General features: G+C 46.3%; 3 protein-coding genes and 1 long non-coding RNA gene across 10 annotated transcripts; 2 read left to right on the top strand and 2 right to left on the bottom strand.

The window, feature by feature from the left end:
* Nucleotides 1-43: 43 nt before the first annotated feature.
* ZBTB5 (zinc finger and BTB domain containing 5) lies at nt 44-24,400 on the bottom strand. Of its 3 annotated transcripts, none has more exons than XM_073345732.2 (2): nt 24,240-24,400; nt 44-4,986 (listed from the first exon to the last, which is right to left on the bottom strand). In XM_073345732.2, exon 2 carries the CDS (start codon nt 4,980-4,982, stop codon nt 2,955-2,957), a length of 2,028 nt encoding a protein of 675 aa, XP_073201833.1. In that variant the 5' UTR covers nt 4,983-4,986; nt 24,240-24,400; the 3' UTR covers nt 44-2,954. The 3 variants fall into 3 exon arrangements, with proteins under 3 accessions (XP_073201833.1, XP_073201834.1, XP_073201832.1); XM_073345733.2 differs by lacking the exon at nt 24,240-24,400 and adding an exon at nt 23,980-24,073; XM_073345731.2 differs by lacking the exon at nt 24,240-24,400 and adding an exon at nt 9,116-9,614.
* A 3,626-nt stretch (nt 24,401-28,026) lies between these two features.
* On the top strand, nt 28,027-55,728 carry POLR1E (RNA polymerase I subunit E). The gene is made up of 12 exons (XM_073345730.2): nt 28,027-28,156; nt 29,862-29,965; nt 33,446-33,522; nt 38,302-38,387; nt 39,206-39,261; nt 41,747-41,891; nt 43,194-43,301; nt 43,952-44,048; nt 45,779-45,912; nt 49,555-49,636; nt 52,372-52,503; nt 55,331-55,728. The coding sequence occupies exons 1-12, from the start codon at nt 28,093-28,095 to the stop codon at nt 55,488-55,490; spliced, it is 1,245 nt and encodes a 414-aa protein (XP_073201831.2). The 5' UTR covers nt 28,027-28,092; the 3' UTR covers nt 55,491-55,728.
* On the bottom strand, nt 47,356-126,015 carry FBXO10 (F-box protein 10). 4 transcript variants are annotated; one of them, XR_012159142.2, is made up of 12 exons: nt 125,898-125,966; nt 111,778-112,368; nt 108,430-109,302; nt 94,183-94,332; nt 91,578-91,714; nt 79,623-79,693; nt 78,148-78,300; nt 73,689-73,964; nt 71,012-71,322; nt 65,975-66,156; nt 63,282-64,661; nt 47,356-47,407 (listed from the first exon to the last, which is right to left on the bottom strand). XR_012159142.2 is itself a non-coding variant. In XM_073345729.2 (11 exons), exons 2-11 carry the CDS (start codon nt 112,360-112,362, stop codon nt 64,484-64,486), a joined length of 2,916 nt encoding a protein of 971 aa, XP_073201830.1. In that variant the 5' UTR covers nt 112,363-112,368; nt 125,898-126,015; the 3' UTR covers nt 62,681-64,483. The 4 variants fall into 4 exon arrangements, 3 of the variants coding, with proteins under 3 accessions (XP_073201830.1, XP_073201828.1, XP_078709089.1); XM_073345729.2 differs by lacking the exon at nt 47,356-47,407 and having other exon boundaries at nt 62,681-64,661; nt 125,898-126,015; XM_073345727.2 differs by lacking the exon at nt 47,356-47,407 and having other exon boundaries at nt 62,681-64,661; nt 108,445-109,302.
* A 95-nt stretch (nt 126,016-126,110) lies between these two features.
* LOC140911823 (uncharacterized) lies at nt 126,111-134,655 on the top strand. Of its 2 annotated transcripts, XR_012159140.2 has the most exons (3): nt 126,111-128,125; nt 128,231-128,903; nt 130,204-134,655. It is a non-coding gene; the product is annotated as an uncharacterized LOC140911823 (long non-coding RNA). The 2 variants fall into 2 exon arrangements; XR_012159139.2 differs by lacking the exon at nt 128,231-128,903 and having other exon boundaries at nt 126,111-128,199.
* Nucleotides 134,656-143,699: the final 9,044 nt, after the last annotated feature.

Here is a 143,699-nt window from a genome sequence, read left to right as displayed (position 1 = left end):
AGTCAGGATTAAGTGAATAATTAAATCAAATCAGACACATCAGCACAAAAATGTAGTGTTTATTTTCAGATGCATCTCATAACACTATAAACATACTGATAGCTTCATGTGAGATGGCACTATAGTGCTCGGCTATTAAGTCTGAACACAAGCAGGGTGAGGTTATTTTTGTAATTGTCAGGTTTGGAGATTAGATATTGCTCATTTTACAAGATGGGTCAGTTCAGTAGTGAGTGCTTATTCTGAGATATTGCTTCACATAGGAAGACCAAGAAAGCAACAGCAGTCAGACATGGGTTACTGAAGCTGTAATATGTCCTCCTAGAAACACTATAATTTGATATGCTGAAAATTAAGTTAGTTACATCTAAAAGATTCAAGGTTTATTTTAATTTTTTTTCTTTGTTGTTGTTTCTGAAGAGAGCAGCCCTCCCTACCACTATGGCCTTTCACATAACCACAAACGTTTTATTATAAAAACTGATCCAGAAGTACAGTTAAATACAGGTTTCATTTACATGTTCATATTCATTCTTAAAATTAAGTGCATTAATTGCCCCACCCCCATCTCTGCTTTCTTCCTGTGAGTGGGAGAGTTTTAGACACAGGTGCTAGATAAAGAAAACAGCTGGAAAATAGAAAAAAATAGGTTTTGGAACAAAACTGGAAAAAGGCAAGAGATTAGCAATAAGGCCACACATCAACATAAAATTAAATTAGAGAACACTGCATTGTAGTGATGATCTAGTTTTAATGGAGATGCAGTGAGACTGATGTAGTACAATACTGTTAGTCCCTTGACATCAACATGATTACCACATAAAATGCAGCATTTTCTAATGTTATTCATGAACTTGGCACATTTCCTTGGTGCCTGAAAAAAACAAAAGCCAGAAGTGTAACCATTAAAAAACAGTCATGGGACTGTGAGGTTTTAAAAAAATTGAATCATGTCATTCATAATAGTTCCAAGTTCCTGCTTACCTTAGAAGCTTAAATTGCAAATCAAATGTTAACACCCCCTAGGCAGTTTTCTCACCACAAAGCGGGAGAGAAGAGTACATTTTATTTCTCTCTCAGCCAGATATTGTTTCATACAGAGTCCCGTGTTTCTGTGGTACTGACCATGATTGTTTAGTTCCAGTGTTTCAACTGTCTCAGTCACTCAAGACTAAACTAGCTACAGAACTGAGGAATAAGGATTTAAATTTTCAGCTTTCATTCAAATAAATCCAAGATTTTTCAGGAGGCCAACATCCCTATTAAAAAAATAGCATAGGTTTAATCGAAGTCAGACACAGAATGAGTTTGCTACATAACAGATTGAAGAGGAGGAGGAGGTTGGAAAGTTTGCAAATGCTTTTTTTTATATTAAAAAAAGCCCCAACTGCTGCTTCTGAGAATTAGCTATATTAGATGCTCATGATCTGTCTCTTCTGGATATGACAGATGTCCTGAAGCACTAACCCAAATTCTGCATAAACGGAGTAACGCTGGTCAGCAAGTACTCAACAAGTACTCCTTTCCTTTTTTTAGTTACAATGGTATCAAAGAAGAGGAAATTAAAATAAGATCTGTGAGATTCACGGGAAACAGATTACTGAACTTGTTTTACAAGGTGTACAGTGCTATTTTTTAAATTAAATTTGTGTTGGATTTTTACTTGTGGGAAAGTACATTTATGATACTTCTCTAAATTGAAGAATTAGAGTCAACTGCTACATTTTATCCAGAGAAGCATATGAATATGGCAAGACAGGCTCTTATTCCTGACTGTTCCTCAGATCAAAGTAATCCATGGTTGGGAGGACAATAAGTATATGAAGAAGGAAATTAAAAAGCCTGAAGATAAGAGCATCAGAAAAGGATAGTCTGCTTACACAATAACTTGGATCAGATTGACTGTCAGCATCTGGAAAGGGTAAGAGACTATCTTATACAATAAAAGAAGCCACCACAGATCATATCCCCCATTTAAAATAAAGTAGACAATAACAAGCTCTTTTCAGACATCTATGTATATGGAGTTTTAACATATGAAATACAAGTTGGTTAAAATACTGCTAAGAATAACACATACAGAAACAGTACGTCACTTATCACTCATTACAAGTTTTTACAGAAAAAAAATGGTGAAACACCTAGGAGATCTTGCTGTATTCAAACTATATACACATCTAACAGTCCAAACGTTACTTGTCTTGGACTCAAGGTAAGCACCTTCATTACAGTGTCCATTACAGGAAAACAGCCAAAAATACATTCAGAACCCCTACAACTATTTTCCTAATTAACATTTTAAAGCATTTTGTGGTAGACAGGTGTATCCAAGATTGTTTTTCTTTAAGGATATGCAATCTGCATTAGTAACAGTAAAGAGCTCTTTGCATTTTTGTTCAATGTATCAACTTATTTCACAAGTTATTTATTTAAACACTTTCACAATTTTACAAAATTCCTAAAAAAAATTTGCACTTCAGTTTCTCATCCTTGAAACGTGCTACTTTAACATAATTAGGAGCTGGCTACATTTTCACCCTTCCCTCCTACCTATTTCTTCCCTCCCACCTCCCCCCACAGCAAAGGAACTACTTGGTTTTAGGGATTGCATCCCCATAAGCCCAAGACCTGCATTTACATAATAATAATAATAATAATAATAATACTTAATACGTCTATAGTGCCTCCTTCAGAGCATCTCAAAGCGCGTCCAAACAGTTGTTTAAGCCTCACAACACCCCTGTGAGGTAGGTATGGTATTATCCCCATTTTACAGGGCCAAGACCTTTTTTTTTTTGGGGGGGGGGGGGGGGCACAATCACACTTAAGTGTTTACTACAAGGGCAGCTTCTTAACCTGTAGTCTTGAACAAAATAGTGTTAATATTCCAGACAGTTCAGTTCACGTTCCTACAATTTGTATTGGCATTATTTGTATGGGCTTGGGGGGAAGTATTAAAGCAAAGTGCTGGGTAGGTTGCTGCTCTGCCACCGCAGGCAGGTAGTTTTGGAATGTTTATACAAATGGCTGGACTGGCTGAACCGTTTGCCACACTTTAAACAGGCATAAGGCTTTTCTCCTGTGTGCACACGGATGTGCTTCTTACAGTCTGTTAAGGTCAGGAAAGTCTTGCAGCAGATTTTACAGGCATATTTGCGAGCACCTTCTACAACCAAGACATTGTGCTCAGATAAGGCCTTCTTACATTTTGAAAGAACATCAGCAGATGCCCTGGTCAACTGTGGTGGACCAGGCTGGGAAGGATGCCCATTTTCGAAAGAGGAACTGGTCCCATTCATCATCAACTGGGAATTAGATGTACTATCTTGCATTTGGGAGCTTCTAACAGAGGTCACAACAGGCATTTTGGGGGCTATGCGACGGTAGCCGGGAAAGTTACTAGCTCCACCTCTTGGAGAGCCCATCATTGCCCTTGATAAAGAGTGTAGTCCCAAGCCAGACCTTGGAAAGTCCATCCCAAACTGTTCTGCTGCCCGGTATCCAGAAGTCTGTACACATGGAAGACCCATTACATCCTGCATAGGTCTAACAAAGTGAGAGTCTGCAGATTCATTGAATGGATTTTCCACATGAGACACAGTAGCAGAGGAATGGCCATTAGTAGGCCCAGACTCTGGACTCATTAAATAAGCGGCATCTCCATCCATTCTGCAGTCACTGGTTGTATTTGGAATATTGTCATCGTTTTGATTAGCACCAAAATTGCCACCTCGGCTCTTATTCAGAAAATTTGAGATACTGAAAGTAGACTTATGTTCCAGGTTATTTGACACCTCCAAAATATGGATGTCACCAACCCGATCAGTACTAGATTGTGGGTCAGAAAAGCTACGATCACTACTTTCAGGACTCAGTTCTATCTTTTCTGCACTCACTACTCCTCCTTCCACTTCAACAGATTCGCTGCCTTCTGCTTGGGAAGTGACATCACTCACTTCATCTTGAGGCTCTGGGGAACTCAAGGGCTCAGATTTAACCACCACCCTCATGTGTTCTTTTTCATTTAGACTGATCTCCGGATTTTCACACTGAAAGTTGTTTTTCTCAGAAGTAGCTTCTTGGTCAAAGCTAGTTTCTACTTGTGTTGCTTGAGATGCCATGGACATTTGCGAAATATTTCCTCCACTGTTGTCAGACTGACTGGGCACTTGGGCATCTTCTTGGGCACCAAAAGACTGATCAAACATAATGGTGTTATCCTCCTGATTATTGGTCACAACATCAGCTTTAGAATTGTCCACAATCTTCAGTGAATCTGGTGAAAAAAATTCTTCCCGTGAATGAACTACTGACTGCCCACTCTCTGGGGCAACATCTGAAATGATGGACTCGTCTATGGTAGGCCTGATTCGCTGTCTGGCCCGGTCTTCAGAAGACTGTTTACGTTTGTGGAGACGCCGAATAGGAAAAGTAGTGCGCTGTTCTATGTTACTTCTCATTGATGAGTTCATAGTATTTTGTTGTTCCTCTGCATTCTGGGTGGAATTTAATGCAGAGCTCACTATACTCAGTCCAAGCTGCTGAAGCATGAAAGATCTTTGCATGCGTGCATTTTGTTCTTGAACTCTATCGCTAGGTGGCGACATTGGCAGCGTCCTTGTAGTAAGGTAGTGTTTACATGCTTTAACAACAGAGTTCAAATGTAAGTGAGAAGCTGCCAGCAAGACATCCATAACATTGCTCTCTCCAAGCATGAGTGTGGAGGTGTACATCATGTCAATCAGAGCAGCAAAGGCCTCAGCTGTCACTACCTCACTGTCCAGCTGGATCATGTTCATGGTCTGGTCTCCCTCTGCTACAGTAAAGAGAGCTCGAAAATGTGTGCTGCATGCTGCCAAAACAGAGCGATGGGCTTTGAAATGCCTGTTCCCCACCACAATGACACAGTCACAAAGTTGACCATGAAGTCGCTGGTAGTTTAGCTGTTGAAAGATTTGCTCAAAATGTCCTGGAAAATCCATGATCCTACAAAATAAAAAAAAGAGGAAAATGTAAGACAAAAATGGCTGAAGTTCTATTTCTATCACAATGAACCAGGGTTTAAAATTTGAATGCAGATGGCTCAGAGGCAAACTATCAATAACTGATCTTGTACTTACCACCACCATATTGCTGTAATACTTATGCTGGCAACCTTGTGAAGGAGCATAGAAAAACTGCAGCTTCTGCTAGACTCATTCTTTTTTCAGGATTTTCTCTAATGTACTTCCCAGCTAACTATCAAACATATTATAAGCAGAGCTGGTAACATAACCTATAGTTAAAGGTGTCTGATATCTTCCATTATAAAGACCCTACTTTCAGTTGCTTATAGCTTCACCGAACTTTAACCCTTCAGGCTAAAATTCCCATGCCTGGTCTCTCCCTTAGGCTAAATTTTGCTGGAAAGTATTAGCTAAAACAGTTCTGCAGTTTGAGAACGAGATTAGGAGAAAATATGTTATTTCCTCATGCTAAAAAAAATATATTGCAACCATTCACTGAAAAGCTCTAGCACCTCCATACTTTGAAGAAAGGGTGTGAAGTTTGGGGTGGGTGTGGGAGGTCAAGGAGGTTAGAGATGTCCTTTTTGCAGCCCAAGTAAAAATTTACCCAGGCTCTACAAAATCTCAGTTAGCACATGGTCAATACAGACTTGTTAAGAATGTGGCAGTTAAATTCTCTGAAGATTCCATCTTCACTGAGCATTATCCAGCCCCAGTCTTTCCTTGAAATTGCTCCTCCCAGCAGCCAAGAGAACGGACAGCAGGAAGCCTGTCTTGCCTGTGTTCTCAACGGTCCCTCTGCTGGCACCCAGGCAGCATGGAGGAGGAAGCTGCCTGCCAAAAATGCAGAGGGGTGAGGAATAAGGAGAGGTGTTGCACAAATCAGAAGGCAGAAAGGCGGTAGGGGTGCGTGGTGGGAGCAAGAGCCAGATGGACTGGATAGAAGAGAGGAGCAGACGAGGGGGTGGGGGGGGAGGAGATAGACAGAAGGATCTATAACCACTAGGTAACACTCTCCTACAAAACCTGGATTTAACCCAAGAGTTTTCAGTCTCTGCATTCTTCTGCTATCAGCAAAGATAACAGCATATTACCACTACCAGTTACTCCATTAGCTCAAGTGGTAGAGGACTGTGCTGTGGATATAAAGATCCAAACCCTATTACTGACCTAATTTGACGGTCACTGTATGTGTGTATTTAATTTGTATCATGTGCAACCAAATTAAAAAAATTGGAAGTCACATAAGAGCCACATTTTTCTAACGTGGAGGTTGCACAAAAAATTAGGAAATACTCAAAATCAAGGTTGCACAATTCAGTTCCTTTGTGTGTATGCATTATTACAGTTTTTAATTACGTGATCACATACTACACTTCTACCCCAGGACCCTATCTCATTCAGTGCACAGATTGGACGGACAGTGCTCTCGGAATGAATCAGGGTTGCATAGTGAATTAGGGTGTTGCCTGTAGGGCACATTCTCCATTTGTTGCAGAAGTTGGAAGGTGCTCAGTGAATGTGGCAGGGGACTGTAGGAAAAGAAAGGATATTCTAATGGTTAAGGATGCTAAAGCCGCTCTAGAGAATTGAATTCTATTCCTGCCTCTGCCACAGAGTTCCTGTGTGATTCTGGACAAGTCATGTAAGTCAAAATATTCACAGCTGTCTTGCAATTGTGGGTTCCTCATTTTCTGAATGCCCAAAACAAAACTTCTGCCACCAGATTTGGTGAGCACTCACAATTGCAACTATAGTCAACTGGAGCTGTGCTCTGAACATGTAAAGTGCAATAAAACTGCTGAATACTCTGAAAGCCCTATGGTTTCAAGCTGGGCACCCAAAAATAATGGACACTCGATGATTTTGGCCTTTATCTCATAGGGATGTTATGAAGACATATTAATGTTTGTGAAGTTCACAGATGTTATGGAGAGCACCACAGAAATGTGCACAAGGAAACTGATAATTTTGTATTAAGCGCAGGGTTTGTTAAATGAAGATTAGGACCACACATTAATAGATTATAACCTCCTCCATAACTCAGGCCATAAGACTTCCTTGAATTAATTCCTGTTTGAATGACAGCATCTCTTTTAGGAATAACACCCAATCTTGATTTTAAAATTGCCAACAATGGAGAATTCACTACAACCCTTGGTAAGCTATTCCAGTGGTTAATTACCCTTACGTTAAAAATGTGTTCCTTTATTCTAGCCTAAGTTTGTCTAGCTCTCTCTTCCAGTCGGTGGATCTTGTTATATTAGGTCTGTTGACTGAAGAGCCCTTCACCATCAAATTTCTGCTCCCCATGTAGGGTACTTATAAATCGTGGTTAAGTCACCCTTTAACCTTCTCTCAGAAACACAAAATAAATTGAGCTCCTTGCATATTTCACTTTAATCTAAGGCATAATTTTCCCATCTTTTAATCATTCTTGTGGTTCTTCCCTGAACCCTCTCCAATTTATTAACATCCTTCTTGAACTGTAGACATCAGAACTGGACAGAGTATTCCAGTAGCAGTTGCACCAGAGCCAAATACAGAAGTAACAAAACCCTCCCTACTCCTACGTGATACTCTCTTGTTTATACATCCTACAATTACATTAACCCTTTTGGCCAGAGTTGGTCTGGAGGCTCACATTTGGCTGATTATCCATCATAACTCCCAAATGTTTTTCAGAGTCACTGCTTGACAGGATACCTTTGTTTCAAGATGTGTGATCTGAACATTTGACCATATTGAAACATATCATTTTCTTACATCCAGATGACCAAGTGATCTCTATTGCTCTGTTTCAATCTCCTCTCCATTATTTACCGCTCCCTCAATCTTTGGGTCATCTTCAAACTTTAACGGTCATGATTTTATGTTTACTTCCAGGTCATTCATAAAAATATTAAATGCCATAAGGCTGAGAACCAATCCCAACCTATCAGCCAGTTTTTAACGTATTTAACATGTACCATGTTCATTTTGTATAACTCTAGTTCCTCAATCAAAAGATCACATGGTGCCAAGTCCAATACCTTACAGAAGTCTGTTACATGTGTTTGTAGAGTGCCTATCACAATGGGGTCTGTGTCTAGGGCTCCTAAGCACAAGAATACAAAAAACAAACAAACTTGTCATCTCTTCAAATCAAGATATCAAGTTACTTTGACAAGATCTATTTTGTCTGCAATATCATGAATGCCATGTTAATTGGCGTTAATTATGTCACGCTCATATTACATTGAATGTGGAAGATAAAAGAAATACTGCATAACTACCCATCTAATGAACAAGGCAGGGGCACTGGGTGGGAGGAAGGGAGAGAGGAGGGGACAGTATACGATTATGTAATCAAAGGTTATCAAAGCATATACATAAGGGGGCCAAATTCAAGTTGCACAGACAAACCTTATATTGGCACTGCCTAACTTGTGTGCTTGTCTTTGCAACCTTAACCTTCTCACAAATATATATTTATATCAAACTGGACAAGGAAATTCACCTACAATGCCCTAATTAAAAAACAGAGGAAGAGGAAGGATGGTCATGTGGTTAAGGCACTGAATCGTGACTCAGGAGATCTGGGTTCAACGCCCAACTCTGCCACAGATTTCCTGTGTGATCTTGGTCAACTCATTTTACCCCATATCCCCATTTTACCGATTGAAAATTGGGGTAATAGTTCCTTTTGCCTATGCTGTCTGCCTTGCTTATTTAGATAGTAAACTATTCAAGGCAGAGTGTCTTACCTACTATGTATGTACATACACAAGGAGCCTTGATCTCATTCGGGACCTCTGGGCACTAACATAGTAAGTGATCTGTCAAGGATTAAAAGAAGTCTACTAGCCAGCAGGAAGCTCTCATAAACATGGATACTAAGCCACTACTTTCTTCAACATGTAAGTTTTCATTTCAATAGCTAGCCCTTAAGGATGTGAAATAATCCTCCAAACAAACAAATGTAATGCTGTCTTTGTTTATTTACAGACTGTTCTAGTGTTTGAGACTGCCGTATATTGCTTTTCCAATCATCAGCAGCAGCTCAGAGTTAAGACTCATGAGATCTGCAGTTGTTATTCAGAACTTTGTAGGCACAAGTGAAATCATACCTTATTCCTTTTGCTACTGCTACAGTTTTCCCAAGCAGAAGAGGCAGATACCAGAATTGTTTGAAGGAGAACATGACACCACCAAAAAAGGAGGCTGAAGGAAAGGTAGAGCATCAAACACTTGGTGGAAAAGAATGCTCCACTCTTGCAGCAGCTGGAGGCTGGGTCATCTTCACATCTGGCGCACATCAACTATCCAGAAATTGATACTGAAAACAGAGGCCCCAATCTTGTTTTTCAAAAAGATATGCTCTAGGAATTATTCTGAGGAAGTTTTATGGCCTGCACTATACAGGAGGTGAGATTAGATGATCACAATGGTCCCTTCTAGGGATGTAGATATCGTTTAAAAATTTAACCGGTTAACGGATTAAAATTTTATTGTTTCACCGATTAAAGGGAGAGGGACTGGCGCCACTCTGGCCAGCCCGGGGCCGTTCCGTCCGGTCAGCCGGAGCAGGTGGGGCGCTCTAGCTGGGGCCGGGGTCGGCCGGCTGGCGCAGCTGCTCCGGCCATGGGCTGGGGATTAACAGTTAGGGTGGGTTAATGGTAAAACTAATGCTTACCGATTAACCAGTTAATATTTTACATCCCTAGTTCCTTCTGGCTTTGGAGTCTATGAATCAGACTCTAGGGATAGAAATCCCAGTGTCATCAGCCATCTCAGCAGTGATGCTGGACAGTGGGCTTTTCACTACAGTATTAGCCCTGGAATTCCCCCAACTCACATGAGCCTCTAGCTAGCAAGTGTCCAATAAATTTTTCACCTGTGCTGTATGTCTCGTGACATACCGGAGCCAGAAGTGGACAGTATGCACTCTGCTTTCTCCAGTGAAAAAAGAAAAAACAAATGGTAGTAAGATCTAGGAGAAAAACATTTAGTGAACCTTAAGAGCAAGATCCTATTTTCTCTGTAAATAATTTTTCCACTGATCTTTCTGGTCCTGCTAGCTCAGGACCCAAACTGTGTTGTATGCTTAGCAACATGAACACTGTTCAACAACAGAAGTGTGGTTAAGGTTTGGGGTTTTAAGTTTCCATTAATACAACTGTAAAGTTAAACAATATCTCAGTGTATTATAGATTGACCCTTGCCTAAAAAAAGGCATTTTTCACTGTCTGTACCTTTCTGATTAAGAAGATTACAGGAGAGTTTTTTTAAGCAAACAGACCAATAGTAATATTGAAGCATATTATAGGACAGAGACTACCAGACCCTATAGAAACAGCTAAGACAGGACTGGCAAATCACAGAAACATAATTTTGACTCCTTTCCCAAGATATAAGAGACAGTCTCCAAATTTAAAGAGTTAATGTTTACATTGGCTTACAATTCCATGCATTTACTTCAAAATGTCATGTAAGACTCAAACCACGTACCTGAATATTCTCATATGCATATAGTCATGCATTAAGTGCATTATGCGTGTACAGAATTCCAGATTCATGGATTCCAATAGAAATGAGACAAAGCAATTTATTTTGATATAGAAAATAAATATCAATTATGAACTGTACAGACTTCACTTCTAAACCAAAGATGGGTACAAGGAATTTAACTTCATTAGACAAGCCTGAAGTTTAAAAAAAAAAAAGCTAGTCTGAAAGATTCCCAATGGATGAATACTTGTTTCAGGGCCAAATTAAAACCCCGCACATAAAAACATTACTTTTTCCATTTTAATATATCTAGGCTTGTTTTTTATAAGTATGACACATGTTAACTTAAAAGGATAGGTTTTCAGCTTTTGGAAGACGCTAACAAATAGGTTTTAATTAGTCTATTTCTTTTATTGCTCTGTCCAAAGCCAATGTGAGAATTAAAAAGACATTCAAAGTTATTACGCCAACTATCCTTTTTGACATATCCGATCATAACTGAAAGCACTCGTCCAAAGAAAGATTACAAACTGAACCTATAGTTCCCCCCCAAAAAAATTTGACATGGGTTAAAGAAGGTATTTATGGTGTGATAGTCTAGGTTTTTGCATCATAAGAGGGGAGGCCATGTCTACACTAGCAAGCTTATAGCGGCACAGCTGTACCGATAGAGCTGTGCCACTGTAAGATTGCTTGTGTAGCTGCTCTATACCAATTGGAGAGAGCTTCCCCCATCGACATAATAAAACCACCACCTAAAACGAGCAGCAGTAGCTATGTTGAAGGGAGAGCGTCTCCTGCCGACATAGTGCTGTGCACATGAGCGCTTATGCCCGCAAAACTTATGTCCCTCAGGGTGTTTTTTTCACACCTCTGAGCGACGTGTTTTGCCGACATATGAAAGTTTAAATATGAAGTAGTGTAGACATGGCCTAGTGTCAATGGTCTCAGATACGCCATAGTTAAACTGAATATCAAAGGGAGCTTGGCACACAGGTAACAACACTCTAAATCACTATTAGTATTACAATTGGGTTGCTTCTTGCTTGCTAGCCAACAGCTTGCAGTTTACTACTTGGAGTCACCCCCTCCCCATCTCCCTAAACCCTCAATATTTAAAATATGTTTGAGGTGTCAGACACCAAATCTGTAAGGATTCCTAGCACAAAATTAATACGCAAAAAGATGCCCAAGGTACGTTAAAGAACTTAAGCAAAAAGGTTGTATCTCGCCAACATTAGAATGTGTTTGTCCTGTGCTCACCTGTTGTGCCAAAAAGTATCAAAACCCACAGAAAAACTCCTTTGGAGACCGTAATAGACACTTAAGTCCAGGTATTTAAATAGTGAAAATCAAGAATGCTTTTTTCTCCTTTTCATCCCTCAACACTTGGATTTTTATTTTATTTAATAAGCCATGGAGAAAAATCTCAAAGAAGTTGACTTTTTCAGTGAATTAACTCTTTGAACAAAGAGCTAAACAGGTCATTAGTTTTAAAGTTATATTCTGGTTAAACACATGCAAAATCTTAATTTAGTGACAGCTAAGGTTGCACCTGGACATACCCCATCCATCCAAACACCTTAAAAGCATGGAAATAAGGTGAGGGAATCATCTCCTGTGTTCTCTGTCACCTTCTCACTGCCAAGAACACGGTCAGTGGCACACTCCCTCAGGTTTTCACTTCCATCTCCAACAGATAAAGAGAAGCAATATGTACCCAAACATAATGAAACTGACAACCTTATTACTAAATGAAGTTTGTGGGAGCTTCCTAGAGATTTGTGGTTTGGGTTTTTTTTAAATCCAGGGTTGGTAGTTGGTGTAGCTCACTGGTTAACTCCCCAGTATCAGGGAGGGTGAGCTGCAGTTGCTTGGCAATCAGAGGGCCAAGCTGCACTGCCAAAGCTGCTCCTGCCACCTTGACCCTCCAGAAAAGGCTAAGACATGGCTCAGGAGAGCTTTTGTCCCTAATATTTTACCACCATTTAAAAGTTACTGAAATTACAGAGTCCAAACGCAATCTACTGTAATTAACAGCAATGCACAGTTTATCAGTCGAAGCAGCAAGCATCATCACTTGCTTCCTGAAACACAACACTGCCTCTCGTACACCTCTGGAGGTTGACATAGCCAAAAGCAACTGTAGCAGCAGAGCGTATGCGAGCCTGCACTCTGGCAGCAGGGCTACATAGTGTGTTCCTCTTTTTTCTAGGTCCCTTGCCCTGTCCCCCGTGAAGAGATCTCTCAGCTTTCAAACCTGCAATATCTGACACTTGAAAGCAAAGCGTGACAAATGATTAAAATGTGAAACACTTGTATTTTGGCCCATCACATCAAAGTTTACAGATTCTAATGGTTTAAGTAAAAAAAAACAACTCTTTTTTCACTAAGAAAATTAAATTATCTTTAAAAGATTTTCTCAGTGGATCCATAACATCATGATGGGGTTGTCAATTTGAATCCTAGCCCTGCAAATTCCTAGCCAAGACCTTTACCACCTGGGCTTACAGGTGTAATTGCTATCCTGTAAGGGAACACTCACTAGAAGGGGGACTTGACACACACTTTCCTAGTGGGTTTGCTAAATAGTGGTAGAAAATTGGAGACAGGGGTTCTGGATTCTATCCCTAACTTCATGGCAGCAATGTGGTATACTCAGAGATAGGATAAGAAAAAACGCAAAGAACAAACATTCTGAAAGGCATCATGGCTGAGTGGATAATTTTGGGTTTTGATACTAGAGACCTGGGTTCTACTTTACAGCAGCTACAGCGCTGCAACTGTGCTGTTATAGCATAAAAAGAAAAGGAGTACTTGTGGCACCTTAGAGACTAATGAAACCATGAAAAAATGGGTATTTACCACTACAAAAGGTTTTCTCTCCCCCCACCCCACTCTCCTGCTGGTAATAGCTTATCTAAAGTGATCACTCTCTGTACAATGTGTATGATAATCAAGGTGGGCCATTTCCAGCACAAATCCAGAGTTTAACAAGAACGTCTGGGGGGGGGGGGGGGAGGGATGTTGGAAATATTGTATCCAATTTGCAAATGAATTCCAATTCAACAGTCTCTCGCTGGAGTCTGGTTTTGAAGTTTTTCTGTTGTAATATCGCAACTTTCATGTCTGTATGTATAAAAACACCTTCTGTATTTTCCACAGTATGCATCCGATGAAGTGAGCTGTAGCTCACGAAAGCTTATGCTCAAATAAATTGGTTAGTCTCTAAGGTGCTACAAGTCCTCCTTTTCTTTTTGTGAATACAGACTAACACGGCTGCTACTCTGAAACCTGTCATTATGCAAGGCACTGCATTTAGCCATATGGAGTGGAAATCTATTAACTGCATAAAAAAACTTGTACAGATACAGACAGACATCATCTTCCTTTCCAAATGCAAGCAGATGGACATCGTACCAAAAGGACTGAAGGTAAAAAAATCCATTACAATCTACATACCACACAGACTATGCTGACAGCTTGTGCCACACGCTCTCAAAGAAACTGTGGAACCACCTGATCAACATCCTCTACAGCAAATAGGGAAAGATAAAGAATGAGCTCTCAAAACTGGATACTCTCAAAAAACAACTTTCCACACAAACTTCCTCGTGGCTGGACTTTACTAAAACTAGACAAGCCATTTACAACACATACTTTGCTTCTCTACAAAAGAAAAAGGACACTAAACTTTCTAAACTACTACATGCCACAAGGAGCCACAGCAATGGTTCCCTCAACCCACCCAGCAATATTGTTAACCTATCCAACTATACTCTTAGCCCAGCAGAAGCAGCTGTCCTATCTCGGGGCCTCTCCTTCTGCCCCTCCACCCCCACGAACATGATACAGTTCTGTGGTGACCTAGAATCCTATTTTCGATGTCTCTGACTCAAGGAATATTGCCAACACACCTCTGAACAACATACTAATCCACAGAGACCTCCCTACCAACAACTACAAAAAGAAGGATTCTAGGTGGACTCCTCCTGAAGGAGGAGACAGCAGACTGGACTTCTACATAGAGTGCTTCCGCTGACGTGCACGGGCTGAAATTGTGGAAAAGCAGCATCACTTGTCCCACAACTTCAGCCGTGCAGAACACAATGCCATCCACAGCCTCAGAAACAACTCTGACATCATAATCAAAAAGGCTGACAAAGGAGGTGCTGTTGTCATCATGAATAGGTCGGAATATGAACAAGAGGCTGCTCGGCAGCTCTCCAACACCACTTTCTACAAGCCATTACCCTCTGATCCCACTGAGAGAGTTACCAAAAGAAACTACAGCATTTGCTCAAGAAACTCCCTGAAAAAGCACAAGCTCAAATCCGGACAGACACACCCTTGGAACCTCGACCTGGGATATTCTATCTACTACCCAAGATCCATAAACCTGGAAATCCTGGGCGCCCCATCATCTCAGGCATTGGCACCCTGACAGCAGGATTGTCTGGCTATGTAGACTCCCTCCTCAGGCCCTACGCTACCAGCACTCCCAGCTACCTTTGAGACACCACTGACTTCCTGAGGAAACTACAATCCATCGGTGATCTTCCTGATAACACCATCCTGGCCACTATGGATGTAGAAGCCCTCTACACCAACATTCCACACATAGATGGACTACAAGCCATCAGGAACAGTATCCTCGATAATGTCACAGCAACCCTGGTGGCTGAACTTTGTGACTTTGTCCTTACCCATAACTATTTTACATTTGGGGATAATGTATACCTTCAAATCAGCGGCACTGCTATGGGTACCCGCATGGCCCCACAGTATGCCAACATTTTTATGGCTGACTTAGAACAATGCTTCCTCAGCTCGTCCCCTAACGCCCCTACTCTACTTGTGCTATATTGATGACATCATCATCATCTGGACCCATGGAAAAGAAGCTCTTGAGGAATTCCACCATGATTTCAACAATTTCCATCCCACCATCAACCTCAGCCTGGTCAAGTCCACACAAGAGATCCACTTCCTGGACACTACAGTGCTAATAAACGATGATCACATAAACACCACCCTATACCAGAAACCTACTGACCGCTATTCCTACCTGCATGCCTCCAGCTTTCACCCTGACCACACCACACGATCCATCGTCTACAGCCAAGCTCTACGATACAACTGCATTTGCTCCAACCCCTCAGACAGAGACAAACACCTACAAGATCTCTATCAAGCATTCTTACAACTACAATACCCACCTGCGGAAGTGAAGAAACAGATTGATAGAGCCAGAAGAGTTCCCAGAAGTTACCTACTACAGGACAGGCCTAACAAAGAAAATAACAGGACACCACTAGCCATCATCTTCAGCCCCCAACTAAAACCCCTCCAACGCATTATTAAGGATCTTCAACCTATCCTGAAGGATGACCCAACACTCTCACAAATCTTGGGAGACAGGCCAGTCCTTGCCTACAGACAGCCCCCCAACCTGAAGCAAATACTCACCAGCAACCACATACCACACAACAGAACCACTAACCCAGGAACCTATCCTTACAACAAAGCCCGTTGCCAACTGTGCCCACATATCTATTCAGGGGACACCATCACAGGGCCTAATAACATCAGCCACACTATCAGAGGCTCGTTCACCTGCACATCTACCAATGTGATATATGCCATCATGTGCCAGCAATGCCTCTCTGTCAAACTGGACAGTCTCTATGTAAAAGAATAAATGGACACAAATCAGATGTCAAGAATTAGAACATTCATAAACCAGTCGGAGAACACTTGAATCTCTCTGGTCACGCGATTAGACATGAAAGTTGTGATATTACAACAGAAAAACTTCAAAACCAGACTCCAGCGGAGACTGTTGAATTGGAATTCATTTGCAAATTGGATACAATTAACTTAGGCTTGAATAGAGACTGGGAGTGGCTAAGTCATTATGCAAGGTAACCTATTTCCCCTTGTTTTTTCCTAACCCCCACCCCCCAGACGTTCTTGTTAAACCCTGGATTTGTGCTGGAAATGGCCCACCTTGATCATCATACACATTGTACGGAGAGCGATCACTTTAGATAAGCTAAAAGAAAAGGAGTACTTGTGGCACTTTGGAGACTAACCAATTTATTTGAGCATAAGCTTTCGTGAGCTACAGCTCACTTCATCAGATGCATACTGTGGAAAGTGTAGAAGATCTTTTATACACACAAAGCTTGAAAAAATACCTCCCCCCACCCCACTCTCCTGCTGGCAATAGCTTATCTAAAGTGATCACTCTCCTTACAATGTGTATGATAATCAAGGTGGGCCATTTCCAGCACAAATCCAGGGTTTAACAAGAACGTCTGCGGGGTGGGGGTGGGGTTAGGAAAAAACAAGGGGAAATAGGTTACCTTGCATAATGACTTAGCCACTCCCAGTCTCTATTCAAGCCTAAGTTAATTGTATCCAATTTGCAAATGAATTCCAATTCAACAGTTTCTCGCTGGAGTCTGGATTTGAAGTTTTTTTGTTGAAGAATTGCAACTTTCATGTCTGTAATCGCATGACTAGAGAGATTGAAGTGTTCTCCGACTGGTTTATGAATGTTATAATTCTTGACATCTGATTTGTGTCCATTTACTCTTATGTAGAGACTGTCCAGTCTGACCAATGTACATGGCAGAGGGGCATTGCTGGCACATGATGGCATATATCACATTGGTGGATGTGCAGGTGAACGAGCCTCTGATAGTGTGGCTGATGTTATTAGGCCCTGTGATGGTGTCCCCTGAATAGATATGTGGGCACAGTTAGCAATGGGCTTTGTTGCAAGGATAGGTTCCTGTGTTAGTGGTTCTGCCTGACTAATCTAATCTAATCGCCTTTTATGATGAGATTACTGGTTCTGTGGATGAAGGGAAAGCAGTGGATGTATTGTTTCTTGACTTTAGCAAAGCTTTTGACACGGTCTCCCATAGTATTCTTGTCAGCAAGTTAAGGAAGTATGGGCTGGATGAATGCACTATAAGGTGGGTAGAAAGCTGGCTAAATTGTCGGGCTCAACGGGTAGTGATCAATGGCTCCATGTCTAGTTGGCAGCCGGTATCAAGTGGAGTGCCCCAAGGGTCGGTCCTGGGGCCGGTTTTATTCAATATCTTCATAAATGATCTGGAAGATGGTGTGGATTGCACTCTCAGCAAATTTGCGGATGATACTAAACTGGGAGGAGTGGTAGATACGCTGGAGGGGAGGGATAGGATACAGAAGGACCTAGACCAATTGGAAGATTGGGCCAAAAGGAATCTGATGAGGTTCAATAAGGATAAGTGCAGGGTCCTGCACTTAGGACGGAAGAACCCAATGCACAGCTACAGACTAGGGACCGAATGGCTAGGCAGCAGTTCTGCAGAAAAGGACCTAGGGGTGACAGTGGACGAGAAGCTGGATATGAGTCAGCAGTGTGCCCTTGTTGCCAAGAAGGCCAATGGCATTTTGGGATGTATAAGTAGGGGCATAGCGAGCAGATCGAGGGACGTGATCGTTCCCCTCTATTCGACATTGGTGAGGCCTCATCTGGAGTACTGTGTCCAGTTTTGGGCCCCACACTTCAAGAAGGATGTGGATAAATTGGAGAGAGTCCAGCGAAGGGCAACAAAAATTATTAGGGGACTGGAACACATGAGTTATGAGGAGAGGCTGAGGGAGCTGGGATTGTTTAGCCTGCAGAAGAGAAGAAGGAGGGGGGATTTGATAGCTGCTTTCAACTACCTGAAAGGGGGTTCCAAAGAGGATGGCTCTAGCCTGTTCTCAGTGGTAGCTGATGACAGAACAAGGAGTAACGGTCTCAAGTTGCAGTGGGGGAGGTTTAGATTGGATATTAGGAAAAACTTTTTCACTAAGAGGGTGGTGAAACACTGGAATGCGTTACCTAGGGAGGTGGTAGAATCTCCTTCCCTAGAAGTTTTTAAGGTCAAGCTTGACAAAGCCCTCGCTGGGCTCATTTAGTCAGGGATTGGTCCTGCTTTGAGCAGGGGGTTGGACTAGATGACCTCCTGAGGTCCCTTCCAACCCTGATATTCTATGATTCTATGATTCTATGTTGTGTGGTATGTGGTTGCTGATGAGTATTTGCTTCAGGTTGGGGGGCTGTCTGTAGGCAAGGACTGGCCTGTCTCCCAGGATTTGTGAGAGTGGGGTGGGGGGAGGTATTTTTTCATGCTTTCTGTGTATAAAAGATCTTCTACACTTTCCACAGTATGCAACCGATGAAGTGAGCTGTAGCTCACGAAAACTTATGCTCAAATAAATTGATTAGTCTCTAAGGTGCCACAAGTACTCCTTTTCTTTTTGTGAATACAGACTAACACGGCTGTTACTCTGAAACCTTTAGATAAGCTATTACCAGCAGGAGAGTGGGTTTGTGTGTGTGGAGGGGGGGGGAGAAAACCTGGATTTGTGCTGGAAATGGCCCAACTTGATTATCATACACATTGCAAGGAGAGTGATCACTTTAGATAAGCTATTACCAGCAGGAGAGTGGGGTGGGGGGAGAAAAAAACCTTTTGTAGTGGTAAACACCCATTTTTTCATGGTTTGTATGTATTTTCCACATTTTCCACAGTATGCATCCAATGAAGTGAGCTGTAGCGCACGAAAGCTTATGCTCAAATAAATTGGTTAGTCTCTACGGTGCCACAAGTACTCCTTTTCTTTTTGTGAATACAGACAAACACGGCTGTTACGCTGAAACCTGTTGTAGCATAGACACTTTCTATGTTGCCAGGAGTTGTTCCATCGAGAGGCAGTAACTAGGTCAATGGAAGAATTCTTCCACTTACCTATCTGTGTCTACAGTGGGGGTTAAGTCAACTTAATCACTTTACCCAGGATGTGAAATTTTTTACAGCTCTGAGCAATTTAGCTAGGTCAGTCTATGTTCTAAGTTTGGACCTGGCCTTAGTGCATCTGAAATGACCTTTTCTAACATCTATTTGTTAAAGGGAAAGTGTGGAGGTAAGGTACAGGTGGCAACTTATACTTGACTGACTTGTAGGGTTGGGGTCATGGCCTTGGTTGATAAAGGTGGTGAAGGGCATGGAACTATAAACTGTGTAAGATCTGAAGTCATGTTCTCTGGTTCTCAGCTCAGGGAACTGTTCTCTGAGCTACCAGTATAGTGGCACTCTCTATCTCTTCCTCTAACTGCTACAGAACAATCTGGGGATGGCAGAAACATTATCTTGTATTAAGTTCCATATAGGCAACTCACTTTCAAAAGTGCTCCATATGTTCACTTCATGTTGGTATATATAAAAACTTAAACTGGTGGAAATTATGTAAGAAGAATAGAAACAAATACCTACTCTGCAGATGTGGGTAAAGTGTGATGCAAAAATCAGATCCAAGGAGTTTACACACTTGTCTAAAGGGATAAAAAAGGGGGATGCCACATTCAAAAGTGATCATTCTGGGACACATTAACAGCAGTGTCATATGTAGCACACAGGATATAATTGTTCGGCTCTACTTGTCACTGGTGAGGCCTCAGCTAGAGTACTGCGTCCAGCTCTGGGCATCACTTTTTAAGGAAAGATAAGAACAAACTGCAAAGAGTCAAGATCAGACCAACAAAAATAATTAAATGTTTGGAAAAAATGTCCAATTCTTTCACTCTTTCCATGCTTAGTCTAGAGAAGAGGTAGTTTCAAATATGTAACAGGTTGTTTTAAAAAGGACAGTGATCAATTGTTCTCCAAGCCCAACAAGGGTAGGACAAGAAGTAATTAGCTTAGTTTGAAGCAAAGGATATTTAGATAGAAAGTTTTTCCTAACAACAAAACTATAAAGGACAGTTAAGCACTGGAACAAGTTACATAGGGAGGTTGTGGAATTCCCATCAATGCAGGTTTTTACAAACAGGTTAGCCAAACGGCTCTCAGGGACAATCTAGATATATTTAACCCTCCTTCAGTGTGTGTTTGGGGGTTGAGGGTGGGGAGCAGCAGAACTAGGACTAGGTGGCCTCTTTCTATATTTCTACTGAAATATACATGTCTACATTTCTATGATTATTGTTTTATTGTTCCATTTGTATCAGCCTGACCAGCGCCAAACCACCATGAAAACTTCAGATTTACGTCAGTTTTAATTTCTATCTTTCGTCAGTTTTACAGCATTTCTGAAAAATGAAGCTTTAACACTCCCATAAAAATGAAACTTTTCCTGTAACTTTACTTACGGCCTTGCTACCGCTGCATCATAACATAACACTTGTATTCCCAATCTCCATCTTGATCTGCAAAAGCTGAACAAATCCATAGGATGGCCTCTCTGCTATCTACCACCTGCCTCTCAAATGGAGGCCCCAACTTTAAGAAGAAAATTCAGTTTCCAGCTTTCCCATTTAAAAGCAATCCTCTGTCCATGCATCTAACCTCAAATACCATATGGAGCCAAAGAGAGCTGCATTTAAGTATCCCAGGAGAAAAAGCAGCCACAGATACCTGAGCATGATACCATCTTGCCCAACAGGGCATTAAACTTCTAAATCTAATGCATCAACCTCACTTTACCATTTACTAGAAATTCAAGGACTTCTCTCAACCCTTGCTAATTCTGAAGCAGCCTGGAAACAAGGCATAAGTTTTTAACAGTGAGAGTAATTAACCAATGGATAATTTACCAAGGTTCGTGGTGGATTCTCAATCACTGACAATTTTTTAATCAAGACTGGATGTTTCTTCTAAAAGATCTGCTTTAGGAAATATTTTGGGGAAGTTTTATGACCTGTGTTAAACAGGAAGTCAGAATAAATGATCATAGTGGTTTCTGCTGGCTGTGGAATCTACAAATCTCTGCATGCGGTTTTTAAATTCTAGTCATGTAACCAATGATGATTTAGTTTAACTCAGAATGGAGAAATACATTTTTACCAGAAAAATTTAAAGCAGGCCAAAGGGACAAATATCCTTTGTGCCTTCTCCACTGTAGATGATACATGGGCTCAATCAATTTTCTTCATGATTTTAACTTCCAAAGCAGATTATTTTATCTATAAATTAGACATGTCTCCAGCAAATCAATACTGCATTTTAACTGAGATTTGACATACTCTCCTGCTTCTGGCCTCCTTAAACCTATTAATATTAAAATTATTTCAAGAATATGTCTTCTCATGGCAGTGTAATTTGAACCACTATTAACGGAAAGTCTGTGTTGTACAGTCTTTTATACAAATCCATAATAGGATTCCAGACATTTTAGCATGTACTAATTCATAAAAATATTGATGGCCGAAGTAACAACCATAACTTTGTAATTTTAACTCTTCTAGAAACCTCAGCCACAAGTTTTTTAAAGAGAAATTCATTTATCATGTCGAAACTAATTACTTTTAGTTATGGGAAATAATGAACTAGAAATGAACTGTTACAATCACTGAATAATTTAAACAGTGACAACAAAGTTAATAGAAAAAAGTAGCAACTAACAGGCTGCCTAAATTTAGAACACAGCAATATATACATGCTCTCTTTGCTGTGTTACATATTTCATTTTATATCGAAGTGTAACAGTAGCCACATGGTTACTAGTTTGACCTTTGCCGAATTTGTCTTTGATAGTACGATTGTGTAAAAAAAATGTAGATCCTAAACATATAAATAAAAGAACTTAAGAACAGCCATACTGGGTCAGACCAAAGGTCCATCTAGCCCAGAATCCAGTCTTCTGACAGTGGCCAAGCCAGGTTCCCCAGAAGGAATGGACAGAACAGGTCATCACAAAATGCAGCTGCCAAATGACCTCCGTACAGTCTACAGACAACTATCTTTTTGTACTTTGGCAGTTTGTTTTGTAACACATTGCACCCATTTGTTGTACCTTCCATTACATTTGCTAGAACTAGTTCAATGTTATAAATGCAAGCCAATAGTAGTTCTAAAACAGTCACCTAAAATTATCTTTATTCTCTGAAAATTCCAAATAATCAAACCAGAAGTGGGGGAGGTCTGGGAGAAGGGGAGCAGGGGGGAGGAGTAGTTGTTAGAAGTGAGTGGGTGCACTAGGAAGGTAACCTGGTGCCAAACTAAAGAACTAAGCTATGCCAAAACTTGTTTCACACCTACTTGAACAGCAAGTCACTCATAGTAGTACAGATTTAGAATGGTTTCCACACTACCCCTACATTTCACACTTTTGATCATTCACTATCCAAGTTTTAAAAAAAAAATCTGCAAAAGGTTCTTTTTTGAAAACTCTGCTTCACATACTTGGTCACATGATTTTGTAACACTTGATTTGCTTAGAATCACACATTTTTAAAAAAGTGTTTCATAGAGTCTTGCAGCAAAGATCAAATGGCAACTTCATTTCACTAGATTCTGCAGTATGTCAAATGCTGTTTTGGAAGACCTCATTCCCTTCTGGCTTAGAAGTCTCAGTAGCATGAATGATGCCTTGAAAGTGAAAGATTTGTGTGAGTTGACAAATATTTGAATTGCCAAGAGAAAATCTATACTGCAACATGAGTATAAAGGCGGATATAAGTATAAAAAAGCTCCCGTTGGTTTTCTGCAAATTACACATTAACCGGTAGCTGTGTTTTTAATATAACACACACCACATTTTTATCATCTACTTAAGTATTCTTATGCAACCACAATTGGTTCAGTAGCACTAACCAATGACTAGGGGTTCCATGTTGCAGTCCTTCACTCACACAGGTAACCCCCACAATGAAGTCAGCAAGATTTTGCTCAGTTCAGAATGACCGGACCTGGCCCTATAATTATTTTTCAATGTGTCTACTACAACTTCCAGTTGTAACACCTGTTACAAAGCTGCACAAATGTGAGGACTTGGGTAGAATTTCCAGCACAAATGGTGAGAGATTGCAGGTATGACTGTCAACCCACTCCCCATAGGAATTCCACCTACGTGCACAAGACAGATCTTCAGACCTGGTGGTTTTCACGACAGACATCCCCCCCTCCCCCCCATGCACACACTTGTTCAGGGGTACCCAACCTGGGGGAACGTCACTACAGCTCTCCCCACCTCCAGTCTTGGAGAATTTTGGGACTCAATTCTCCCCAACAAGTAACAAAGAGCTAACGGGACACGAGGGGAACCTGCATGGAGTGGGGACGGGGACAGGGTCTGGCGATCATGGGAGCCTGAAGGGAAGGCTCAGGGTGGACAGATGAGGGAAGGATGCAGTGGGGGGCGCCTACAGACAGATCTGTCACTGCAGGGGGCTGGGGGCAGGGAGACGAGGGAAGCCTGCGGGGGTGGGGCGGGCAGATGAGGGCAGCCTAAGGGGGGGCGAGGCTGGGTTGTCTGTCCCTGCAGGGGGGCCAGGGACGGGTAGGTGACGGCAGACTGCGGGGGCAGGGGCGGGGCTAGGGTCTGTCTGTCCCTGCGGGGGGTAGACGAGGGCAGCCTGCAGGGGCATGGATGGGGGGCCCGGTGCCAGCCTGAGCCCTGGCCATAGGGCCTCCCCCCCCGCCGCCGCCCTGTCACTCACCAGCCGGCCGAGACCCCGCCCCTCCCGCTCAGACTGTCTAGTGTCGGGGACACTAATCGCGCCGTCTCCCAGGCCCCGGCGCATGCGCAGGACCCCGGTCCCCCTCCTCACTCCCTCCCCCGCATCGGCGAGACAAGCGCTGACAAGAGAACAAACCTCCCCAAACACAGCTCGCGCCCGCGCGCGCCCGCCCTGTCTCGCGCGCGCCCCCGGCGCAGCGCGCGCAGCCTCTCCCACCCGCCGCCTCGGGCCTGCCTCACCTGCGCCGTGCCGTCCCGTCCCGTCCCCTCCCGCGGCTCTGCGTCTCCGGGCCGGGGGGGGGCCGTCGTTCTCGGCCCCGGCGGGTTCCTCTCCACCTCGCTCCGGTCTCCTCCCCCCTCCACTCCGGACACAGCAACGGCCTCGCCGGCAGCAGGAAGTGACGCCATCGTATGGCGGCCAATCAGCGGGGTGGGTGGGGACGAGAAGAAAAAAGGCTCCGGAGCCTCCCGGGATGCGAAACTCCTAGCCAATCCCAGGGCGCCATTCGCTGCCCTGAGCGCTCTGAGGCGTAGCCTTAGCCAGTCAGCCATCGGTTTGCTGATAACACCGCCGTGCTCCAGGGGGTTTATCAATAAACTGCTCGCTGATTGGACATGTCCTCCATAATCCAATCAGAACGTGATTTCACTGCAGGCTGAGGCTCAGGAGCGCCCCCTTCCCTCCCAACCAGAACTGCAGCCTCCCAAGAGCTTCAGCGCTCGCCCACTTTAGGGCTTCCCCCCTTCTCCCTTACCCCACGTTCATTGGCCTGGCATCCCACCCTGGCCATCCTGAGCTGGACCCCACTGCACCCACCATCCTGCAGGACCAGCCAGAGCCCCACATCAGAGCCCAGAGCCTGTTAAAGCAGGATGGAAACTCTGCACTCACGCTCATCGGAGGCCTAGGTACCAGGGCTTGGAAAGCGATGCTCCAGGGTGTTTTCCAGCCGGCTGTAAAAGCAGAACTGTTGCCAATCCCAGATGTTCAAAAATCATGAGTCAGGCTCCAAAAATCATGAAGCTGTATTAGAAATCATGAGACTCTTTTAAAAAAATTAACATTGTGTTATTTTCCTTTCCATTCTGGTTTTTGAGCCTTTAGGCTGCACTTGAGTCATGTTCCCAAGGTTTTATCTGCATTTGTGAAGGCCACAAATTTGCTTTTTAATAAAAATGAAAGCTGAGATTTTCATATAATTCTGCGCCTGCAGGAGCTGGGGCTGGAAGGGAAACATCAAAAATTGTGAGATGATGAGATGATAAAAATCACAAGAGTTGCCAACGCTTCACTAAATAAGTAAAAACCTATCCATAAATGATTGTTAAAGTCTTCCAGAAGCATAATTCAACCCACTCCACAAACAGGAGAAAATTTTCGGGCCTGACTGTAACTACCAACTGTACTGATTGGGACAAACCGCACGAGAAAACAAATAGATTTAAAATTGTTATTAAAGATAATGTTAAAATTATCTAATACACATGTTAAGAAAACAGTTTCTATATATCTGAGTATAATGCTTAAATTATATAAAAGTACAAAGTTTGGTTTAAAAGTCATAAAATATAAAACATAAAAACATACTGTATATAATCTGTAATATCCCAAATTAAGGTTAATAAATGTAATGATACCATTAAAATATTAGCATCCAAATATTTCGGTACATCACTCAATAAGTTATACTAAGAGTAGCTTGTGGAAAGCAAATATAGCAATGAGTATAGATTGTCCCAGTACCAGGCATTCCTCCAGCACCAATAATGGCTGCAGAGAACAAGGACGAGTTTCTCCTCCCTTATTAATATTCAGAAAATAATACAACATTTAGAGCCATCTTAACTAAAGCAGCTTACAAATACATTAGATGAAAGTTTAAATCAACCATGCATCAGACATTGGGAAGAACAGATACAAAAATACTAATAAGCCAGACCGCTAGAAATCCCTGCACAGAACTAACACAAAAAATTGCTTTAAATCCCAGCCATTAAGACACAGACCCACTGTCGGTAATGAACCAGTTTGCTACAGTAGACAGGTCCTTATAAAATTACACGCCATGTTGGATGCCAATATGTAACAGCACTCTCCTCTCCTTCCTCCATTTGGGTCTTCAGCAGCGTTTGAATCTCAAACCTCAGCACTAAAGCAATGAGCTTTTATCATTTGAACTGAAAAAAGTAATAATTCCATTGGTTGGTAGCAGCAGACTCTATCCTCTTGCACGAACCAGCCAGTAGACAGGAAGAAAAATTAACATTGCAGTGCGAGCAGGATTTTCTTCCTTCCATCCATCGTTGCAATGTGCTGTGTCAAGGTCTTCCTATGGATGCCAGTAATTTCACAAATGACATCATGCAATATAGGCCAAGAGGAGCAGTGGTAGCTCCCAAAGGATTTTGCAAGCTTGAGTTCAAGTATCTGTACAGTGTGACTTATTTTAAAACAGAAATAACACAGTGTCCTGCTTCTCTGTGATCTAAAATAAGCTTACCTCAACCATAGGCTCCGAAGTGACAGACTGACATAGGCTGTGACAACAAGAGGAGACAATGGCTATGGGCACCATCTATCATTCAGCTTTTCCCTCCCTTCATGCAGATTGTTTTAATTCACTTCTTAAAGAATCAGCAGCCTGCAGCCAGAGACTCATCAACATCTATGATAGTCTCTAAGGTGCCACAAGTACTCCTTTTCTTTTTGTGAATACAGACTAACACGGCTGTTACTCTGAAACCTGTCATCTATGATAGTTACCTGTATCTGGAGATATTATTCCTAGAATTGTTTTGTATTGCTATCCAAAGACACCTCATATCTCTTATCTTATTAATATCAAAATTCTACCTAATATCCTTTGTCTACACTTTTTTCCTGTTGGCATGACAGAAAACTGTTGGTCTAGAAAGCTGGTCTGGGGGACACACACTCCAGTTAACATGTACCCAAAGACTGGCCACTACGATGTTCTTTGAAGAATGTTAAAAGTTGACTGTTAGCCAAGTGATAGTTGTAAGTAGACCAACAACTGTCCCTAGAGAAAGGGGGTATATGTGTGTGAGGGGACCTCAACTGGAAGCAGAGTGCTTAAGGATAATATTGACAACTATTTATGTACATTTGGGAACAGGAAGAATCATTAGTTGTCAAATAGGGATGTGGTTTCGCAAAAGAACAGATGGCAAAAAAGGAAATAACTATTCTGGACCGGACTAAGCTATGGTGCAGCCCCACATGATAAAAGAGGCTTTTGAAACAAGAGTTCAAATGAGCTCTGGTGAAACAGGGTCTCCTTTCTCTCAAACGCACCCTTCTCCCCGCCCCCCATACTCTGCCTTTCTTCCTGAGAGAGTCACCTCAGCTCTTGCTTAAGATGGACAGTTTAAAATTGTGGGTCACACTTATAAAGTTCAGCCCTTCAAATAATAAATATAATGGGGCAACTCCTGAAGTTCTTAGTAAACCAGGCACAACTTTGACTGAAATTAAACAGCAATGAACAGCAGACGGGGTCTCTTTGCGAAAGTGTTATTGACCAAAGGACGCAGATGGTGGTAGGTCTGTTGCCAAGCGATCTATTCGGTCAGTGTGTTATGTTTGATTGTAAGAGTCTCCCGACATTTGCCATGTCGTGGTAAGCAGACGTACTTCCTCGGAAGCTCTTCAGAAGCTTGCTCCAACCCTGCTGTATTTAATGCAGATACTGCCCACGGCTTGCAATTCCTCTTGTCCTCTTAGGGTTGACACAAGGCACAAAACTGGTTACAAAAATATCACTGTCCGCAGAAGATGCAGAGGCGGCCCCAGAAATGAGATGGCCCCAGGCCCCCTTTCCTCGTGAATCGGAGCAGCTGCGAGCCCGAGGCAGGGGGAGACCAGCGCTGAGCGGCCCGCGGACCGGCGCGCCGACCCGGCGGCAGGGCAGCTCTCCGCCGCGCAGCGGGCCACTGAGCGCAGCGCAGCGCAGCGCAGGGCCCGGCGGGGGGCGTCTCCAGCGCCGTGCGCCGGCCGGCGGTAGGCGGCGATCGCGGCCGGGGCGGGGCGGGCCGGGAGGCGGTCTCCAGCCGGCCGCGAGGAAGCCGCGCCATGGCCGCTGCCGCCCGCTGGTGCTACCGGGGGGACCCCCAGGAGGCCCAGAGCGCCCCGCTCGGTAAGAGTCGCGCCCCTGAGGCGGGGCGGAGCAAGGGCCGCGCTCGCCCGTGCGCCCCCGGGCCGTGGCTGCGCGGCCTCCTGCGCCACGCGGTGCGCGGGGGCTGCCCGGCCAGGGGCGCTGCTGTCCCACGCCCCCCAGCAGCCGCCGCCGCCGCCCGGGAGTCGGGGCACCGGCCGCGCAGCCACCCCCCCACCCCCGCCCTGCACGGGACTCGCCGGGTTTGTCCGGGCTCGGGGGGGGGGGGCGTGTAGCCGGGGGCTGCCCAGGGACCGGCTTCATCTCAGAGACATTTGCTGGCTTGGTGGGTTTCATCCTTCCCAGCTAGCCCGTGGGATCTCCCCGGGTCCTCCTGAACGAAGGCTGCAGATCCCACCTTGGTCGGATTAGTCCTTTCGGTGGGCTGCTCCGTCCTCCTGCTTGCCCGGGAAGGGAAGCGCTCTGCTGACCTCAGGGGGGAAGCCCTCTCCCTGGCCAGCTGTTCGGCGTCTGTAGCTGATGTCTGTGAGGACTGAGGTGCTGCGCTGGCCTGGCATGCGCCACCGTGCAGCTGAACTCAGTTTTTGGAGGCATGACCAAATGTTAACCTGTGGGATTTCAAGAAAAAAATGCAGAAATTTTAGCTATTAAATACATTCTTAAAAATCATCATCCCTAAATTAAAGTCAGTGAAAGACAAATAAAGCTAGAAGGCAGTTTTCTGGAGGGCAGGCTGCTTGTCTCTAAGCTGCTCCTTTGCTGTGTTTTGACACCAGCCTTGTTATTACAGTGTGTTTTTTGCACTGTGCTGCATTCAGGCCCTGCTCCAAGAAAGCAAATGAGTGAATGTGTGTGCACGGTCCCTTTGAAGTCTGCAGTCAACATAGATTCATGAACATAAATATGCGTGGAACATTATACGAATAGTCTCCAACTGTTAAAGTTAAATTCAGGGAGCAGTCTACATCCAAAAGATTGTTGAAATTCATAGATTCCAAGGCCAGAAGGGACCATTGTGATCATCTAGTCTGACCTCTTGCATAACACAGGCCAAAGACTTGTCCCACAATAATTCGTAGAGCAGATCTTTTTGAAAAAACAACCCATCTTGATTTCAAAATTGTCAGTGATGGAGGAATTGTACGCTCTTCCGGGTCTGTTTCTGACTGTGTTTGTACAGCTCCTAGGACAGCGGGCCCTTACCTCAGTTGGGGCAAATAGCAGAATCTTTCAAATTATGTCTGATGAGATCCTTCTGTAGCATCAAGCTTAGTCCAGCCTTGCCAGGGAGAGTCTATGGCATCTTACTCAGGACAAATTACTGACATCTCAGGTGTAGGGCGTTAGTGACCCTCCATTTGCTCTACACCCGTAGCACAATAATAATGTCCTGTTTATGCTCAGAAATTGAGTGGAATAACCATTGCAGAGTAAACTGTTCTGCAATAGATTTTCCAGATTAACTTCCTGCGTGGATACTGTGCCATAAGAAAAGTCACTTTATTGCAGAATAATTAGTTGGCTTCCAAAGTGGAGTAATTATTCTGAAAAAAAAAACAAAAAACCACTTGTATTCTGAAATTAACTCTGATATAACTCAGGCTGCCCAAAATTCTCATTAAGAACAACCTCTTTCCTGGCATTGTTATAAACATTTTTATTTTAAACATAGGTTTACCTTTGTCTGTACTGTTTCAAATGCTTTCTCCTTACAAATTTATTACAGTTCAATTTTCAAATGGAAAACTGCAGAATTCTGAAAACATGGATTTTACTTTATACAAAAGCAAAGACACGACTAATCCCAGAAAGAAACACCAAAGAATCTTGGTAAGTTTGTTTGTCATTGTACAAGAGTTCTGCAGTGAAACATCAGATCCCTGTTTATTATCAGGTTTTTGTCTTTGTCAGTCAGGATGTTTTTGCCAAGAAGTATTGAAAAATTTGTCAAGGGACACTGAAATAAAAAATCTCACTTTTGTATATTTTTGTAACCTGCTACTGTTACAGGTGTAACATGTAAGATTACAAATGAAAGATATTGTATGGATATAAAATATGTAGCATTATAATGACTAACACATTTTGAATGATTGTTAAACCTTTTGCTTCAGGTTTTAAGCGATTAGACATCAAGATGAGCTCTAATGTGGTGGCAGATTATCCCTCATCTGCTATTTTGGAGTTCTTGTACCTTCCTCTGAAGTATTTGGAACTGCCCACATTTGGAGACAGATATTGGACTAGATGAATTTTGGGTCTGATCCAGTCTGAATTCCCATGGTGAAGGAAAATCTCTGTTTTGTATCCGGTTTTTGTTTTCTTTGTGCATTTGACATCCTCTTCATGTACAGTCATTTTCACTGGTTCTCTTGTATAAGGAGATAGGCCCCAATCCTGACATTGGATCTGCATGGCACCTCATTGTTCCCAGTAGGGTTGTCTGTGGGTCCGCTGGCATGGATCTGATTGTAGGAGCAGGACTTTAGTTGGGCTGTTGTTTTGTAGGTCTCCACCCCTACCTGCCCCAGCAGTGGAGAGGAAAACATTAAGACAAATGTGATTGTAAAGCATCATAAATTAGGAGGGGGATTTAAGCAGGTGTAGTAACTGAAGCAGTTTTTAACTAACTTTAAAAAAAAAATTGTTTAGATTTCAAATTGGTCGTGCCCCTTGAAAGAGAAAGTAGCCAGTCATAGAATCATAGAACTGGAAGGGACAAGGTCGTCTAGTCCAGTCCCCTGCACTCATGGCAGGACTAAGTATTATCTAGACCATCCCTGACAGGTGTTTGTCCAACCTGCTCTTAAAAATCCCCAACGATGGGGATTCCACAACCTCCCTAGGCAATTTATTCCAGTGCTTAACAACCCTGACAGGAAGTTTTTCCTAATATCCAACCTAAACCTCCCTTGCTGCAATTTAAGCCCAGTGCTTCTTGTCCTGTCCTCAGAGGTGAAGAAGAACAATTTTTCTCCCTCCTCCTTGTAACAGCCTTTTGTTGATGAACCCTCTATGTGAATTAAAAACAAAACACAAATCCCAAAATTAAACCATTCCACTTTATGGTATTTTATGAGATTCTGGATATGTCCAGACCCTTATTTCAGCTTGCAGGGCAGAGAGACTGTTCTTAGCAGCAGAAATCAGACTGGATCGAGGGAAAGTGGTAGCAGAAGCTTAAATGGAAAAAGCCGCTGCTTGGAACAATGGCATCGGGGGAGAGGGGGTAAGAGCTTTTGCGTGTAGCTTTGAGTTAGCCCATCTGTGTGCCTTGTTAATATGAGGAATAGTCTGTGCACTGATACCTGGAGCTCCTCAAGTCTCTAAAAGCATGTATTCTGGAGTCTTTAGTCTACAAAACCACAAGATGTCACTGTAACCTCAGGAAGTAGTACTGAGTATTAGTGTGTTGACAGGTATGAAAGCATAATTTTGCTTTGTCAAAGCAATTCATGATCAGACACAGAATGAACCTAACACCATATAGCTTACCAAACAATGTACTTCAAGTATATTAATGCCAATTATATAAAGGGATGGTAACGGGGTTCAATAATGCAGTACGCCGCAAGTTTGAATTGCTCTGGCTCATATGTTAAATGCAAAATACCACTGCAGTAATATAGTTAAGGTTACCAAATTAAACACCCAAAGTCATGGATTCTGAAAGTAATATTGACTTTCCCATGTTGCACATACTGTATATATTAGGCTATATGGTTAACAGCATACCTAATAAAAAAGTAAAGCTATTATTTGCAGAGTTGGCGGGCTAAGATGACTGCAAAAAACATGTTGCATTTTCTGATTTCTTTCATGTGTACATTTCTAACCTTAACATTTGCATTGCTGTAGTTTTTGTTATGATTGAATTCTCTTGTGTGAAAGTTTTGCTTGCATTGGCTTTAGTGGAAAGAGAAACAAGCCAAAGGCCAGAAAAGGAAAAACCTTACCTGAGTTATTGTGGAGTTATGCAGTTAGTGCTACTGACTAGTATACACCTATTCAAGCACAAACTAGGTACAGATTTTGTACTGCAGATGTACCCACGTTCTTTATTTAAATAATTTTGAAATGTAGGCCCTGATCCTGTGAACTCTTCAGAGTGGCTGATTCGCACTCAGCTGTCGGGATTGGGGACGTAAACTGACGATGCCATGAAGTTTTAAAGTTCAGTTATTTTTGAGTCCAAGGGCACATAAACAAGTCCAGTTTTTCAAAAGCGTGTGTGCATATATAATGATAGTGTGGGCTTGTGTGTATTAAAATTACATTTAAAAAACTCACTGAATTAATTTTACTCACACTACCACTCCCCCAGGAATAACCTTGGAATTGAGACAAAACACAGCAATTTTCAATGCAGGAGGAGAATTAATTTTCAGGAAGTTATGAGCAACAGTTACAATGGAAGGCTGGATGTAACTTTAACTAAAGCATCTGAAATAACACCTTAAATTTAATAGCAAAGATGGTTAATTTCTCTACATTTTTAGCTCTAACTAGTTACAGCATTTCTATTACAAACCATCGCTTTTAGGTTTAACTATTGTGGACAAGACGTTCTAGCTGTGTTTTTGAATTCCAGAGTTCACGACAATGCTAAGCCTGCTCAGAAGTTAACCAGAAATACTGTTAGCACTGTGAAGGCAATAACTTCCACGTAAAGTGTTCTTACCTTCCATTAGGTCAGTGGTTCCCAAACTTGTTCTGCCGCTTGTGCAGGGAAAGCCCCTGGCGGGCCGGGGCGGTTTGTTTACCTGCCGTGTCCGCAGGTTCGGCCGATCGTGGCTCCCAGTGGCCACGGTTCACTGCTCCAGGCCAATGGGGGCTGCGGGAAGGGTGGCCAGTATGTCCCTCGGCCCGCGCCGCTTCCAGCAGCTCCCATTGGCCTGGAGCAGTGAACCGCGGCCACTGGGAGCCGCCATTGGCCGAACCTGCGGACACGGCAGGTAAACAAACCGGCCCGGCAGGGGCTTTCCCTGCACAAGCGGTGGAACGAGTTTGGGAACCACTGCTCTAGGTGAATGTGAAGGTAGCATTATTTACAAGGTTGGGTTCTTTCAGTCATAAGAAATGTTGTCTCTTTTAAGACTTTATTTGGGAAATATTGGTGTGTTGCTTTTAATAGAATTGATGAGAAAATTTCCCTAAAAGCAGACAAGTTAAAAATGTCTTTTGTTCGGAGAACTGGTATCTGATACCCAGAAAAAAAGAACGTAATAGCTTGGTTAGAAAGTTCGGTGCACATGGAGAATTTGTGTCACAAGTACCCCACCACTAAAGTTATTTTTCTTTGTATTTTAGACTTCGGAGACAGACAGGCTTTCTTATGTGGGAAAAAACTTCGGCTCAGGAGTCTTGAAATGTAACTCCCTCTGCAGGTATGGGGTGTGTGCAAAGGAGGAGGGTAAAGCAGTTGTTCTGTTTACTTGATTCTTCTCTTTTCCTTTTCATTTGTGCTGTTTATAAATGCGGGGACAGATTTTCAGAAGAGCTCAGCTTTTGCTGAGGATTGGAAAAGAAGAGGGGCAGGTTTTCAAGCATTCAGCGCCTTGCAGCTCCCATTGTTTTAAGGTCAGGCTTGACAAAGCCCTGGCTGGGATGATTTAGTTGGGGATCGGTCCTGCATTGAGCAGGGGGTTGGACTAGATGACCTCCTGAGGTCCCTTCCAACCCTGAGATTCTATGATTGTTCTCAATGAGAGGTGCTGAGTGCTGCTGAAAAATATGGCCATGCAATATATATGTACATCAGGTTAAGAAGATTTGGATTAAAAAAACCCCAAAAAACAGTAAGTAACATCACCGAGGAGAGACGTTGATGTTGCAGAATCCAGTTTAATAAGCCACCCTTCAAATTTGGCAGAATCTGTACCTGATATATGCAGAGGATTCCTTGGTCTTGCATGATCACTGGGCAGTTGCAGGACAAAAGCTTGATAATCTTGATGATCTACTTGACTGTTCCATATACTGGTGGTACTCAACCTTTCCAGACTTCTGAACTCCTTTCAGGAGTCTGATTTTGTTTTGCATACCCCAAGTTTCACCTCACTTAAAAAAGAATTGCTTACAAACTCAGACACAAAAATACAAAAGCGTCACAGCTCACTAGTACTGAAAAACTGCTGCCTTTTTTATTTTACCATATATTTGTAAAATAAATTAATTGGAATATAAATATTGTACTTACATTTCAGGGTATGGTGTATAAAGCAGTATAAACAAGTCATTGTCTGTATGAAATTTTAGTTTGTACTGACTTCGCTAGTGCTTTTTACGTACCTGTTGTAAAACTAGGCAAGTATCTAGATGAGTTGATGTACCCTCGGAAGACCTCTGCGTACCCACAGAGGGGACACGTACCCCTGGTTGAGAACCATTGCCATACATCAGAAAGGGAAACACATATGAAGTGATGGTATTTTCATTGGGAAGGATAAGAAAAAGATAACAGATATTGGCACATCCAAGCAAATGTTAGTAGTAATAATGTTGTTTTATCAAGTCTGGCTTGATCTAGGAACTGTAAGTAAGGAAACCTCTGGTTTTGATAGAAACCTTTGGAATTAGTGGATCCAGAAAACGTCAACAGCAAATAATCCTGTTGGGTCGGTTAAGAGTATCTGTTCTTCCCTTGAGGCACACCAACATTCCCATTAATATCAAAGGAAGTTTAATATGTGCGCAGGCAGAAGGAGGAGTCTAAGAGACACTGTCAGGTCAAATTCGAGTCTAAATTTAGGTTTTGTTGTGTACATAACTAGTGAGAGAAAAAGAACAAAACAAGCTTTTACATGACTTCAAGCAATAGTCCTAACAGTACAACAAGGTTTGTTGCCGTAGGAACTGGATAATAAAATCATATAAGGCCCTGATCCTGCAAAAACTTACTCATATGGTTATCTGTGAGGAATCCTATTGAAATCCATTGGTAATTGAACGTCCAGATCCCTAAAGCAGCTGTGAAAATCCTGCCTTAGATGTGGAAAGCGGAGAAGACCCTAGAACTGGGTTTCTGTTCCTCCAACTAAACTGATTTTCAGGCAGATGCAGCTAAAACATTTGCCTCTGGTGCTTACAACTTGAACTTTGCAGCTAGTTTTGTCTTAGATTTAGAGACAATTATATTTTACTAGAGAACCTGCATTTTGGGGTCAAATTTGACGTGATGTGTCTCTTAAATTTAATATATACCAGTGGAGGGTGAAAAGGGTGGACTTCAGAAATGTCTGTCAAGTCTGAGTCCTAGTCACATCTGTACTGGTAACAGACCTGCGTTGACATACTTTTGCCGATTCTGTGCCTCGTAACAATTTCCATATTGCTGGGTGGGACGAGAACAAATCCGCTCGGTTCTGGATTGTTCTGGATCATGTGAGAGTGGAGCAGGGACAAGGGACTTCTAAACTTGAGTTTCCTGATGTGCTTGGGTTCTAGAGGAGTCGATTAAAAGCAAGTCCCTTTCTGCTACTCACCATTTTGTTAAGCAGCCCAAGAGTGGCTGTAGCAGGAAATCCAGGACTCAGATCGTCTAAAAGGTGAAAGAGATTGATTACATGCAGGTCATGGGGTTTTGTTCTCCTCTGTCTCAAATGAAACGAGGAGAGCTGCGACTTTAATTGTGACAGAACTTAATTTACAACACTGTCACTGCAACAAGACTCTGGGGGCGGTTTTATGCTTGTGTCTGGAGAATTCAATTGAGACCCAGTTAGTCTAATGAACATCTATGCTACAAATATCAGTGATATGCAATTTTATACCAGCGTAGGACTCCATCTCGGAACACTCATATCGTTGGGCATGATTAAGAGACTGTTTTAATGATGTAATCAATCCTTGGAACAGCTGCTGCAGAGCCCTAGACATGTGCCTGGCTAATGTGAGGCCAGTTCTTGAAGCTGGAGGGGTGGAAACGTAGTTTCCTTAGGTGTGAGGACACCTGGCTAGTCTGAGTAGGGTGCTCTTTCTTTCTGTGGGTTTTTCTTTGTTTAGAGGCTTCAGACCCCATCCCTTTTTTTTATTCCTTTCCTCTCCATTCAACTTAGTGTGACTCATTCTTTTTGTCTGGTTCAGGGGCAGGCAAACTTTTTGGCCTGAGGGCCGCATCGGGTTTCAGAAATTGTATGGAGGGTCGGTTAGGGGAGGCTGTGCCTCCCCAAACAGCCAGGAGTGGCCTGGCCCCTATCCGACCCCCCTGCTTCTCGCCCCCTGACGCCCCCCCCCACTCCCCGCCGGGACTCCTGCCCCATCCAAACCCCCCCCCCTCCTTCCTGACTGCCACCAGAACTCCTGCCCCCATTCAATCCCCCTGTTCCCCGCCCTCTGACCGCTCCAACCCCGCTCCCTGCCCCCTTACCGCACTGCCTGGAGCACCGGTGGCTGGCGGTGCTCCCAGCCGCTCTGCCCGGCTGGAGCCAGCCACGCACCGTGCAGCACAGAGCACCGGGCCAGGCCGTCGTTCTGCAGCTGCCCTGCCCCAGGAGCTCGCAGCCCCCGCCCGGAGCATTGCGGCGGTGGTGCAGCGAGCTGAGGCTGCGTGGGAGGGGAAACCGCAGGCGAGGGGCTGGACTAGCCTCCCCAGTCAGGAGCTCAGGGGCCGGGCAGGACGGTCCCGCGGGCCGTAGTTTGCCCAACTCTGGTCTACTTGAAGGAGCTACCAGTGGGGTTGCGGTTCTCCACAACCCAAAGACCAGGTATTGCCTCCATCAAGCTTCTAGCAGTTACTCGTCCATAGTTGTTCCTGAAATGTCCCAAGTTTTATTAGCTACTAGACTTGTATTTTTGCTCTTAGTCCCTGTCTAAACCCTGCAGAGACACTGAATTCAATTTGAAGTGGCTTATGTCGGTTCAGCTTAGCTCGATGATGCACTGTTGAACTGAATCAGTTTGAAATTATGCCTTTAGTTGAACTGCTCCCGTGAAATAGACAAGGCAGTAGAGAGAATTTCTCCCCCAGCTCAGCACACCTGAATGCCTGGTGTCATGCTGTAGCCATACTTGGTCCTCACCAAGTCAGTTCCAGTTTTAAAAATGGCAGAGGGGGGCAGATCCAGCACAAGCCAGCTGAAAACCTTGCCAAACCCAACATTAAATGAATGTCCTAGGCTGCCAGGTGGATGAGAGAAAGATCCAGCCTGGTCCTCAGAGTTAGGCGAAAATGGGAAAAACACACATTTTCTCAAGCCATGCGGGTCTGGACAGCAGCAAAGTGAACCATCCATCTTATCCCTCTGAACTGCTGGCCGGAAAGAAAGGGAGGGCTAGATCTCTTTAAAATGAGCTACTTTGGTCCTGCAAAAAAATCTGTTTTCTCAGTAGTGGAGAAAGTAGAGTCAGTTTCTGGGATGCTGTCAGACTTAAGCTTTAGTGTAGACATGTGTATATGCTGGCATAGCCTCCTAACATAGATACAGGTTAAACCAACAGAAGGAGTCTTTCTTTCAGTGTAGGAACACTGCCTCCCCAAACAGAAGCACTCTTCTGTTGGCATAGCTGCATCTATACTGGGGGTTTTGTCATCATAGTTATGTTGGCTGGGGGTGTGATGTTTCACACCTCTGACTAATGCAGCTATGCTGGTGTTCGTTTTAAGTGTAGCCCAAACCTTAGGTTCAAGGGGCCATTAATAATCAGAGAACGGCCACGTGGAATCTGAGCTTTAAAAAGAGCCATCCAATCTTTAATTATTTGCTTGAGAACGAAGTCAGCATTTGAAATATCTTTATCCTTTAAATTCCAGATAGTACAGATCCTGAGCCCAGGGAGCCCTAGAAAAACGTCATTCTTAAGCTTCTGAAACCAGACAGTGCACCTAATGAGATCCTGCTTAGAGGAGCTGTTAGGATCCCTGCAAATACATACAAGAAAGAGAATAGAATATGACAGTTAAGCACCTCAACGCTCATTCTGTGTGCCTGGAGGCTAATTTAGATGCCTTCATTTGAGACTCCAGGGTTAAAAATCAGGCCTCCTATGTGACTTTTATGGAACTCATTTCACTGTGAAGTTCTAGTTGTTGCGATGGAAAAAATCGGTCCCTGCTGGGGACAGGAGGGAGAAGGAGGGTCATGAAGAGCACTGGGCCATATAATAATGCTAATGTAGTTCACTTATGATCATCTCTGGTTAATCATCCCTCACTCTGCTCTCCACAGGTACTTTGTCGGTGTGTTAGATAAGGACGCTGGACAAATGGAAGTCTATAATGCTGAATTATTCAACATGCAGCCGTTGTTGTCAGGTAAGTAAAAGACTGAACTCTGCCACCGACGGCACGGTACATCGGCACTCCGTGTGCATTTCACTCCGTCTGCTGCCTACAGTTTGGCTCCTATCTCCATCAGTCCAATGTCACAGATATTCTTAATGGTCCCTGAGTGAAAGAGCGCAAGCTGATTGGAGAATGCCCCCATAATACACTTTTTTTCTGGTGCTTTAACGAGCTAGCTACAACTCTCCCTTTTACTGTTTTCCACGTTGCAAGCTATGAGGTAATATTTAGGAAGGGTGGGTGGGTGGGTGGTGGTGGTGGTGTGGGAGGGAGTTAGAGTAAATCAGGGTGGAAGGTGGAAAACGTTGAACTTAATCCCAATCAATGGTTTCAGGTCGTGTTTTGGTGTTATCGTCCTTTGTGTCTTCTGCTTAGGAGAAGGCTAGAACTAAACAGGCCCAGAGACTGAATCGCCACTTTCTGGGAAATAAAATAATCCCTGGCAGCACAGTTCTTCAGCAGGGCTGCTTTTATTGCCGCAAGCCTAGAGGAAAATATTGAGTATCCCCAATGAATTGTTTCCTTGGTGCACAAGGTGATCCTGATGTTGGTATAATCCAGGACACACCTTTTCTGATGTATCAAACTAAAGTCTGAATGCTCTTTGTAGTAACACGACTGCCCAGTCTCTCTCAGATGCTGTCTAGCATCTCAGTTTATCCTTTTTTAAATTCTCGAGTATCAGGTGTGAGAACCTGCGCACTTGTTTGCCGGGTTCTGGCACAGTGTGAATGAAGACACAGTAGCACAGTTATACCTATGTGTACTCATTTTTGGTCTTTTTGTAGATGATTTAATAGATGACGACCCGTCAGAGTATCAGAATAAATCCTACAGAGAGAAGGTAAAAGTTTTGTTTTCCTAACATAATCACCGGGCTACCCTCAGCAAACGATCCTAGTCTAGAAATGGTTTGTCCACGTTTGCCATTAATGGGTGTAGTTCAGCATTTTTAGTATGTTCGGAAGCTGGGCAATAGATTTGAAGTGGTGTAACAGCAGCAGTTGTATCCTTATTGTAGCTTTGGTGGTGGTTCTATGAACTGGCTAAACGTTAAATAGATTAATGGCCACCAAAAGATTGGGGTGTGTTCGCCGATTTATTTTAAGTTTACCTAGAGCATGTTCACAAAGAACAAGTTTAGTGTGAATTGTTCTTTGACAGGGTTCGTGGCCTCGTGGGGGGAAGCGGTAGACATGCAAAGTACGCAGCTGTGTAGGGCACCAGGATAGCTAGGGACGGCCCTGGCGGAGGACATGATATATCTCGCTTTTTAGTAAGGGTTTTGGCACAGACCCGCATGATGTTCTTATAAGCAAACTAGGGAAATGAGGAATATATTAAATTACTATTAGGTGGGTGCACTGCTGGTTCAAAACATCATATTCAATGAGTAGTTATCAATGGTTCGCTGTCAGACTGGTAGGCTGTATCTAGTGGGGTCCCACGTGGTTCATTCTTGGATCCAGTACTATTCACTGTTGCCATTAATGACTTGGATAGTGGAGTGGAGAATATGCTTATAAAATCTGTGGATGACACCAAACCGGGGGGATTGGAGGAGGGGTTGCAAGAACTTTGGAGGACAGGATTAGATTTCAAAAGGACTTTGACAATTTGGAGAATTGGTCAGAATTCAGCAACATGACATGAAATAGAGACAAGTGCAAAGTACTTCACTTAGGAAGGAAGAAACAACTGCACAACTACCAAGTGGGGAGTCAGTGGCGAGGTGGTGGTACTGCTGAGAAGGATCTGGGTGCTGGACTGGCTCACAAACTGAGTGAGGCATCAGTGTGATGCCATTGCAAAAAACCCTGTTACGCTGCGGTGTATAAAGAGTGTCCTGTGTAAGACATGGGAGGTCATTGTCCTGCTCTGGTGAGGCCTCTGCTGGAGTCCTGGGTCCAGTTCTGGGGGACGGGGGGGGAAGGGCACGCTTTAGGAAGGATGTGGACAAAGTGAGGAGAGTCCAGAGGACAGCAACAAAAATGATAAAAGATTTAGAAACCTGACTTTTAGGAAAGATTAAAAAACTGTTTGTTCTTAAGAAAAGAAGAATGGGGGGGGGAGGGCTGATAAAAGTCTTTAAATCTGTTAAGGGCGGTTACAAAGAGGACAGGGGATCCATTGCTCTCCATGTCTGCTGCCGGTAGAACAAGAAATAATGAACTTAATCTGCAGCAAGGGAGATTTAGGTTAGGTAGCAGGAAAAACTTTCTAACTCTAAGGGCGGTTAAGCTCTGGAAGAAGCTTCCAAGGGAGGTTGTGGAATCCCCTCACTGGCGGTTTTTAAGAACAGGTTGGACAAATCCCTGCCAGGGTGGGGGCTGGAGTTGATAACTTATTGAGGTCTCTTCCAGCCCCATAGTTCTATTATTCTAATCCTTAAATGTAGACAGACGGCAGTTCAGCAGTGACTTACGCATGTGACTTACGCATGTCCTTAATTTTATGCATGGTGGGTGTTCTCATGGAAGACAAGAAGACTACTTGCAATGTGTAAAGTTAAGCATGTGCATAAGTCTTTGCGGAATCAGGGCCTTAATCACTATCTCGGAGAGGGAAAAAATACATTTTTATTCCAATGTAAGTCTATTGTTACTTCTTTTTAGACCCTACACTTTGTAGCTATAACCTGATCACCCTTTTGGATGCTCAAAGCAAAAGTGAAATTTACAATTTTTAATAAAGGAGTGCTAGCTTTCCCAACCCTCTGTATTTAGTTACTGTACATCGAATAGAATCTCTGTTTATGGATCTTGTCTAATGTTCCATTAGTTGATGGCCCCCTTACAAATGGGCATTAGGCCATGGTCTTGTGGTCAGATCCAGGCAGGCAGACACCACTGTCAGCTTGGGGTCTGAAACCAGTGCACTCCCACAGATTTGCCCATGGAGATCCATTTGCAGGATCATGGTCTTAGTTCGCAGCTTATTGTTCAGATTCACTAGCACTTGGTCACTGCGGGGGCATACTGAAAATCATGCCTCCTCTCTTTTTGTTTCTAGTGACTCATTCATTCCGTACTTGTTAGTTTTTGCTTTTTTTAAAAAAAAAGCCGTCTCTGCCTTGGACTGGACTGTAATCTAAAGGCTGAGTTTTCCTTTCATTCATACTGGTTAACACCAGTAGAGGAGCACCGCTGTAACTGGGCAGCGAATTTGGTCCTACAGATCTGTGACATGTGTTTCCTTTCCTTTGAAAGGTAGAATCCAATAGCAGCCCGTCCTATTCAGGGTGCATTATCTCCTGCTTCCCTCCAACACCTTCCAAAGAGCATACCTCCGTCTCTAGGTGCAGTAATTTGGATCGGTTTCTTGTGCAGGTGGATTCGTGTATTGAAGCCTTTGGCACCAACAAGCAGAAGCGAGCCCTGAACTCTCGAAGGATGCACCAAGTTGGCAGTGAGACTTTAAATGCGGCTGTGACAAAAGCAGCCGAAAACATCATAGACACAAAAGGTGTTGCTGGTAAGTAACAAGAGTGATGCAGAAGAGCAGCAGCAAGCCTCCCTGTTGGGTTTTTGGAGACTTGCTAATTCATTGTGTCTATTCCCTCCTCTAATGTATTCAGAGGATTCTCCCACCTCAAGGACTAGGGGAGGGAGAGGCGGCTTTGCCTTGAGTGTTAAATGAAGCAGAGTGGTGAACTCTATAGTAGTGGCATTGGAGAAATTTGAGCAGCTAGAAACTAACAAACGACCATTGTGGGAGAGAGTCGTGCAGCCTTCTCTGCTAGAAGCACACTGAAATCCAATCTTCTCGTTCTGATCACAATGCTTATAAATGGGTGAATCATACGTTCTTTTCCTTGCCCAGCTCAACTCTCTGGTAGCAGAGCAGAGGGTCCTGGAAAGTTATTCTCTTCATCTGTTCTGTGAGCTGTTCGCATAGAACGTTCGTTTACAGAACCTGTCAGACTTTATCCTTTAAAGAATGATACCGCATCAGGCCGGCATAAAGGACCAGCTGACCCCAAAGCTTTAAAACCGACAAGCTAAGTCACCCTGTCAGTCCTGCGGGTCTGGGCTTCGGATCAGACAAGCAGTAGAAGCGAAGGCTGCTCTTGCTCCAGTTCCACAGTATTGTGTCGCCGTGTTCTTTCGTGCTCCAGATGGGGTTTTGCAAGTCCCCAGAGTTGCAAGCAACGAAGTGATGACAGTGGCATAAAACTGTGGCGAACCACCATGGTGAATTAGGCTCTTTATTTATAGTAATATTATTTCAGTATTGCGTGGAGATTGGGGCCCCACTGTGTTAGGCGCTGTACAAACGGACAATAAGAAGACAGTCCCCATCCCTCTGTAACGAGGAGGTTTTTTAAGAACAGGTTACATAGACACCTGTCAGATGGTCTCGTATACTTAATCCTGCCTCAGTGTGGGGGCATGGAATAGGTGACCTCCTGAGGTCCCTTCCAGGCCTCCATTTCTATGATCCAAAAGAGCTCCCAGTAGGAGAATGCACTGTGTTCTGCACACACAAGACTGCTCTGTGTACAGTAGCTAACTCTACTTAGAGTGGGGAAAACATAGAAATTTGCAGAATCATTGTCGTGAGTTTGATTTATTAGTCATTTCAAAAGCTTCCAGTATCCCCCCCACACACACCATACCGCATTTCGAGCTTTAAAACTCTAACCAGAAGAGTTCTCGGTTTTTAACTAAGAATTCCCTTGGCACAGACTGACACTAAACACGAGCGTTCGCTTTGCGGTTCTGTTCACGTTAGCATTGGCTCAAGCACTCTCTCATCTCCGGCTTGCTTTGAAAGCTTTAGTCAGTGACGCCGCTCAGGATGACGTGCAAGATGTCTCCCTCTTCCTACCTCCCTGCCAGGAAGATGCTGACAGACCAGAGAACGTCTACAGGTTTGAGGACAGTATCCTTTATGGGGCAGGGCACTGCTTTACCCAGCTGAAAATACTGAGTTAAAGGAAAGGGCCAGACTCAGGTGAGCAGCAGAGTTGTGTGTCATTTGAGAGGAGTAATTTCTGTTCGTGACCAAAACGCTGGGGACAGAAGATTTGAGAGTGTGCCTTAGGGCTTTGGGCCTATAAGTCTCACATCCTGCCTTTTGAGCGGCTTCTCCCAGAGGAGATGCTTTGGTGCCTTCCCCTGTGTGAATGTGAAGTAGATGTCAACTGTAAGTGTTATGAAGGGTATTATGGGGAGCAAAGGGTAGAATTTGGACTGTGGACCCAAGTACCAGAGGAGATGCTTCATCATGAAATCAGAACTTACAGGGACATTAATCCTGGCTGGCTTCCAGTCCCTGTGATTGTTCCTCTACAGTACATCTCCCCGGGCTGTGTTATTCGGACATACTGTTCTTCGCTGCTCTAAGACATTAGTGGTGGTGGTTGCTGTGAGCAGTTGCGCAATGGATGAAGTCAGCCCTTTGTGTAATGTAAATCTACATGACTTGCCTACCGTACAGGGCTGTTGTGAAACTTAATGGTCGTTAAGGGCTTCTAGATCCTCAATGGGGAAGAGCACAGTGTTCTTTATGATTTCTTAAAATCTCTCCAGTCCTCTCCCCTGCCGAATATGAAGCACTGCAGACTCCAGCGGCAGCTTTCGTTAGCATTACTCCTGAGGCGATCCTTAAGAAGACAGAAGAGAAAAGGTAAGGGTGCTCTAGGCTTATTGATGGGGCAAATATAGTGGTCAGTTCCTTGTAATGAAATGAGTTGAAAAAATGAGTAGCTTCTAGCATGAAGGAAAACACCTGTAGAACCTAGTTGACACGTAGGAAGCTGTATATACCTGGTGGAATTTCCAGACAGATTTCATTAGAATTATTCTGTTTCATCTGAAGGACCAGTAGCCCCAGGAATCAGCAGATACATAAGGTCAATGCTGTTTCAAAACCCTGTTAGCCAACTGGAACCAGATCACTAGATGAAAGAATTAGACATTTAACATTCATGGAGGATAGGTCCATCAGTGTCTATTGTCCAAGATAGCCAGGGATGCAACCCCATGCTCTGGATATCCCTAAGCCTCTGACTGCCAGAAGCAGGACTGAAAGACAGAGGAAGGATCACTCGATAAATTTCCCTGCTCTGTTCACTCCCTCTGAAGCATCTGGCACTGGCCACTATTGGCCAACAGGATTCTGAGCTAGATGGACCATTGGTCTGACCCAGTATGGCCGTTCTTATGTTCTTATTAACATTTTCTGCTGTGGCTGTTAGGTTTATCTTTGTTCCAAAAATACTCATTTCTTTCTTAAAATAATATGTTCAGTGATGTAATAACAGCCTCTTAACGCTGACTTCAAAGTTGTGGTTCCTATGGTGGATAAGATGAGCCCCTTCATTGTTGTGTTTTCTTTATCACAAGGTGGGATATAACCTGAACTGTGAACCTGGAATATAACCTGATCTGGGAACTCTGCCCCAGTGGGAGGAGTTGGAATCTAGGAAGCAGGCTGAGGGATGACTGCAATTTGGGGCGTGCATCTGTGTGTGCAGAGTTTATAACAGTGAGAGCTGGGGGACCTAGGAAACAGCCAGAAGCCAAAGGCAGAGTCTCCGCCGGCTTGTGTAGGTGCAGCCAGGATGGCTGCTGTTTGGGGGAATGGGAATAAGAGAAGTGTAAGGAACTTGCTAGCAAATAGGAAGAGATGAGGTAGGATAGGTAAATGTGAAAAATGCAGGGGGCCAGAGGAGGGAGCTGGGTGGGAAATCCCAGGGTTTGAAGACTAGCAAGGATATTAAAATGAACAGGAAGCAAATGGTGATTCTGAGAATGGTGGGCAGATGGCCCCATTCTGGGCACTCTTCTAGACAAGCTGCCGAACAGGGAATGCATTGAAGTTTGGAGAGTCTAGGCTAGGGGGAACCATAAAGAGGAGATGAAAGGCCCACATAGACCGTGGATGGATGCAGACAGCGTTGTGCTCTGGTGAAGTTTGCGGTTAGAGTATACAGGCCCACAGGTTGGACAGATATTGTCCGCCATATTAGTATACTGTAGGATCATCTGCACTTCTTTTCAGAGCAATATCTTCCCTAGGTGGAAATGTCCTTCTCATGACTCTCCTGTCTGGTCAGAGAATACTACTCCTGCCTTTCATCATTAAGCATTAGTGCATTTAAAGGTTCTGGGTAGAGCACGACAGGTTAGTGGTTGCTCTGACAAAGGAATACACACGAGCCCAGATCCTCTGCTGGCATAAATTGGCTTTGCCATATCAAAGTTAGTGGAGCTCTGTAAATTTAAACTAGCTGCGGACTTGGCCTTATTTGTGTATTCCTTACACTCAGGCATCCCCTGTCCTAGTGTGCTGTACCCATAACCCCATTTCTTTATGCCCTTGGCTCTAAGGGATGTTCCCTCTCTTCCTTTTAGCCATTGCTCCTTCGTTCTAGAAGAACTGAAGTCCATGCCTCCAAGTGAGGACAGCTCGGACCATAAGGCGCGGTGTCTGTGGTTTCTGGATGTCCTCATCAAGTTCAGTTTCCAGAAAGTGATTAAGAAGAAACGTGAGTTAATAACAGGAGCATCTCTCTGCCCTGCTTACCTTTCAGCTATGGACTGGGGTTTGTATTGTAACTAATGGAGTCTTAAACTCAGAAAAGAAATAAAATTCCACCAAGATGACAGATGAGCTTTAACAGACAAAGGTAGCAGTTTGATCCCCATGTACACTTTTGGGCCAAGGTTAAGATTTTGAAAGCAGTCCAAGGCAGTTAGGCACAAATTTGGTGCCCAAAGCCCTTTGGAATGCTGTGAAAATCTCAACCTAAAAACACTGACGAAAAATGAACCCTTTCTCTTTCCCCACGGCGCCGGTTGCTGAATCTGCATGGGGGGGACGGGACACAAGCTTGAAAGCAAGTAGTGAGATGTGTTCTGCAGTTAATGCCTCAACAGTGAACAGAGTGTAGAACAAATCAACACGTTCGTGTCACAAACGAAGTAGAAATGGCATTTTCTTATCACTAAAATGTACGTTGTCTTGAAATTATAGAAGCCCCAATAATTCAAGACTGTAAACTTGCCATTTTCATTCATCAGGGACTTTGCCATTTTAGATCAGGGTATTGTGAAGACCAGAGTAACTCCTGTCAGAAATGCTCCAACTGAATATTTTTCCATCAGAAAATGCTGGTTCTTCGGAAACATGTCTGTTTCCATGAGATTTGGGGGGGAGGATTGGAACAGAGGATTCCAATAAGTTCCCATTTATTTTTCAACAGAGTACATTTTGATTGTCTATTTTGAAATTACTTTTCATTTCAGTTTTTTCACTTTATAAACCATAATGTGACATTTTAAAAGGTAAAAATTCAGAATAATTTTTTTGGGGTTTTATCCAAACTAAAAGTTTCAGCCTGAAACCATTTTTATTGGAAATTTCTTGTAGGAAATTTTGAAATTTTTTGTTTGGTTTTGTTTCTGGACAGAAATAATTTAGAAATCTGGTGGGAAATGCACATCTAAACTTCCAGTACCCAGCTGGCTCTTCTAATGACAGTTACTCCAGCCTTCTGCTATCATACAATCTTCCCTTTCTCCGCATGTTGCGCAGATCACTGGGAAGACCCTTGAGGCATCGACATTGAACCAAATATTCTTTCATATGTTGCTTTTTCTCATGATGTTATCAAGAAGGTCTTTCTTTTTTTTTTTAAACAGATTTTTTTGTTAATTGGTTCAGAATGGTGTCAAAATCATCACCTTAGCACAGTATTGCCAACCCAACCCATTCAAAAATCATGAGCCAGGCCCCCCAGAATAAATATAAAATTATTGGGTCTAAATTAGCTGTTGCCACTCAAGAAAGATCTTGGAGTCATTGTTGACAGTTCTCTGAAAACATCCACTCACTGTGCAGCGGCAGTCAAAAAAGTGATCAGAATTTTGGGAATCATTAGGAAAGGGATAGATAATAAGACAGAAAATATCATATTGCCTTTATATAAATCCATGGTACGTCCACACCTTGAATACTGCGTGCAGATGTCGTCTCCCCATCTAAAAAAAGATATATTGGATTGGAAAAGATTCAGAAAACGACAACAAAAATGATTAGGGGTATGGAACGGCTTCTGTATGAGGAACGATTAATAAGACTGGGACTTTTCAGTTAGGAAAAGAGACGACTAAGGGGGGATGTGATAAATCTCAAAAAATCATAACTGGTGTGGAGAAAGTGAATAAGGAAGTGTTATTTACTCCTTCTCATAACACAAGAACTAGGGGGTCACCAAATGAAATTAATAGGCAGCAGGTTTAAAACAAACAAAAGGAAGTATTTTTTCACACAATGCAGTCAACCTGTGGAACTCCTTGCCAGAGGATGTTGTGAAGGCCAAGACTATAACAGGATTCAACAAAGAACTAGATAAGTTCATGGAGGATAGGTCCATCAATGGCTATTAGCCAGGATGCGCAGGGATGGTGTCCCTAGCCTCTGTTTGCCAGAAGCTGGGAATGGGCCACAGGGGATGGATCACTTGATGATTACCTGTTCTGTTCATTCCCTCTGGGGCACCTGGCATTGGCCACTGTCAGAAGACAGGATACTGGGCTAGATGGACCTTTGGTCTGACCCAGTGTAGCTGTTTTTATGTTCTTAATAATGATTGGTTTAAAAACAATGAGATTTTATTTTTTTAAATAAATTTTTTGGCGGGTTTTTTTTGCTTTCTAGTTTCTGGGCTTTCAGGATCACACTTTTATGTTTTCAAGGTTTTCTCCACAATCGAGAAGGTTAGGATCTTTTTTTTTTTTTTTTTAAATGAAAGCTGAGATTCTCATCCAATCTCCTGATTCCAGCAGCTGGAGATTTAAGAAAAACACCAAATATCATGAGACACTTGATGAGAGCTTGCAGAACTGAGGGTATCCCTTATTTACAAGTTTATCCAGCCTCACTTTATTTGTACGTTCAGTCTCCAGCCAACTTCTCCTCCATTGGTTCCAACTAACAAGCTCCTTTGAACTCTGCATCCAAAATTATCTTGCTTTTAAAGGTGCAGTAACAACAGTTCTTAAAAGCTCCACACAAAACATTTAGGTGTGGATTTTCAACGGGGATTTGGATGCATAATTCCCATTGTCTTCTGCGGAAATTGTGCTTCTCAATCCACTGAGCAGGTTTGAAAATCTCCGCTTTAGATTTCTGTAGAAAAAACTTTCTTTAAACATTCCTCTGTTGTATTGGGAACCCAGCCACCCTGATGCATGGGAGTCCAAAAGTCAAAGTGGTATGAAATAAAAGTGAACCTCACCATTCTAAGGCCCAGTCTACACAAAAAAGTTGTCGACCCATCTACGTCGGTCAGGTGTGTGAAAAAATCCACGCTCCTGCATGATGCAGTTAAGCTGACCTAACCCCCAGTGTAGACAGTGTGAGGTTGATGGAAGAATTCTTCCACTGATCTAGCTACTACCTCTTGGAGAGGTGGATTAACGATACCGATGGGAGAACCCTGCTTCTCAGCACAGGTAATGTCTACACTGAAGCATTCCAGCAGCAGGAGCATTTCAAGTGTAGACAACCCCTAAGTGGTGAAAAGGAAATTCAGTTTTTTTGAAAAACTATTTAAGTGTTAATAACCTTCTGGTAATGGAAACACAGATAAGGAAGGAATGATATTGTATTAATACTTGATGTAATTTAATTTATTATTAATGATATATTTTTAAAAAGTGCCTAGGGGTCCTCATTCTGGACCAGGACTCCACTGTGCGAGGCACTGTACAAACAAAGAACAAAATGACAGTCCGTAGATGGTACAGAAGCTTGCCCTACATTCTAGGGGTAAAATTTTCAAAAGCTTCCAAGTCCCATTTTCAAAAGTGACAAGCCATTAGGAGCCTAAGTCTGATTGAAGTCCGTGGGATTTTGGCTTGTAAACACCTAAGTCTGTTTCGAAAATGGGGTTTAAGATTGTAAATCATTTAGACACTGTTTGAAAATCTTACCCTAGAAGCTCTAAGTAGTTTGTCAAGACACTGATTTTATATATTTTTAAGTTGTTCCCTTAAAGATGTCATAGAAGCAGTATAAATCCAGCACAGTGTTATCATAGTTCTTAAGTGTTAATTTTATTGAAGCCCCATTATGTTTCAGAATGGTGTTTTATCATTTTATTGCAAAAAGCTTTTTCTTCTAGATGCAATGGGCCCCGACTGTCCACACATCATTAACAGCAAACTCATGAAAAACTTCACAGCGCTGACGTACAACAATGGCAGGTAGCGAACGGTTTGTTTTGTTTGAAATTGATGTTTATGACACAGGAAAGTTCAGATCAAGGGATCATAACTCTGCCCATGTTATCAGGAAATCATCTCAACAGTAATATAAAGAAATCTGAATTATTGGCATCTTCCCTTCTTAATGCCTGTAGATTTCGGTACAGAGATTTTTCTGTGTAGAAAATGGAAGGGGCTGTCACCATGCTGAGCAATCATCGGTACTTCAGGCGGTGATTGTCTGGAAACGTTGGCTCTCATTCTCCTCAGCCTTATGCCAGTGTAAATCAGAAGTGGCTCTGTTGAGGTCAGTGGAGTCACACCAGCGTGAGAGGAGACTCTGGCCCAATGGCTTGTATTTTAAAATCAGGTATTTTATTTCACATCGTACAAAGGCTGGGGGTAAAATGCTCACAAGCATCTGAGTGACTTAGAAACCCAGTCCCATTTGTAAGAGATCATGCTACTTAGGAGCTCAAGTGCTATTGAACTCACTGGGGAACTACTGAAAATGCAACCCCTGACTACACACCAGTTTAACTAAAGTTGTGATTTGAAACCGAGGGCTTGGCTATACTTACATTTTATAGCGCTCTAACTTGCTGGCTCGGGGGTGTGAAAAATCACCCCCCTGAGCGCAGCAAGTCTGAGCGCTTTAAAGCGCTAGTGTGGACAGGCTCCGAGCGCTCGTGGAGGTGGATTACCAGGAGCCCTGGGAGAGCTCTCTCCCAGCGTTGGCGCGGGAGCGTTCCCACGACAGCGTTTGAAGTTTCCAGTCTAGCCCTGCCCTGAGGCAGTAAGTCAATGCAGCTTTGCACTCGGAAGCTCTTCAGTCCATTTAAATCTGGCTTATGTCAGATTTCAGGCAGAAGTTAAACCGATAAAACCAGTTTGAAACCAATTTAAAACGTGTCCGGGTAGAGCTATGTTGGTCACAGGTGTGACCTTTTATGATGGAACTAGCCCTAGCATGGATGCAGTTATACTGGAATCGGAGCCTTGCCAGTGTAGCGACTCTCTCTTGGGGGACCAGTGTTAGCTAAGATGGCAGAAGCTCTTTTATGCAGATATGAGCTGTGTCTACACTCGGAGGGTTTGCTCGTATAATGATGCCAGGTAGCGATGCCAGCAAAACTTTTCCAGTGTAGACTAGGTCTAGGTGTGCCCATATAGGGGCCTGTGCCAGTTTAACTAACCCCATTTAATGAAACCAGTGCGTGTGTGTGCGTGTGTGTGTGTGTGTGTAGACAAGGCCTACATCTTCCTGGGGCCTTCTCTTTCTGAAGCATTTTACAGACGTCCGTGAATGAAACCTGCCAGCAGCCTGCAACCTTAGCGCACCATCACTGCTGTCTTGGCAGGGCAGACTCTCTGCTCCACTCCGGCAGCACAGCGGAAGGAAAGACCGGCTATGTCTCATTGGCTGGGGAGTTGCGCAGCCCCTGGGCACCCTCTCGCAGCCTCCTCCCTCACCCCCACCCCAGGGAGCACGTCAGGCTGGCAGGAGGAGTAGCCAGACTGTGATGCTCCTCCGGTCTCCTTGGTCCTCTGAGCGTGATGCTGCAGAGCGGAGAAGCTGCCCAATAAGTGGAGGTGTAGTGAATTGTGGTAATGTCAGCAGCAGTAAAGCTAGGAATAGAACCCAGGAGTTCTGGCTTGTGCCATAGAGGGGGCTAGCCAGGAGAAGACACCTCAGTGAGTGGAAAGCAGGAGAGCACACACTGTACCCTCTTAAGGTACTGCCAGGGAGCTCCAGCTGCCATTGTACCTCCCAGGCCAGGACCCTCTGGTGTCACCACTGAGTCAAGGCAGGTCCCCAACCCCTGCTGTGCCTGGCGGTGCAGGCTGGTCCCAGATCACCAAACTAAAGCACGTTTAGGACTTCACCTCTTCCCCATGATAGATGCCTGCCTCTGACCAAGCTCTCCAGTTTACCACTTTAAAAGAAAAGTTCTGGACACTGGTCAGAGCTGTGGCACTGGCTTCTGCTCTTCTTGGGCACTAGATTCTTTGCCCGCCTGCCATAGACCAGCCTTTCAGCAGTTTAGTGACTGCCAACCGGAGGCGCCAGAATACACACACTTAGAAATGCAGAGGTTTGAGTTAGGAAAGGCTGTCCACAGGACACGGACACATGGAAAGTAATTAAAATAAGCATCTGCCAAGGGGGCGGTCCGCTGGGGAGCTGTTCTAGTTTAATAACGTTTCCAAGAAGCTGCTTGTGGTTTTATTGAATTTTGTTGGCTGCCACCGAGGTGGCTGTGTGCAGAAGGGCCAAACTTTTTTTTGCTTTATAGTCATTGTCTCTTCATACTTTTTTTTTTTTTATCGGCGTTACCATGAAGGGGCCAGGAGTTCTGAACATAAATGTACAACGCCAGTATGAAAAACAGCCCTCTAGGCCCGTCTGCTGTGAGAGCTGTGTTGATTTATAACTAGAGCTGGGTGAAATCTTTCAGCCCACTAGATTTGACGAAAGTTGCCATTTTGGTCAACCCAAAACTATTTGCAAATTTGACACACACACACACACACAGGTTTTCAGTCGCTCACAAAAGAGCTGGCAGTGAAGATAATGCTGCTGTTGTCGCCAGTTTCCCCCGTCCCTTTTACTAGGAATATAATCCCGGGTTTGGCCGTCGGGTGTAGGCAGACACAAGCCCAAAGGGTTATACGTCTGGCTCTGTTAAAAAGTGTCACATTTGGTCTCTCTTCCCTACCCTCTTATTCTCAAGTATCCAGAATTTAATCTCCGCTTCGATGAAAGCTAAAATTACAGCCTACGTCATAGCCTTAGCCCTGCACATTAACAACTTCCAAACAGACCTGACTGTGCTACAGAGGGACATGAAACTCCGCGAGAACAGGTGAGTGACGTTTCTGTGAATGGAAGGAACACGAAGCGTTCAGTCATTTTTAATAATTTGGGGGGGGGGGAGAGGAAGGCAGCACTGGGGGGTTTGTCTTCAGTTCCTCGATTGAGCAGTTGGGTGTTTGATCCAGATGCTGCCCTGAGTGCCATACAGGCTCCCCCCGTTCTTGTCAGAGGGGTGCACCCAGGCAGTGCTCAGTGCAGGATTGGGGTGCAATGGGGTGCTTTTTAAAATAACTAATAATACTGAGCTCTTATCGAACACTTTTCATCAGTAGATCTCAAAGCACTTTACAGAGGAGTTTGGCATCCTTGTCCCCTTTTACAGATGGGGAAACTGAGGCATGGAGGGAAAGTGACTTGCCCAAGGTCACTCAGCAGGCCAGTGACAGAGCCAGTAGAATTCTGAGTCCAATCCAGTGCTCTGTCCACTGAGTAACAATGCCTCTGTGTTTTCCAGTCTATTCTCCTCCTCCTCACAACAAGGGGGAAGCGGAGTTCTGACTCCCCGCTGGGTCCTTGATCCGTGTTTAATTGCCAGGAGGCAACAGTCTCTGTCATAAAGGTTGGAACTCAGGTTTTTAAACAAAACCAATTGTGAGCACATGCCCCCTTGGCACAGCCAGTAATCCAGTCCCCCCCAAATGCCTTGCCTGCACCTGGTGCAGAGGAGACATGTTTTCCTGAAATTTGGGGAGGGTAATTGCACATGCATCAGGAGATGAGAGTTTGGCTAATTGGGACTAGCAAGGACAACTGGGGGGGTGGGGGGATCGGGTCCTTAATGAAGAACACTTGCTCCGGTATCTTCATTGAGAAGTTACTTCCTAGCACTTAATTTCCCATGGGACAAGAAGTATGTCTGTGTCATATTTACTGAGTATTAAGTGTAAAGTGTGCCTTTTATCAACAGGTCTCAATCAGGGCCTGATCCAGAGTCCATAAAACTCAGAGGGGTCTTTCCACTGACTTTGAAGGGGTGTGACTCAGGCTATTGGAGAATACAATTATGATCAATTCTTGATTTAATCTAATGGACTCGCTTAGGGAATCCTTGACCTGCAGGTTGCGGAGACTGGCTGTTAGCAGAGAGCAGCTGCATAATACCATCTGGAATTGAAATGTATTGGCCCCCGGTCAGCAATTTGAGTTCAACCATGCTTAGCTTGCTGCACCTCAGTGGGAGAAATAGCAACTCCAAGGACATGCTTTGTAGCTTGACCTGGTTCATAAGGATGACTGTTCCCTGACAAGATCTCTAAAGATGCTATTGCAGGGTATGAAAAACCCATCTCGAGATCTGTGTCCTGCAGAATTAACAACTTCAACAAGAAATCAGTTATTCCCCATAACAAAATCGTGTAGAAAATAATGAAATGATTCTCGACTAGAAAGCTTAAATTCCAATGGTAAATGGAAGTAATCCGACCTATTAGTTGCCTGGCTTTTCAGAGGGTGACTCCATTTGTACATGTTCTGGCAGTGGATGCTGTTGCTGATTCCAGTAATTTTGCTGTTTGGAACTGATGTGGAATAATGGTTTTAATGGCAGTGTTTGAAGCCGGTTAGACCCCATTCTTAAAGATGAAGTAAATGGCTTTTGGAAAGGTCACGCTGCCTTTTGTGAGCTATATTAGATACAACAGATTCTTGACTTGTGTAGCTGTCTTTTTGGGGATCCTGAAACAATGAGTGCAGAGAAGTCTGAAAAACGAAAGTCAGAGTGAGCCTCAAACTGGAAAAAAGCCACTTCTTTAATCTCCTTGCAAACGGCATTGTTCATTGAAACACAGATGCAAAGCTGACATTGGGGATCAATCAGAATACACTAAAGTGAGAGCCAAGGTCTTTTACTAGAACCGGCAGCATTGTTAATCACATTCCGATGCGCCACGGGAAGAATGAGAAATTGCCGCGATCATTATATTCAGGAGCAATTTAGTTCTTTGAGTAAGGATTTTGCATCCCTGATTAAAAAGTTCTATATGTTCTCCGTGCTGACATGTTACTGCTTTAATTCTACTGTGAGGTCGCATAGGCCTGGTCTACACTGCGGGGTGGATAGGGGGCATCAATCTAAGTTACACAACTTCAGCTAGAAGGCGACGTACTTAGATCTATTCACCGCGGTGTCTTCACTGCGGTGAGTCGACAGCTGCCGCTCCCCGGTCGACTCCGCCTGCACCTCTCGCTCCGGTGGAGTACTGGAGTTGATGGGAGAGAGCTCGGCCGTCGATTTATCGCGTCTAGATTAGACGCGATAAATCAACCCCCGCTGGATCGATCGCTGCCTGCCAATCCGGCGGGCAGTATAGACAAGCCCTTAGAGCCCATCAGTGCTGCATCTTAGACAGCCAAAAGAGTTTGCAGTTGAGCACCACAGGACATTCTCTCTCTTTCCTCCTGAGTGTCTGGAAATCAGCTGGGCTCTCCTGCAGGGCAGCTATCAATTTGATAGCTATCAATCAATAAATACCTGAGCTGTGCCCGTTACAAAATGTAGATTGCTTTTACTTCATCTCTCCCCAGACTGGCATGGACTGAATAACTTTCACACACTTGGGATTATGAGCCACTAAATAAAGCAACAGGCTATTCTCATTACCCAAAGCTGGGCAGGCCAGCCATATTGCCAGTCACTGCTCCAGAAAACAGCCACAGAGCCAAGTTACTGCTTGCGTCTGACCTGATTCTTGCTCCTCCGAGGTGAAAGCCTAATTGCTCTGATCCAGGGGGCTGCCTTGCGCTACTGAGTGTTTGTGATTTGACACAGGAATGTACACTCTTGCATTCACTAATATGGGTGTTTTTATTTTTGTCAGAATACTGGAGATCGCTAAAGCCATGAGGCTGAAGATCTCCAAAAGGAAGGGGCCGTCAGGACTCACGGACGAGGAAGACCACAAGTTGGCCACCCTCTCTCTGCCCTTACCTGTGTACAAGCCATCAGGGAGCCAGCGGAAGCGCAAGAAGATGAAATAAAGGAATACTGTGCACATCTCACTGAGGAGAACACTGGCTGAAAGGACAGGGAAGGAGCCTCTGCAAGAACAAAGCTGATGCCAGTTCCCTGATCCCACTTGAAATCTGAGCTCCTAGAAGGGCTATTTTGCCAGACAGTGGAACTGGACAAGGCTGATACTAGTAATGGGTTTGGCTGACGTCCATCTCTGTAATCAGTCCTTTTTGAAAATAAACCAAAACCCTCTCCTCCTTTCTACACAGCTACACCCATGCTTTTAAGGGATGGGGGCGACTAGAAGGGAGGAGAAGATAGGAGAGGCCATGCAGACCTCACAAACTTCTATTAGTCCTGGATCAGCTGTGGGCACATCAAGTCTGTGAAAGAAGGCAGGCAGGAGAGTGAATGCTCTGTGGCCAACGCAGTCTGCTGAACAAATGTGGTTCGTGGCTGTGCATCTGAAAAGAGGAGTCCAGACTTTCTAACCTGATCAGCTCCCCTTCCTCTCTTGCTGTCTGTGCCTCTGGGAGCGTATTGTAATTAATATTAAAAGGAAGTTCTCACCCTCTAACTAGTCAGCTGGGGGAATGGGAACTCCTCCTAATCTTGATTCCTACCCTTACTTGCTTTGTGACCTTTGGCAACAGCGTTAGCTGGTGTTATTTCAGTTGTTTTTGACTGGAGCATATTGTTACTAACCTGCACATGCCTCTGGCTCTCTGAACTTCTACAGTTTCCCATCATTGCTAAATGTGATAAGAGGGAATCCGTGGAAGTTCAGCATTTTTCTAGTTAAGTATAGAGCTGATTTCATTCTTCTACACCAAAGCACTCGGCAAAAATGTTACAGCTTTTCTCCATCCTAGTCTCCCACTGTCAAATTTTCAGAATTGCAGAGCATAGACAGTTTTCATGGAGGACATCAGACAAAAAGAGAATGAAGCGTGTACAGGGCAGGATGGCCTGCCTGCCCGTTGGTTATCATCAGCATACCTACCCCAGTCAACCAACCAGAAAGTTGTAGTGTTGTCTGCTCTGCTGAAATCCTTTAAGCATAATAGTAGAACCCAGTGGAGGCTCCAGCTATGCTGTTGAAGTGTGGGGTGGGAGGGAAGCTGAGCAGGGAGCGAATCAAAACAAAACTTATATGTACTCATTTCTTCACATTGCCCTGCTGTACCTCCTGGTACCCGTCCTGTGCCCTGTTTCCAGCCCATAAGCTTTAAAATCACAATGTAACTCAGCCCAGAGCAGGAGAATCTGGCTTATTGACTCCTGGCCAGCTGCAGGAACGAGGCACCATTTCTCCCCTGAGCCTGTTTAATTGCTGGCGCACCGTATTGTAAAGTAAGTAGAAGAATTGGATTAGTCTTTTTCTGGTTGCTTAGCTCGTGCTTTTATTGCTCTCTCCTTTCCAAGGCTGTTCCATGGATACAGCAGAACTCAGATGAATGAAGAGCTCGTTTGTAGGTGCTGTTTTAGGACTAGATTTCCTGCAGGGAGGTGAGGGGAAAGCTAGAACCACAACTCAATCCTCAGCTAGAATAGAAGATGCAGGAGCACAGAAAACAAAAGCTTTTCCATGGATTTCTTCCCCCATGTGCTTATTTACGGTATCCACAGACAGGCTCCTGAGTCCACATGCAGGTACCTACATGAACGACCCGATTTAGCGAACAGAATGTTGGGAATCATTGAGAAAGGGATGGATAATGAGACAGAAAATAGCTTACTACATCTGTATAAATCTATGGTACGCCCACATCTTGAATACCGCGTGCGGATGTTGTCTCCCCATCTCAAAAAAGATACATTGGAATTGGAAAAGGTTCAGAAAAGGGCAACAACAATGATTAGGGGTATGGAATGGCTTCCGTATGAGGAGAAATTAATAAGACTGGACTTTTCAGGTTGGAAAAGAGACTAAGGGAGGATATGATAGAGGTCTATAAAACCTTGATGTGTGGAGAAAGCAAATAAGGATTAAATACTCCTCATAACACAAAAACTAGAGGTCACCAAAAGAACTTAATTGGCAGCAGGTTTAAAACAAATGGAAGTATTTTTTCACACAATGCACAGTGAACCTGTGGAACTCCTTGCCAGAGGATGTTGTGAAGGCCAAGACCAGTGATGGGCAACCTGCAGACCACATGTAGCCCATCAGCGAACTACAGCTGGTGCGGCGGGGGGGTGTGCCTGCGGACTGTCAACATCAGCAAAACGTCTCGTGGCCTGCAGTCAGATTACCCTGATGGGCTGTATGCAGGCCACAGGTTGCCCACCACTGGCCAAACAGGTTTCAAAAAAGAACTAGATGAGTTCATGGAGGATAGGTCCATCAATAACTCTTAGCTAGGCTGTGCAGGGATGGCGGCCCTAGCCTGTTTGGTGGAAGCTGGGAAGGGGCAAGGGGATGAATCACTTGATGATCACCTGTTCTGTTCGTTCCCTCTGGGGCACCTGGCACTGGCCACTGTCGGCAGACAGGATACTGGGCTAGGGGGACCTTTGGTCTGACCCAGTGTGGTCGTTCTTATGTTCAAAAGCACAGAGCCCGCAGCAGCTCCTCTTCAATTCAATGGGGAACTCATTAAGGACCTGATTCAAAGCCTATTGGAGTCAAAGGAAAGACTCCCACTGGTTTCTATGGATTGTAGACCCAGGCCTTAGGCACCATAACAGACTTAGGAACTTTGGTAGACACTCGGTAATTAGGGGAGGCACTTACTTTGGAAAATCTTAGCCTGTTCTATTCAACAAGGAGGGGAGATCCTGGCAAAGGCTGCAGCTTATCTCCGAGGAGGAAAGCCACTGTAAGCTGAAGGGAGCAGGAAGTGTTTAACAGCTCGAGTAAATTCCTATTCTTTTATGTGGTGCATTTGCTTCAGGGAGAGACATGGGCCTTTGAGGCACCCACAGAAACTCTCTCAGGATACAACGTAGCCTTTTATTGCGCACCCTGGCAAGTGTCGTGAGCAGTCCGTCATTAAACGTGACAGAAAACGTACTCAACTTTCTGGGCAGAGGCTGCTAATTAATGCCACAGAGATTACAGACTGGCTGATCAAGGCAGAGGTTTTAACTGAAGGTCTGTAAATGCTTCTGTGGCAAATCTAGTTGGGAAAATTTGGAAGGTTTTTAGTTTAAAGATAAGGAGGGCTTGTGGCACCTTAGAGACTAACCAATTTATCTGAGCATAAGCTTTCGTGAGCTACAGCTCACTTCATCGGATGCATACTGTGGAAAATACAGACTATGTTTTATACACACAAACCATGAAAAAATGGGTGATTATCACTACAAAAGGTTTTCTCTCCCCCCACCCCACTCTCCTGCTGGTAATAGCTGATGTAAAGTGATCACTCTCCTTACAATGTGTATGATAATCAAGGTGGGCCATTTCCAGCACAAATCCAGGTTTTCTCCCCCCGCCCCCAACACACACACACATAAACCCACTCTCCTGTTGATAATAGCTTATCTAAAGCGATCACTCTCCTTACAATGTATATGATAATCAAGATGGGCCATTTCCAGCACAAATCCAGGGTTTAACAAGAACATCTGGGGGGGGAGGGTAGGAAAAAACAAGGGGAAATAGGTTACCTGGCATAATGACTTAGCCACTCCCAGTCTCTATTCAAGCCTAATTGTAATTGTATCCAATTTGCAAATGAATTCCAATTCAGCAGTCCCTCGCTGGAGTCTGGATTTGAAGTTTTTCTGTTGTAATATCGCAACTTTCATGTCTGTAATCGCGTGACCAGAGAGATTGAAGTATTCTCCGACTGGTTTATGAATGTACAACATTCATAAACCAGTCGGAGAATACTTCAATCTCTCTGGTCACGCGATTACAGACATGAAAGTTGCGATATTACAACAGAAAAACTTCAAATCCAGACTCCAGCGAGGGACTGCTGAATTGGAATTCATTTGCAAAAAACCTGGATTTGTGCTGGAAATGGCCCACCTTGATTATCATACACATTGTAAGGAGAGTGATCACTTTGCATAAGCTGTTACCAGCAGGAGAGTGGGGTGGGGGGAGAGAAAACCTTTTGTAGTGATAATCACCCATTTTTTCATGCTTTGTGTGTATAAAAAGATCTTCTATACTTTCCACAGTATGCATCCGATGAAGTGAGCTGTAGCTCACGAAAGCTTATGCTCAGATAAATTGGTTAGTCTCTAAGGTGCCACAAGTCCTCCTTTTCTTTTTGCGAATACAGACTAACGCGGCTGTTACTCTGAAACTAGTCTAAAGAGGTGCTGTGATTAATTAACCGCCCTTAACTACCCTGCCTGAGGCGTGTTGTGCTCATGAGATAGCAACACGTAAGAACCAAATAGCAGGAATTATTTGGAACCCAGCACAAAATAACTGAACGGCCTCCCCCTGGACTACAGCAGCTTAGCCCAGCCAAGGGACGTTCTGCACGTGTCACTCTCGATGCAGCGTCCTAGGAGCAAAATTCGGCTGAAGAGCCGGGTGGGACCCTGGGCTGGGTCATAGCCCCGTCAAAGGAGCTGCGAACTGGAGGGATTTCGGTTTCCTTTTCATTATTGCTGTTGGCAGGGCTGTGGTGCCGAGGAGAGGAGCACTGTCCGGGTGATCGGGGAAGGCCAGTGCATTGCCTAGAGCCACTGCAGCGTATCACATATCTATTACAGAGCATGGGCTTGGTGCCCACTAGTACTACAGCCCTGTTACGCTGCTCTGGTGCCAGCAGGGGGTCAGAAACAGGGACCTTTCCACCAGCATAAAGCTAGCTATAGACTGGCCCGACTCACTGCTGCTGGCACCGAGGGTGAGCCAGGGCTGGGAATGGGTCAGCGTTCACTGCTGCCTAGGGACCATGGGAGGCAGTGTGTAAGTTAGAGCAGCCCTGAAATGTCTCTAAATGACACCAAGGGCCAGACAGGGCCCTGCACAGCCTCAGACTATGGGGCCATAAAGGTGTCTTAAAGCATGTTTGTCCCTCTCCCCCTAGTGCATAGTGCAGGAGAATTGGGGTCAAGGCATGTATCTCTGCATCCTGCTAGAATATGTACTGTAGCACTTCTGTGCAACATGATGCCCACTGCCAGAGCAAACATGCCAAAGTTTCCCCCCCACAAAAGCAATCAGTAGGGCTGGGGGGCCAGTCTTCAGAAAACCAAGACATAGTCCAGGGACTATGTCTTCAGAAAACCAAGCTTCACCACTGGTTTAATAATCTGGTCTCCCAAATGTGGCCGCTGCCATCTCCTGCCCATTACAGAGTCTGTCCACGTCCAGGCAAAAATAACTGCGTTCAGTTCAGCTGCTCAACGCTGACTCGTGCTTTGTTCCACCGGCTGACAGCCCCCTACAAAATCTGTCATGCCTATTTTGCCCTGGTTATTTAGAAAGTGGAAGTTATCTGTAAATTACAACCTGCCAGACCCACTTCTCAGCCCGCCCAAAGCAGCTGTTCTTGGTAATTGGTGGGGAAATGTACTGCTGGATTTATACTGAATAAGCCTCTGAAAGCCAGCCTGGCTCCAGCATCTAGTGGCCTAACAATCCAGCTCTTTGTGCTGATTTAATTAAGCTCTTGACCTGCTTGGCACGGGGATTGACAGCAGCCTTTCTTCAAGTCCTTCTGACAACAGGTGTGCTTCACTTCTGAATGGTCTGTTCACAGTGGGCTAGCGCCACTAACAGAGTTAGGCATTGCCCAGGTGCCCTATACAATGCATGGGTGGGGGAGGGGGGAGGAGTGAGGAACACCCCCCCCCCCCCCCATTATCCCCGTGGTTAAGGCCTCACCTTGCATGCCAAGGCCCTGTTTTCAAATCCCCATGCTGCCTGATAGGGCCTGCTCCGTCCTAGGTCAGTGCCCTAATCACAGAGCGCTCTACATATTCATTAGGCCAGAGTGTAAGTGTTCACATAATGCTGCCCCCCCAAAAATAACCCCCGCAGCCCAGTGGTCAGGGCCCTCAGCTGTGAGATGGGAGAGCTAAGGACAAGGCCTTTCTCCTCATTGGGCTAGTGGGGAAACAGAGGCAGCTGTAACCCCTCCCCCCCTTCTCAGCTTTTCTTGAAAAAACAGCTGACCTGGCTGCCAGGAGGGTTCATGGCTGGGAATCCTGAACTGAAGGGGGCTCTCCCTCTGGCCCAGAGTTAGGCATCCAAGGCCCTTAGAGGGGCAGGGCCTAGGCACACCCCTCTCCTCCCTATTTCTGACTGGTTTGTTTAGATGGCTTAGTGTGCAGGATTCTGTGGATCTCATTCTCAAGTGCCTGGTTCTCCCCGGACCTTGTACAGGTCGCCTGGGAGCCTCATTTGGGGTGTGGATTCCACCAGGCAGCAGGACGCCTAGATGCTATGTGTTGCAACGCTGAGTCAGAGTCCCACCCTGGGATCTTTAGGCTCCTAAACACCTTTGAAAATCTGGCCCCATGATCTTGCAACGCCTGAGTATCACAAGCACTAATTTGACTGGTTGATCATTCCAGGGGTGCTAATCCCATCGACACCAGTTGAGGATCTAAGCCACAAGTGTGAATTAAGCCTGAGAATTAAATAGGATGTTAAAAATCAGAAAAGTTTAAAGAAGAGTCTGACTAAGTTACTACAGCTCAGAAAATCCCCTCAGAGCCTGATCTGTGTGAAATGAACATTGCCACACAGGTACAGGCTGACGGGACCTTGCATGCAAGCTCTTGCTCTGAGGAAGTTAGGTATTAAATGATTCTGGTCAATCATTTCTCTACTTTCATATTATTGTTTAAAAGCAGGTCACGTGGCTCTCTTAAAAGCAGGTCATGTACCTCTGTTTGTGGCATGTGGACAAGTATTGAGAACCTCTGGAATCAGTAACACTGGTTATATTTGCAAAAGTGACTAATGATTTCAGAAAAGGAGTACTTGTGGCACCTTCTTTTTGCGAATACAGACTAACACGGCTGTTACTCTGAAACCTAATGATTTCAGGACACTGGTTTTGGGTGCTCAACCTGAGATGCCTTAATGGGATGTGATTTTCAAAGGACAGATGCTCAGCACTTTCTGAAAACCAGGTCCCTTTTAAGGCAGCTCAGGTCAGGCACCCAAAATCACAAGGCACATTTAAACATTTGGGCCCTTATTCACTAATGTCTGGAAAATGCCAGTGACTACCTGTAAATTCTAGTGTTTGCCTCATGTTTGCAAAATAAAAAAGAGTTTAAAAAAAACCCCTTAAAATATAGCACTTTATTGTTGTAATATACAGTTTTTAATTACAAAAGTTTTCACATAAAACAAGTGTTTTTCTTAAAAAAACCCAAAAACATAGAGGCCAGATCCTCAGCTGGTGTAAATCAGCATCGCTCCGTTCACTTTAATAGAGTCAATGGTTCTTCAGTGGAATCATGTCAATTTATACCAGCAAGGGGTCTGGACCAGGATGTGTCTCACAGACAGTGTGAAGTGAATAGAGAAGATCCAGCATAGAACTTGCCTGAAAAGAACAGAAGGATCAAGGTCCCCAGCTGGTATAAATCCACTGAAGTCAACGAGACTAACTGAGGCTCTGTCCCAAAGTGAGAAAGGCTGAAATGTGAAAGAGCAACACCCTCCTTTGCCCTGTAATTCCAGCATCCTGCAGAAGGCAGAAAAAGCTTCAGCTTCCATTATTGCCAAACTGTAACAGCCCTAGATAGGTGCCTTGCTGGGCCTGGAGTCACAATGCTATATCTCAAGAGCACAGACAGGACCACTCTATATCATGCAGGTGAGCCCCGTCTGCCCACGGGATCAGGGGCAAAGAAGAGCCCTTTGCATATTTCTTACTCACCTCCCAAGAGTCAGCAGCAGAAAACGTTTTGGAGTCATCCCGATTTCTCATGCTATAGTCACGACGGGGTGCAGCACATTGTGACTTTCACACTTGCCTGCACAGCTGAACTCCCAGGACCCAGTTCATCCTTGCAAAAGCACTTTGGGGTCTGTCTACAGCAGGACACTGACCCACTGCTTGAGAAGTTTCAAGAAACTCTTTAAGTGGCAGGAGTGAAAATGTTTGTGTCTCATCCTGGTCACAGCATTGGTTCAGGAAGACCAATCGCTGATGACCGCTGTCAGGGAAGGATGAAGGAGCGAGGGTAGATGGACTCCTAGCATTTAAAAGGTGCTGTGTGAAACCTGACTTTAGTATTTGGTCCTCATTGTTCAATACCATTTTAGCTCCACTGCAGACTGGGCCTTAACGCATCGTCTCCAACACTGGGACTTAGAGGAGGCCTGGACATTTGAGCATTACAAATGCAGCAGCAAATCTTACACTGCAGGCCAGAATTGCTATGAGCAGTTATTTCCTGGAGATAAACCAGATTACACAGGACATATTATCGGCTTCTAAAACCCTGCACTCTTTACATCCTTTTCCCTGTGCAGGTGGCTCCCAACAAGCCACTATGGAGTATTTTTAGCCCTCTTTAAAAAAAGAGAAGCCATCATCACATTCTGCCTGCTTGTGACTGAACTTTGAGTGGTGTTTTTGTTGCTGTTTAGTTTTTTGCCCGGCCAGTTGAAGTCAGGCTTGGAGTCAGTCTACGGCTTCATGCAACGGCAATGATCCTTTCATTCTGCCTCGGCAACAGGCAGATTGTGCCTTTCCTCTGGGCTGAAACAGTTCCAGTTCCTGGCAGGAAAGTAAAATTCATTCCAAGTTCCTTTTCTAGGCCACTAACTGGCTAGACTCTGGCATTATTGTGGTCTATCCGAGGCAACTGATTTGCTTGGCAATTGCTATAAGATTGGTAGAATGGCTCAAAGAAGGAGAAACGAAAAGCCGACGGCAATGTGCTCCTGCCACTGTTGATTTCGTGTGTACCTTGTTTCGTGAGTGGCAATATCCCAAAGCGATAAAAGGAGGAGGAATTAAAATGAAGAGCTCGCACTGAAAGCTTCTTGCAACGAATGGGCACAAGAGACCCTTCCCAGCTTGCTCTCTGCAGCGGCACCAGCCTAAGGGAAAGGTGAAGAAACTCACACGAGTCAAAGAATAGTGCAGAAGATGCTCCCATTGTTGTGGCAGCCTCCGTCCATCCGTGCAGCTATTCTGGTCGACATGGTGGTAACTTTCTGACTGTTTGTTGCCGAGGAGGTTCCTCGGGTGGATCCTTCGATGTGAGGTCGTGCTGGAGGGTTCTCCAGGGTCCATGCAACGTCAGACCTGGAGAAACAGAAAAAATACCCCACAAGCATCCATTAGCAATCGGGGAGGGGGAGGAGCTTCCTTCTCAGCCAGCGGAATGACTCCATTGTCCTGACTCGAGAGCTGATTGATGTTTTTGGAATTGGGAAACGTCAAAGAAAATCTGTGTCAGAATTTTGCATTTCAATGAAAAAGAAAACACGGGAAAGTAAATTGATTACATTTATGAAAATCCCCCCCCACACACACACACACTTTGTTCCAACTCTCAGGCAGAACAATGTGTGTTAAATTTTGGAATTTCAATGAAATGTCAAATTTTGATGAGAAAAAAAAAGGGGAGGGGGATCCAAACACATTTGTGTGATTTTGTTCCCTGTTTTTCAACCACTTTCTCCATGTGAGTGCAGTGCAGGTCTTGGGGATGTGGTGGGTCAGGGAAAGACAGTGGCGGTGGAAAAGTGTACTTCTGGAATCTGTATAAAGAAACCCTGGCTAAACTGGTTACGTGAAAGAACAGGTTTGTTTGGGGATGAAATGAAAGCTGTTGGGGATTCAGTAGTCACGGCTGATTTGGGTCTCAAGACAGGAATGCACTAAGGGTGCAGGCCTGGAACTGTACACATACACCCAACCCACACAAGAATTGTCTGCCTTCCCGTCCACCACCGAGTGGTGCTGATTTTCGTTTGACTGAGAACAATGGAAAGCGACAGCCCCAGGCTCTGAGGGCACTGCCGGTGATTTTACAGGAACAAATTCAGAAGCACAATCCACTCAGATCAGCTCTTCTAACAAGCAGCAGCTCAGAGTGGAATACTAGTCTGTCTGTCGGTGTTTCACGGGCCGCCCGCCACCAGGGGAACGGGGGTGTGCGCTCAGGTACATCAGGCTGTTCCTTTCTCTTCCAACCTCCCTTCAAAGGCCAGGTGAAATCAATGGGCCCTGTTCAGGGAAAAGGAGGCTACACCCAGATCTGAGAACAAGCCTGCTAGGAGAGAGCCAATGGAAGAGCATTCTTGGGGCCGACATTAGAACAGGTGCATCAAGCTTCTCGCTTCTCCCCAGTGGGGAGCCTGGTTTTCCCATGGTCAGGAGTGAGATGATTCCAGCCTCCGTCTCCAGGTCCTCACAGAGCTCGGCACTGCAGGAGCCGGTGCCTGGAGTAGCTGAGCAAATCTGCCCCAATGGAAGAAGATGGGGAGGAAAGCGGAGCAGGCTCATGGCCTGAAGCCCCCAGCTCGTGGCCTCTCCTAGGGGTCACTGCCCACATTTTGAGAAGGGCTGTTCTAGGCCAAGGGACTCGTTAAAGAGCAGCGCGAGGGGCTTACTTGCTCTTGAAGGTGAGGAGTTTGTTGTTCTGCACAATACAATCTTCTGCATTCGACACCTGCTGCAAAATGGTCTTCTTGGCCCTCCCTTGAAAAATCAGGTTTTCCTGCACCAGGCCTTTGGTTTGGTCAAGCATAACAATCCCATAATCCCAAAAGGACTGGATCCTGTTCTTGGTTACCTGCAGGGGAAATATCCCAACATGGCACAACCACAACCTGGCAAGAATATTGGGCCAGGTGGCCTTTTCCATGATCTAATCAAATAAAGTGCTGAAGTTGTACATGGTACTTAAGTATATCTATTAACCTGTCATCAATAAAAACAAAACCCCAAAGATCTTAAAGTGTAGGGCCCTGATTCAGCAACCTATCCCTATTCAGCAAAGCACATGTTCAGCGGTAACCACATACCTAAGTGCTTTGCTGACTAGACACAGATTTAGGGCTTAAATGCACTGATGAACTGGGGGCTAAATGTCCAAGTAGGACCAATACAGTTAAGCAAAGGGGCAATGTTTAGGCCAGACTAGAACAGAGAGAGATGGAATCGGGAGGTTACAGAGTTCCACGATGGTTTCTCATGTGCTCACAGAACTTTGAAGGAGTCACATTTAGAAAGCTGTTAATTCTATTTTTTAAGGTGTCCTTGTAACCCAGAAGGCTCACACCTGGGGACGGAGTTCTGGGAGATGGTGTGTTTAAATATGGTGTTTTCTGAAGGTCAGCGCTGTGCCCAGTGGGGCTAGGCAGCTGGACTGCAGGTTACATGTCTCAGAGAGAAAAGTGTGCTGTGAGACCCTAAGACTGGGGCAGTGACCACACTCCATTCAGGCTCCAGAGGCTTAAAACACCCAGAGATCCAGGGACCCAGAGGTTGGGTTGTTCCAATGGTTAATTATTCTTCCTGTTAAACATTTAAAGCCTTATTTCCAGTCTGAATTTGTCTAGCTGCTACTTTCAGCCATTGGATCGTGTTAAACCTTTCGCTGCTAGAACTTTACCAAAGGTTGTGGTGGAGTCTCCATCAGTGATCATTTATAAATCAAGAGTGTATGTTTTTCTAAAAGATCCACTGCAGCAATTATTGTGGGGAAGTTCCCTGGTCTGTGTTATGCAGGAGGTCAGACTAGATGATCCCTTCTGGCCCTGGAAGCTCTGAGTTAGAACTAGGATCCCCTCACCGCTGAACGTCTCCCATGGGCAGCAGTCCCAATCTCTGTCATCCTTGTTATCCTGGGCAGAGCCACCAGGGGCAGTGCAAACTGTTTACTTCTTCTCATGTGACTCTCGGGACAGGTAACAGATCCTTGCTAGAGTCTTCATGGGAAACAACAACAGCAACTAGTGCAGCCCGGGCTTCAATCAATGTCCCCTGGGGCCCGTGACAATTTGAATTCTCCCTCAATCCTTTAGGGGTACTTGCATCTGGGGAGCAGTATAATTAGGGTTTCCATAGGTCTAGTTTTCCCTAAGGCCCAGACAACAACAGCTCCCTGATCAGAATGTTTTTCAGAAGGAGTTAGTGGTTCGTGAACAGAACAGAGGAGAGAGCACTCATCTCTCTAACCTAACCTCAGAGCTCTCTGCGCGTTCATTGCCGGGGCCTTTTCAGTGAAGATTATCGCAACAGACTAGTACTGCACCTTGCTGCGGCTTCACCCCACCAGAGACTAGAACAAAGGTGCCTTTTACCCTTAGGGTAATACTGGCAACTCGCTAGGAGTGGGATTGCTGCATCTAGTTTGCAAACATCGGAGCAAACTGCAGCAACTCCTGCTTTTAATGCAGTGGTCCAGCCTGCAGTTTCTGGAGGTCTCAACCTGCAATGCTCCCTCTTGCTCCAAGCAGCTTGAGTGTTTGGCTGACATGGAGCAATGCATGCTGGGATCTGTAGTCCCCATTAGCCACACCAATACACTAAACATGAAAGCAAATGTTGACCATATTGCAGAACTCCGTGGGCTGCATTTGGCTTTTAGGAGGGATTTTGGCTACAACAAGGGCAGTGGAGCAACTAACTAAATAAAGCACGTGGGTGAGGAGAAAGAGAGAGTGTACCAAAGACAAGCAAAGTGACACTCCACTGTAGTCAAGGGGACTACCGCAGTCTCTGACTGTCTCAGTTGCTCTCTTTCATGGCAAATAGGTTCCACATGGAAGACAATTGTCTATCCACATACAAGGAATAATCACAGAGCTACCTATGCTGGGAAAAGTCAGAACAACACTGTATGAAAAGTAAAATAAAAATCAACATTGGAGTGACAAATGTGCTATTAATCAGAAGTGTGGCCTAGCAGATAGATGAACATGATTTGTAGGGGAAGAATCAACTTGGTTTTTATAAAGGGAAATCATGCCTCACCAATCTGTTAACATTTTTTAAGTGGGTCAACAAACTTCTGTACAAGGGTGTTGGGAACACTGGGGCATGGCCACTAGGTAACTCGGGATGGAAGACCACAAGTGTCGATGAAGCCCCCTCGCACTAGGCCCCTGTGTCCTTGCCCCACCCCCTCCTGCCTGGAGGCACTCGCAGCAGCTCTGTGTGCTAGGCCCAAGTGTCCTTGGCCCCCCCGCCTGGAGGCACACACAGCAGTTATGCTAAGAATCTGCAACAGTATGTTGCAGAGTCAGACTGCCTGAAACTAAGCAAGGCCAAACAGGGGAGATATGAAAGAACAATGCTGAATAAAGCAGCTTTATGTATAGTTTAACAAATGATACAGAGAATCAGGGAACTAGCTGGGAACTGGATTGGCTGGCTATATGGATACTTGGAGCAGCTTGCTATTGGATAAGTATGCTGGGAAAAAGGATGTATAAAAGCCTGTGTAACTTCCTGCTCTGTTGTGCAGGATTTGAGATTTTATTCTCCCTGTACCTTTTTGAAGCTTCAAATAAACTTTTCTGCTTCTCCACCCCGTTGTGATTATTGGGTGTAGCACACCGGGTAACGAACCAACTCAAGCTGTTGTTCAGCCTCTCGGCACTGGGTGCCGGCAACAAGGGTGATCCAGGGGATACATTGTACTTGAACTTTCAGAAAGCCTTTGACAAGTTCCCTCACCAAAGGCTATTAAGCAAAGTAAAAAGTCATAGGATCGGAGGGAAGATCCTCTCATGGATCAGTAACTGGTTAACAGATAGGAAACAAAGGGGTAAGAATAAATGGTCAGTTTCAAAATGGAGAGAGGTAAATAGTGGGGTCCCCCAAGGATCTGTACTGGGACCAGACCTATTCAACATATTAATAAATGATCTGGAAAAGGGAGTGAACAATGAGATGGCAAAATTTGCAGATGACACACAACTACTCAAGATAGTTAAGTCCAAAGCAGACTGTGAAGAGTTACAAAGGGATCTCATGAAACTAGGTGAATGGGCAACAAAATGGCAGATGAAATTCAGTGCAAAGTAAGGCACACTGGAAAATATAATCCCAACTGTATATCTAAAATGATGGGGTCTAAATTAGCTGTTACCACTCAAGGAAGAGATCTTGGAGTCATCGTGGATAGTTCTCTGAAAACATCCACTCAGTGTGCAGGGGCAGTCAAAAAAGCAAACAGAATGTTGGGAATCATTAAGGAAAGGATAGATAATAAGACAGAAAATATCATAATGTCACTATATAAATCCATGATATGCCCACACTTTGAATACTGCGTGCAATTCTGGTCACCCCATCTCCAAAAAAGATATATTTGAATAGGAAAAAGTACAGAAAAGGGTAACAAAAATGATTAGGGATATGGAACAGCTTCCATATGAGGAGAGACTGGAACTGTTCAGCTCTGAGATGACTAAGGGGGGATATGAAAGAGGTCTATAAAATCATGACTGGTGTGGAGAAAGTGAATAAGAAAGTGTTATTTGCCTCTTCACATAACACAAATACCCAGGGTCACCCAATGAAATTAATAGGCAGCAGGTTTAAAACAAACAAAAGGAAGTATTTGACTGTGTGTTGTGTGAAGAATCTGTGGAACTCATTGCCAGGGGATGTTGTAAAGTCCAAAAGTATAACTGGGCTCAGAAAAGAATTAGAGACGTTCATGGAAGATAGGTCCATTAATTGCTATTAGCCAAGATGGTCATGGACACAGTCCTGTGCTCTGGGTGTCTCTAGCCTCTGATTGCCAGAAACTGGGACTGGACGACAGGTGATGGATCACTCAAAATTGCCTTGATCTGTACATTTCCTCTGAAGCACCTGGCATTGGCCACTGTGGGAAGACAGGATACTGGGCTAGATGGACCATAGGTCTGATCCTTTTTATGAGCACTGCACAGGGACTTTGGAGAGCTGGACTCTATTTTGGGTGACCTCTGGCAAGTCGCTTCCCTCTCTGTGCCTCAGTTTCCCCCCTTGTAAAATGAGGATAATGATGCTGACCTCCTTTGTAAAGAGCTTTGCAACCTGCTGATGAGAAGGGTGAAGTACTATTACTATCATTACAAGTATATTCCATCAATGGGAATTCTCTCGTTCACAATCTCCTAGCCTCTCCGACATGCATGTTTGTTAAGCAACAGAGTTGCTGCACATGAGCAGTGCTGCTCTGCTCTCCTGTGAAGGGAGGATGAATTCTCGCTGCTCCTGTTTCCCTTTGATTACCTTAGTGATGCTACAAATGACTAGCAGCTTTCACTACAAATCCAAAGAATAGAAGCTAAGACCTACGGACTTTGACCATTCTTCTGGGATTGACACCAGCACTGAACCCAGGTCTGGTTTCCTCCTAGTGCACCAATCCATCCAGCCTAATGAATTCAGGAGAGACAAATTCAGACTGGAAATAAGGGGCACATTTTTAAACAGTGAGAATAATTAACCATGGGACCAGTTAACCATGGGACCATGGTGATAGATTCTCCATCATGGGCTATTTTTAAATCAAGATTGGATGGTTTTCCTCTAAGATGTGCTCTAGTAGAGAACAAACAGGACTGTATTACACGGGAGGTCCGAGTAGATGCTCACAGTGGTCCCTTCTGGTCTTGGAATCTAGGATTTGTTTGAACACCCACCTTCATGTCTGCAGTCTGTAACAACCGGAGGCCACATCCCCGGTTGCCTATGATGTCGTTCTCAACGACGACCCCGTCACCCTTGGAGGCGATGCCGTGGCTGCTGTTGTCATAAATGCCATTGCCACGTAGCTCCACTCTGGCCTCGCTTTCGATCAGCACCCCCTCGAGGCTGTTGCAGGAGATGCTGTTGTTGGTGATCCGTGTGAGCTGGCTGCTCTGTAACACAGCAATCCCGCTGTCGTGGTTGGCATGGATGGCGTTGGCTATGATGTTAAGTGCTTCGCTGCTCTTGACGTACAAGCCAGCGGCTGCAAAAGAGGGGGAAAGAAGTCAGTGAACTCGTCTGAGGGAATAAAACAGGGCAGGCAAAGCAACTGGATCTGCTGGGCAGCCAGAGAAACAAGTCTTCCACGAGCCTGTGATTGGGAAACTCTGAATGTGCTTAACCGTTCAACACCCCGAGTTCTGGACTGGCATAAACCCCAAAATGCCAAGAGAAACTCAGGCTAACCGGCACTCAGGTTTGTGCTAAGGATCAGCGAGCCTCGACTCTGAGGCCGTGTGATAAGTGAAAGGGGGGGGAGAGCTCCCTTTTATGGACACCCAGCCAGCCAGTTAGCTATAAAGTGCCTCTTGGTGTCTGGTCTCTGCTTGCTTTACCTGTAAAGGGTTAACAAGCCCACAGGTAAAAGAAAAGGAGTGGGCACCTGACCAAAAGAGCCAGTGGGAAGGCTAGAGCTTTTTAAGATGGGAAAAAAGCTTTCCCTCTGTCTCTCTGTTGTTCTCGCTGGGCTGAAGAGACGGGGGCAGCAGGAATGCTGTGTAAAGTTTGAACCAGGTATGAAAAATCATCTTCCATACCTAGAAGGATTCATTGGGACAGGGAATGTTTAGATAGAAGCAATCAGGTTTATTTCTTTTATTATCTGTAAGGCTTGTGGACTCCTCTGTGCTCACCCCAGATGCTTTTGTTGCTTGTAACCTTTAAGCTGAACTCCCAAGAAAGCTAGTTTGGGTGCCTAATTTTTCTAATTGCTCTTTTAAAATCTAGCAATAGCCTAAATTCCAGATGTATTTTCTTTCTTTTTGTTTTTAATAAAATTTGCCTTTTTAAAAAAATACCTGATTGGTTTTGTGTCTTAAAAGGTCAGTGCATATGTTATTTAATTAGCTGGTGATAACAGCTGGGATTCCCTTTTGTTTGTTTTCTTTTTTGGCTTCCCCAAGGGAGGGGTGGAAAAGCCGAGGGGCCTCAGGGAAAACTTCCAAAGTGAGTTTTTCCAGGATTTGCAAGAGGCAGTTTTTCACTGGGGTGGTGGCAGCGTTTACCAAGCCAAGGTCAGAGAAAAGCTGTAACCTTGGGAGTTTAATACAAGCCTGGAGTGGCCAGTATTAATTTTTAGAATCTTTGCGGGCCCCCACCTTCTGCACTTGAAGTGCCAGAGTGGGGAATTAGCCTTGACAGGCTGTCTTTGGACAAAGCAGGGTGGGTTTGACATTTGTAACACAATCCCAAGGCCAGGCTAGTTCACAAACTACAGAAATTTTGCACGGCTCTCGTGACAAACTCCAGGATGTCAGCACTGAACTGGTCAGACTCCGGAATGGGAGAGGGCAACAATACTGTACAATACTGAGCACAGAAATGATAGCTATGATAGAAACTGAGAGCTACCAGTTGGCATAGGAGTAATATAGACGCTGCCCAAGGGTTCATTAATGTAGCGGCATCTCTGGTTTCCTGAGACTCAAGCTGACCCTTTATTCAGGGCTGTAAAGAGAGGGATTTTACATACCCCAGCTGTGGTTTCCCACGTCTTCCTGATCTTCTGCTACTACTCCCGTCACCTGTCCTGCCCCCCACAGACAAGCTCCAGCAATTAACCTCTTGCAGGAATCAACTTTCCATCCAAGGAATTCTAGGTGGGGCTCGCTTTGGAGCTCCTCAACGCTGCTCCCTACGCAAAAGCTTTTTCTCCATCTCCCTTCGAAAGGGATGAACCCATAGGCCCTGCAGCCTTCTCGCTTCCTGAGTACCTGCTCCTTTTCTGCAGGGGGTGAAGAAAGTGGCTTTAAACTACCTTTGTGCTTCCTGAATTGTTGCCCAGACCAGTGCCCTCTCTGGCTTCAGCACAACCCAGAACAGCCCAATGGCTGCTGTAAACCTCACCAGCATATAATGGCCCTCTGAAGACTCTCTGCGGGGCTCATATACAGCTGGAGTACAATGCACTCCAGCCACACACTCCTTTCCACCCTGCAACCTTGGGGGCTGCCAGGGCCTGGTGTAACATGGTTCTACTGGGATATGCCCAGAGAGGAAAATCCCAGTGATGGAAATCCTGCAATGGTTGTTTCCACCCCCTTTGCAGCCTATATAAAACGGCTGCAGCACTGGAGAAAATCCAGTCCCTGGTTTAGAGACTGAATTTATCCTCTGCAAGGCAGTGCCAGGGGGCTACCACTGCTAGGCATCACTCCCCTAGCAGGCATCAGTCTGCTCCTCCATATTCGTCTTGCTCCATCATACTCAGAGCTGCATGGTTACTGTGGTTGTGATCTCCGCAGTCCCAGGAGACCCCGAGCACATCTCTCCGGGGACTCAGTGCGGGGATGGAGTCAGCCCCTGGACAGCATGTTTGGGGCAGGCCCAAGCAGCTGGGACCACGTTCACCTCCATTGTGATTGATGCTGTTGGACTCCACCAGTGCCACGCTGATGGGCCGTCGGGAGGTGAAGCGCTCGTCCTCGCTGTCCAAATCATTCTCCCAGCTGGCAGCTTCACCCTCGTCGTTGAAGTTCTCATTGCCGCCTTGGTTGGCGAGATAGTTGTTGGCATCATCTTTGCGGCAAAACACGGCCACCCCGTAGATGCTGTTGTGGCAAATTCGGTTGTTTGTGATGTGAGGGAGACTGGATGACATTATCCATATGCCACAGCCCTTGTTACCTGCAACATGCAGAGACAGACCAAAGAGTAACAGCCAGGCTCCAACCATGGGCTGGCCCCACTGGCCTAGGCCCTGTGCAGACCAGAGCTGGGTGCAATTTTTCAGGCAAAACTTTTTTTCAGCAAACCATGCAGTTTGATGACACCAGAACGTTTCGGGAATTTGTCTCGGTTTCACCAAATGGTTTCAGTCAGAAAGAAGCCCCTGAAAATAAATTATGAAAAAAATCGAACCATTTCCATTTTTCACCTTGAAATGACTTGGCGTTTTGACATTTCCTTTTGTTTTACTTAAAAGAATTAAAAAAAAACCCCACATGAAAATGGTCAAAATTGAAACAAAACAAAAAAAATGCCATGCAAGAAGAGACAAAACTTCATTACACCTGAAATGATTTTCTGTTCCACTTTTCGACTCGCTGAAAATTTTGAAAAAAAGAAAAGGAGTACTTGTGGCACCTTAGAGACTAACCAATTTATTTGAGCATGAGCTTTCATGAGCTACAGCTCACTTCATTAGCTCCCTGAAGTAGGTCCGAAGTCTGGGGCTCCCTGCTATTCCTCTTCCTGCCTCCAGCTGGTGGATGTGCTCCTCACAGCCCATCAGTTACCATCCCCCTTTCTTCCCATGGCCCTTCCCGCCCAACCGGGGGAATGGTGGAGCCAGGAGGAGGGCAGAGCTGGTAGCTAAAGTGGCAGATCATCCCCCTCCCACAAGTGCCCTCCAATCGTGCCCCCTCACTAACCTCTTCCTCAAGAATCAAGGGAAATTAACCAAAAACATGGTTAATGCAGGTCTTGTTTACACTACAGTGCCTTTGCCAGGATAGCTATGCCAGCTAGACTCACCCCTGCTTAGTATCCTCTTCAACTCAAGACGTGTTTCAGACTCCTGCTGGCATTGCCAGTCTGACGTGCCTTCTCTGGCTTGTCAGATTGGGTTTATATCTGCTGGCGAACCCAGCGCCACTCATTAGACTGCTTCCCAGGCTGGTGAACCACCTGTGGTTCATTAATTTTATACCAGTGTAACTCCACTGATTTCACTGGGGTTGCTCCTGATTTACACTGCAACAAGTGAGGAGAGAATCAGGCATAGGCACCGACTCGGTGGGTGCTCCAGCGCTCAAGCACCCATGGGAAAAAATAGTGTGGTGCTCAACACCCACCAGCCGCAGCTGTTCAGTGGGCTGTCGTTCAGCTGTTTGGCAGCTGGTATGGGGCCTCGGGGGAGAGGGCAGAGCAGGGGCAGGAAGAGGTGGAACAAGGACGGGGCCTTGAGGAAGGGGTGGAGTGGGGCAGAGTTTTGGGGTGGAGAGAGGGTGGAGCACCCCCCGGGAAAAATAAAAGTCAGTGCCTATGGGTCCAAGTTCTGCTTGCAGAGGACCTTCTACACCAGATAACTTGCCTCCCTTTCTCCTTATTCCTTTTCTGCCCCCACCGCAGCATATAGAGGCTTCTAATTCCAGCTCATGGCATCAGCACCAAGTATGCATATTGGAACAGCTGCTTTACCATTCATCATCTTGCAGCCGAGAAGCCAGAATAGGGAAAGACCTATTAAGTTTCATGCCTTTCCCCTGCTGGTGAATGGTTATTTCCTTTTCTAGTAAGGTTTTGAAAGTCTCAGGGAATGCATCTTCTACCACTGCCCCTGCAAGATCATACTACAGCCTCCAGAGGTGAGTTTTCCCAAGGAGTCAACCTCGTTTTTCTCTTTCCTAATCACATCCCTTTACTTCTACTGTAGTCACCTCTACCACACAGCTCGCTAAATAATCTCACTATGGGTTTACATAGTCAGTGAGGCAGCGTGATCTTGGCACTGGACTAGGACTCAGGAGTCTTGGGTTCTATCCCCAGCTCTGCCCGTGGCCTGCTGGGTGACCTGGGGGAAGTCGCTTCCCCTCGCGGTGCCTCAGTTTCCCTAGCTGTAAAATGGGGATAATGATACTCACCTTCTTTGTAAAGCACTTTGAGACCTGCTAATGAAAAGTGCTAGATAAGAGCTTGTTATTAATAATGCACATACATCACAAGGGGCATTACTGAAATAATAAACCTACTAAAAATAGGAAACTGTCACCCTGCACTCCCCAGTTAGAGGCTTGTTGTCTTTGCTCCTCCTTTCCTGTCCCTTTAGCCCTAATTCCTGCTTCACCTCTTGCCTCCCTCCTTGTTAAGGGACCAATCCAAAGCACACGGCAGTCAACACAATGACTCCCACAGACTTCAAAGGGCTTTGGGTCAGGCTGTACATACTCGGTGCAAGGCACAGGAGCTCATACCTGGGGTTCTAACAGCTTTTCATATGTGCCGCCGTTTCATTTTGATCCTGTGAAACTGGGATTTATTTATTGCTCCAAACTGAGCATTTAATTTTAAAAACGCAACTAACAAGCCAGAGCATATTTACTCTCTCCCCTTTTCTTTCACCTAAAGGGACCTGCTGTTCTCATTTGAATTCCCCTATTCTCCTATTAATCTGTATGTTCTCCTATCACTCCCACCACTGATCCCAGATAACACTCGTTTCTGGACCTCCTATAGCCCAAAACAGGCTAATTGTTGCCCAACTGGACCACAGCTCTCAGCTTTGGGTGGCCAGGGACTTTTCCTAGAGAAGTCTTCCCAAGGCTTGAGACATAAAGACAGCAGCACTGGTGTGAGGTGAGAGCTGGCCATTAGCAGCTGTTCTGCAGCCCCTGCAGTACACACCTATCCCTAGGGATACATCATTCTACACAAAGGAACAGATTCCCTGTCCAATCCACTCCCTCAGGGCAGGCTCCAAGCATGACAATCAGGGTCTCGACACCCCAAGGGGAGAACAAAAGGTTTAAACCCCCCCCAAATAAGCAGTTAAACCAACGGATTGCATGCTGTGTTATCGTACAATGAACGTATAGCAAGTAAGATCTTTACGAAAGCTTGGAATACACTGAACATAACCGTAACGACTGTTCAGAATGCATGTGGAAAATTGTAGTTTTAAACGTGGTACAACTTCGGCAGCATCTCACAGCCAGACCAGGGCGGCGCCAAGCACTTAGCCATTGTCCAGCCCAGGAAAAAAAGCAATGAGGAACTATGCAAGCAAACAGAAACAGCTCAAAGCTGCAAAGAAAACCCCAGCGTTCGGGAACGAAGGGCTGGTCTATACTGGAAACGTACATTGGCCTAGCTGCGTCTCTCAGGGATGTTAAAAACCCACCTCCCCGAGAAATGTAGCTACGCCAACCTAACCCCTGATGTAGACAGCACTAGATGGACAGAAGAATTCTTCCGTCAACCTAGTCTCCATCTCTCAGGGAGGTGGATTAATTTACAGCGATGGCAGAACCCCTCCAGTTGCCGTTTTTCTCCCCAAGCAGGTCTCTGTTGCACAAACTGCATGGAAAGAAAACAGGAGTACTTGTGCATGGAGTGTCTGTGCCAAAGCAAGCTGATAACAGGAGGGCTGCACAGACCATGAACAAGAGGGGAACGGGCTGAGCGTCTGGTACTTAAGAACTTGGGGAGGCTGGGTTTGAGGAGATGGGACTGGAAGGGCTGTTGGCAACAACCTGCCAGGAGTAGCTAGGCTGGTGAGAGTCGGGGTGAGACCTTGTGATTGTGGACTTTTTGCAGATACAGACTAACATGGCTGCTACTCTAAAAGGAATTTTCAGAGCACCAAGGCCCCTGAAGGTACAGGGAAGGTGGTGAGAGAACCTCTTACCGGTCTGGATAGTCCCCAGAATGTCAGACCAAGGCAGGACAAAGGGAGTGGAGATTGGCTGCAAGTCCCCCATCATGGATTCCCCCAGTTTAAAGGAGTCCAGTGGACACACAGCCAGCTCCCCTCATCACCAGGGACCCTTCCCTTGGCACAAGGGTTGTGTTAGGGACAGGGAGAGGGAAGGAGGAGTGGCTATCCCCAGCTAGGGTATTGTCCCTTGAGGACCACAGCCTGCTGGCACAAGTTAGAGTAGCACCTAGGCTGCTCTTAGTTGTGCTGGGGCAGAGAATCAGGGAGCCATAACTGACTTCCTTCCCACCTCCCCTGCCCTTGCTCAGCATGGAATCCAACTCTAAAGCTGCACAGGACCCTTGATTAAGCAAAAGGTGGGGGACAGCACAGTAGGACGTGGAGAGCTGAGGGCAGGAGCCCAAGGCATTTTCCATATTTTTGGCTTCTTACCGTAAATGGTGTTTCCTTCGATGAGCCCCTTGCCTCTCTCTCCCACGACCACTCCATCCGAGTAGCCACAGCAGATCAGGTTGCTCCTAAGGACAGGGTCACCCCCGCGCCGGATGTCCACCCCTCCCCACTGGTTCTCACGAATGACGTTTTCTAACACAGAGCAGGAGAGAGAAAAATCACCAGAGAGCCCCACTGAAAGAACGGAGGCCGTGCTGTGTTCCTATGCACAGTCCATCCCCGGGGCGTAGCTGCTAAACAATTATACATCTGACAGTCACACACACTGCTGGGAAGTCCTGAAAAGCAAAGAAGCTGAAAAGCAAAGTGCGTGTTTGTAACAGGGGCAGAAGAACCCAGCTGGGGAAGTGCGGAAATGACGCACATACAGCTGAACTGAGTAAATTCACAAAAACACATCGAATTATATCCTGACCCCAGTGAAGTCAAAAGCAAAATGACTAGAATGAAGCCAGGATTTCACCCACCATTTATTTAGCAAATTTCACCTCTTTTTGTTTGCAAATCATCCCATATAACTGGCCTGAATTTGCTCTTGGCGAAGTTAACCGGATTCACAGGATTGGGCCTGGATAAGCACCGTTCTCTACCCAATCACAGAGGGGCCTGACCCAGCTCAGTAGAGCAACAACACAGGAAAAGGAGATGCAAGAGCAACAATGGCTGGAGACAGGACCAATGGTTACAGCAGAAGCAGATTACTGCTTCTGTCTTTTGAAACAAAAGAAAAGATTTAATTTTAGCGTGAGCCACACTATTACTATCTTCTACGTTCTAGTGAGTATTTATCCTGCACTGTCTCTTGGGAGCAATTCAGGCTTTTTTAGCAACATATTAACTTTTTTAAAAAGTCCATAGTGGTGGATTTGTATTTACTTTTTTCTGATGGAAAATAGGGCAACAATTATAATCTTGCCCTATGGAACAACATAAAAGATTTAATTAAGTACAGTTACTGTCCATAACTGCAAACGGAGGGCAGCAGTGTATTCAGCATCTTAGGAATATCACCAGTTCTACATAATTAGCCTCTCTCCTTCACACGTATATGTTAAGCAGAACAATTGCTAGGGGAAACAACTTCAAGATGCCACTGAAGTAGAATAACGTTGACGATTCAAGCTCGCCGTGACAACCAAATACTGGACGAGTAAAAATACAGTTAATCTGGAATGATGCTTCCATAGCACAGCTCTATGAACAAACAGTGCCAAGGAGAGACCAATGATTCCAGTGAAACAATACAGAAAAGACATGCCTACACCCTCCCTTATTGGCGTATGGACTGATGATCTAAGTCTAAGGCTGATTCCAATAGAGTTTGCACTCAGCCACCGAGTCTAAAACAAAAATAACTTTGCAAGAAAGATGCATCTAAGTATGACTTAGAAGCCTGACGCCCATTAGGAAACACTGTCCATCATGCATAACAAAGCTGGTTTTAAATTATATACCTATTATTTGGCCTCTTCCATTCTCATTCACTGCTATACCAGCTGCAAGCCCCTGGAATATATGGTTCCCACTAGAGTAGAAAGAAAGGAAAACAAAGTTAGCTGCCAACGTTGTTGCTCTTTGTATTATATGTTAATCACACACAGATTTGCCCTAACTAGACTTTCTGGGTTAAAGGAACTGATGCAGTAGCCCTTATATCCTTTACACATTATCCAACAGAGAGCGCTTCTGTTCAAAGTGCTACCTGGTTGACTGGCTCTAGGCCGTAGTTCATTTCCTTTTCTTCTTTAATGAGACTGCATCAAGCTGTGTCGTGACAATAAAATGGTCATGTGTAACGAGGGAAAAATAGACGGAGGAGAAGATACATGCAGAACTTATAAGACAACCGAGCTGCAGGTGTTTGGATAACTTTCATGTAGTTCAAAATATGAATTGTAATGCCAATCAAATGGGGGAAAACACACTAAAATACAAAGCATCAGAAGCAACCCTATCATTAGAGACAGCTATTGTTGGAAGTGTACATCATATTGCAAGACTCGCTAATATACTTGTTAGAAAACATAAAGAAGCCACAAAATTAGGAAACAGCAGGTTTGAAAATGCTCTCAATTCACAGATCTTCATAAATGTAACCCCGCAAACTGCAGTAAAGGGCATCAAATGGGATGATCCTCCATGAGCGGAATACAGAGAGAACCCCCATAACGCACATCAACGCGTCAATGGAAGGCAAAGTAAACTGGAAAAAAATAGTCCAGATTCTGCTTTCCAATGCAAATCCACAATTCAAGTGAAGTCACATGGGTTAGTCCCAGCTGGCAAAGAAGCTAGCCTGATCCATCAAAGCATAACGTGCACATTTTATTTCAAAGCAAAAATAAAAGTCACATATTTTGGCTCAGAAGCACCATGGGACAAATCTTATTGTCATTTACACTCCCGTGATGTTGCGTGAGTGTAAGTAAGGATGGATTTTGGCTCAGTAAGTTGCACTTTAATTGTTTTCAGTTTGCTGCGTCATAAAGAGGAGTGAGGCAAGCAAAAGGGTAAAAACCACGGAGCTGTTTGTTGGAAAGGCAATTACAGTCTGATCCCGCAGACACTTACCCACGCTGTCCCAATAATTTCAACAGGACCCCTTGCACGAGCGAGGATTACTCACGAGAATAAAGGGCCCTACGTCTCACATCTTAGCAACTTTGGGCATAAAAGGCAACGTGCTGAATAGCCGCCCTATTCTCACTGTAAATAAATGAGTTGTGGACATTTGGGATACGTCTCTGAGCATTGCACCATCTCCGTTCGTGTACTGTGCTCCAGCAACAGGTACCATGGGGAGTGCAAAGGCCCAGATCCTCAGAGGTTTGCAGGGCCACATCTGGTTATGGAAATGTATGGTGGGCCATGAATGCTCATGAAACTGGGAGTTGGAGGGCGGGAGGGCTCAGGCTGGGGTGCGGGCTCTGGAGTGGGGCTGGGGATGAGGGGTTCAGGGTGCAGGAGGGTGCTCCGGGCTGGGACCAAGGGGCAGCCTCCAGGTGGCGCTTACCTCAAGCAGCTCCCAGAAACAGCAGCATGCCCCCCCCTCCAGTTCCTATGCGGACACGCAGCCAGGCAGCTCTGCGCGCTGCCCTGTCCGCAGGTGCCACCCCTGCAGCTCCCATTGGCTGTAGTTTCCAGCCAATGGGAGCTGCAGGGCAGCGCTTGGGGCAGGAGCAGTGTGCAGAGACCCCTGGCTGCCCCTACGCATAGGAGCTGGAGTGGTGATATGCCCCTCCTTCCGGGAGCTGTGCAGAATGTAGCAAGACCCCGACCCCGCTCCCTGGCGGGAGCTCAAGGACCAGATTAAAACGACTGGAGGGCCAGTTGTGGCCCCCGGGCCGTAGTTTGCCCACCACTGCTCTACACCCTAAATGGGCAGTGTTTTATAACGGACAGTCTAAGACCACAGGAGGCGCTGAATGATCATATGGACATCTGGCCATTATATATTGAATGTCTCAGTTTGCTCAGTACACTCAGAGCATGCGTTCATTTACTCCTATTTGCAATTGTATTTGTACTATACAGAGAAGCATCCACATTTTCTCTATCACTAGCGTGTTGAGAAAACTGCAGTAATAACATTACAGCATTATGCGTTAGGATCTCTCTGTCCCTGAAATACAATGCAGTGCTCACAGAAGACGCAATATTTAGAGAGCTATTTATATAGAGAGCTGCTGCCACACAACAAAAGGAGAAAGTACCACACCTCCGCCCACAAACAAATACACACACACACATCCACCCAACGATTTAATTCGGTTGTCTTTCCAAAAATGCATCTTCTGTGAGGCGATGCAAACATTTAGAACGATAGCAGCTCATTCGCGGGTATAACTCACTTCAAAATGCACTGGGGAAAACAAACGCCGCGCGAATGTTTTGTTCTGCAGCGGGATAGTATCGTTTAAAACCATTGCTGCTGCTCATTGACGAGCTCTCTGTGCAGGCTCCATGGACAAAGATCAGGCAGCGGAATCTCTCGTCAGTGCCACCTTGTGTCTTTATACTAACGGGCCATGGCCTGCCATTGTTCCATGTACACAGCTGTCTGTTGTCTCTGGCCTTACACTTAGATTACAAACTCTGTCGGGCAAAGATTATCTCTTTGGTAAATGTCTGTACAGTGTCTAGCACAAGGAGGAGGGGAGGGCAATCCTCTAGCTGCTACCACAATACAGATATAAAAAACAACAACAGTCATTGGGGTTAATGGGAGTTTGTATAAAAACAGATGGGTGGTTCAAGTGTGACTACTTACCCTTTGCACTGACAGTGCCTACTCTGAGAGGATGGCAATGAAATTTTCAGAGGTGACTATTACTTCTATTTTACAGATGGGGAAACTGAGGCACAGTGTGGTCATTGGCTGGAAAGCTCTGCGTCTTGCCAGAAAGCTCAAGACAACGCCCTCTCTGGTAGGGAGAGCACATGGATAGGCAAGCAAGGAGAAGGGGAGGGAGAGGACATCTACAGAACTCTCGGCTGCAAGGAGGTACTAATGATTGGGGTTATTCAATGGCAACAGGGTTTAAACTGAGCATAAGGTTCCCCATCCAGGGGGAGGCAAGAGCTTCTGGCTGGCTGTTTGCAGGGATGGTGGTTCAGCCCTGTTGGAGAGGGGATGGCGGGTGGAGCCGGGAGGCAGAGACAAAAGCAGAGCCCTTCCATTCTCGTTTGCACACAGGATCAGCACATGGGCTTCGTGGTGGGACAGCTGGAGGTAGAACAACATTAGCAGCAATCGGAGCTTGTGATGTGCATGCAGCATTTGCCAAGAACTCAGTACCTGTCAAACTGCACTGCACCGCCAACAGGCTGCTTTCATCCACCTGGGCTGCCCTCACCGGGTTGTTATGAACTTACTGGATCACGCTTTGAAATATACCGGTGCCGTATCGCATCGTTGATCAGCAAACACATCGGCGTGCACCACAGCTGCTTTGGTACCACACTGAGAGTGCGCATACAATATCCCCTTCTCCTCCGAGTCCGCAGAGCAAACTCAGCTCAGGAAGGGAGAATGAATGCAGGAGATGCAAAAAGAATTGTTCCCCTGGGGATCATTTCACTCTAGCCAGGGGAAACGTTCTGGGAAACCCAAGGCCCCTGGGTGCTGTACCAGTAAGTCCCAACAAGGGGCTGGTAGGTTGTGAGTCACCTAAGGCTGACTTGTCACTGCACTTCCCAAGCACCCCCACATGGGCCAAACTGAGGAGACGATCAGTTACGGACCGGATGATTGAACAGCTGCCCAGGAGGTTCAGCTTGTTAAACGCAAGACAGGGAAGCAAGGGAGGCTGGGAGGAAGCGCCAGAGATGCCCCGGATCGCCAAGCGATGAGATCTCTCCCCCTGCGCTGAGGGAAAAGGGAAAAGCCTTATGCTCCGGAGAACAAGCACTTGTGTAGCACATTGGGAATGACGCACACGGTGTTGGACCTACGCAGGAGCGTGTGAGGCCTGTTTGCCGCGAGGCGTCCTGGGGGAAGGAACCCTGCCCTGTGACATAGAGAACCCGCATTCTCAAAGGAGCAGTTTCATTGATGTCAGCGGCATGACATCCTGGAGCACCTGCACATCAGTGTGATTAAGGGTCCCCCACCAGGGCCAAAATCCCATAGCCTCCTAGCAGTGATGGGTCATCATCCAGGATGAAAAGAGCCTCTGCCTGAAGGCAGAGAAGATACGTGAGGCCTTTGGTAATGCTGTGGAATGGGAAAGGGTTACTTCATCTCCAGCATGACATGATCTACTGTGAGAAGCTACAAGCTTTACAGTCATGTATTAATAGTCACCCCTCCAGCGCCTTAGGGTCCGTCTTCACCGCAGTTAGCGCAAGTTAGACTCACTTGAGTGACTCCTCTCTGGTCAACCTCGCTCGCCTGAGAATGGCCTGGCCGCGAGAGAACACTGGGGCTGCTGGCTCCTCCCTCGGGGGTGCTGCTGAGATTTCTGGGAGCCCACCCCATGGTTTTTTGCGCTGCACTCTGCTGAGCCGCTCTAGGCACTCTTTCCCAGTGAACTGTGGGAGAATTTGTCTGTTGTGTCTGGGCATACCGGAGGAATTATGGGAAGGCACTGGAAGACTTGTAACTCTCAAGTGGAGCTAGCCTGCGTCCACGCTGCAGGGTGGCCGTGTTAGCAGCTGATGAGTTGTGCTAACTCGAGCTGTAGCCGATGGACCAGCCAACTCGAGGGAAAAGCACCACCACACTCGAGTGAAGTGGGGCAGGGGGGTGGGGGTGGATGGGACTCAGGTTAGGGGCAACACTTGAGTTATAACTCAGGTTAACTGTGCAGGGAAGACAAGCCCTGAGATTGTAGCTAGCCCCTCTGCAGCCACCCGGGAGGCAGCAGAGAGCACCTCATAGATTCAGAGGCCAAAAGGGACCATCATGCTCATCATAGCACAGGCCAGAGAACTGCCCCACAATAATTCCTAGAGCAGGAATCCTAGAAAAACACCCAAACTGAAGTTAAAAATTGTCAGGGATGGAGAATCCACCACGGCCCTTGGTAAGTTGTTCCAATGGTTAATCGCTCTCACTGATAAAAATAAATTATGCCCGATTTCCAACCTGAATTTGTCTAGTTTCAACTTCCAGCCACTGGATCACGTTACACCTTTCTCTGCTAGACTGGAGAGCCCATTATTAAATATTTGTTCCCCATGTAGGTACTTACATCAAGTCACCCTTTAGCGTTATTTCTGTCAAACTAAATAGACTGAGTTCCTTATGTCTATCACTACAAGGCAGGTTTTCTAATCTTTTAATCATTCTCATGGCTTTTCTCTCCATTTTAGCAACAGCCTTCTTAAATTGTGGGCACCAGAACCGGACACAGCATTCCAGCAGTGGTTGCACCAGTGCCAAAAACAGAGGTAAAAATCTCTCTGCTCCTGCTCGAGATTCCCCAGCTAACGCAATCCTGGGATGCATAAGTTTCTTTGGCCACAGTGTTGCACTGGGACCTCATGGTCAGTGAGCTCCTCAGCCAGCTCTTTTAGAACTCTTTTAAACCCCCACTCCCTCCTTTGGGCAGTATGAGCAAGGGCTGCCCAGAATCATGGTTTCTGCAGTCAGTGGGGCCTTCCCTTGGTGGGAGCTCTTGGGGAAGGGAGAGAGGAAGGTCAGAGTGGGCAGACATAGCCAGGACTCTGCATACCCCCACGTCCAGCAGAGCGGGTTGTGTGAGGAGTAGGTTGCACCATTGAAGGGGCTGTAGTAAACCTGTTCTCCTCCTTAGCAGAGAAGGGATACTTTGGGAAGCACAGAGCCCTCCGTTACTCTCAGGGGCACTGTGCTGGTGCAGCACCCCTTACAAGGGGCTGTGCTAAACCCGTACAATTTAGCCTAGAGTTTACAAAAAGGAAAATCTATCTACCGACTAGAGAACCTCACCCAGGACCTGCCTCAGTGCCCACCCAGAAAGAGTGATGAGAATCAGCACTGGACCCAGGTGCAGAAATCCAAACCACAAACAAACTCACCAGAGAATGACCCACTGGGGGCTCTAGGGAGATGTTTAATGTGCTTTGTTTCATCTGGGCTGCATCACTGAGCAGGCTAGCGACTGGAATCCCTGCCTAGAGGCAGAATGCAGGGGCTCAAGGGGGTCAGGGCTATTTTCTCTAAAAGTGGGCATCAGATTGCACTCACAGAACAGTATTTCTCCAAGTGCAGATAAAGCACCGAGGACAACCAGAAACAAGGGCTTTCCCTGCCCTTGGGCACCTGACAGCAGCATTGCCTGGGGCACTGCCCTCCCGTTTTCTGTATGTGCACAGGGAAGTTCCTGTGCTCACGACTGCACAGCTTGAATTCAAAGCAGTCGCTCCAGGCTCAATTACACTTAATGCCTAGTCAGCCCAGCTCAGTTTTGACAGCCGGAGGAAGCCAACCTTGTTCCATGACTACAACAGAAACACAGTGAGCAACGCAAGAAGAACTGAAAAGCTGAAGATATGGTACCCGCATTTGCTGTGCATTTGACGTTTCATGGGAGTCACTGTTACTGTTGAGAAGAATTTTCAAAATCTTGCCCAGGAGATGCATCCAAATGACGTTCAGATGTCCAAAGGGGTAACCCTCTGGTTGTCTAACAGTCACATTTCCCTGCTATGCCGAAATCCAAAGTGACAGAAGGGTATTTTTAAAGGTGCAGCCTGGGACCGCGACATTCATGTCCTATTGCCCACATGCGATTCAGTGCCTGAGAAGGGAAACAGAGCTATTCCACTGCAGTAAGAACTTCAAAAGCACATATGTGATTTAGGAGCATCAGCCCTATTTTCAAAAGCCCCTTGATTATTTCAGACCCTAATCCTCAGAGGCATTTCGGTGCCTAACTCCCACTGAAATCAACGGGTCAGCACCTAGATACCTTTGAGGATTGGGCCTTTTGGAGCCTAAATCCTGACTTAAGTGCTTTGGAAAATGGAACATAGGCTCCGAAGTCACTAAGGGCCAGATTTTTAAAGGTATTTAGGCACCAAAGATGCACACAGGTACCTAGTGGGACTTTAAAAAGTGCTAAGGGGCCTAAAGGCATCAAAATCAATGGCAGTTCAGTGCCTAGGAGCTTTGGCTACAACCCTAACGTCTGGAAGTCATCTGTCTGAATTACAGGCAGCCAGTCAGGACAGCTAAAGGGTTTGGAAGACAGGCTAACTCAGTCAATTATTGGCATGGCAATCCCTATTATCTGCATATTTAGAGTCACAACAGGGATAGAGCCAGGGCAGCAGGTTCGGTTTCAGCAGTAGCCAAGGAAGGCTCATTGTCCCACGGCGTTGTGCGAGCAGCACAGAATGACGTGGTTGGTAGGAACAAGAGTGCTTCCAAATGCGGGGGGAATCAAGCATGGTGACTGGTAGGGGAGCGAAGGCAAGGGTTCTTTTAAATTCCCACAGCCTACTCAGCAATGATTGGGCTAGCAATACTGTCTTGTGCAGAATAAAATTTCTTCCCCTACTGGAACCCGAGAGTAAATTATCCCTGCCTCTTCGTTCCCTTTCCTCCTCTCTTGCATCAACAACTGATCTTGATTGCTCTTGATTATAACCTGCTTTAGCAACCTGCCAGTGACACTGTGACTAGGGAGAAAATAAAAGCCACATAATGAATCACTTGCTCTCCAGCCTGTCTTTCTCCAGACTTATTAGCCACATCATCACAAAGACCGGTCCATTTTATAAATTGCTACTTGTCTGATGGAGCACTTCCATAATCCGTTATAAAAGAGACCCCCTCTTGACCCTGGTGTTTTACAGCACAGTAAATCGGTCTTGCACTTGCCAACCCTAACTCCCATCCTGGAACAAGTGGTTCTGCAAACGAGACTTAAGCATTTTTACAAGTAGCTCAAAATAATACTTTCAGCTCTGCACTCAGCACAGAATGTGGACTAATGAGAAGTTAGTGGGAGTTTTACTTAAATAAGGACTGCAAGATTTGGGCTTAATTATACATATTATTAGCATGAATAATCACATTTTGCCTACTATACATCCCTTGCAGTTACAATTCCGTATAATATTTTTCTTCCCTCCTTGCCTACACTGTTGTGTAGTGTTGCTATGAGCTGTTACATGCTGGCTGGATTCCATCCTAGATTCCACCCCAGAGTGGGCTGCATTTCAACAGTGACTGAAGTGGTTTAAATAGACTTGGTAATTCAATTTGGGCTCATTCAGGAGAAAGTCACTTTATCTAAGTTCACAGTATGGTAATTACAATTTAAAATACAAAAACCAAATTACTTAAAAGTCGAACAAAGGAGCATCATTAAGGGGTGGGGGAGGGAGAGAAGGCAAATGAAGGAAATATGGCAGCTTATTTCACAATGTTAAGTGTTCTAATATTGTATATTGAGACAGCAATTTTCACCCCAACATGCTTTACAAGCTCTGGTCCCTATGTATGAACTGAATAAGAGGAAGGGCTCCCGAAGATGAGGGCAATAGATTCAGACGCAAGTGAGCTGCATTCACTTCCTGATCCTGCTACAGACTGTGTGCGTGTGTGTGTGTGAGAGGCTGGACAAGTTACTAGTTTCTCTGTGCCTCTGTTCCTGACCTCTACACCTGGGAAGATCATTCTTCCCTCATTTACGTGGACTAAGCGCCGCAGGGCAGGGACTGTCTCCCATTCGGTGTGTGTGGTGTCTAACACAATGGGGCCCTGATCTCAGTTAGGATGAGGGAGGCAACCTAGTGACAGGTTTCAGAGTAGCAGCCGTGTTGGAGCCACAAGGAGGACTTGTGGCACCTTAGAGACTAACCAATTTATTTGAGCATAAGCTTTCGTGAGCTACAGCTTTTGTGTGACAGAGGAGGTGGAAAAAGCTAATGTACTCAATGCTTTTTTTGCCTCTGTCTTCACAAACAAAGTCAGCTCCCAGACTGCTGCACTGGGCAGCATAGCATGGGGAGGAGGTGACCAGCCCTCTGTGGAGAAAGAAGTGGTTCGGGACTATTTAGAAAAGCTGGACAAACACAAGTCCAAGGGGCGCTGCATCCGAGAGTGCTAAAGGAGTTGGCGGATGTGGTTGCAGAGCCATTGGCCATTATCTTTGAAAACTCATGGTGACCGGGGGAGGTCCTGGATGACTGGAAAAAGGCTAATGTAGTGCCCATCTTTAAAAAAGGGAAGGAGGAGGATCTGGAGAACTACAGGCCAGTCAGCCTCACCTCAGTCCCTGGAAAAATCATGAAGCAGGTCCTCAAGGAATCAATTCTGAAGCACTTAGAGGAGAGGAAATTGAGCAGGAACAGCCAGCATGGATTCACCAAGGGCAAGTCATGCTTGACTAATCTAATTGCCTTCTATGACGAGATAAATGGCTCAGTCGATGAGGGGAAAGCAGTGGACGTGTTATTCCTTGACTTTAGCAAAGCTTTTGATACAGTCTCCCACAGTATTCTTGCCAGCAAGTTAAAGAAGTATGGGCTGGATGAATGGACTATAAGGTGGATAGAAAGCTGGCTAGATCATTGGGCTCAACGGGTAGTGATCGATGGCTCCATGTCTAGTTGGCAGTTGGTATCAAGCGGAGTGCCCCAAGGGTCAGTCCTGGGGCTGGTTTTGTTCAATATCTTTATTAATGATCTGGAGGATGGCGTGGATTTCACCCTCAGCAAGTTTGCAGATGACACTAAACTGGGAGGAGTGGTAGATACGCTGGAGGGTAGGGATAGGATACAGAGGGCCCTAGACAAATTGGAGGATTGGGCCAAAAGAAATCTGATGAGGTTCAACAAAGACACTTAGGACGGAAGAATCCCATGCACTACTACAGACTAGGGACCGAATGGCTCGGCAGCAGTTCTGCAGAAAAGGACCTAGGGGTTACAGTGGACGAGAAGCTGGATATGAGTCAACAGTGTGCCCTTGTTGCCCGGAAGGCTAATGGCATTTGGGGCTGTAAAAGTAGGGGTATTGCCAGCAGATCGAGGGACGTGATCATTCCCCTCTATTCGACATTGGTGAGGCCTCATCTGGAGTACTGTGTCCAGTTTTGGGCCCCACACTACAAGGATGTGGAAAAATTGGAAAGCGTTCAGCAGAGGGCAACAAAAATGATTAGGGGACTGGAACACATGACTTATGAGGAGAGGCTGAGGGAACGGGGATTGTTTAGTCTGCAGAAGAGAAGAGTGAGGGGGGATTTGATAGCTGCTTTCCACTACCTGAAAGGGGGTTCCAAAGAGGATGGATCTAGACTGTTCTCAGTGGTAGCAAATGACAGAACAAGGAGTAATGGTCTCAAGTTGCAGTGGGGGAGGTTTAGGTTGGATATTAGGAAAAACTGTTTCACTAGGAGAGTAGTGAAGCACTGGAATGCATTACCTAGGGAGGTGGTGGAATCGCCTTCCTTTGAGGTTTTTAAGGTCAGGCTTGACAAAGCCCTGGCTGGGATGATTTAGTTGGGGATTGGTCCTGATTTGAGCAGGGGGTTGGACTAGATGACCTCCTGAGGTCCCTTCCAACCCTGATATTCTATGATCTCTAGGCTCTACTGCAATATAAATAATAATACTAAATGCAGCCATGTCTGGGGTGGGAGGGCAGCAACCAACCATCCCAACAGCAAGGGACAGGGCCATTCTGACCAAAACGACCAGGGCAAACCTCTGAAGAGAAGAGGACTTGACGAGCTGCATGGCTTTCCGTTTCCCCTCAGGAGAGATGTACCATTAGGCCGTGCCCTTTTTCTGCCAGGTGCCCACTGACTCTGGCAGGCGCAGAGTATAGATCCATCCCCTGCCCCACCTTGGAATGCACCAGACATTGAAATGCTTCTTACCAGGGAGAGCAGCAAGGTCAAATTTAAGGGGGAGGCCACTCTGGTTCATGTGTGTCACCTTCACCAGGAGCCATGCACCAGGGGAGTGCACCCTCTCACTCCCATGCCAGGAAACCACCTGTCCAGGCGGCAATGCCCTGCAGGCTCCATGCCCTGCCCTCAGGGGGAACGTTCTGCTTCCCATGCTAGCAGAGTTGCATGCACAATTCGAAGGCAGGATATGACCCAAAGGAGATGGCCCTTTCATTTGATCAAGGCTAAAAAGATTACTCTCCTGGGGGGGAGGAGGCCAGAGCTCACTTTTCAATTCCAGCATTAATGACTAATCAAACTACCCATCTGCTGTGCTTTGACAGCAGGGTTGCCCGGTGGGTGTGCATGAGGGGGCAGAGGGGGATGGACACAGAGAGGCTTCAGAACATGATCAGTGTCAGACAAGATGATCACAGCAGTTCCTTCTGGCCTTGGGGAGTCTGTGACATGTTTGGGGGGATTTTGCACTGTGTCTGGATCAGTCCCAGCATAGATTAGCACATGATCCAATCTCTGCTCTATGGAGCCAGGAGACACCCTGGAAAACAGCACACGCTGTCCCCCTCCTCACCAGGAGCTATGTACTGCATGTAGGAAGAGTTCATGAAGAACCACAGCCAAAGAATGAAGTCAGCTGAATTCTGCTAGTCTGAAGGAAACCTGCCAGGCTCTGACACTCCTGTTCAAATGGATCGGATGTAATCAGCAAACTCCAAAAGAAATAAGGTGCTAGGAGGATTTTCAGCAGGAAGACAAACCAGAATGGCAATTACTTGTCTGACGATCGATTGCTTCACTCCCCCCGACTCTGAGTCCAGCTGCCACCTTCTCTGAACAATGCAGCACCGGCAAGCCCGGTTCCCTTTGAAATCAAAGGTCAGCATTAGAGAACTGCACATGGGAGCTGCTGGGGGACAGAGGCAGCCAGAGAAAAGCCCCATGACAGTGATATTTCTGCTCCTTACCTGAGGAAGGAGGTTAGTACATGAAAAACATACAGTGAGGGAGACAAACATGAAAGGAGGGAGCAAGAGAGGTCATTGCTTAATAACATACCTCACAATGGGGTTCCCATTATACAGAATATAAATGCCAGCTTCTTTATTCCCGTAGATCTGATTGCTACGGATGATGCCTTTTCCGTTGCCAAGGACAACAATGCCTGAGCGAAGGCCACTGTGTATCTTATTACACTGCAGTTTCATTTATGCACATGCGGAGAGAATAAAGGCAAAACAGGAAGAGATCACTCAGACAAGTACACGACAGGAGCTTGCAGGAGAGAGATGGGCAGCTTGTATGGAGAGGGATGTGGACAATGGACCCAGTTGCCAGGAGCGGTCAGAAAAACAGAAACCCCTTTAGTAGACCAAAGTCCTGTTCCACTTTTAATTTTCCTGCATAAATTTAGTGCTCACTGAAATAACTTTAAAGCTGCCACACTGGGTCAGACCAATGGTCCATCTAGCCCAGCATCCTGCCTCTCACAGTGGCCAATGCCAGGTGCCCCAGAGGGAATGAACAGGCAATCATTGAGTGATGCACCCCATCTCCCACTCTCTGATTCTGGCAATCAGAGGTTACAGACATCCAGAGCATGGGGTTACATCCCTGACCATCTTGGCTAATACCCCTCGATGGACCTATCCTCCAGGAACGTATCTAATTCTTTTTTGAGCCCAGTTATACTTTTGGCCTTCATAACTTCCCCTGGCAATGAGTTCCACAGGTTAATTGTACATTTTGTGAAAAAGCACTTCCTCTTGTTTGTATTAAACCTGTTGCCTATTAAACAGATGCTGGATCTATAACTCTGGCACGACTGGAGTCCCCCCTCTACCCAGCTGGAGTCTACCCAGCTGCTACAGCAGCACTGCAGCCATCTCCACCCTGCCCTGCCAATGGGTCCTGACCCTGGATAGGCCTGGGCCGGAGGGTCTTCATGCCCATTCTATCCCCAGCAGGCCTGCGGACACCCAACTAGGGTGCCATGCTGGGCAGTGCCTCTCTGTGATGTGCCTACCAGGTCGACCATCACCAAACAGCCAGCAGAGGAGGGGAAAAAACATTGGTCAGCCCTAATATGAATTGTTGGCAGCACCATGGAAGTGAAAGCTCTACATCTCCTGAACCAATCAGGAGCCCTCCCCGCTGCTGGAGAGAGCAGTCCTGTACAGTTGAAATGCAAAGGATTTTGTTTGGTCCATGGAGGGCACGATCTTTGAGTGGAGCAATACACCTGCATGCTTCTCACGCACATACATGGGGCCACCACCTAATCACGACACAGGCAGATGTCCTGCTAGGTGCACTCAAATGGCAACACGCTGCCTTTACCGCAACCGGCTCTTTCAGGGGACAAAAACAGAGGGATAAACAGAGCTTGATGAGCACGCTTAGAGCAAGGACGGCGAGTGTGTCAGGCTCAGTCTTCCCGTTTCCTCCATATAAAGATCTCTCCGGCTCTACGCAAGAATGTTATACTTCTTGGCAGCCCTGGAACACAGCCCAGGTCAGCCAGCTTTGGTCCTGCATCAACTCAGCTCATTACGTCATCTGAGTGCTCCCTGTAACCAAAGGAGTAGTTACAGCGTGCTGACAGACAGGATAAGGGCCCAATCTAAGCTGATCCCGGGGCAGACAGGGTGAGGGAAGGAAGGACAGAAGAGCTATGGGACAGATTTTCAAAAATGCTCTGTGCCCCACAGCTCCCACTGAGAACAATGGGGATTCCCCTCTCCCCAGCTGAGAGCAATGGGAGCTGTTGGCTGCTCAGCTCTTCCCAATGGGAAGCTCCTGTTTCAAGTGCTGCAGAGTTGCAAAATATTGGACTTTAAACCTGACCTTGGCGCAGGGCTGAATATTACCCATCCTGGGGCTTGGGCCAGCGCAGCCTTGGGGAGGTAATTCAGATTGGAAGCAGTGTTTGTACAGCACCCAGCACACTGGGGTCCAGTCATGATTTAGACCTTTGGGTGCGACTGTAATAACAATGTTTAATAAATAACAACACTGTGGAAGTCGGCTCACGGCAACGTAGGGAGGAAATTCCACATCGGAAGGGCAAGAGGACGCATTACTAGGGCTGGTTGGGGTTTTTCCCCCATTAGTGGCTGCTGCTCAGAGATTTGAAGTTTGAGATTAAACCCCAGGGCAGATGGAACAGTGGGCAGAAGGCAGGTGAGCTGATCCAAAGTGGAAGGTGTAATTTATCACATGACTGCATGATTTATCACATGATTGCATAGGTGACTTCATTGCTATATTTCAATGTCCATTTGATAGAATATTTAGAATGAGGAGAATGCCCTGATGCCCTGTAGGTAATTGTTCTTTCCCTAAGCAGAGCAATTGCAAGGTAGGTGACATTTGGAGGTTATTTAAATAGCCCTATAGCCTGTTTGCCTTGAGCCATCATTTCAATGTCAAATGAAATACACTTGTCCAACAGGAGGCCCTCTGAATCAAGCAGATTATTCTGAGGCAGAATTCACTAATGAAGAACTGAAAAGGGTTAGACTTGGGGCAAGAAGCCAAAATCCTTTAGTTCTTAAAGCCCAAGGTGACTCTCCAGGGCAGTTCAGACAGGAATGTTTGGTGCCTGTCTGGCCCCCAAAAAGGAGGAGCTTCAGACAGATCCAGGCTGAGAGAATGTACCTACCAGTATCAAAGGGTTGGCTCCCTTCCGGATATCCACCCCCGCCTCGCAGTTTGAATGGATGTTATTGTCTGCAATCAGACCTCCAGCTGCCAAGCGCAGAAATATCCCTGATGCTTTGCAGTGGTGAATGTCATTCTTCAGCATGATGATCTACAGGGCAGAGGAAAAGCAATTTTAGTCAGTGTGTGTCTGAAGAAGGAACCTCATAGGAAAAGCATAGCTTTAACCTTCTGCCACCTCAGGAGTCCCTGGTGCATGGAAAACTCCCATTGCCTTCAACTACTAGCAGTATCATGTGCTGTGTTATGATGCCAAAAAGTTCATTGGATTCAGACTTTAAGGCCAGAAGGGACCATCGTGATTATCTAGTCTGACCTCCTGACCTCCATCGCAGGCCACAGAACCTCACCCACCCCCTCCTGTAACAGACCCCGGACCTCTGGCTGAGTTATTGAACTCCTCAAATCATCATTTAAAGACTTCAAGTTACAAAGAATCGACCATTTACTCTAGTTCAAACCAGCAAGTGACCCCTGTCCCATGCTGCAGAGGAAGGTGAAAATCCCCCAGGGTCTCTGCCAGTCTGACCCGGGGGAAAAATCCTTCCTGACCCCAAATGTGGTGATCAGTTGAACCCTGAACGTGTTGGTGAGACCCACCAGGCAGACACCTGGGAAAGAATTCTCGGTAGTAACTCAGAGTCCTCCCCACCTAGTGTCCATCACTGGCTGTTGGGGATATTTGTTGCTAGCAGTCATCAATGGGCCACATGCCATCATGGGCAGTCTCACCATACCATCCCCTCCAGAAACTTCTCAAGCTGAGTCTTGAAGCCAGTTCTCCCCCCACCCTTTGCTCCCCTTGGAAGGCTGCTCCAGAACTGCACTCCTCTGACAGTTAGAAACCTTCATCTAATTTCAAGCCTAAACTTGTTGATGGCCAGTTTATATCCATAAATTCTTGTCAACAAGGCACTTAACTTAAATAACTCCCCACACCCATTGTTGTTTATCCCTCTGATGTATTTATAGGGAACAATTGTACCTCCCCTCAGCCTTCTTTTGGTTAGGCTAAACAAGCCAAGCTCTTTGAGTCTCCTCTCATGAGGTAGGTTCTCCATTCCTCGGATCATCCTAGTAGCCTTTCTCTGCATCTGTTCCAATTGCATTCATCTTTCTTAAACATGGGAGACCAGAACTGCACACACTATTCCAGATGAAGTCTCACCAGTGCCTTGCACAATGGTACTAACACTTCCCTGTCTCTACTGGAAATACCTTGCCTGAGGCATCCTAGGATTGCATTAGCCTTTTTCACAGCCACATCATATTGGCAGCTCACCGTCATCCAATATTCTCAGGTCTTTCTCCTCCTCAGTTGCTTCCAACTGATATGTCCCCAGCTTATAGCAAAAATTCTTGTTGTTAGCCCCTAAGCACATGACCCTGCACTTTGCACTGCTAAATTTCATCCATTTCCATTACTCCAGTTTTCATGGTCACTGGGGGGAGGGATAACTCAGTGGTTTGAGCACTGGCCTGATAAACCCAGGGTTGTGAGTTCAATCCTTGAGGGAGCCATTTAGGGATCTGGGGCAAAAAACGTTGGGGATCGGTCCTGCTTTGAGTGACCTCCTGAGGTCCCTTCCAACCCTGATATTCTGATTCTATCTGCAAATTTCATTAGCACATTCCCACTTTTTGTACATGAATGAAAACATTAAATAAGACTGGTCCCAAGTCCGACCCCATAGGAACTCCACTGGTAACCTCCCCCTCCAGCCAGACAATTCCCTTTCAAGATGACTCATTGTAGTCTCCCCTTTAACCAGTTCCTTATCCACCTTTTGATTCTCATATTCATCCCCATCTTCTCCAATGTAACTAATAATTTCCCATGTGGAACTGTATCAAATGCCTTCCTGAAATCCAGGGAGATTAGATCCACTGCATTTCCTTTGTCTAAAAAGTTATTTTTTCAAAGAAGGAGATCAGATTGAGCTGGCACAATCTACCTTTTGTAAAATCATGTTGTATTTTATCCCAATTACCGTTTACCTCTATGTCCTTAACTACTCTCTCTTTCAACATTTGTTCCAAGACCTTGCATACAGCTGAGGTCAAACTAACAGGCCTGTAGTTTCCTCAAGCACTTTTTTCCCCCTTTCGTAAAAATAGGAACTATATTAGCAATTCTCCAGTCATAGGGTACAACCCCCGTGTTCATTAAAAATCCTTGCTATTGGGCTTGCCATTTCATGTGCCAGTTCCTTTAATATTTTTGGATGGAGATATCCAGACCCCCTGATTTGGTCCCACTAAGCTGCTTGAGTTTGACTTCCACCTTGGATGTGGTAAGTTCTACTTCCAAATCCTCATTTCCATTAGCCGCCCTGCCACTACCCCTGAGCTCCTCATTACCCTGATTAAAAACTGAGGCAAAGCATCTGTGTAGGTGTTGGGCCATGAATCATAGAATATCAGGGTTGGAAGGGACCTCAGGAGGTCATCTAGTCCAACCCCCTGCTCAAAAGCAGGACCCATCCCCAATTAAATCATCCCAGCCAAGGCTTTGTCAAGCCTGACCTTAAAAACTTCTAAGGAAGGAGATTCCACCACCTCCCTAGGCAACGCATTCCAGTGTTTCACTACCCTCCTAGTGAAAAAGTTTTTCCTAATATCCAACCTAAAGCTGGATTATCCATGCCTGGATTATCTTTAATCTCCACCCCATCCTCCGGGTTTAGTGGTCCGACTTCTTTCCTTGATGCTTCACAGGAGGCAGGGCCGACTGCAAGCCCCTTGTTCACACTGGTGAGCAGTAAATCGCACCCCTAGCCCCACTGACATCAGTGAGCACACTCTTGTGAGAGACTGCTCACCAATGGCAGTTAGTGTTCCCAAAGTGACACACCCCCTCTGTGGTGCAAGAGGCAGAACCTGCAAGAATCCCTTTGCAAGATCAGGGCCTAAATCCAGAGAAGGCTTCTGGACCGGACCTACAGTCTTCATCCATTCAGTATGATAAAACACAGCCATCTTTTCCCTTACCTTACTTACAAGCCCTGATATTAGAAGGAGTTGGCTGCAGATACTTTACATTCTGATACAAGAAGTGCAGCTGTGTGTGAGGGGAGGAAGGTATCACGTTCATTCGGGGGTCATTCCCCCAGCAGACGGCCAGTGCAAGCTGTATGCAAAGCTAAATGGTATTTACTCCCTCCAACAGGAGATAAGTAGGATCAGCTGATGCATGGGGCTGGGGCTGGCTTCTGCATGGGGCGAGTTTTGTCTTGAATTCCTTCCAGTTTCACTGCTGGATCCCTGGCTCAGGTTTCTGCAAACTGAATGTATGGGTTGCAGCACTTTCCCCAGTGACGTCTGCCCAACGCCACAAGAGATAGCACGTGGCTTGGCAGCCTGCGCAGAAGAGGGCCACTAGATCTGTAATCTCTTTGGAGCAGGCCCTGTTTCACTATGTGAAAGCAGAGCCAATTCCCCATTCAGAGAGTGGGGAAGGTTTAAAACATTGCCCTAAACAGGCTGCGACATCAAGGAATTTGGAAGACATTGTTTATCGTTATTTTTCTTCCAAGCACACTCAAGACCCAACAGAACATCTTCAAATTAATTGCTTTCCGAGAACAAAGGACTTCCCCTTTAGTATCTAAATACATTAGCAAAGCAAGATGCCCCTTGAAAGAAATCACCTAGCCTAGAAGCGAGCTGGGATTTGCACAGGGGACTATTGGGACTGGGAGCCTCCTGCCCACAAAGAGCACTGCCGACCCCGAGTTCAAAAAGCATGAGGTCCTCAGAAATCATGAGATTGACTTAAAAATCACACGCTATTTAAAATGATCCGTTTTGGATCCTTTTGCTTTTCCTGCTGTGTTTAGAGCCTTTAGGAGGTCACATTTTCAAGCCCTCCATCACTACGTGGATTAGACACTTATTTTTTAAAATGAAAGCAAGTCTCACATAATCACGGGACTCCAGGAGGTGAGGCTTTAAGGAAAAAAATACCAAAGTGTGAGACTCAATAAAATCACAAGAGGTAGCAACACTGCCTACATTTTCACTATGCTTTGGGCACCTGATTCCTTCGGGCAGCTCTCAATATCTGCTCTGATGGCAGAGAGACCAGCTTACTACCATGGGTTATCATTCCTGAGCTAAACATTTCCTGTCATCCCAGGACTTTAAGATCCTTACCGTGAATTTCTCTCTCTCTCTGTCTGTCTTGTTTCTGTCAGCTGCTCCCTATTTCACTGCAGCAGCTACCGCAATATCATTGAGACAAATCCCACAGCTGCAGGATTAGGGTTTGACTAAGTGTCCTTGCCAGTCAGTTTCCTGCAGGACTGAGACACTCCATGATGGCTACAGATGGTCAATGTGGCCCAGTGGGTAGAGCACTGGTGTGGGACCTAGCAAATCTGCGTTCTATTCCCAGCTCTGCTGGTGACCTTGGGCAAGTCACTTTCCTGCCCTCTGCCTGTTTCCCCACCTGTAAAGTGGGGATGATACTGACCTCCTTTGCAAAGCGCTTTGAGAAGTATTGGTGAGAAGAGCTGGATGTTATTAATATCCACACACACACACACAAATAATATTTTAATGGACTCTTTTTGGAAAATCCTGGGCCTGATCCCCAGTTATTCCACTCTTGCACTTGGCTGGTGGTTTCAAGCCACCTTGGTGCTTCCCACATTCTGTGGCCATGCAGGACACAAAGCCTCAGGGCTGCTCTAACTTGTGCACTGCTCTCTATCAGCCCAGGAGGCACAGAAAAGCCATACTGCAGGGCCCTCTGGTCATGCCCCAGGTCATTTCTCTATGCCAGGGCCTGGGGGTGGGGCAGAGATAGAGCCCTTCAGCCAACCAGGGAAACCCCTGCACAGGCTGCATCCATGGGGGGATTTTTCCACACACTTTAAGGCCTTTTTATGCCATCAGAGCAAATTAGCAGCAAACCTGGTCCTCTCTACTCAAGATGCAATGCACAATTCTGGAGATGAGTTAACAAACGAACACCCACAAAACAGTCATCACAGGAACAATAACAGTGTTTAAAATAAAGTATGATGGGCGTGAACGACAAACATTGCCGAGAGCATTCTGCCACATGCAGAAACCCAGAACTAGATTTTGGGTTGTCTGCAAAACAGTCAAGTCAGATCTCATTTGGAGGGATTTTTTTTACATTGTCCATGATCTCCCTTTATTTTAAAGGCAGGATGTGTGGTTTAGTGGTTAGAGTGCCCATTCAGGAACTCTGAAAGCTATTCCTGCCTTTGGCAAGGCACAGGAACACAGGAATTGCCAAGGTCCATCTGGTTCAGTATCCGTCTCGGCCAGTGCCAGAAGCTTCGGACAAAGTAGCAAATGTGAGATAATCTGCCCCACATTAGCTCTCAGCCGGAGTGCTAATAGTTAGAGATTGGTGAGAGTGAAGCAGGAGGTTTTACAGCCTTTCCAAAATGTTTAGTGTTAATTATAACTCTGGATATTCTTGTTATCCACACAAAAGTCCAATCCCCAAGCTAAGTTCTTGGCTTCAGCCAGTTCCCCTAGAGGTGAGTTCCACCATCTAAGCATTGTGTCGAAAAACAGTGCTTTTTATCAGTGTTGAATTTGCCACCTGTTAACATGGCGGAACATCCCCCTGTTCTTGTGATAGGACCTTGCTGTGTCACCCCGGGCGAGGTCACCCCATTCTCTCTGCCCCTCAGTCTGTTCCCCCATACGACAGGGTAGGAGCATGTCCCTGCCTACCTAGGGTGCTGGGAGACTGTATCCAGAGCAGTGGATAAAAGGGGCTAAGTCCCTTTGGGTACGATTATTGAGTCTCTCGCCAAATGGAGTCTGGTAAGGTCTTTCCAACGGGCCTGTGCCCCTCCCCACCCACCTCTTGCAATGCTCGTGTAAATGGATCATTCTCAAGGGGTGTGCATCAGGCTCGGGGTGGGGGAATGGAATCCCCCCCCCCAAAATCTGGCAATGTGATGGGGGTGCCCCATGTGTATCTCTGATGGAGGCCACTGGCCCCAGACCAGCACAGCTATGACCCTAGAAGCGAGGCTGTGAGGAGAATGCCGAGCAAACGGAAGCAGCACCCAGCCAGGGAAGGGGTGGAGAGGAGAAATGCCCTCTGCCCGCACCCGGAGTAGAGAGACAGAGTGCTGAACGGGACCGTGGAGCCACAAAGCAATCCTGACCAAGGTCTCCCTGGACATGGTCCATCAAGGCGAGGTGACCTGCACAAAGGTCATGATGTTGGAACCTTGGCTCTCCTGTGCCAGCTTCGTGACTCTATTCATCTGGAGGCTTCTTGGGGGCTCCAGTCTTCAAGGTTGAGAGGTGCTGATGGAGCAGGAGAAGCACTAGGGTCAGAGTCCTCCATCGTGCCAAATCAGAGCAGGGGTGACTAGCCTTGAATACAACGTGCTCTATGTTTTCACTAATATTTCTCATCCGTGCCCTTCCTCTAGTGTGTGCTTAATGCTCCAGATTACATTTCATGGACTTTAACCACATGTTGGATATTGTTAGCTACAGCAGAGCCACACTATGGTAACCGATCTCATGAGACGCAGACAAACACAGCTCAGCAAACCAGGGAGTCATTCACCGAGCTTTCATCAGCTGCTTCTCACCCAGAGTGAGGTGATTCTGAAGTCAGGTTACAAAGCAGAACTTACAACATGCTTGCACACTTCCCTGCTATTAGAGCTACTCTGAAGTTAGAGACCCAAATCCAGACTTGGTAAAAGCGGGCACCCCTCCACTAATAGAGCAGTGCCTGCTTACACCCGTCCCGAATTTGGCCCAGCAAATGCACTATTTGCATGCTGTGAAAGTACACCTGCTAAACAAGAGGACACAGAAGGCAGAACACCTGGTATCTAGATGCGGAATCAGCCCAGCAAAATTAAGGCGGATTACCTTTTAATCGCTGCATTGTTTTATTTAAGCAAACAAGTAGTTAAATACTCCTGCAGTTATGGTATTTAATTCTTTCCAGTCAAATGAACCCCTAGCCCCGTGTCTGTTCACGAGAGAGAAATAATCTACAAATTGCTTTCACATATTCCCACTTCAATAAACAACATGGATCAGAAGGTAATTAAATTACACTTCCTTTATTTGCTTGTTCCAAAAAGGTGCTTAATTCAATCTGTTAATTAAACGTGGAGCTAGACTGGCAAGACTAGTCACTTCCCACTGTCCTGGTGGGGAGGGCGAGTTCACCATGGAATGCCAAGCCCTGCTCAGCAGAGCAGTGGTAACAGGGAGACTTATCCTGTGAGCTAAGCACGGGCACTGCTGAAAGTTGCGCATCTTGTTCAAGGGCTTTGCTGGGCTGGGCTCTGATCCGATGCCCATTAGAGTCAGCGGAGCTGATCCCACGGACACCAGTGGCCACTGGATCAGGCCCTTGGTTCATCCATGCTATAGTGATGGACAGCAGAGAAATCATCATTAATCCAACAAAGGACAAGGACAAGGTACGGATGATACTTCGCTCCTCACCCCACCCTAGCACTTCGGTATTGCCTACAATGCAGCACGGAATAATAACTAGGTACTGTAAAGTGCACTGATAACAGAGTGGGCAGCCTTAGCTTGGAGAGTCTTTGCTTTCAAGTGGGGAATTTATGCTAAGCAGAGCCCACAGTAAGAACTGCTAATCCAGTTTCCATTCTGGCATCAGAAAGGGCCCTGTCTAGTGCCAGGTGCCACAGAAGAGCTCAGCTGGCCTGGGCCTGCACCTGTGTCAGGAGGCTCGCCTGCCATAGCTTTCCTCCAGCTCAGCGCCGCACTCCCCTGATTCGGGGCCGCTGGATGCACCGCTGGTTCTCACTCAGAGGATGCTCTAATTTACATCAGCCGCTAACAGTCTGCAGTGGCAAAACTGCAGGTTGGATAGTGGGGAGTGTTGCTGGCCTGCCCCTTTCCTCCAGCCACGCCCGTTACGACAGAGAGGGGTGTGGCACAGGAGCGACTGTCCCACCACAGGATCTCCCTTTGCACTAGGGTGACTCTCCCAGGCCTCAATCCACTGGGTAAATTCTCTGCCACTGGAAATGGGAGAAGACTCCACTGAGCACAATGGAGCTGCACCCACTTACTCCAGCAGCGAATCTGGCCAGATTCCCCCAGTACCACAGGGCATGCTCCCTGGTTTGCAAACACCATCAAACCGAGAGCAAGGGCGAGGCCCATTGTCCCCTCCCTATACACAGCCAGTTTCCTTCCCGCAACCTTCACAGAGGCATGAATGAAGCACAAACTGTAAAGAAGCATCTTCAGTCTGAACTCTGAGTTTCCCTGCCTTAAATCAGGCCCTTATTGTTACTAATACCTCTTTGTATGTGTATGGCTGGGGCCTGCTGGAGCTGTGATATAACGCTCTCAGCTGCAAATAACATGGCCCAGCTGTTCCAATGGGGATAAGAGGGAAGCTGTTTTAGATAAGAATCATGTCACTGTAGCTCTGTAATAAGAGGAAACGGGGCAGGGATTTTATTGTACAGCTTCCGAGTTCTAAAGCTAAAAGATTTCATCCACTTCAAATAGCCAGTCCTGTGGAGCCAGACAGGCTAATTTCTAGCCTTGCACGTTCTCTCCAAGAGCAATGACAGGACACAGCAAACTGAATGGGGATTAGGCAATCAATTCAAATCAAGCTCAGAAAATGAACTGGAAGTGAATGGTCTCAGATGCCAGGCCGAGAAGAAATCCACAAGAGCAAATTAGTGCAGGAGGAGAGGAAGACACCTTGGAGCCAGCACCCCAGGAAGGTGAACCACAAGGGTCATCCTGCCTTTTGGGGGAGAGGTGGAGGGAGTGGACACAGAGTTTGGAAATGTACGGAGAAGCAAAATGACATTCTGTCATCCTTCACTGAGGCAGCACAAAGGACAGCGCTGTTTTCATTCTTCAAAGCAGGATCCTAGTCATGGACGCTAGTGCTTTAGGTGAGACAAGGATTTTAGCCTGTTAAAGTTAAGTTCAGACTGTAAGAAGCATGTTATACCTTTTGTTTTCTTTGTAACCTGTTCTTATCCTCGCTCACTGTCTCTTAAAAACACATACATAGTAACAAAGGGCCAGATGTGTTTTCACAATCAATAGATTGCAGTGCTGTGGTGTTACACTGGGGCTGATCCTCAGCTGAATCAAATAAGCTTGTGGGGGTGTTGTCTCTCTGGGGACACCTTCCCTGGTAATGGCTGTGAGTGTCCAGTGACAGGGGCGGGACACTACTGGAGGCTGCTCTGAAGGAGTTTGGGGACTGGGGTACGGCCGGCAAAGCAGAGCTGAGGCTGGCCCAGCCCTCAGAAGAGAGCTTGAGTGTCTGAAAGGCTGGAGGCATTAGGGAGCTGACATCCATATTGGCAATATGTCCCAACTTCGTATCACCTGCAGATTTTATTAGCACACTCCCACTTTTTGTGCCAAGGTTATGAATGAAAATGAGAATTAAAATTGGTCCCTAGACCAATCCTTGAGGATCTCCACTAGTAACCTCCCTCTAGCCTGGAAGTTCACCTTTCAGTGTGACCCACTGTTGTCTCCCCTTCAACCAATTCCTTATCTACCTTTCAATTTGCATATTAACCCCCATCTTCTCCAACTAAATAATTTCCCATGTGGAATTGTATCAGATGTTTTCCCTACATCCCAGTAGATTAAAGCTACTGCATTTCCTTTGTCTAAAAAACTGGGATAGTCTCAAAGACCGAGATCAGGTTGGTCCGACACGACCTACCTTTTGTAAAACCATGTTGTATTTTATCCCAATTACCATTTACCTCTATGTCCTTAACTACTCTCTCTTTCAAAATTTGTTCTAGGACCTTGCATACAATTGAAGTCAAACTTTTCCAGATCACTTCCCCCCTCCCCATTTCTTAAATATAGGTACTATATTAACAATTTCCCAGTCATCTGAGAGTACAGATTCATTAAAAATCCTTGCTATTGGGCTTGCAATTTCATATGCCCATTCCTTTAATAGTCTTGGATGGAGATTTTCTGGAGTCCCTGATTTGGTTCCATTAAACTGCTTGAGTTTGGCTTCCACCTCAAATGTAATAATTTCTATTTCCACATCCTTGTTCCCATTAGCCACTGTCCAAGCACCTCATTATCCTTATTAAAAACTGAGGAAAAATATTTGGTTAGGTGTTGGGCTATGCCTAGATTATCTTTAATCTCCACCCGATCCTCGGGTTTAATAGTCCCACTTCCTCTTTCCTTATTTTCTTTTTATTTATATGGCTATAAAACCTTTTACTATTGGTTTTAATTCCCTTCGCAAGGTCCAATTCCACTTGGCTTTTGGCAGTTTTCACTTTTTCCCTACGCAGTCTCACCTCCCAGAGGTAGCTTCCCTTGCTGATCCAACCCATCTTCCATTCCTTGTAGGCATTCTGCTTTCTCTTAATCACCTATCTTTGATGCTTGTTCATCCAGTTTGGTCTGCAACCCTTCCCTCTGATTTTTTTCCCCTTGCTTGGGATGCAGACTTTAGATACTTTAAGTTAAAGCTGCAGAAACTAATTCTAAGCCTCCTCCACATTCAGATCCTTGAGTTCATCAGTCCAGTCCACTTCCCTAATTCCCCTAATTTTATAAAGTTTTCCCTTTGAAATCAAGTTGCAGACCTATTTTTGTTGATCCTTCCATTGAGTTTAAACTGAATTAACTCAAATCACTCGAACCAATGTTGTCCCCTACAACCAATTCTTCTATGAGGTCCTCGCTACTTATCAACACAAACTCTAAAATGGCATCACCTCTTGTCGGTTTGGCAACTATTTGGTGAAGAAATCTCTCAGCGATCATAACTGAAAAAGTCTGGGCCCTACCATACTTAGTAGCACTTGTCCTCCCATCTATATCTGGGAAATTAAAGTCCCCCATAATCACACAATTCCCAGTAGTGCTTATTTCATTACAAATATTTTAAAGAGGTCTCTATCCATATCCAGATCAGATCCTGGGAGTCTATAGCAGACCCCAAGCACTCTCCCAGAGGAGCCTCTGTTACCTTTCCTCCCCAAAGTGATTCTGACCCAAACAGATTCAGTTTTATCCATTCCATCACTTCTAACTACCTCATCATTGATATACAGTGCTACTCCACCACCTTTACCTTTATTTCTGTCTTTCCTGAACAGCACATGCCCTTCAATACCCGTACTCCAGTCATGACGACTATTCCACCATATTTATGTTATCCCTATATCATCTGCTCTCACTTCTTGCACCAGTAGTTCTAGTTCCTGCATTTTGTTACCCACACCCCTCACATGGGTGTACACACATCTTAGCTATTTGTGTTTGGCTTTGCCCAGATTCCTCACCCGATTAGACAGAGTAATCCTGCTGCCCGTATCGCCTATCTGACTGTTACTGTCAGTGCTACTGGCACTGCCTTTCCTCTTGATCTCCATTCTCCTACCCTCTGTTCCTTTCTCCATTGCCGTGTCCCCTTTCACTTGATTTGCTTCCTGCTCAATATTAGACTCAGACGTGGAGATGAGAGGAGCATCTCCCAACCATCTCCCCTGAACTCCTAGTTTAATCAGTTGTGCCACCCTCCATCCTTGAAGTCTATTTCCCTCCCTACTCAGGGGGAGTCCATCCCATGAGAACAGTCCCCTGCCCATGAATGCCTCCCAGTAGTCGAACATCCCAAAGCCCTCCCTATGGCACCACTGCCTGAGCCATCTGTTGATCTTCATCATCTTGTCTCGCCTTCGTTCTCCTCCCCCAGGGACAGGTAGAATCCCACTGAAGATCATCTCAGCCTCCATTTCTTTAAGCATCTTCCCCAGCCTGGCAGAGTCTCCCTTGAAGCATCGCAGCATCATTTGTTCCTGCATGAAGGACAATCAGTGGATTCTTTCCAGCTCCCATTAGGATCCTCTTCAGCCTCAGGTCCACATCCCATATCTTAGCTTCCCGGTCGTCGGCAGGTGGGATTGAACCCGGGGCCTCCGGAGCTTAGTGCGTGGGCTTCTACTGCATGAGTGAAAAGCCAATTGGCTGTTAAAATGAGTCTGCTCTACAGCCTTAGCTATCTCTCTCTTTAAGTGGTCTCAGTGCCACTAGATGGGACAGAGCACCATGCCCAGAAGGTGTGTGGGTTACAAGCGCACCCTTCTGTTCTCTGCATCAGCTCTGGGGACAGGCCTGTCTGTTCTTCTTCGCAGGGAATCCACAATCACATGGACCTGCCTCTTCCTGGTGATGGTGCGATTCTCCAGCCTTCCACCTTCTGTTTTTTCTGACTGCAAGTCCTCTTGTCTTCTGTTCTCACTTGCAAACTTCTGAGAGTCATCCTCTGTCCTCCAGAGGCTCTGAAATCCATTGACTCTTCCCCTTGTCTTGCAGAACTAGCCACTCTTCCCTTCTGTTACTGCCTGCCTCTCCCCTTCATTTTCCAACTCAGCAAACCTGCCCCTCAGTCCTGGGCACTGCGAGAAAGTGTCACAAGGGGTGATAACCCAAATGCTAAATTCTGGCCAGTTTTCACAACAGTTCCACCTCCAGCCTAGGTATTTCCATCCTTCCTGTTTCCATTCCCTGTCCCAATGGGGCTACTTGCATTAGCACAGTTATGCGCTGTGTAAGTGTTTGCTTCACTAGAGCCCAAGTTACTACACCAGGACCCGAACCAAAGCCCTCTCAAGCCTGTGGAGAGTCTTCACAGGCTGTAATTGCCTTTGGATAAGGCCCTGATACACATTCGCCATTTGCATACAGAGATTTGTAAGATCACTTGTTTAGGATCTACCAGAATTACGATATGTTTGTGGTGAAGGGGGTAGGTGTTAGAGCTAGCTGTTGCCTTAAAAACTAACTAAAATCTCTTTCCCTATAAGCAGATGGGTGGAATTAATGACTTGGAAGGGAAGATGAGGACACTGCCAGGTGCCATTGCAAAGCATTTCATCTGGGAAGCATCGTTATATAATGAATGTAATCTCCCCCCTAGTGCCTCACTCACTAGTGCAGCCAATCAGCTTGCAGTAGCCCTCCTCTGAGTGTTTAATGCTATGGTTCAGTTCAGTTCATGTGCCCTTTCCACGTCCTTATTGCTAAGAAGCAAACGTTTCCAAGCCTGTGGCCTAGACAACATGCGTGTCACCACCCCACTGTGTGGGAGACTTCTTGTTCCTGCCCAAAATTGCGAACTGCCAAGAGCTGAGGGCTACCTCTCAGACATTCACCTCTCCTGCATGCTGCTGTAGGGATAAGCACCTGTTCCACATGGTGTCTACAGCGCTACAATCGTCTTGACCATTTAGCTTCAGGTCAGCTTTCGGTGGAACAGTTAGGACCCAAAACTAATCACAGGTACCATGGCAAACGCATTTCATTTGAGAAAACCAGTTACGGTTGCTAAGTGCGAACAGGGACAGAACCAGGCACTTGAGAGCAAGGACATGAATAGTTAAGCGCATCAGAAATCTTATACTCCCCGTATACTAAACCAAGACCTGATCCTTCACTCCTTTACACCAGTATCCCTCCACGAGAGCTCACTGTCAGGAAGTATTTTCTGATAGTCTGAATTGGTTTGTGGGGGGGTTTTGGTGAATTTCATTTCCTACATCCTTTCTGAAGGGATATTAATTTTTCGACATTCTGAACTCTTTAGCATGCATAGAGCACAGGGCCACTTTACAAATCTATGCTGATAAAGGGGTATACACCTTTATGCTTCAGCCTCCCGCTATCGGAGGTTAGGAAGGAACTGTCTCTTTGAGCAGGTTACTTCCTCGCTACCTACTGTAGAGTTTCTTGCACGTTCCTCTGAAGCAGGTGGTACTGGCTGTTGTCAGCGGTGGGACACTGGGCTAGACGGACCACACTCTGATCCAGTCTGGCAATTCCTGTGTTCCTACGTTGCTAACTGGGTGGCCCCTTGGCACGTTCAGCATGTTCACCATGTTCACAGATGTACTTGGAAATGCTGACTGATAGCACCACATTTTTAAAGGGGTCTCCATCGAGCCTCTAACTTTGCAGGGAGAGTCAGATGCCTCCAGACCTGACAGCACTTGGATGTCTAATGACTTGATCTGAAGGTACAATCAAGCAGACATCTAAGTGCTTTCATTTGCACCCACACTTTAAGTGCAGGTGCAAAGAATGAGGCTGGTAAACAATGTGGCCTGTAGGCTCTGCCAACTGAATCCCCAGGCGGGTGGGAGGGTTTCATTACCAGCCTGTACAGCACCTTGCTGTTCTGTATGCACCGCACGGCATAGGTCAGCTCCCTGAAGACGCTCCCTTCCAGCTTGGCTCGCCCTTGCGAGCAGACAAAGACCCCACCTTTCCCGTCCCTGAACAGGCACTTCCGAATGAGGCATCCTTGCAGAGAGCTGGCAAGAGACTGGGCCTCCTTGTCCCTCTGCAGCTCCTGCTGCAGAGTTTTGAGCTCCAGGTCCCTCTGCAGGGCGGTGAGCCCATTGGTTTGCGGCCTGCTGTGGATCACGTGGGCCAGCATGTGGCTCAGACCGTGGGCCCGATAGGACAGTTTGTACATTGACCGGTCATCTTCCTCATTCTCGCTGCTCGTGCTCAGCTCACCATCACTAGAGTCTGTCTCCAGGGTCATGGCTTCCCCCTCCTTTGCTGTATAAAGTTTGCCATTAACTTCAGCCTCTCTCTCACCTGCTTTTTCAAGCACCAGCTGAGTCTTGGAAGCAGGAAGTAAATTATTTTGGTCCCCACCCACCACGATCTCACAGGTCCTTAAGTTCCTCGCTGGCGGACCGCCCCAGCCGCCCTGCTTCAACGCATTGCAAAGCGCAGGGTCTGATGCCTGTAACAACACGCAGTGGGACTTGGCCAGTGTGGTTAGGTGTTTGCAGGCCCAGTTCCTCTCAGAGGAAGGGATGCCCTCTATGGTGACAGAGGCGTTTTCGCTGCCAGTGAACTCACAGTTTTCCAGGACCCCAAGGGCCACGCTGTGGAAATGGATGTTGGACTGATTGAAGGTGCAGAACTTCACCTGGCATGTCCCCGGGGCGTGGATCTGCAGCTGCCCATTCTCAAAGTTGCAGTTGTCGAACTGGACGTGGCCAGAGGTTGTCTGGAGAAGAATGATCATGAGACAAAATAAATACAAAAATAACTCACATTCCTGGGGATACCATTATGTCCCATTCCACTTCTCAAACCATTCCCCCTCCAAAACACACACATCTAGTGGCACAAGGAACTGGCATGTGTCATGGGTAACTGACACCCATTGGCTTCTGCACCACGAATCCATGCATTTAACTGCCCCAATCTCAATCAGTTACCTTTATGATGCTAGATAGCGTGGCATACTCCAGCTGCCACATCCCATCAACTAGGTGGCTCAACATGACCTGTTGTGACCATTGAACTGAGCAACATCCATCTACTATGAGCTGGTCCCTACCCTTGGCAGTTTTAGTTGTTGTCAGCCTTTTTTACACAAGTTGTTGGGCTCAGTACAGGCGTAAGCAGGTGAAATGTAATAGCCAGTGATATAGAGGAGGTTGGACTAGACATCCTAATGGCCTCTTCTTGCCTTAATATTTATGAATGTACCAGGAGCATATACAGCATCTGCTCTACATACTATCACACATGCTCCATCTGTTGTATGCCAGGTCCCAAGCATTCTGCAAGGAAGTTAAATGTTTCTCTCACACATCTATGGGTCAGCGTTAGGCAGGGAGATTTGCCTTAGCACTGGAAACTTCATTCACTCTTCACTGTTGTCCATGTGAACGTGGCGCTGGATTGCTGACATCTGTCATGTCGTCAGCTGTCCCTTCCATGGCTCGGGAGGCTTTGTGACACAAACCAGCATAGCCTGTGTGCAGAAAGCCTTGGAGATCAGCCTCAGTAATCTTTATATACCTTGTGGTGAGAAAAGACAGGACTCTCCTACAGGAGGTGCTATAAAGCTCTCTGCTTATCCCCACAACAAGTATGAGACACGCAGTGTCAGTGTCCCCACCTTGCACTGACAACATACATGAGCCATGACCCACAGGGATCTGGTACAGTGGTCCCCAAATAGTGGGAGAGATTTCGATAAGAAGATACAATCAGTGACTGGGAACAGGAGTTCCCAGGCCACAGGAATCATTTTGCACAACTCTCCAATTTTTATAGCTGACCTTTCCTTCATCAGCCACACATTGCACATTCCCAGGGTAAAGGAGCAGACTTTCAAATCAAAGCGCTAAGATAAACAAATGAAGAACATTGCAGTATTTTAGTGAGAGATCAGCTAGATCGTGCATTTAACACCTACATCTTTACCCCTCCTCTTTTTTTAAAGCTACTTAAAAGGGACACTGTCAAGTCAATTTCAGGCTAAACAAATTATTTTGTAAAAGCTTTTGCAAAATCTAAGCTCAATTCATGGCTCCATCTTCTTTTTAAAATAAAAACACCAGTGGGAAATGGGCTTATTTGGAAGGAAACATTCTCCATTCACTGTCTGCAATCCAAATGCTGAAGCGTTGAGCTGATTATGATCCAGAAAGCAAAACTGACGATCAATGAAAGGGAAATGTATCTACTTTCATTGTGGAGGCTGAGAGAAATGTACAACGTCACTAAACAGCATGCAACAGTGAAGAGTAAATTAATCTGTGTTTCAATAATCTAAACAAACAGAGCAGGAAATCTATTGTTTATTAAATACGATTTTTTTTTACCCTGACAGTTTTTCCTTTTAATACTTGTATAGCACTTTTCCTCTGAGCATTTTAAAAACAATTAAGTTAAATGAAGTAGATAATTAAATTATTTCTAAAAGCAACAGAGTTCCACTACTCCTGTAAGGTAGGTTTCCATTTTACACACAGCTCAACTGAGGCAAAGCTCTAGAGGCAAGAGGTCAGATTTTCAAACTTTTACTCCCATAGCTGCGCCTCGAGTAGCCCGATTGGCTTCAGGGAGTACAAATATCTGGCCTCAAGGTGACATGGGCAAGGTCAAACAGCTACCATGCCAAAAAGAGAATTCAGGAGTCCTGACTTCTCCAAGCCTTGGTAACACTACTAAAAAAGAGCATGAATGATATCATGTGTGTGCATCCTCCAGGAAGACATGTCATAGGGACCAGTCTGACCTGCATCTCACAGACCACAAATACCACCCAGCACCCGCACACTAAATCCAACAACCAGAATTAGATCAAAGTATTACAGCCATCAGGAGACTAAACTACTGTGAGCCACAGGCAGAGAACAGGAGGGACTGAGGTGCACCGGCGCCCAAAGCCCTGCAATGGCAGGGAACTGATTTACTGAGATTCACCCAGATGCCCCACACTCCAAGCTGCAAAGGAAGGCAAAAACCCTTCCAGGTCCTGACCCGGTGGGAAATTCCTTCCCAACCCCACATATGGCGACCAGTTAGACCCTGAGCATGAGAGCAAGAACCAGCCGGCCAAAGAAGAGAATGCTCAGTGCCGCCTCAGAGCATCGTCCCACCCCCACACCCCCCCATGTCCCATCTCCAGCCAGGGCCACCTCGAACGCCCTAACAACACCCATTGTGAGAGTTTCAGACCCACCTTGTACACAACGGGGGTGAACCAGGCTGGCATAAAGACCACGTTGCACAGGCGAGTGGTTGGGCAGTGCTGATCAATGCTGACCAGCAGGGCCACATCTCCTAGCTTCCCCTGCCCCACGATCTCCACTGGCACCTTGAGGATGATCTCGCTCTGCTCTTCGTATACCCCCGGCAGCAGCACGATCCGGTCGTAGACATCGGCCGAGGCCAAGGCAGCTCGGAGGGTATCGAACTCGCAGCCCTGCCCAACGCGGAGGACATGGCGGTCCTTCTTCCTTCGGAACAAGTAGAAGCATTTGGAGGACTCAAAGTCCTGGGCGTTTTTGGTCCAGGTTTTTGAGGCGACGTAGTGCTGTTTGAAGGCTTCCCGCCAGGACTGGGGCTCCACATCAGGCTGGTTGGGCCAGTTCGGGTGTCTGCATTCAATGCAGCCAAGGCACAGCTGGCGCCATCGGGTGTTATCCAAACTGAGGATCAGCTCGCACCAAGCTCGGCAAACGAGACTGCAGCGGCCAAGGTCGGGCAGACGCAAGTAGGATAAAATCAGGCGCCACAACTCCACCGGGAGACCACTGACCTCCATCGTCACCTAGCAACAGTGGGACACAGACAGGCGTTAGACCATCAAAGGCAGGCATTGGTTAGACCTGCGACAGTTCCTTCCTGCGGCCTCAGTCTCACTTCATTCCCTGTAGCTGTCCGCTGGGTTTCTTCTGCGACCACTAGCTCCACCCCCCCCCAAGGGCTGGCTGTGCTGCCTTTGCCCTTCTCCTGGCCCCTGCTGACCCAGAGAGAGGGGCCAGGACTGAAAAGTGAACCCAACCTGCCTGGATGGCTGCGCAGAGCGCCAACAACTCACTCCCTGCAGAATCCAAGTCAAGGCTTCAATGCACATCAGGGGCCTCATTCAGCACGGCCCGGCGCCTCACCCAGTGCCAAGGCAGAGCCCGGTGCCACCCGACCAGAATGATGGCCTTTCACAGCCACTGGGCACTGATGTAAAAAAACAACCACCTTACCTAGCAGCCGATGGGCCCCTGGAGCGGGTGACCTGGAGACCAAGGAACCAATCAGGTACGCCTGTTCTCTGGGCCAGACTCCATGTTGCCCTGTGACCATCTACACCAGTGCAAAGGGACAGGTATAACAACCCAAACAGCATGGGCACAGGGTGTCTTCAGCAGATGGGTGTTTCGGGAGACAGACCGGGGGCTGCTGCAAATCCCCTACAGGCTGTGGGCAGGAGGAGGCACAAATTAGAACAGGCTATATCAGAGGCTGAACCTGCCCTTATAGGTCTAAAGGAGGATCAGGGTGGTCATGGGTTGCATCCTCCTGATCCTCACGTTCTACCCATGCTGCCGGCTGCTCAGCTAGCCAAAAGACAAGGTTGAATTTTTTAAGTTGACTGGGTGTTTAGAACTGCGGGGCTTTGAAGACTCCTCCTCTAGGGCATAGTTTGGGTACTCAGCTGTCAGGCATGGGAAGACAGTAGATCTTCCCCTACAGAATATAGCTGCCTCTTCGTGAGCAGCAAGATCCTTACAGAGCTGGATATTTAGCCCTCCCAAGATTTAAAAAATAAATCCCTGCTACTCCGAGACCCATAGGGATTCTGGAAGCATGAAACACGCTTCCGTTATCCCTCTGTAGCAAGCTGACTTACTGGCTGGTTAAAAGAAAAGGAGTACTTGTGGCACTTTAGAGACTAACCAATTTATTTGAGCATAAGCTTTCGTGAGCTACAGCTCACTTCATCGGAAGCATACTGTGGAAAGTGTAGAAGATCTTTTTATACACACAAAGCATGAAAAAATACCTCCCCCCACCCCACTCTCCTGCTGGTAATAGCCCATCCAAAGTGATCACTCTCCTTACAATGTGTATGATAATTAAGTTGGGCCATTAGGCTTGAATAGAGACTGGGAGTGGCTAAATCATTATGCAAGGTAACCTATTTCCCCTTGTTTTTTCCTACACCCCCTCCCCCCCCAGACGTTCTTGTTAAACCCTGGATTTGTGCTGGAAATGGCCCACCTTGATTATCATACACATTGTAAGGAGAGTGGTCACTTTAGATAAGCTATTACCAGCAGGAGAGTGGGTTTGGGGGGGGGGGTGAGAAAACCTGGATTTGTGCTGGAAATGGCCCAACTTAATTATCATACACATTATAAGGAGGAGTGATCACTTTGGATGGTATATTACTAGCAGGAGAGTGGGGTGGGGGGAGGTATTTTTTCATGCTTTGTGTGTATAAAAAGATCTTCTACACTTTCCACAGTATACATCCGATGAAGTGAGCTGTAGCTCACAAAAGCTTATGCTCAAATAAATTGGTTAGTCTCTAAGGTGCCACAAGTACTCCTTTTCTTTTTGTGAATACAGACTAACACGGCTGTCACTCTGAAACCTGGCTGGTTAAAGGCTCTGCTATTCAGCCCTGTGGCTTGACATCTCTTGAGATGTTGTGTGAGATGAGTGACTCTGTCCTGTCACATCCAGGTAGCTCTTAGAATCTCAGCACAAACAGGGCTGAATTTTAGGCTTGTAGTCTGTAACACTCATTAAATTCTTCAGATGCACCTTGGTCACTCTAGGATGCCCAGGGTGGTAAGCATTGCTTTTCATTTCTATCCTGCAGCTTCAGGACTCCCAGGAAAGGGGAGTGGGGGATAAAAAGGACTACCTGGCTCTATAGATCCTGCCAGCACAATAATCCCCTGTGCTGTAAAATAAATCAAACAGAGGAAGAGGTAGCATTATACCTCACACTCAGAAATGAAAGGCATTTGGGTTTAGGGAAGCAGGAAAATCTCTGTGTGGAAGGCGCTGTCTGCAGAAGGTCACAGCAGACAACTGAAGGAAGGAGTGAAATCCAGGGCTTGACGAGAGTGTATTTACCAGGAGAACACTGAACCGTTTGCATGAAGTGCCGTGGCACTCTGCAAAGTGATGACGTAAAATGACACTATCTGGCTGAACAGAGCTTCTGGTGTGCACTGAGAGTCAGACCTACTGGCTCCAGTGACATAAATAAGCTTTTGCTGCTTTTTGAGTTCTGACGGTCTTCACGCAGCTATGGGTCTGTGAGCCAGATTCTAGTCCAGCTTGTGCATCATCCACAAAACGGATCACTCAGCTCTAATCAGTGAATCGGGTGCAGACGCAGTGGGGCTGCGCTGGTACCAGTAAGGCAGTGGTTCTCAAACTATTTACCACTGTGGGCCGCATATGCAGCTCTCTAAGTGTTATGTGGGCTGCATCCAAACAACACGTATACTACCTTTATAGCCCTGAGGAGGTCACATGGGCCACAGGTGTGTGCTCATTGGGCTGCAAGTGGCCCACGGGCCACAGTTGAGAACCAATACAGTAAGGGCTCCCTTTTAAAACAAGAGTGGGTACAGGCCTGACCAAGGGTAGCATCTGGCCTTTATCCGGTGCCTTTATTACTAGAGATGAAGTGCAAAGAGAAAAGGACCTAGCCTGACCTCAGAATATAATATGCTTGCAAGATGCTAACATCATGGACACAAAATAAACTGGGAACCTCACAAACAAACCCCAATCACGTGACACAGCAGAACTGTGCACTAAGGTGAACTTTCCAAGGCGTATGCCAGAGGTTGGCTTCCCAACAGGCAACCGTATTAAATGAGGAACTATGGTTTATGAGACGGATGTTCCCTTTTGGGGGCCTGATCCCCTAGCCACTCAAACTACAGCTTCAGGCCTTACCTTTGGGGAACCCATCATGACCTTTTGGATTTACTTGGAATCCACCTGAGCCAGGACAGTCATAGCCAGCTTCTTGACTCTGTACAGCTGGATACCCCTATGCCAAGCTCAGGAGAAGTGGGGCCAGCAATGGCTGATGAAGTTCTGGAGCTCTTGCCTCTGCTTCTCATTCTTCATTTGGGACACAGGTCTAACTAGGAGCGCTTGGAGATTCTCTGCAGCCTGATTTCATCAGCTCAGTATTTTTTTCAGGGGAGGGGCCGGGGAAGGAGTCAGTCCTTCAAACAATTGAAAACTGTGCTTCATATTTCAGAAAATGAGTTGTTCTTTCATTGGTTTGGATTCCATGATCTGAGAAAGGGAAATCCAGCTTCTGAGCTGAAACAGACTTTAATTAACATAAGAAGCCTGTAAAAGAGGCACTTCTAAATGATGGAACATTTGTATTCAGATCAATAGATGAGGGATTAGCCATGAAGAACCCCGGGGAACGTGATTTGGGATGCGTTCTCAGCTGAGCTATGCTCACCGGTTCTCTGTTATGATAAAGAGGCAGCTATGTGAAGCAAACCCAGAGGATTACATTTCTTCCATAATGATGTGCCCAGTACATCTTGCACCATCCCATATTCACCTTTCCAGTGATTTCACTGGGGTTTGGATCATGCCCATAACACATACAGAAGTTTCTCTTTACTGCCCACAAATGTCACAAAGAAACAGAGACAGTAATTAACTGTTGAAAACTTAGATCAGCGTTCAAGGATTAGTGGGTCCAGACATTATGTCAAATCTGTCTCCACAAGAGATTTAAGATAATTTCTCTCTATTTTAGCTCAACGTTATATTTGTTAAATATTGTGCTCCTTCTCCCATGGGCCCAACCCTGCATTCCTCCAATGGGAGGGCTGGGTGCAAAAGGAACATAAGACCTAGCTGGCTGGCTGAAATCTTAACTCCACTCAAGTCAGTGGCAAAACTCCCTTTGATTTCAACAGGACCAGGATTTCACCCTGGATTTCTACCTTAATTGCAAGCCACAATACATCTCTCTCCTACTGGAGACTTGCAAGTACAATCCTCACAACAATATTTTCATAATGCCATGCTATCCATAGCTCTCAACAGACACAAATATTTATTCTTGGCAAGCATGAAAATGGCTAAAAATAAAATGTTCTGTTAATATGAGCTCTGTGGCTGGAAATGTCATTACTGGTGACCAGGAAATAAATCTATAATGAAAAATAGGGTCCTGAATCTTCCACCCAGGCTCTCCTTATTGCAGAGCAACCGTGTTGAATTAATGATGTATATTACAGAAGTGTCTAGAAACCCCAGCTGAGATCAAGCCCCCAGTGTACTAGGAGCTGCACAAAGACAGCACCTGCCCCCAGAGAACTTACCACGTAAGCAGACAAGACAAGCAAAGGGTAGGCAAGTGGTTTGCACAACGTCCAGGGGAAGGCCACTGACTGAGCGGGCACAGAACCCAGATGTCCTGAGGCCCAGTCCAGTGCTCAGTCTACCAGACCACACGCCTCAAACACAGTGTGGTGGTTCTGGTCAGTGGCTCTAAACACAACATCATATGGTTTCGTATTTACTCTTTCCCAATGACCTACTCATTTGACTTTATCACCCCTTACCAGCTGAGTCATGAGCTCAACTTGTTACTTGAAAAATCAAGCTATGTTTCATAAAGTTTAAAGTCAGAAAGAACCACTAGCTCATTTTTCTGTGGATCACAAGATATCAGATTGCATCCAGGTACCCCTATGTTGAGCCCAGTGACTTTAGTTAGACTAAAGTAATTGGCCGCAGAATTTTTATGACTTGTGATGATATATGAATCAGAAAAAAAGTAAACTCAAGTTACTTCCCTATTACTAGGAATCTAGATTATTCAAAATAACCATTTGGGAAATCTAATTTACTTTTTACCATTTATACTGGTTATTTATACGGCTGTCAAGAAATTGAAAATGTAGAAAACATCCAAAAATATTTAAATAAATGGTATTCTATTATTGTTTAACAGTGCGATTGTGATTAATTTTTTAAAATATATTGATTTCACTTAGAACACAAAATACAAAGTGTACTGTGCTCAGTTTATATTTATTTTTTATTACAAATACTTGCACTGTAAAAAACAAAAGAAATAATATTTTCAATTCCACCAGCAGAAGGTTGATTTTCTTTTTTGGTGGTTCGGGTTCTGTAGTTTCCACATCAGAGTGTTGCTCTTTTAAGAGGTTTCAGAGTAACAGCCGTGTTACTCTGAATGATGCATCCGATGAAGTGAGCTGTAGCTCATGAAAGCTCATGCTCAAATAAATTGGTTAGTCTCTAAGGTGCCACAAGTACTCCTTTTCTTTTTGCTCTTTTAAGACTTCTGAAAGCAAGCTCCACACCTCGTCCCTCTCAGACTTTGGAAGGCACTTCAGATTCTTAAACCTTGGGACAAGTGTCGTAGCTATCTTTAGAAATCTCACATTGGTTCCTTCTTTGCGTTTTGTCAGATCTGCAGTGAAAGTGTTCTTAAAACAAACGTGCTGGGTCATCATCCGAGACTGCTATAACATGAAATATATGGCAGAATCTCCCCCAAAGAGTTCAGTCACAAATTTAAAGAATGCATTATTTTTTAATAAGTGTGATCAGCATGGAAGCATGTCCTCTGGAATGGTGGCCGAAGCATGAAGGGGCATATGAATGTTTAGCATATCTAGCACAGAAATGACTTGCAATGCCGGCTACAAAAGTCCCATGTGAACAGCTGCTCTCACTTTCAGATGACATTGTAAATAATAGGCAGGCAGCATTATGTCCTGTAAATGTAAACAAACTTGTTTGTCTTCGCAATTGGCTGAACAAGAAGTAGGACTGAGTGGACTTGTAGGCTTTAAAGTTTTACATTGTTTTGGTTTTGAGTGCAGTTATGTAACAAAAAAAAAATCTACATTTGTAAGTTGCACTTTCACAATACAGAGATTGCACTGCAGGACTTGTATGAGATGAATTGAAAAATACTATTTCTTTTATCTTTTTTGAAGTGCAAATATTTGTAATAAAAATAATAATATAAAGAGAGCACTGTACACTTTCTATTCTGTGTTGTAATTGAAATCAATATATTTGAAAATGTAGAAAAACATCCAAAAATATTTAATACATTTGACTTGCTATTCTATTGCTTAACAGTGCAATTAAAACTGCAATTAATATTGATTAATTTTTTTTAATCACATGAGTTAACTGTGATTAATCGACAGCCCTAGTTATTTCCTATCCTAAATTTGATTATTGTCTTTGTTCAAGCTGAATAAATTTCACTTTTCTTTCTAGTCCGTTTCATTTCCTGGTGTTAGGATAAGGTCACAAATTCTACTAGGGCAGGTGTGGGCAAACTTTTTGGCCCGAGGGCCACATCTGAGTATGGAAATCGTATGGTGGGCCATGAATGCTCACAAAATTGAAGTTGGAGTGCAGGAGGGGTGAGGGCTCTGGCTGGGGGTGTGGGCTCTGGGGTTAGGCCAGAATTGAGGAGTTCAGGGTGTGGAAGGGGGCTCTGTGCTGGGACAGGGGTTTGGGGCATGGGAGGGGGTCAGGGGTGCAGGCTCCGGGTGGCGCTTACCACAAGCAGCTCTTGGAAGCAGTGTCATGTCTCCACTCCGGCTCCTATGTGGAGGTGCAGCCAGGCGGCTCGGCGCGCTACCCCATCTGCAGGCACCGCCCCTGGAGTTCCCATTAGCCACAGTTCCTGGCCAATGAGAGCTGCAGGGGTGGTGATTGGGATGGGGGCTGTGTACGGCGCCCCCTGATTATCCCTAAACATAGGAGCCAGCAGAGAGGGGGCATGCTGCTGTTTCCAGGAGTCTCGACATATGCGAGCGGAGAGGCCTCTGACCCTGCTCCCCGGCTGGAGCGCGGGAGCAGAGCAAGCCCCAGACCCCGCTCCCCAGCGGGAACTCAGGGGCCGGATTCAACAGACTGGAGGGTCGGATGTGGCCCCCAGGCCATAGTTTGCCCACCTCTGTACTAGGGCATATTGCAAAACAAACACAAATTTGCATTGAAACCGCTTACAATTTGTATTAAAAAATGCTTAGAATCATGTTTTATTTTCTATTTCTTACACAAAATTGAAATTCTGGGTCTAAGTCATCTAATAAGCTTTAACATTACCAAAACTAATGATTACTTCTTTATATGCAGCAGGAGGTTCTGAAATCTATTCCCCGGGGTCATTCAGGAAGAAGTCTTTGGGGCCCTCACTTACGACTGAAGGCTATGTGACCCTGGAAGTCTTACAGTCTTTTGTCTTGCATAGTCGTAATCATGGCCGTCACAATCAAATAGCTATCAGAAGTACAATAGTTAAGGGAGTAGCGTTCTACCCAGGGCTTTATATGGGAAATTTATTAGTCCTGGGCTCCCTGTTATTCAGCTACTATCCATTATAGTTACAGAGTATCTCAGAGAATAAAGTAATAGTGGCAAAATCAGATACCCTACTTCTTTGTATTGTCCACCTTGTCTGTTTAGACTGGGGATTATGGATGGAGTCCGGTAAGGATAAATTAATAATAAGTATTATTATTTATATAACAATAACAACAAAGATCACCTATAAGCACTTGTATAGCACTTTATATGTCCCAGTTATTGTATAAGCACGAGTTGATCCTCACACCCAGACCTGTGAAGTGTGCTAAAAATGATCTTCCACCTCCAACATATTGGGGAAGTGAGGCAGGGAGCCCTGGTCAGTGAGTGGCAGAATCAGTATTTGAACCCAGAATTTCCTCACCAGCCCACGCAGTCCCCAAAATGTTTTAGAGTGATCAAAGAGTACATGGAGATCACTGCATATGCCAATCTGAAGCCCATAATATGCAGCTACTGCTGATTCAGGAAAGCACGTACACCTGGGCATAAGTCCATTTCCATTTAAGTGCGTGGTGTTAAAACAGGTACTTACACGCTTTCTTGAAGAGAGATACTTTCCTGAATCGGGGCCATGTTTTTTGAACTAAAGAGGGCACCACCAATTTATAATCAACTCAGTTTCAAAAATGAAGTTAAAAGTCATATTCACCCTGCCCTGAGTCCCTGGTCCATTTATGGGCGTTTACAGTAATTGGTCAATGTTTTCTATTTTCCCTGACTGCTTTTGTGAAAGACTCACATCAACAGGGGACACTTACTACAGAGGGGAAAACAATGATGCTTATTGTACACAAAGCACTGTGGAAGCCACAGGGTAAACAAATTAAAAAACAAACCAACAGCAGACTTTCCCCCGCTTTGCTCTCTTTAAGCTACAGTCAGCTGAGCTGCTGCTTGTAGGCAAATAAATAAATACATAAATAAAAATAACAGTCAGACAGAATGTGATTTTTAAATTGATGGTGTCCTTGTAGCTAAATTAATCAAATCACCACAGATACACCGCAGGGCTAAATGCAGTAAAAAGGACCACCTTGTGCATCTCACCGCTGCTGGACGGTCCCTTCTGGCCTTAAGTCTATGAGATGAATGGTACCAGGGGAAGGGTCTGTCTGGCAGCTTTAAAGCTCTGTTTCATTATAACAAATCCTCTTTTGCCTGTGAAATCTTCAATTAGACAACTCATTTTTTCAGTGGATGCAGGTGTAAGGGGTTTGTAAAGGTCAAATTTACTTTTCACAGCTCTGCTAATTAGAGGTATTCATGGGATGAATCCACCGAAATGAGACAGAAGATAATACCAGCCCAGGTTTCTAAAAGATTTCACAGACATCGGTCATAGACATCCATCAGCAGCAGAAAATATGGCTTGAATAAACAGGAGCAGCACTGGGCAGCATACACCATCATCAGGGGACATGAGTGACTTTTAGAGGATCTGGACTTTGGGGTAAAAGGCATTAGACACCACACATGCATTCAGTCTCTTCCCACTACACAATGGGAGCCTCCCAGCTCTCACCAGAGAAATGCTTTTGACAACAGCACTAGCCTGGCTTCTCCTAACCACGATCAGACACAGTCCCAAGCTTCTGGGGTCACAATCTGCCCCCACATGCACAGGAGCAATTCTTCCAGAGATCAGTGGGACTGTGCACACCTCCCTTTAGTGCTAGCCAAAAAGCCACAGATCTCCTTCACCCTGTACCCTATCCGATCTCTGCCACCGATCTCCTTCACCCTTCCTATCTGCTGACTGGCAGGGACGTCCGAAACCAGGGAGGAGTCCCAGAGATCTTCATTGTCCTCTGCTTCTCCCGCAGACTCCACCAGCGCAGGAGGACATTGAAAAGCCACTGGAACAGTCTCCCCATTCCCAAAGGAGGGAGGTTCAGTGGGAGAAGCTCGCATACTGATTGTCCCAAGAGGGACAGTCAGTGCAGCCCCAAGCCGGGATCCAGCATCATCACCGCATCATGCAGGATCAGGGGCTCAAGGACTCCCCGTGCCAGGGGAAGGCAGAGCCATTGGGAGCTCCAGACAACAAACCTGCCACCCAGCACAACACTATCCTCCTCCTCAGGGCACACAGCTCCATTCTCAGCTGTTGCCAGCAGCTCAGGGGCCTCCAGAATCTTCGCCCTGTCAGAAACAGTCCCACGGAAACCTGTCCCATCAATCTGTTCTTCACCCCCATCTCTAGAACCTGCCTCTGTTTCCGCCGCAGGGAGGGAGCCCTCAGCCTCCAGGACTCTCCCCTGTCCAGGCACAGTGATGGGGTCACAGCAGAGGGTTTCTCGGGGGGGTAGGGAGGGCTGCTCCCTGGACAGCAACAGGCCACATAAGGTGATGGGGGATAGACTCTGACAGTGCAGATGCAGGTTCTGTCTCCTGCTGGTCCCTTGCTGTCCCGATCCCCATCTCACTATCCTGGAGTCCCCACATTCGTACCAGGGACCTCTGAGCCAGCAGCAAGTAGGCAGGAATCCCTCAAATAAGTACAGTCACCCCGCAGGAAACATTTCATGTTTTCCAAAGTAGCAAACACTGTATAACCAGCCCCATCTATGACACCAGGCGCAGGGGTTACATAGAACCACATACACCTGGGGCTGGAACGACAACACGCCTCACAATGGATTCATCCTGACAGCAGGAACTGCCTTCCCCTAACAGGAGAGATCAGACAGTGGCGTCTCAATGTGGAAGGGGGCACTGGAAAAAAACAGCTTGAATGAGGAGTGCAGAGACAGGAGAAGGGCAAAAACAATAGGTACAAGTCTTTTAGGAGCCTGCCAACCCACCCGTTTACAAATGTACATCTCCAGGGGGAGCTGAGACAGATGAGGGCAGAGGAAAAATGGCTCATTTTTGCTGGGTGAGAGACCTGGGTTCAATTCCTGATCCACCATAGGCTTCCTTGTGCCTCAGTTCCCTATCTGTACAAGGGAAGCAATGACACTGCCCAGCCTCAAAAGGTTATCGCAAGGATAAATGCATTAAAGTCTGTGAGCTGCTCAGATACCAGGGTGATGGGCCCAGATAAGTACCTGAAATCAGACATGCTTTATTAACTGGTCTGGGGAAGAAGACAGCTCCCGTGACCCCACCCCTGGTGCACTGTACCAGGTGGCTTTGCAGAGGAGGACAAAGCAGCCAGTTGGTGTCTGGAGTTTCACAGGTGGGGTGATTATATACAGGCTGCAGCACTGAGGGCTGTTCAATAGGGCAGCTGAATGGCAAGAAACCATTGAAAATGGTGGGAACAGGAAGGGAGACTAACACAAAGGCTCCCCATGGCAGCAGAGAGATCTTTCTGAACAGCAGCATTTCCTCAAGGGGTCAGGAACAGCTCACAACACAACTAGATCCACGAAGCTGTCTGAAATCTCCAACCTCCCTCGGCCGATTCTTCCCACAGACCCACCTCCAACCTCCCTCAGCCACTTCTCCCCACCAACCTCCCTCGGCCACTTCTTCCCACCAACCAGCCTCCAACCTCCCTCAGCCACTTCTCCCCACAGACCCACCTCCAACCTCCCTCAGCCACTTCTCCCCACAGACCCGCCTCCAACCTCCCTCAGCCGCTGCTCCTCACAGACCTCCCTTGGCTGCTTCTCCCCACAGACCCGCCTCCAACCTCCCTGGACTGCTTCTCCCCACCAACCTCTCTGGGCCACTTCTCCCCATGGACCCGCCTCCAACCTCCCTGGACCGCTTCTCCGCACTGACCCCCCTCAGCGACTTCTGCCCACCGACCCACCTCCAACCTCCCTCAGCCACTTCTCCCCACCAACCGGCCTCCAACCTCCCTCGGTCGCTTCTCCCCACAGACCCGCCTCCAACCGCCCTGGGCCGCTTCTCCCCACCGACCTCCCTCAGCGACTTCTCCCCACCAACCCACCTCCAAGCTCCCTCAGCAACTTTTCCCCACGGACCCGCCTCCAACCTCCCTCAGCCACTTCTCCCCACCAACCTCCCGCGGCCGCTTCTCCCCACCGACCCACCTCCAACCTCCCGCGGCCGCTTCTCCCCACCGACCCCCCTCCAACCTCCCGCGGCCGCTTCTCCCCACCGACCCCCCTCCAACCTCCCGCGGCCGCTTCTCCCCACCGACCCCCCTCGGCCACTTCTCCCCACCGACCCGCCTCCAACCTCCCTCAGCCACTTCTCCCCACCAACCTCCTTCGGCCATTTCTCCCCACCAACCGGCCTCCAACCTCCCTCGGCCTCTTCTCTCCACCAACCTTCCTCGGCGACTTCTCCCCACGGACCCGCCTCCAACCTCCCTGGGCTGCTTCTCCCAACTGACCCCCCTCAGCCGCTTCTCCCCACGGATCCGCCTCCAGCCTCCCTCAGCAACTTCTCCCTACAGACCTGCCTTAGGGACAGTGCCTCAAAATCGCACCGTACCCAGGACTAAATGTGCCATTACTGCCCCAGAGTGGGACCAGAGGAATCCTGTTTCAGAAGCACAATGCCTTGGTGGGCAGGCAGCATACCCTCCCTCCTGACCCACCTGAAATAAAGTCATGAAGGTAGATCTTTGTATTCCCCTGCGGTAACATTCCAAAAAAGTACCTACTCCGGGTTTAGCGTAAGGAAATATATTAATCTGGTGTACACAATGCAGCCAATTATAACAAGTAATCCAGCAGTACAGAAAACCACGTTGGATGCCCATGTTAGAAAGGTACCACCACCTTTCCCTTTTGCTTGTATTCTTATGGGGTTTCATGCAGTTTTGATCAAAAGACTGGCAGATCTCCGAGATCCTGCATTGTTCCAGGTTCTGACTATTGAATGATTCCCTCTCCTCTCCATTCTGCCATGGATCATTCTGTTTTGAAACAACACCCTACTCTGAGGTCACCTCATATCAAAACCCTACTGCACGCGAGGAAAGAAAACCAAAAGTCCCACCACTCATTTTAAGCCACCCTTCCAATCACAAAATAGGTTAGAGATGTAGCTCTGCATACTTGCAAGTAATTCTAGAGACCGATCCTACCTCCACTAACACTCAATTCCCTTATTAAAAAATATTACCCCAGTAACTAGAGAAAGCACTGAAATCACTTTAAAAACCACATGTTCGACAACTGATTCCCCTACGGTAAGTAATTGACTTCAACAGATGTTCTATATATTAAATCAAAACAATATTTAAAGCAACAGTCGAGCTCTGGTGGCCAAATATCTGAATGAATGGTAGAAAAACTGCAGAATGCAGTGAGGAGTAAAATGTGATAGAAAATACACCTAACAAAAGAACAAAGGGGATACATTTACTATGGCTACTATAAAACTATTTCAAAACACAACACAACTATTTCAAAACACAACTTGTACGTGAGCAGTAAAAGAAACCGGTTTTCTTTTCCGTGCTGTGCCTTAAAATGGTTGTGAAGACACTCACTGATGGGTGCCTCGCGGTAGCAGAGGAGCCCTGGCAGCCTCACCCGCCACACAGCACTCATATTACATACCGCCGGTCCTCTCACAAGTGTGTGTAAATCCCCTGGTTTTCGGAACACGAGTTTCAACAGAATTCGGCTTCCTCCAGGACCATTAGCACAAGTTACCTTAACTTGACCGTAAGTACAAGTTACAGATGGTTTCCCCCTCCTTAAAGCAGCCTCCCCTCGAGGCTGCGTTCACACACACATTATTCCCCTTCCGACGCAGAAATGGCAAGTTTTTGCTCCCAGCCGCCTTCCCAGCCGAGGGCGAGGGTCACGAAACTGGCCTCACCGCAGCCTTCACCAGCCACCCCGCGGCACACCGCAGGGAGAAGAGCCAGGCTCCGAGCCAGGGCAGGGCTGCCCATCGCCCCCCATCACTGCACAATCAACCCCGCGCCTGTTCCCGCCCGCCCGCCCCGGGCAAGTTTGCAGAGTTCGCCCCCCCCGCCCCCGGCACCTTAGATCCTGCCGGGGAGCCGCCACATCCCGGCTGCGGCCGCGCAGAAGCTGCGGTGGGCGACGCTCGCCCAGCAGAGCCGGGAGGAACGAGCGGGAGCTCCCCCCCCCCCCGCCCAGACCATAGAGAGCCGGGAGGGGAGAGAGAGCCTCTCCCGGGGTCGCGGCGCTGCGGCACCCGGCGCGTGGGCGGGGAACGCTGGGAGCCGGGCGGGGCGGCGCGTGCCTCTCCCGGGCGGTGGGAGCTCAGCGCGCGCCGGGTCCTGCGGCGGGTCCCCTGGCGCCCCGCGCAGGGCTGTGCAAGCTGAGAGCGGGGCGCTGGGGGAGCCACTGACCCCGCTCCCCCCCCGGCAGCTCGGGCCTATTCATCATCATCATCATCATCACGCCCAGCTCTCCTCCAGCGCTTTTCAGGGGCCCTGGCGGCCCTTTGCCCCTAAGGCTGTTCGCGTGGCTGCCGGCGAAGGGGGTGTCTAGCCAGCATCACGCAGCCAAGCGCCCAGCCCGGGCCCACAGCTGGGGCTTTCGAAACAGCGGTGTGGACGGGCTGGAACCCAAGTTCTGAAGCCACGGGAGGGGGGCTTGCACTAGGGTGGCCAGATAGCAAATGTGAAAAATCGGGACGGGAGGTGGAGGTGGGCCTCTAGAAAGGAAAAGGCCCCAAATATCGGGACTGTCCCTATAAAATTGGGACATCCGGCCACCCTAGGGCCTGTGGGTCGTGCCACAACTTCCAAGCACTGCTATGTGTATTGCGCTCCGTGAGCGCGGCTAGCCCCAGGCTGTGGGCCCAGGCTCACTCCAGCTTGCTGTGCAGCCCTATCCGGAGCTCATGTATACGCTCCAGCTGATGCAGCTGTGCCGCTGTAGCATAGACACTTCCTACCTCCACTGAAGGGGGTTTTCTGTGTTGCTAAGCCCCATGTCTCTGACAGGTGGTAGCTAGGTCGATGGAAGAATTATTTAGTCGACCTAGCTGTGCCTGCACCGGGGCTTAGGTCAACCTAACTACGGCGCTCAGGGCACGACGTTATTCACAGCTTCCGCAACAAGGAGCACCTTAAAGAGTAACAGATTTATTTGGGCATAAGGTTTCGTGGGTAAAAAACTACTTCTTCAGATGAGTGGCATTAGCTACATGGATCTAATTTTTAAGCGTAGAGCCACCTTAAGGGACCTACCTGCGAATTCTCTGGGAGCAAAGGGATCCTTGGATGGGGGTGAGTCAATGGGGCTCTGCCAGCTCTGTGCCCCACCTCACTGCCCCAAGCGTAGTGGGGTGTTGCAGAGGAAGACACGTAGCTAGAACATGCTGCACCCCACAGTGATTCTTTGATACATAGATTCCAAGGCCAGAAGGGACCATTGTGATCATTTGGTCTGACCTCCTGCATAGCACAGGCCAGGGAACTGCCCCAAAATAATTACTAGAGCAGAGCTTTTAGAAAAACAGCCCACCTTGATTTTAAAATTGCCAGTGATGAAGAATCCACCATGACCCTTGGTAAAATGTTCCAATGGTTTAATGACCCTCATTGTTACAAATGTATGCCTTATTTCCAGTCTCAGTTTGTCTCACTTCAGTTTCCAGCCATTGTATTGTGTTAATGTCTTTCTCAGCTAGACTGAAGGGCCCATTATTAAATATTTGTTTCCCATGTAGATACTTATAGACTGTGATCAAGTCACCCCTTCACCGTCTCTTTGTTAGATGAAATAGATTGAGCTCCTTGAATTTATCACTATAAAAGCAGGTTTTCTAATCCCATAATGCTTTGTTCTAGGTGAGCCTTCAGTGGGCCTGACTGTTATAAAAAGGCCGTCAGCTGCTAACTAGCTGAGCGGTGAACAGTGGAGAGGCTAACAGAGGGAGTTTGCCTGGGGAGAGCCCACTGAGGCTTTCATCTTGGAGGCTTCTCTGAGTAGTTACTACAACACCCGAGGAAGCTCTTAGAAGGAAGGTAATATGGTGGTGAGTGTTCAGCTGTTGTTACCTGCACAGGACGTGCCATGTTTGTCTTTCTTCCACAGGACAGAAGCGACTTTGTCTGTACAAAGTGCAAGCTGGTCTCCATATTGGAAGAGAAGGTTCAAGGTCTGGAGAAACAAGTATCGACCCTGCGTTGCATAAAAGAAACTGAAGATTTCCTGGACAGATGTCAGGATATGCTTCTACGAGCACAACGTTCTGAAGATTCAGAGCAGGCTGTGCAGCAGGACAGAAGGACGGTAAAGAAATTTGGCAGCATGTGACCTCCAGAAGAAGAAAGGGGACCGTCCATGTACCAGCAATGCAGATACAGGTAAGCATCCATTTTCATGTTCTCTCCACAGGTACTAATGCGGAGAATGGACTAGATGATACATCTGAGGGAAGGGAGCAGAAGGAGACTCCGCCGATTGGAAGGCATGAGATGCGCTGTCTTAGGGAAGGGAGTTCCACGACCACCACTTCCAAGAGAAGGAGGCGGGTGGTGGTGGTCGGGGACTCTATCCTCAGGGGGACTGAGTCATCTATCTGCCGCCCCGACCGGGAAAACCGAGAACTCTGCTGCTTGCCAGGAGCTAGGATTCATGATGTGACGGAGAGACTGCCGAGACTCATCAAGCCCTCGGATCGCTACCCCTTCCTACTTCTCCACATGGGCACCAATGATACTGCCAAGAATGACCTTGAGCGGATCACTGCGGACTACGTGGCTCTGGGAAGAAGGATAAAGGAGTTTGAGGCACAAGTGGTGTTCTCGTCCATCCTCTCTGTGGAAGGAAAATGTCTGGGTAGAGACCATTGAATCGTGGAAGTCAACGAATGGCTACACAGGTGGTGTCGGAGAGAAGGCTTTGGATCCTTTGACCATGGGATGGTGTTCCAAGAAGGAGGAGTGCTAGGCAGAGACTGGCTCCACCTAACAAAGAGAGGCAAGAACATCTTTGGAAGCAGGCTGGCTAACCTAGTGAGGAGGGCTTTAAACTAGGTTCACCAGGGGAAGGAGACCAAAGCCCTGAGGTAAGTGGGGAAGTGGGATACCGGGAGGAAACACAAGCAGGCGAGCGCGACGGGGAAGGGCTCCTGCCTCATACTGAGAAAGTGGGACGATCAGTGAGTTATCCTAAGTGCCTATACACAAATGCAAGAAGCCTGGGAAACAAGCAGGGAGAACTGGAAGTCCTGGCACAGTCAAGGAATTATGATGTGATTGGAATAACAGAGACTTTGTGGGATAACTCACATGACTGGAGTACTGTCATGGATGGATATAAGCTGTTCAGGAAGGACAGGCAGGACAGAAAAGTGTGGGGGGAGTTGCATTGTACGTAAGAGAGCAGTATGACTGCTCAGAGCTCCTGTATGAAACTGCAGAAAAACCTGAGAGTCTCTGAATTAAGTTTAGAAGCATGAACAACAAGGGTGATGTCGTGGTGGGAGTCTGCTATAGACCACCGGACCAGGGGGATGAGGTGGACGAGGCTTTCTTCCGGCAACTAACGGAAGTTACTAGATGGCAGGCCCTGATTCTCTTGGGAGACTTCAATCACCCTGATACCTGCTGGGAGAGCAATACAGCGGTGCACAGACAATCCAGGAAGTTTTTGGAAAGAGTAGGGGACAATTTCCTGGTGCAAATGCTGGAGGAACCAACTGGGGCAGAGCTCTTCTTGACCTGCTGCTCACAAACCGGGAAGAATTAGTAGGGGAAGCAAAAGTGGATGAGAACCTGGGAGGCAGTGACCATGAGTTGGTCGAGTTCAGGATCCTGACACAAGGAAGAAAGGAGAGCAGCAGAATACGGACCCTGGGCTTCAGAAAAGCAGACTTTGACTCCCTCAGGGAACTGATTGGCAGGATCCCCTGGCAGAATAACATGAGGGGAAAAGGAATCCAGGAGAGCTGGCTGTATTTTAAAGAATCCTTATTGTGGTTACAGGGACAAACCATCCCAATGTGTAGAAAGAATAGTAAATATGGCAGGCGATCAGCTTGGCTTAACAGTGAAATTCTTGCTGATCTTAAACACAAAAAAGAAGCTTACAAGAAGTGGAAAATTGGACAAATGACCAGGGAGGAGTATAAAAATATTGCCCAGGCATGCTGGCGTGAAATCAGGAAGGCCAAATCACACTTGGAGTTGCAGCTAGCAAGAGATGTTAAGAGTAACAAGAAGGGTTTCTTCAGGTATGTTAGCAACAAGAAGAAAGTCAAGGAAAGTGTGGGCCCCTTACTGAATGAGGGAGGCAACCTAGTGACAGAGGATGTGGAAAAAGCTAATGTACTCAATGCTTTTTTTGCCTCTGTCTTCACGAATTAGGTCAGCTCCCAGACTACTGCACTGGGCAGCACAGCATGGGAAGGAAGTGACCAGCCCTCTGTGGAGAAAGAAGTGGTTTGGGACTATTTAGAAAATCTGGATGAACACAAGTCCATGTGGCCAGATGCGCTGCACCCAAGGGTGCTAAAAGAGTTGGTGGATGTGATTGCAGAGCCATTAGCCGTTATCTTTGAAGACTCATGGCGATGGGGGGAGGTCCCGGATGACTGGAAAAAGGCTAATGTAGTGTCCATCTTTAAAAAAGAGAAGAAGGAGGATCAGGAACAGTCAGCATGGATTCACCAAGGGCAAGTCATGCCTGACTAATCTAATTGCCTCTGTAACGAGATAACTGGCTCAGTGGATGAGGGGAAAGCAGTGGATGTGTTATTCCTTGACTTTAGCAAAGCTTTTGATACAGTCTCCCACAGTATTCTTGCCAGCAAGTTAAAGAAGTATGGGCTGGATGAATGGACTATAAGGTGGATAGAAAGCTGGCTAGATCATTGGGCTCAACGGGTAGTGATCGATGGCTCCATGTCTAGTTGGCAGCCGGTATCAAGCGGAGTGCCCCAAGGGTCGGTCCTGGGGCCAGTTTTGTTCAATATCTTCATTGATGATCTGGAGGATGGCATGGACTGCACCCTCACCAAGTTTGCAGATGACACTAAACTAGGAGGAGTGGTAGATACGCTGGAGAGTAGGGATAAGATACAGAGGGGCCTAGACAAATTAGAGGATTGGGCCAAAAGAAATCTGATGAGGTTCAACAAGGACAAGTGCAGAGTCCTGCACTTAGGATGGAAGACTCCCATGCATTGCTACAGACTTAAGGCCCGAATGGCTCGGCAGCAGTTCTGCAGAAAAGGACCTAGGGGTTACAGTGGATGAGAAGCTGGGTATGAGTCAACAGTGTGCCCTTGTTGCCAAGAAGGCTAATGGCATTTTGGGATGTATAAGTAGGGGCATTGCCAGCAGATCGAGGGACGTGATCGTTCTCCTCTATTCGACATTGGTGAGGCCTCATCTGGAGTACTGTGTCCAGTTTTGGGCCCCACGCTACAAGAAGGATGTGGAAAAATTGGAAAGCGTTCAGCAGAGGGCAACAAAAATGATTAGGGGACTGGAACACATGACTTATGAGGAGAGGCTGAGGGAATTGGGATTGTTTAGTCTGCAGAAGAGAAGAATGAGGGGGGATTTGATAGCTGCTTTCAGCTACCTGAAAGGGGGTTCCAAAGTGGATGGATTTAGACTGTTCTCAGTGGTAGCTGATGACAGAACAAGGAGTAATGGTCTCAAGTTTCAGTGGGGGAGGTTTAGGTTGGATATTAGGGAAAACTTTTTCACCAGGAGGGTGGTGAAGCACTGGAATGCATTACCTAGGAAGGTGCTGGAATCTCCTTCCTTTGAGGTTTTTAAGGTCAGGCTTGACAAAGCCCTGGCTCGGATGATTTAGTTGGGGATTGGTCCTGAGGTCCCTTCCAACCCTGATAGTCTGTGAATCATTCTCGTGGCTCTTCTCTGAACCTTCCCCAATTTATCAACATCCCCCTTGAATTATGGGCACCAAAACTGGACACCGGATTCCAGCAGCAGTTGCATCAGTGCTAAATACAGAGGTAAAATAACCTCTCTGCTCCTACTCGAGATTCCTGGTGATGCATCCCAGGATTGCATTAGTCTTTTTGGCCACAAGGTCACACGGGGGGCTCATGTTCAGCTGATTTCTACCAAGACCCTCCAAATCTTTTTGGGAGTCACTGCTTCCCCCCTCCTGTAAGGATGGCTTATATTTCTTGTTCCTAGACATATGCATGGACATTTATCCGTATTGAAATGCGTATTGTTTGCTTGAACCCAGCTTACCGAGGGATCCAGATCACTCTGAATCAGTGACCTGTCCTCTTCCTTATTTACTGCTCTCCCAATGTTTGTGTCATCTGTAAACTTTCTCAGTGATGATTTTCTATTTTCTTCCTGATCATTGATCAAAATGTTAAACAGCACAGGGCCAAGAACTGGTATGTTGGAGGTGGCCATAAGCTACAGTAGCCATCAAGCTGGCTTGTAATATTCCACTTACAAAACTGGCCCACTGCAGTGTCCGATGTGGGGAATACAGATGTGGTGTAAAGCCCTTTCCCCAACCTCCACAGGTTTGCACTGAGCATAGCTTGGGCGGACCAGAGTATCAGGGCCACAGTGTTAGGGAATGAAGAAGCATGTGGCTAGCACTACATGGGGCTGACTTGGGCTCTTTAAGTCACAGCTACAAATACGTTTTCTAAGCTGAGTCATGTACGGAGCAGGCAGGCCTGGGGTGGGAGCATGTCGTCTTTCCCATAGTGCTGAGCAAAAAGCCGAACACGTGGATGGTTCTTTAGAATGAGCATATGGAATCATTCCTGTTGCGAGGGTCTGATCCTGGATCCAGAACCCCGCAGCAGACCACTAAGCTCTGTTTATAAGGGTGTAGGCAACCTCCAGATCCTTTGGCCTTTTGGATAATTTGTCCCAATCTGCAGGCTGCTCGCTGGAGTTTGCTGGCATTCAGATTTTTACTGTATGCTGTGGTCTCTTTATGTTGCATTAGTAAATTAGCAGTACTAAGATTGGTACCACTTACGTATTGCGGAATATGCCTCAGTTAAGCTGTGCCTTCTATGTTGGAGGGCCTAGGAGTAATGTAGATCTGGCCACGGGGTGGCGCTAGAGCGATACAAAGTAACAAGCCCTTCTGCAAAGCGTCATTTACACTTGTGCGAATCGTTTACATGGTATTGAGAAAAGCTGTGGTTTGGTGTATCCATCGAGCCTGGGGGACTGTATTCTGTAAGATCCATGACTGTAAACTCCTTTGGGGCAGGGAATTTTTTTTGTTCTGTGGTGGTTCACTGCCCAGGGGGGCTTCGATCCTTGATTAGGGCCAGGAGACATTACTGCAATGCAAATAATAATTGCAAGGTATCACTGCTTTTAAGGACTTGTGGACTTCATACAGCATTGCATACGTGATAATTCCCAGAGATCCCTATCAAGCCTGAGGGCACAATGATGGTGTCTATATAAGAATAGTCCTACTTAACATGTTATAGCAACTCCCCTGACAGAAACATAAGAGAACTTCACCGGACACACACACACACACAGAGTGGGGTTTAGGGTATGGCTGCATAACACTGCCTTGTAGTGATTGTACACTTCCTAAAAAGGAGTTTAAATACCCAACTACGGGAGAACCAGGAAATGCGGAGTTAGCCTCTCTGCCTGGCACCCTTGCAAGAATGTTAGAGTTGTAAGGAAGGATAGGCTTATGGTTAAAAAATATCTGGTCTGTGACTCAAGGAAACAGGATTGATTCATTGCTCTGCTTCATTTCTCTGTGGATCAGTAAAATGATCCACAGCTGTAAAATGGGGGTCAGAGCACTTCCCTACTGCCCGATGGGGTGCGAGGATACCAAATAAAAAGAACTAAGGATTGTGAGGTGCTCTTATGCAATGGTGATGGGGGCCAGCTAAATACCCAGACTGATAGAATAAAAAATAGCGAATATCCGAGCATCCGGAAGGGCTGAGTTAAGGTGACTCTTCTCACACAATCTGACCCTTTTACTCACCTAGCCAGCGCTCAGACTTATGTCCAATATGATTTTTCCCACAGATTTCAACACTTTTCAGAAACAATTGTGCCCCACTTCTGCATGCTTAACAAGGCCAGATGATGGGGTGTTCTGCCTCCCATGCTACGAGCTGCCGTTATCCCAGTCGGGCGCCAGCTCAGAGCAGTGTCCCAGTTACCACCCTGTATCCTCAGTTGATACAAGGGGTAAGATATTGCCAAAAATATTTGTAAAGAAACGAGAGAAAGTTCTCCCAGTCATTACCCAGCATGGTCAGACCGCCTTCATTAAATAGATACGGAGCAGGTAACCTGTGACAACTGATGACTCTCTGGCCTAGTGGATAGTGCACTCACTTATATTTTTATTAGTGAATGGACAAGTGATACAATAAAGATGGAAGAAAGGTCAGTGTAACTGGGATCCGGATTTTCCAGATTCGGTGTGCTGTTTGCTGCTTCCTCAGAAGAGAACTTATGGGATGCACAATGAAAATGGAGCCGCATTGTCCCCAGGCTCTGGACTGGGACTCAGGAGACCTGGGGTTTATTCCCAGCTCTGCTACTGTGTTCCTGGGTGTCCTTGGGCAAGTCACTTCCCCTTTCTGTAAAATGGGAATAATGATATTGCCCTCCTTTGTAAAGTGCTTTGAGATCTACTGTGAACAATGCTATAGAAGAGCTAGGGATTGTTAATTAGCTACAGTAATAACTCAACAATTCGCATACACTTGTAAATTGTATTAAGCGAAACTGAATGTAAAGATGAAGAAATTACAGCAAATATATGTAATGTTAAATAATATGATATTAAATGAAGAAATGTAACATAGGATATTAACATTTTTCAAGAAATAATGTCACTCAAATAACAAAGTCTTATTGTACAGTGGTGCATTGATACTAATTTTGTACTTCTCTGGATAGGTCATTGTGTTCTATATAGGTTCTTACACTGCTCATCACTGTAGTACCTGAGCACTTGAGTGTAAGGATCCACTTGGGTCTCAAAACCGCCTACCCAGAATAGCACCGCACAAAGTCTTCAGAATTCTGTTCAGCATCACTAGCTTCTGCTTGATTATCAAACCACTGAGCCAACTCCCACAAACACCAGGCTTCCAAACTGCAAACTTCACTGAGGAATAACAAGTAACAGCAAAATTAGACTTTAATAAATCAGGATTATGAGGCTGCTTCTCTGTAATCGGCTGGAGATCCTGATAGCACTTTAATGCTCTTCACTGGTGATGCTCTTACTTCAAATTCAAAAACTCCCTTCCAACACATTTCCTAAAACGAGTCTGCCTCCTATACCTCACTCCCAATGGGTCCTCCTTCCAGCACTTGGTGATTTCTTTGACAATGTCTTGATTAGCATAAATCTCTTGCCAAAGAGATGAAGGGCTGCCCTCTCGCACGTGGTGATGTGCATGGTGATAGAGCAGGGGTGGGCAAACTTTTTGGCCCAAGGGCCACATATGAGAAATTGTATGGCGGGCCATGAATGCTTCTCAAAATTGGGAGTTAGGTTGCAGGAGGGCTTTGGCTGGGGGTGCAGGCTCTGGGGTGGGGTTGGGGGGTTCAGGAGGGTGCTCTGGGCTGGGCCTGAGGGGTTTGGAGGGTGGGAGGGGTATCAGGGCTGGGACGTGGGAAGAGGTCAGGGGGGCAGGCTCCGGGCGGCACTTACCTCAAGCAGCTCCCAGAAACAGTGACATGTCCTGCCTCCGGCCCCTATATGGAGGCATGGCCAGGTGGCTCTGTGCACTGCCTTGTCTGCAGTGTGGTTCCCAGCCAATGGGAGCTGCGGGGGTGGCGCTTGGGGCGGGGGCAACATGCGGAGCACCCTGGCTGCCCCTACGCATAGGAGCTGTAGGGGGACATGCCGCTGCTTCTAGGAGCCGTGCGGAGTGGGGCAAGACCCCAACCCTGCTCCCTGGCTGGAGCTCGAGGGCTGCATTAAAACATTTGGAGGGCTGGATGTGGGCCCCGGGCCATAGTTTGCTCACCCCGTGATAGACATAGCTAAAACTACAAAACTGTGTGCCAAAAACTGCACAACCACATTTGCTTGTCAAGCCAAACAATGGAGCAATTCAAATCGTTAGTACATCTCTCCTTCCACCTGCATGGAGGTTATGCATCTGCTTCATAGATGTGGCCTTCAAATGGTGGTGTCTAACTGTAGAGAAAAGATAATTCAAACAAGCATACTTGTTATTTATTTGTACAGTCGTGGTGGCATGAAGGCGACCACTCATGGACCAGGATCCCATTGTGCTAGGCACTGTACAGACACTTGGAGGGAAAGCAAATCTTGGACAGAGAGACTTACTGGTCAGGGCCAATGCCAACGTCTAGGAGCCTAGGTTGGGGGCCAGAACCAGGGTTGGAGCCTAACAGTGGTTGCCTGAGTGTGGGACTGGGTTGGGGTCCTAGTACTGATGCTGGGAGCCAGAACAGATCCAAGGTTCCAGGGGCAAAGCCAGGGTCCATAGCCAGAGTAGGAGTTCAAGTGCTGAAGTCCAGGGTCAAAGTCGGAGTCCAGATATCAAAAGTAGGAGTCCCAATACCGAAGCTAGGGAGCAAAGCCAGAGTCCAAGTCCCAAAGGGGTCAGAGTTCAAGGGTGGAAGCTAAGGGTCTGAGCCAGGCCTGGGAGTCAGAGAGCAAGCTAAGAGGCAGGTCCATCACTACTGCTCCCATCAGAGTCCACCTCATTGCATAGAAGCTTCCTGGAACTTCTCTTGGGCCCAGGGTGTCTGGCTCAATTGGGGGCCACGAGGAAGCTATCAGTCCAGCTTCCCCAGGTAGCACTTCCTGTAGTATTGATCTCCACAGAGTCTGTGGGTTATGCACACAGCCCTACCATGACTGGTATAGTGGAGTGCTCTCTGCCATCACACAGATCTGGGTTCTAGTCTTGTCCCCCCAGAACTGCACAGTCTGATAGTGACCCAGACAATAATGCAGCTGCTTTCTGAGACACGGATTTTTAATCTTGCTAGGCAGAAGGTAAATCACATATGACTGAATGGCATTTTCCACCCTCCAAAATTAATGCTCCACTTCCCCTGATGGAGCATTCTTTTCACCTAACAAAAGTGCAGCATGGCATGAAACCTGTGATGAAAATGCCTAACACAGTAATTAGCTGTGAAGCATACAATTACCTACATCATGACTATCTGGTTTAGCCCACAATAGCAATTTACACTATTCCTGCCAATTATACTGTGCACAACTAAGAGTAAGAATCTATGTAGGAGGCCCACACTCTTCAACATGCAATGTAGCTCTGAATTAAGCCTCTGTTTATACCTCTGACACTCCTTTGTTCCACACAGACCTGCTAAAATATCCCCCAGATTGTGTTCCAGGCTTGGCTCTTTACTGCTGACTTATTCTAAAAGCTGCTTTGCAGCAATTTGCTCATAACTGCTACACAATTTTAGAAAATGACCAATTGTTCCCGAGGCAAGGTGCAGGAGGTGATCTCTTTTATTGGACCAACTTCTGTTGGAGAGAGAGACAAGCTTTCAAGCCACACAGAGCTCTTCTTCAGGTATGTCTACACTGCAGTAAAACACCTGTGGCTAGCCCATATCAGCTGACTCAGGCTCATGGGACTTGGACTGCGGGGTTATAAAATTGCAGTGTAGACATCCAGGCTCGGTCTGGAGTCTAGACTCTGGGATGGAGGATCTGAACATCTACACTGCAATTTGATAAATCCGCAGCTTGAGCCCCGCAAGCCTAGGTCAGCTGGCAAGGGCCAGCTGTGGGTGTTTTATTGCAGTGTAGACGGACCCTCCAGATCTGCAGAAGGTACTGAGAATGTCACAGCTAAATGCAAAATGCAACAGATAGTTTAGCCTAAGGAGTTAACACATATCGTAGGGGTCCACTCATGATGAAGTGGCCCATTAACACTGCTGCAGTCATAGGAGAAAAAAGGGGTTAGTGGGTTACAGACTGTTGTAATAAGCCATAAATCCAGTGTCTTTATTAAGACCATGATTTTAGTGCAGAAGTGGGCAAACTACAGCCCATGGGACTGTTCTGCCCGGCCCCTGAGCTCCTGGTTGGGGAGGCTAGCCCCCGGCCCATCCCCTGACCCGGTGCTCTGTGCTGCTCAGTGGCGTGGCTGGCTCCAGCCGGGTGGCGTGGATGTCTCCAGCCGGGCAGCGTGGATGTAGCACTGCCAGCCACCAGTGCTCCAGGCAGCGCGGTAAAGAGGCAGGGAGCGGGGGGTCGGATAGAGGGCAGGGGAATTCAGGAGGGGAGATCAGGGGGCAGGGGTGTGGATAGGGGACGGGGCAGTCAGAGGGCGAAGAACAGGGGGGTTGAATGGGGGCAGGGGGGCAGTCAGGAAGGGCAGGGGGGTTGGATGGGGCAGCGGGGGGCAGTCAGGGGCAGGGCTTCCAGGGGCAGTCAGGGAGAAGGGGTGGTTGGATGGGGCAGGGGTCCCAGGGGGGCAATCAGGAAGGAGGGGGGGTTGGATGGGGTGGTGGGGGGCAGTCAGGGGACAGGAAGAAGGGATGGTTGGATGGGACAGAGGTCCTGGGGGGCAGTCAGGAATGAGAGAAGGGGTTGATGGGGCAGCGGGGGGCAGTCAGGGGTGGGGGCTCCAGGGGCAGTCAGGGGACAGGGCGGGCGGACAGGGGCTGGGGTCCTGGGACAGGGGGGGCATTGGGGGTTCGAAAAGCAGGGTGGGGGATTAGGGCCGGGGGCCGGGCCACACCTGGCTGCTTGGGGAGGCACAGCCTCCCCTAATCGGCCCTCCATACAATTTCCGAACCCCGATGCGGCCCTCAGGCCAAGTAGTTTGCCCATCCCTGTTTTAGTGTCTAGCAGAGTTATGAATCTAAGCTCCCAGGCTCATGGTTTGAAAGTGGCGTGCAGGCTTCCTGGGAGGATGAGGACTGAGTGGCCAGATAAAGGAGTGATCGTTTTGTGAAAAGTGTTTGTCCACGGGTAAGATGGTGCTTTTGTCTTTTATCATTTTTCTGTGTAAGTTCATTTGAGAGCATAGTGATAGTCTGGTTTCACTCACATAGGTGTTATTGGGGCATTTAGTGCACTGAATGACATACACCACACCTTGTGACAGGCTTGCATGGGACCCATAGATCTCGAAAGGTGTGTTGTGGGTGGCATTGATCATTTTAGCAGTGGAGATATGGCTGCAGGTTTTGCACCTGTTGTTCTGGTAGGGTCTGCTGCCGCTTTGATAAGACACTATGAATGGCACCCTCTTTCCTTCTTTGAAATTGTCATTTCTTCTTCAAGTACTTAAACCTGGAATGGCATGGAGTGACTGCTTTGTAAATACTTTGACCAGTGAGTTCTGCCCTCGTAGATTCCCATCTCACAGAATCATAGAATATCAGGGTTGGAAGGGACCGCAGGAGATCATCTAGTCCAACCCCCTGCTCAAAGCAGGACCAATCCCCAATTAAATCATCCCAGCCAGGGCTTTGTCAAGCCTGACCTTAAAAACTTCTAAGGAAGGAGATTCTACCACCTCCCTAGGTAACGCATTCCAGTGTTTCACTACCCTCCTAGTGAAACAGTTTTTCCTAATATCCAACCTAAACCTCCGCCACTGCAACTTGAGACCATTACTCCTTGTCCTGTCCTCTTCTGTAAATTCTGTAAATCTCTGTAAATTCCATCTTATGACAGTGATCTCTTCCTTTTGTGTTTCTACTTTTATCCAAATATGCCATCTCTACCAGCTACTGACATCACTGAGAGAAACTCTGGAAGTTGCTAGCACTACCAGATCCAGTAGCCAAAAATATGGTAGCTCAGATGAGTAAGAAATACTTTTTAAAAAAAATTCAAAATAAAATTTTACATCCTGTTTGCACCAAAATGTATGTGCTGAGACCCCCCATCCCCAACATCCCAGCTCCTGTATGGGAAAGCCTTCAAACCTAGCATCACTGCCCAAGGAATGGGATAATATGACAGGACTGCCTGGAGTGAACTGGACTCGATGACCCAGGAGGTTCCAGTATTATGTTCCTCTACCCCATCAAAGCTTAAATGTGCCCCTTGGCTGGCTAGGCAATTTGGTGTCTTGGCAGAGCTCTGGGGATTGGGTTTGATTTGGCCCTCTGGCTAAGTAATCAGTCCCCTTCCAGAGTATAACAAAGAGTCCAAGACTAAACAAAATAAACACATTTTTACTCAGGTCACAACCCTTTGTCCTATGAGAACTACCCCTGAGGTTGCAGGGAAATGGTGCAAGACAGCTGGGGAGAAGGCACATCCTACCCACTCCTTAGTGAGAGGGCTGATTCAGATCACAGGGCAACTTCAATTCATAATCAAATAAACATTTTCTTAACAGCTGCCCTCAAGGATCACAGGTGTTCACCGTGCCACAGGTTGGAGCAGAAATTTTAAAAAATTAAAAAACTTTGTTCAATCGCCTGGTTAAAATTTTGTATGGCCAATCTCCAGTTACAATGAATTTAGAGGGGAAATAAACCACTGACTCATACATTTTAATCATGAAAATCCTAGAACTTTCATTCTGTCAGGGAGAATAGTAATGCCATTATAACCATCCCAAATCAGTAGATGATGTATGTTGATATCCAGTTTGTAAGCACCTTGTCATTATCTAAGGAGAGATGAGATAGACATTACAAGAACACAATGCTGTGTTTGAGGTATGTTCAGCAGCAGTCAAACACAAAAGCAAGTTAGTTGTTTTTGCCACTAGGCAGAACACTGCAGTGGCGCATATCAAGATTTATGTCCTAAGATCACATGGCTTTTTTCCTTCATTTGGAAACAGGCCTCTCTGAGATCCATCAAAAACGACGTCTGAAGCAACAAGATCCAGCAGATCTATGGTGAACTCAGAGATATTGAAACTCTGCTTACAGGGAAGGGTAATGAAATTCCTGCCTTGTGTTAGTGCAGTTCAGTGGACGTCAGATCTGCTGAGCATGAAGGAAATGATGGTGGGGTAGTCATGCCCACTGTAGTTAAGGTTGAGATAAGCTTAATGTTTAACAGCTGATTTTTCCAAGTGTTCTAAAATCCATGTGCTTACTTTCAGGTTCCTTGAAAACTGCTGTGCCTCATGGAGCTCTGATGGAGGGTTAGTGGTTCAAACTGGAGTTAGTTTAAGCTAGAGATTCCTGAGATACCTACACACACTTACAAAAATAATGACATCAACTTTTTACGGTTCTTACAGCTTTTGGGGCTCAAACTATGGCTCTTGTCCTCCCCAAACTGATCTCACCCAATCAGGGATTATCTTGGCTTGAATAATTAACATTAACATTCAAAAACCAGTCGGAGAACAGTTCAGTCTCTTTGGTCACTCTATTACAGACCTAAAAGTGGCAATTCTTCAACAAAAAAACTTCAGAAACAGACTCCAACGAGAGACTGCTGAATTGGAATTAATTTGCAAACTGGATACAATTAACTTAGGCGTGAATAAAGACTGGGCGTGGATGGGTCATTACACAAAGTAAAACTATTTCCCCATGTTTATTTCCCCTCCTACTGTTCTTGTAAAGTGCTGGAAATGGCCCACCTTGATTATCACTACAAAAGGCCCCCCACCCCCGGTAATAGCTCACCTTTCTTGATCACTCTTGTTACAGTCGGTATGGTAACACCCATTGTTTCATGTTCTCTGTGTATATAAAACCTCCCCACTATATTTTCCACTGTATGCATCTGATGAAGTGAGCTGTAGCTCATGAAAGCTTATGCTCAAATAAATTTGTTAGTCTCTAAGGTGCCACAAGTCCTCCTTTTCTTTTTACGGATACAGACTAACATGGCTGCTACTCTGAAAGCAAGACTGGGGCTCTGTCACAAATTAGAGCGTTTGCAGGCAGGCTGATGGCAGAGTAAATGTGGTTCCGTCTAGGTGACATGCTACAGGCATTGAACCTCCACAGCTCCCATGCACTGTCAAGTCAAGTCCTGCTGTTGGCAGCTCAGATTCGTGTGTTGTGCAAATTAGTTGGGTTCTGCAGGGTCTGCCTCTGGAAGCTCTGCTCTGAGCGTAAAGCTTCGGGTTTAAGAGGCAATATTTCAGAGTGCTCAACAATCCTTGTGCAAACTCAGATTTTTATTGGAGAGGTATTGTCAAAGAAAATAGCATTAATTCAATAGAGGGAAAAGGAAAGACTCTTGTAAGCAGCAGCATTCGGGTAATTTAACCATGCTGCATACCCCTCACCTGTTTCCTGAACAATGGGAAAAGCAAGTAGCTCCAACTCTCATCAATGTCAGCATGATCAAAGGAGTGGCTGAGCAACGTCAAAGACCGGTAACAGAGAACCCTATTCTAATGACTGCCATAAGGGCAACACCGACTAATATGATGCCAGCATGGTATCCTCAGGCAAAAGACAGGTTTCAGAGTAGCAGCCGTGTTAGTCTGTATCCGCAAAAAGAAAAGGAGGACTTGGGGCGCCTTAGAGGCTAACAAATTTATTTGAGCGTAAGCTTTCGTGAGCTACAGCCCACTTCATCGGATGCATTTTCCACTGAAGGCACCACAGAAATATTTTAGTCACTTTTTAGCCCTTTTTATACTACAGCTGTGCCATATTAGGGTAGATTAATGGCACAAGCTGGGGACGTTTGGGTTCTCCAGATACAGATCCTCCACTAAGGAGATTATTTTAATAATCAGCATGCTCTATAATCCACAAACATAGCCATATTGTCTTGAAAACTGTCCAACAGGGGCAGCAGTGTACTACTTAGAGCAAATTTGCGGAGGGTTGTGCAGAGTCCCTTTCCCCTACACTAGATCCTAAATGGAGTATAGAGTCCACCCCACTCCCCATCGGCGCCTCCTGGTGGCAGATGTGCCCCTCACAGTCCTTTGGTTACCACCTTTCTTCCTACCAGTAGCCCCTCCAGCCTGACGGGGAGAATTCACTGCTCTTAAACTTCACTGATGCCAAGTTCAAGTTGTGTGGCATTGCCTCATACTCTTCCAAAACGTCGAGCGCAGCTACACTTCAGCCTCTGAAAACAAGCCTATGAAGAGTAAAGGTATGTGCCACTCCCACAACGCTAACTGTGCCACTGGAGCTGATAAGAACCAGTGGGAAATCTGCAGAAGACGTGCTGCCAAAATAAGCAGATATGATTAAAGACTAAAAGAAGATGCCATTGTTTGTACAGTGTTACACAGAGTTGAAAGCCAACATTCAGGTGCATGCAACTGCCACTCACGGTTCGGTGTATATTGAATGGTGGAGGGATTAGCTGGAAGGGGTTGGCAGACCTGTTGCTGTGATATGAGGATCGGTGCATGTGTACCCTCAGGGATCAGGTACGATTCATTCCAGCACTAAGTTCTGCAGGTTGTGTCAGCTGAGATGAACAAGGTCCTCTTGCTACAGGGATTGTCAGCAGTCTGCTGGCATATGACTCTCTGCTGAGGCTTAGTAAGGAGTAAGCAAAGGCAACGTCTCATACAGAATCCTTCGGACAAGGGTGGCTTGTGTGGAGTAGGCTCAGTGTTTAAGTGTAGGCCAGGTGTGCGACAGCTCCTGTTTGCTATGCCTTGCCTAAACCCGAATTTTCTTTAGCAAAAAGGTGCTAGATTCTGTCCAACAGTGCTCAAGCGTTCTGTTCCTGAAGTGATTCACAGGAAGCCTGGCGGGGGCGGAGAAGCAGAGCTGGGTGGCATATTCAGGGGAGGAGGCAGAGCGGAAGTGAGCTGGGGCAGGGAGCTGCCAGTGGGTGCTCCAGGGCTGGAGCACCCATGGAGTCGGTGCCTAAGGCACCACTTTTGGCCGGTTAAATTTAGAAGCCCTTTTAAAACCGGTTGTCCCTTGCAGACAAAGAAATTTAATTTCTTTAAAAT

This window comes from Lepidochelys kempii, chromosome 5 (assembly GCF_965140285.1).
Source record: "Lepidochelys kempii isolate rLepKem1 chromosome 5, rLepKem1.hap1, whole genome shotgun sequence".
In the NCBI taxonomy this organism is placed as follows: domain Eukaryota; kingdom Metazoa; phylum Chordata; order Testudines; family Cheloniidae; genus Lepidochelys; species Lepidochelys kempii.
This window is presented reverse-complemented; position numbering and strand designations above follow the sequence as displayed.

Coding starts and splice junctions, on each gene's coding strand:
- ZBTB5 (XM_073345731.2), bottom strand. CDS start 9,189: ATGTTCTCCTTCAAACAATTCTGGTATCTGCCTCTTCTGCTTGGGAAA. Junction 4,987..9,115: donor GCAGTAGCAAAAGGAATAAG/GTATGATTTCAC, acceptor TTTATTTTGTAG/GATCATGGATTTTCCAGGAC.
- FBXO10 (XM_073345729.2), bottom strand. CDS start 112,362: ATGGAGGTCAGTGGTCTCCCGGTGGAGTTGTGGCGCCTGATTTTATCC. Junction 109,303..111,777: donor TCACCCCCGTTGTGTACAAG/GTGGGTCTGAAA, acceptor ATTCTTCTCCAG/ACAACCTCTGGCCACGTCCA. Junction 66,157..71,011: donor TACAGACTGCAGACATGAAG/GTGGGTGTTCAA, acceptor TTTCCCCTGCAG/GTAACCAAGAACAGGATCCA.
- POLR1E (XM_073345730.2), top strand. CDS start 28,093: ATGGCCGCTGCCGCCCGCTGGTGCTACCGGGGGGACCCCCAGGAGGCC. Junction 33,523..38,301: donor AAATGTAACTCCCTCTGCAG/GTATGGGGTGTG, acceptor TGCTCTCCACAG/GTACTTTGTCGGTGTGTTAG. Junction 43,302..43,951: donor CGTCTACAGGTTTGAGGACA/GTATCCTTTATG, acceptor AAATCTCTCCAG/TCCTCTCCCCTGCCGAATAT.